The following is a 144179-nucleotide window of genomic DNA, read 5'->3' as shown; positions in this document are numbered from 1 at the left end:
GTTCACCTCTATCTGCATATGCTTATATGCAACTCTTTCAGAAGTTGTGGAAGGGAACATAGTTCTTCTAACACCCAAGAGAACTTGTCTCCTACTTCTGTGCTACTACAGTATCATGTTACAGTTGTTTTAGGAAGGTAACATACTTCCTAAATGAAATATACTTTTTCAGATCTATGACTACTACACTAAGATCAACAGGTCAAATATTTTATCAGCAAAGTGACACTGGAAAATCAGTAGAATCTAATCCACCAAACTGGTGGAGTCTAAAGGCAGTATTCCCTATATGTCATGTTATATTTCTACCAAAAGTGCCTAAGCCAGGATGTTAGTCAGCAGTAAGTCAGCCTTTTTAAGTACCTGCTTCCTCAGGCAGAACCTATTTTTCTTTGATAATTTGATAAGGAATGTAGAGAAAATAGCCTTCTAAAGGTACGTGCTTTAATTCAGGTGGTTTTCCAGATTTTATCACGACATCTCTGTTCCCACATTACTTAGGGTCACATTTTGCAAACAGCTCTAGCCACAGCAGACAACTTTAAGTTACCTGGGGTCCTTGACAGGGGTCCCTGAGTGGGTTGCATGGAGGATATGCCTATGGAGGGCTTGGTGGGAGTCAGGCACGTCCCAGCAGGGTGCAGCACAGCCAGTACATGGAGCACTGAAGTTACCATCCTAGCAGGCCAACAGGCACTGCAGCCTTGCTCTGAATCTCCAGGCTGAAATCTCCTCCTGCAGAAGCCTATCTGAAATTTTTCCTTTCAGGATCATTTCTCTTTCTTTTAAATACATCTAGAAAGTATAAAACTTGCATAGAAAGTCATTTCATCAGGTGCCTTTCCAGCCAGAGGGAAATAAAACCATCAACCTCCTCTTGCTTTTCCCCACCATAATCATCAAATGATAGGGCATTCGCAGTCTGAAGCACTCATGAGTCTTTTTGTTGAAGCTATTTTATTTCAAAGAAAATAACAGAGGATTAGCACAATCACAGAGAGGGAGCAGACTGTCTAAACCTTGTGCTGATTCCTGCTGTTCATATGGGCATGGAAAGGGCCAAAGATAGACACCATGCATCTTATTAATCTGACAATTCTTGTTATATTAGTCCACAATGGCAGAAGACTGTGGGACTAGGTGAACATATGAAATACTAACCTTAAAAAGGAGAAACATAAGCAAGCAAAGTTAATTGCAAACTGATGAAAGTACCAGGGAGCATCAGAAGACATTTACTAAGAAAGAAAGGATGACGAGAGAAAAGTAGAAAAGCGAAGGGGACACCGAAAAGCAAAGCTGTAAAAAGCCAAAAAGCTAAAAACAGTAAGAAAGGAGCTAAAGGGAACAGAAAAGCAATAAAAAGTTTTATGAAAAATGATGGAGCCATTAATGTTTCCACTGTTAAAGGAGGATTGACTTTGTCTGATAAAATGAGGCTTACATCCATTTATTAAGCAAAAGAGCAAATGTGGATCATAAACCAAAATTATACCACCTACTCTGTGGATAATGATTCAATTTTATCAAAGTTACAAGAAAATTGTTGAAGGAAATTGAACAAATACTTTTCGACTCAATGATTGTTAAACTCACCTGAAGGAATTATTCTGAAGTTTCTTTACATGTCTTTGTGTCCCTTATATATCGAAAGGGGAGGAAAATTACAACTGCAGGTCCTTAGATTGAATAGTATCCATCATAGACTTAGCACACAAGACTGTCATTGAAGTCAGTAGGAGAGGAAATCATGCCACGAGCTTGAATTTCTAAATGAGCAGGCCAAGCTTCATTGCACATTGTTGGATGTATTTTCAATTCTACTTTTCCTCATGAGCAAAGCATAGGAAATTCGAAGATGGCAGATACACTCACTCATTAATTGCTGTTTCAATTGCTTGCTGTTCAAGACATTTCAATAACAGTCTTGTAAACAGCAGCGTGGAACAAAAACTCAATTCTGGATGTTTTATTGCAAAAAAATTAAACAAATCAGCACAAAAAATTCTACTGCATTATTTTTCATCTTGAGAAATGCTTCAAAGAACCACTGAGACTTCTCCAGAGGATGTCTCCAGCAGCAAAAAACCCTAAATATTTTATTAACTAATTTAATTATTTATAGTTAATTTATTTATATTTATATTAAAATAAGTAAAACAGTAATGAAAACAAGGAACTAATAAACCTTAAATATAGTAATAGCAAAATATGAACTACAAATAAACGGTAAAATAAAATAAAATAAAATAAAAAAATAATATTAATATCAATTTTATCTTTGTGTTATGTATTCATTAGCTTAGGGATAAGGTGAAAGTCCATTGTGCCTGAGAAAATCTTCCCTTTACATTCTGGGTAGCTCAGGATCCAATGGCCAGCAGGATTCTCTTGCCTGTCATCCAAGTCACACTTTTAAGGAGCCACGTTGAGAGGTGCCTCTGGCCTTTGCACATAAAAAATGAGTTGTTATATTATCCCTGGATTTTATAAAGTCTTCAGAGGGATTTCATTTGGGAGTAAAGAATACTGGCCAAGAGAAACCCAGAGAAAGAAGAAGCTGCAGAAGTTTCAGCAACCATATAAGGAGTCACTGGAAAGACTTTAGCATCCTTGTTCACCCCCTCTGAAGTATTTTCATACGTAGATTTATCAAAAACAAAAATAATGTGCAGTTTGTCCCTATACACAGTTTCTTCTAGGTTTACATGGTACTTTTCCTTCTCCAGGTTCTCCGTCCCAGAGGTAAGCGTCTCTTCTTTTATAAGAAAGAAGCTGAAGACAAACTTTCCACATAAGTATTGGAGATGTCCTCTAAAGAGTAAAGCCCAACTTTTTTTTTTTTTTTTTTTTTTAAGTGTCATTTCATGCTCTAGGGAACAGCATGGCTTCCCCAGATTGCTGAACCACCCTTGCTGGAGGGCCAGTAACCTTTGGTGTGCAGATAGAAACAGGCAGCCGAGGACAGGAGGGAAGAACTACTTAAGCTTGTTTTTACAAAGAAAACATGTAATTACAAGATGTAGTACAGACAGGTTACCCTATCTTTTAGTTTCAGTGAGGAAAACATGAGATGACATGAAGCCATGACTTGAAGCACTGAAAGAAATGTTCTGGTGCACTTCCTGACAGCAGAAGCTGGATCATTTTCTATTTTAGTCTGCATGGTGTTGATGGCAGTTTGGCCACCGACAATACGCAGGAGAGATGGCAGAGATAGATCAGTGTGAGCATATGCTGTTTATTACAGTGCTTCCAGAGGTGTGCTCTTATCTTAGAAGCTGCATTTTTTCCTGTGTGATCAGAGGTAGGGAATCTCTTTGAATGACAACAGTGAGAGCCGGCGCTGGTGACCAGCTGTGTTAAAGCAGACCTTGTTGGCAATCTGCAGAGATTGAGAGGTTGTTGGAAAGACATCACTGAAGATTTAGGGATTGCTAACATGGAGATTTTAGGCATGTTTGTGGAGTCATTCTCAAGGGGGATTTTGCATCGTAGTTGTTCTACAGGTTGTCATAGTCAGATAACGATCAACCTCAAAGGAATTCAGTTTGGTTTCAAGAGCAGTTTCTGATGATAAAAGACTTGACTTTGGAGTAGTTTAGTCAACTTGTTTCTACGTTGTCCCATGCTGTACATTCATTGCTCTTCAGAGCATGCTGTAAAGTCCTTCTGATCTTTGTAGGTATTTAGGGAGTCTGCAACTTTGTAAGAGAAAGAGCTGAAGGTTATGAGTGACTTAGCTGATTTTTTATGGTGTGCTATTGTCAGGCCTCCTTTAGGTTCTGTGAGAATCTGCTAACAGGAAAATGCATAATAGGCAATTTAATGAATAAAGATTTATTAGTGGGAAATGCTACGTTTTCTGATTGGGTATTAAATTTTAGAGGATTCAAAGTCTGGATAGGTACCAGAAAATAAAGTAAAATGAAATTAAGTAAATAATTCCCATCAATAAGAGATGAAGTTGCAAAATGCAGGCAAGTCTGGATTGAAATATTTAACATTGTTTAAAGAGCTCCATCACTAACTCTTCCCTTGACAGGCTTATTCCTTTAGCAAATATTTTTTTGAAATATTTCCTTCCATGTGGCATTACCATATGTTTCATATTGCATAGATTTCCATAAACAGAGCACATACACACATTTTACAGACTATTGGTCTTTTCCCTGTTCTGAACAATGTTGATGAGAGTTTTCTCCCTGACTTTTATAGAAAAGGGTTTATTATTTTTCAACAGATTGGACTATATCATGTGCTGTTGGGGAGGTTTGTATTTTTCTAAGCTATTCCTCATAGTGACTATATAAAGCCTAGGGAGTAAACTAATACAGTTTCTTGTCTGGGGAAGTACATCCATCAGTCAGCCACCCCAAATGCTTGTCCCAGTAAATGAGCTCTACCCTGAGCTCTGCTACAGTCGCTGAGTGATGTCAGCCAGGACATCTCACCTCTCTGCGGCTCATCCACATCCAGGCCTTGCTCCTCTTCTCTTCACACACTGAGGTCACCATTCTGAATGCTTCCATTTGTATAATGAGACCCTATATTAAATAGGATGCAATTTTCTGAAAATTACAGCTTTTAATGTATGCAGTTAAGCAATCTGAATCAAAGTCACTACTTTAAAAAAAAATGCCAGGCTTAAATACATAGCTACATATACATACTTAGCTAATTAATAGTTGCATTTTGTTTGCAATGGATGTTAGTTTCCATTATATAGAAAAGAGTCGAGGGAAGAGATCACAGAAGTGTGCCAGAATATTAAAGCTGTACTTTGAGGTGCACCTATGCCAACCCTGCCGCTGGAGAAGTGTCTGCCCTCTTAGCTACTGGCTGCTCCTCTCCAGGCTGGTGCCACCTTGCAGCTGGAGCCAGCAGAAGTGCTTGTGTGCTTGTGTCGGGAAGGATCAGGAAACTGATACAGCTGAAAGACAGCCCAGCATGAACTGTCTCTCTGCGTTTTGGATGGATTAGTTCCCTCAGCTGCTTTCAGTTTCTGCTTCACAAATGCTGCTTCTGGCATGTTGCAGGTCGGCACAACGGAGGGAATGGGCAGCATTAGCTGTGTATAGGGATGGCTGTGATTTTGGCAGCACTGCCAGCTTACAGGTGCCTAAACCTGCAGCCTGAGATTTTCAATAAATGATGAGGCTTCATGGCACAAGGGCTCCATGAATTCTTTCATCTCATAAATTAGACATGACTGAAAAATTCTGTATAATACTGGTACAGAACTTCTAAATAAACTAGGAATGGAAACACACAGGTAATACAGACTTAGCAATAATTTACCAGTGTTACATTTTTCTCCTTTCTGTATAATATCTGTCTCTGTGTGTAACATTAGGTCATTCGGTTAAGTCCCTCTTTAATAAAGTAATCTCTTCTTAGTTCTACCGGATGGCCTTGTCTTATCACCTGTTCTAATGAGGGCAAAAGTATGGAATCAAGATCACTTATAGGTGCAGCATCTCCTTTGTTAAGGTTATCTCAGGTAATGCAGAGGTCAGCCATCAATATATCGTCTGAAAGATATAAATTTTCAAGGTGCATCATGTATATTTCTAAACATTCAAAAATGTCATCATCGTAGGGAAACATTTTCAAAAAGGGAAAACCAATGCATCTTGTCACATTCTGAAAGGATTGTGTGTAATTTTTAGAATAGTAACGAGAAAGTTAACATTTGTATTCCTTTAATTCCTCTTTCTCCACGCCGTCTGTCTAGCTGATTATTATTGCAGGATTATTCCCTGTGGAACATTTTTACAAATGCTTTCTTTCCTGTGACCTGCCCATATACCAGTAAAGTTCACTTGTACTTAAGAAAAAGGGAAATGAGCAGAATTTTCCATTACAATACCATCCCAAACCATCCTTTTAAGGCCATATCTTTCCTGATGGTACACACCACGGAACCCCCACTTCAGACTCATTCTTTTAGCAAGTGGTAGCCATCGGAAAAAAAAAAAATACACAGTCAGAAAAGCTTATGTCAACCATTTGAATAGCATTTGCCTCCAGCAGATATCACTAAAATGGAAGAGAAAATGGTGCCAACTCTCACAACTGAATCTTAACCACCGTTCCCAATGGGTCAAACATTGACGTGGCCAGAGAGATGTCAGAGCTGGTAGGGCTACAGCAACACAGTCCACTGGGCTGTGAACAGCTTCCACCATCTAACCAAATCCCTGTTTGGTGTTGATTCAGCTGCCCCTGAATCCTCAATTTGTTTTGTCTTGGTGAGGTCTAAGTTTTAGGACCTGGCCTAGAGCAATGCTCTATTTACATGGGATTTTTAAGCGTTGGCTACTAACTGTATTGCACTTGCAGAGATCCGAGCTCTCGCAAAAGATCTTGAGAGAAATTTTGCGTCTCTTTTCCTCTCGCCATGCACCCGTAATGTTGCAAAGAAAAAAAAAATCCTGTTGCTTGTCACGCTTGATAAAATAAATATGTTCTTCAATCCGTTAGTGATATAGTGCTTTCAACAGAGGAGTGAATAATACCAGGTGTTCCGTGGGATAGAGACATTGTACTCACATTTCGTTTCATAGGAAACCGTGGAATAAAGCCATGTTTGCATTCTATAGCTGGAAACAAAGAAGTGAATATTCTTGAAGTGGCTGCCTTCAGTGTGAAATGTGGAATGAGGGAGGTTTTGTTTACTGTGAGGAATGTCACTACCAAGTTTCTTAATCCTTTGTCAACACCAAGCTAATTCAGCTTTCATAAAGACCGGGTAGGGCAATGAGTAAATGGATCAGTTACATTCTTCTACTATCACACTATATTAACATTAGAGTTTGCAGGTTGCTCTGCTTAAAGGCTGTCTCAGATTCATGCTTCATGGGGATTTTTTTTGTTAAATTTTTGGCAGACTATGCTTTAAGAATATAAGGAAGCAACAGAAGACATCTGTGAAACAAACATGACGCATTTCACAATGATCTCAGCTATGCAGTAATAGCAATTAAAAGCTACGATACCACAATGGTCACTACAATTAATGCCATTAAAGTAATTAGGCCCAGCAGCTGTAGGGTCAAATAAAGACAGCTTTGTAATGACAATATGCCAGAATAAAATTACTGACATTTCCATCTAAATTATATTCCCTAAATTATTGTCTTAATACTAAATAAATAAAGTTACAATAATTCAAAGACTGATTACAGATTAAATTAGCACAACTACTTGCTCCACAGTTGGCTAGGGTTAACATTTTAAACGTAATTAATAGCCTTTACTCAATGTATCTGGTTATACATGGTGTTTCTCATTTACATTCCTTTGCAATATGCTGACAGGGCTAAACGTCTGAGAAGAAAGATCTCATCCACCGGACGAAAATGGTTCTTCGTGTTATAGTGCTTATAATGGACATGGTTGCTGCACTGTTCTAATAATAATGACCAGAAAAGGAATGTGGGAGAGAGAGGCTCTATGCTGTTTTCTTTTCAGTTTTGTGTTCCAAGCCTTTCCTGGAGTCAACGTGAAATGTAATTGCTCTTTTGACCTCTATCTTCTCTCTCCCCAGGTCTGAGGAAGAGCTACACTGGTTGATTATTGCAGGAATGAAAGGCACTCTGACCTTGTCGACCGAATGCCTTGCTGCTTTCAATGTTGCCCATTATGCTGAAGGCAGGCAACTCCTGGAGAGAGGCTGAAATCTACAGGAGAGCTGCTTGCCGGGCAGCCTGCCAGCAAGGGCTTCGGCAGCAGCACGGCAGACACCACCAGGCAGCGAAGGAAGCCAGCTGGGGGAGGGAGAGGGGGGGGTATATCAAAACATTGTTAGCACGGCATATAAAGAGCTTTCAGATGCTGATCACAGATTGCTTCTTCGTTAATAAGACTTTACATCATCCACCTGAAATTAAAAGTAGCAGAGAAGCAAAGAGGAAAGAAGAGTACGGTGGAATGTGGCGGCCATTAAATTTAAAAAAATAAAAAAAATTACCACCCCAAACCCACAGTTTTCACAAGAATAGAAAGATTGTTGCTCTACAAGGATCCATTGAAAATACTCCTCCAAGGAAAACGGGTGAAATATTCAGTTGCTAAAATTGTGCTAAATCGGAAAACATTCACCATAAAATCTTCCTTAGAATATTTTTGGAGCTGTAAGAGGCTGGAAAACATACCACCTGGCAAACATTCTCTCTCTTTTCATGTGTGTGTGTTTTTATATATATATTTCAGAAAACCAAAACCTCAGAATTCAGAGTCATAAGAAGATATTATTTGAAATTATTTCCTATTACTCTGACTGTAACTTTCTTTGCTCTGAGCCAGCCATGATGACCAGCTGAACGAGGTTACTAATTTGACCTGAGGATAATGTGGAGACTCAGGCGAAGCTGTTGAAGGGCATTGATAGTGCAAAGCCTGTCCATTTTAAACGAAGCTATCGAAAAAGAGATTCAAATAACATGGGCATTTCATTTAGAAACAGAGCCTATCCCAGCTGGGTCACTAGTGTTTCAATGTCATCATGACTTGAAGGCTGCCTAGTGACTCATACAAAATGAATCAGTGCTCTTTATTTGTTGTTTTTTTTTTTTCTCGGTCGTGTATCCCTATCACAAAAAAACACTTCTAAAACACGGACAAAGAAACTCTCGTGTTGTTTACTCAAGCTGAAGCAAGGACTGGATGATTGCTAGATTACTCTCGCACTCATGGAAGCTAATGCTGCTTGCCGTAGTGGGAGACACGCAGGGTTAGGACGACAAAGGTACCATGTATCATGTGTTCAGCAGTCATGTCACACATTCCTCAGCCCTGCGAGATCCCCGCGTGTCCTGCCAGGCTGTGGGCGGGGGTGATGGCTGCTCCTCCTGGCAGCAGGGCCAGAATATGTTGGCAAGTGGCTGCCCTGCATTGCCTCTTGCCTTTCCCCTTCTCCAGGTCTAGCAGGGAAGGCACGTACTACATCTTCACAGGCACTTTCTACCTCGAGACGATGGTCATATCAGGTCACTGCTGCTTAGAAAGAGAAGCCCTGCCCCACATTGATGCTGTACTGCTGCCCAAGAAGCCACAGCAATAAAGCCGAAAAAATTATTTGTAGGTCATGTCCAGAGTTGGGCACATGTTCCCCTCACTTATTGGGACCAGCAATGGAGAATCTATCAAAACTCGGTAAAAATATGCACACGGTAAAAATAGTTAATGACCTGTATTGTTAAAAGATTGAGATGGTCTGAATTTGTCTAAGTTTATCACCAATTCATTCCATGCAATTATGTTTCTGATGGAGCTCCATATCATCAAATTTCTGATTCTTTGTAGGAATTTGCAACTGTGACCAATGCTTCCATTTAACCTCTCTCTGATAAGCACAACTGACTGTACACCCCAAATCTTTCACGGAGAGGCTTGTTTTCAGCCTTTAAATTTATCATCTGATTATTTGTTTGTGTTTTCTCCAGAATATGAACATCCTGCTTGAACACAGTGCTCCTGTACAAATCACCCCACTGAAAAAAAAAAAAAACCCATAACAGTAAGATTTAATCTCTTGAATCTTATTTGAGAGTAACCCAGCTTTGTCATTCAGCTGACTATTCCCCATCAGCCTCAGCTCATTTTCAGAGCTGCTGAAGTCCTCTATCCTGTAAGTAATGGCTTCTATTATTTGTTCCAAGCTGAATTGCTATATGGTATGGCTGGTCCCTTTCTCTTTCCTTTTGTGGGAAAAAGAAAAGCCACAGTGTTGTGTCAAAGTGAAAAAAGTCATGTTTTAAAATAACATGTGTAAAGAACCTGAGTGTGCTAATACAGGGGATCCTTTCATGCAGTTAGCATACCTTCAATAGGTTTTCCATGGGACAAATACAAATTATAGACAGGAATTGTTATATTTACACTTCACCTTATAGTGAAAGGGCATTCATATCGAATACTATTTTTAATACTATTTTTACTCATGGCCTGTACATTTCAAGAAGCAGTTACGAGGATTAGTGTTGGAAAAAGGAGCATATTGTACAGGCAGAATTGGCATAGTAATAAGAATGAAGCCAGGTGAGCAGGAGTCTAACACACAAACAAGAGTAAATATATTTTCTCCAACACACTGCAGGAGCTAAGTGGCTTTTTTCCCCATTCTTTCCAGAGTTCCAATCCCTGGCAAACAGCTTGCTGCAGCTCAAGTTATTTTGTTTGGAGAAATCTAAAAAGGTTAAGCCAACTAACACCATGAAACAAATGGATCAGAGGTATTTGAGCTCTGGAAAGTCAAAGTATTAAATAAATTGTAACTTCATACTGTGCCAGTTCTTAGTTTTCATTTCCTTAATCTGAAGGATGAAGTAAAATAAAACTGTGTCAGAAAAGAAAACAAAATAAAAAAGTATGAGTAATGTGACATGACATATATAAAATAGAAAATAATTGTTTTCACTCAATCTGCTCACATAGAACCTCAGCAAATCAGCGTGTTTTTCCTGAAAGCAGTTCAAAGAACATGAGCTGCCATTTGCACCCTATGTTTTTTGCATCTCTTTGTACTTGCCATCTTCCACGCTTGCTTCCTAAAGGCTTTGTACTGTAGATACAAAATAGGAGTTTTGATTGTGAACCTGACAACCTATCCAGGTTTTTTTGGCAGTCTCCATGGGTGCAGTTCTCTGCAATACAAGTACCCACTTAACACAAATGGCTTATGAACATACACAACCACATGCACTTCCAAAACCAAATATTCCTGAATGTTGAATGCACTTTGCATGCATTGGCTTGAGGCACAGATCCTTGTTTTGCCTGCGAATCAGGCCTGGTAGGTATTCAGAGAGCATAGAAATGCACGCTTCATAATAGATTCTCCTGTCCACCTAGACCTTCACTCTATTAAAAAGTAATAATAAACCTCATTTTTCTAAAGCATGGTGGTATGTTCACCATGAAATCACTGGCAGATAAAGCAAAATGTTTAGAAATTACCCAGTATAGCTCTAAAAACAACTTCATGAGGATTTTGTCTTGGTCTAAAAATGAAAACTGAATGCTAGCAAAACTGAAAAGATACAAGCAGTTTTTCAGTGTGTGTGTGCGTTTTCGTCTATGGTCTATTTGGAGTTACCATTAATCCTTATTTGGGTGGTTTTTGTGTTTGTTTTGATTAGCATTGTTCTCACACAGATGACACTTTCCACTCTTAAAGCTTGGGAGGAAGGGGTGTTAGTGAACCTTAGAAAGATGACCAGAAGGGAAACCCTGAAAAATACATTAAAATGTTGGTTCTTTTGCTATCTGTCCAACCCTGCAAGGTGCTAGAGTTTTACTGTTATCATTGAACTGACCTGGGAGAGATGATAAGCCTCTGGAAAAATCATGCACCCCTGAGGATTGGGCTCAACTGTGTCTATGGGTTCAACAATTGGGCTTGACGCGTACATGCAACCTACGTTTGCTCTTTGCTTTATTTTAAAGGTTGAAATGTGGCATTTCAAAAATATAATGTCAGATAAGTAATAAGTCTGAATGTTAAGGGTTTACTGAATATCAGATTTCATCCAAGGAGATGAGAAAGGCATAATTTCTGCATTATTTGCTAGATTAGGGCTTTTATTTTTGTAGGAAGGGTAGATTTTGTCAGGGTGGCTGGCAGCTCCTTGTCAACAGACGGGTAGGAGTACAAGAAGCTTCCTTGTGTTCAATATCAGCAACTCCTGTTTAATTTGCATTTGAGGGAGTTTTTTCCATAGCTTATTCATTTGCCAGTGAGTTAATGTGTCCCTGAATAATCAGATAAGAATGGAATTGAATTACTAATGACAAGAGGAGGTGGAACAAGGGCATGCCAGTAGAGCAGCCTTTCTTTCGCCCACCTAATCTGAATAGACCATAATTTCAACTATCTCAAGTTTGTTTTGGTCTTATTTCTTTTCCCAATGTAGGAGTAGAGGTTTGGGTTTTTTTTTTCTCTCAAAACTGAGTTTAGAAAATTAAATGCTGTGGATTGGCTATGGCAGCTAGTACTTCATTCTGCAAAGCTGGAGTTAAAGAATAAAGCACTCTTGCTTGCAGCTAGGCAAACACGTCACTTACCTTCTAAATCCAATGCAAGAGCCAATTAATTAAAGCAGAGTAAAAAATATTCTCTGTGAATATTCTCTGTGAAGCACAAAGGAAAAAAAACACAGAAAAATTTTGCTTCCAGTGCAACATACTCTTAATGTGTGCAAGTCAATAGCCATAATTGCATTAGAGTAAATGCAAATATCATAAACCTTTAGGGCTGTAATGTGCCGTTCATGAGGCAGGCCTGCACACTGAAGGAAGGAGGACTTCCAAACAGCTTTGTCAGCTGCTTTTGGGCCTCCGGGGCTCAGAAAGTAGGTTGTGAGCCGCAATGCGTGGGCTGCCCTGCCAGACTTGTCAGTGTTCAAGAGGTGGGGCCTTGACCTCACCCTAGAGGTTATGGCTGCACTGCATGGGTTTGTCTTGCAACCAGGGACGATGCTTCAGGCTGTTTAGCAATGCACTTGTGGGTCCTTCTTTAACATTCGGTAAGGGGCACAGTGACGAGCAAAAGGCTGCAACACAAAGCTGCAGCATTTTAAAACATCGCACAAAAACCCATGAATTTACCACTAGTAAATTCATCCCGTCTAGTGTCTCTTGGACAAAGCAGCAGTATAAACACCCTGCAGTTTTATGTTGTATGATTACTTCTAAGCTTCTGTAACTCGACATAGATTATCCCTTTTAGCTGAAATACTTTGTAATGTAGATGAAGCTACTTTTGAATCAGAGAGACAGGTGCTAATGGCCAAGATGCAGGAGGCCCAATTTTAAACTCATGTATGATGTCATTTCATTTGGCTTCACTCAGCTTTTAATTTGGTTTTGTCTGAGCAAATTCTCACTGAACTCAGTGAGCTACACGCTTTAAACATGATAGCTAATATAGAAAGTGGATACTTCATATGTTTATTAATTCTGCTTAACAGATTTCATAGTGATTTTTAGCATAAAACTGTGAGCATATATGCCATGATACATTGAAGGCGAATACAGAGCTATGAATATCCATAGCAGTATATATGCAGTTTGAAAGAAAAGGAAAGTTAACACAATAGCTCAATAGATCTGTTACAGTCTTTCAATCTTTAAGGCTCTAAATATGTATTATGTGGCAAATCTTAAACAGTTCCTGCAGCCTAAAGCTTTCCTGTGGATTTGCTTTGGCCTCTTAAAAAAATACGTATACATTTCCTGTTTGCATATCATCTGCTCAGCAGGACAAATATACCAACAATAAACTATTCTGCCTAAGTAACATAAACTACATGACCTTGCATTGGCCTTTACAAATGATTTGAACCAATGATGTGTTTAATTGGGAATTTAATGGGTGAAAGAGATGTTCCTGTGCTTTTCCAGTCCACAATTATGTTCTTCTTCTGTTACTTCCAGATAACTCTACTGACTTTCAGGAAGGCACACTTTGGACAAAAAAAAAAAAAGTAGCAGTGCAACAGGCCCAAGCTAACTTCACTGCTGAAAACCTGCAGAATTTGCACCACCATGGAGCAAGCAGATCAAGCTATAAAACAAGGCAAGTAACTATGGTGTCCACCAAAATAGCCTCCCCAAAAGAAGAACTAGATCCTTGAGAGATGTTTCAGCCACTGTTTCTGAAATTAAACTTTGTGACTGCTAACACTGTTGACGAGCATTGAAGAATACTTGATCCTATTATTGAAATCATAAGCATCTCATTCAGGCAATACAGCACAAGAATCACCCTAAAGATTACAACAGCATAGTCCTTTCTGAAGAGAGCCTATGCTTGATGCTACCAAGTTCAGCTTTATTGTCATCTTTCTTCTAAACTCTCTTTCCTTTGTAACATAATTGAGAAAAATATATAGCTATCTAATCTGAATAGGTTTTTATACTTTGTCCATCACTGTAGTGCTTGAACACATAGTACTGTCTTGAGAACTGGCATCTATCTACATACAGGATTATGGGATTCCTCATTTAGATAGGAATATGCTTTAGAAATCACCCTCAGAACTCAGATTCTATTAAAAAATTCTAGCTTTGATTACCTCCAAAGTCACCTTATAATCAGCAAACTACAGAGAAGATGCAATATGCAAGAAAGGTGAAGGTATTGAGATCCAACATAGCAGCAGAACACAGAGCAAGAGAGCTCCTCGTGTGGAAACTGGAGCACATCTCAGACATTGTTTGATGCACAGGTGCCCAGCTAAGGATATCTAGCACCTGAGGTAAATACTCATACAGGAGGAATAATCAAAGTAGAATGCTTTTCTGTCTAAAACAGAGATTCAAGCTACGGACAGTGTGTTCAGGTCACAGAGAGATCAGGAGAAAAAGGTTTTGCTGCAATGGTAACTCACTGCGCAGAGATTCTACTTTTCCATTGGTTTCTATTTGCACCTCACAGAAAAAAAAAGGCACGGTCTGACTGTGCCCACACTAGAATGACAATGATTAATTGCTAATTCTTCATCCCCTCATGGAGTTTATTTATGGTAGGCAACTGGGAAGGTGAAAAGAACTACATGCCTCTCATTTTTAAATATCATTTTGTTCCCTCTGTACTGAAGATTCTTTTAAAGCACAACACATCATTCAGTGAATCACTGAACTTACAAGAATCTCAGGCCCGCACAAAATTTTCCAAAAATAGGTGCAACTAGCTTTCATACTTAACTTTCCCCCAGTCCCTTAAGGGATTGATGTTGCCCTTCAGGTACTCAGACAATGCCTGGGAATGCCTGTGATCTTTAAAATACAGAATTCCAGCTCCACTGTATTTATATGAAATTCTGTATTTCTGTATTATTCTGTATTTTTCCCTAAGCCATAGAAAATGTCAAAATGTGTAAGGCGTAATGACGTTCAGAATTAGAGCCCTTACTGCATTATTTATAGACATTAAGATATGTCACAGCAATTGTCCTACATAAAGAAACCCAAGAAGCTTGTATTTTTAAAGGACTTCAAGTAGATATTTACATAATAATGATTGTGAAGGACTAGGTGTGTTCTACTAGGCAAACCTCTGTAAGTCACTTGTTTCTGCAATTGGCAAGAGCTTTTTACAAAATGTTATAGGGATGTGTACAAAGTTGTTGCCATCTAGCCAGAAAAAAAAAATCCGCATTTTAAGAAGGATTTATTCATTCACATAACTAGACTCTAAAGCCGTAAATGGCTGTGCTGTGCTGTATGCTTCCATTATTCCCAAAGCTGCTGCATATGTTTATTGAATTGGCCTTTCCAGTGGTTAGTGCTGGTCAAATCTGACTTTTTTTAACTAAAAGGGGAACAATTAATTTTCTTTAAATAGCCCCCTAAGCTATGGTCTCAAGTGCGCGGGAGTACAAATCTGTGTTTAGGATCTATTTTATCAAGTCTCATCTCTAAACTCCAGCAACCATGTAAAGGCAATATTCAAGACACACAGCCTTAAAGAAAGTTATACCGAAGCCTTTGAAAGGCAGGGATTTTGATTCAGCAGCAACAAAGATGAATATCCACTCCTGCCTGTTGATAAGCCACCAGAAGGTTTCTAAAAAAGTTCACAGACCTTAACTTTCCTGAAGAAAAGCCACAGACAAGTAAACTGGATCCTCTCTAGAAACAGGATGATTTCAAAAAATTGAAAGGCATGGGATATGGTCTCTGTGCACGCACAGTAAGATGGAAGGATCAGACTTCCAGTACATGGGCTACTCTCCATTGCTACTATTGTGAAGGTAACGGCTCATCGCTGCCCAGGCAGCTCCAGGGACACCTGTGGGATTGCAGAGCAGCGTTGCAGGGAATGTGCAATAGGTCCTGGTGTTGAGCTTCCCACAACGGCTGTTGGAGCCTCTGTGAATGGAGACCTCCAGCTCCAGGGGCTCCTGCTCTGAGATGATCATGAAGACTAGCTGTAAGAGTGAGAAGCACTCAGAAAGAGATTCATTACCCTTGATTGTTTTGGTCAATTCTTACTGAGTTGTGAAAAACAGACAAAGTGATCACCTTTATGCTTTTGAAATGTACGTGGTGATGACAGGCACACAAAAATTCTGTCAATAAAGTTCATTTCCCTTTTTCTGCTTTAGTGCTTCATAGCGACCTACGAAAAGTCCAATGGGCAATCGGCAAAATAGTGTGCAGAAGAGGGAGATGGTGTTAGTAAATAGGTGTTCAAATATTCGTTCTTTTTTCTCCAGGTTTTTGTCAAACAACTGCAAATCAAAATTGCATTATTTGATTACAATGTCTTGTATATTATTCCGTATAATTGGTCCTATTGTATTCCTTTAGCAGCATGGAATACATGTCAATTACTATTTGCAGGTTTGGAGATGTATATATTTGTTACATCTTTCCTGAAAGGCTTGAAAAATAAAAGCATTTTCATTTAGCTTATTAACATTATTTAAATGGCAACATAACTAGTCTTGATTTGCTGCCACTACCTTGGAAATATTTAAACATTATTATTACTTAGCTCAACATTCCAGTTTTATCTCTGAAATTAATGCTTTTAGGCTCAATTTTTGCTTGTCAACAAATAATGATCATAGATGTGAGCTGGTTCATAATCCAGAGGTACTAGGTTACAATGTGTTGCCATGGAAACTGTGTTTTATTGCATTTTCTCTGCTTGATTTAAGACATTTGACAATCATAGCAACTGTTTGCCTGTCTTCCCATATCATAAAAAATTCAAAAACACAAACAACCAATAGGGGACATTCATACAGTTCTTGGACCTCACTATAAAAATAAAAAAGAAATGACAACCTTATATTTAATAGGGACCTTTTGTGAATAGTTTATCTCACAGAATGTCTAGGGGTGTTGGAAAATTCAATCAGTGGTTAGTCATCGAATGGACCTGTCTTGCCTGTGGTTCATTTTGTTTATTGCATCATATATCTTTTATGATCACTGGGACTTTAGCCTGAAACAGCATTTTCTTTAACAAGAGCCATGTTTCCTCTAACGTTGTTTATTGCATCTGAAACATTACTCTTTGAAACCACAGTACATTTTCAATTGAGCAAAGGTCTGTAACGGAATACAGCATGTCTGTGTTTATTCAGGATCCCGAGTAAAAAATATCCCAGTTCATGTAACATTAATCACTTTGCCAGTGTTCAGCTGAGGTCATTGCCACATTCCTAGCAGTATTAAGCCGAGTCAAGATTAATCACGTACATTAAACCCTGCAAGGAAAGCACGTGAAGCGGATCTGAAATTAGACATTTGGTGAAGGACTAAGAGAGCACTGTAACAAAATATGTTAGCAGTGCTGTAGCAAGCTTTCAGAATGATATGAGATTTTTCCTACTATGCTGTTGTCAGCTCATCTATATTTAAGGTTTTTTTGCTGTCTCCCTCACTTAACCCATTTTTAAAATCACTAAAACCTTTTCTAGATTGTAGGACTGATTTTCCCCCCTCTTTTACTTACTCATATATTTTAAAAATGCATTAATGTATTCTTATGTAACTCAAATTAGGCTTCAGGGATTTTTAAAAACCAGGTAATAAAATCCTGCAATATTTTTAGACAGAAAGGTCAATAATCAAAGAGTATTTAAAATCAGTTATCCTTTCATACTTTCTCTTCGTTCTGTATGTGCACATACGTTAGTACCATAATGCTTTGTATTTCATGCTGATGTCACTGCAAGTGTAAAAGATGCATTTTACACTATGCCTTTATGTTGTACACAGTAGACTGTAACAATTCCTTCATCCATTCTTGTAAACTTCCATTAAACATTTGTTTTTATCATGTTACACAGTCATAAAAGGATAATTGAAGTACAAATAATTCCCACTGAAACCCCAAGGAGAAAAACCTGTGGCGACATGAGGTTTACAGTCAGTTATCTCTGTCCTGAGAATATACTGAAGTGTCAAAAACACTAGATTCAGGTTTTAAAAAAAAATTAGGAAACTAGGCAGTTCAGCAACAGGAATGGAAACTAAACTGCTGAACTATAAAATTAAAGCAGGCAGTTTAATATTATTTTGCCATTCTGCAATGGCCTAGCAATGGCCTGCAATATCAAATGCTCTTTTTTTCAGTGATAACAGAAAGTTTTTTCATACAGCCAACATCCAAAATCTGGGCTTGCCCTAACTGTAGCTGTTTAAGGTTGTGGCCTTACATAGCTCTACAGAGTCACAAAAGTAAATAAAACATGCCCTCACACAGTCGTCTCATCAGAGCACAAAAGAAGACTCCTGGGGCTGGACGGACTGAGCATTGAAGGCAATCCTTCTCTCCTTGGAAAGTCCTATGCTCCCTACCTGAATTCTGTGATGTGCAGGAGGGATATTGCCACCTCAGGGTCCTCACCAGGAAAGGCTGTTTTCTATAGAAAAAATAAGTGGCATCTCATCTTCGTAAAGACCCTCATCCTGAAAAGGACGCCTAGCACCAAACGCTACAAGCTTTAGGAGAATCATGATGTTTCTGCAAGGGTTCAGACACTATTAAGTTTTTTATCTCCTTCCCTACGACCTTTCACTGCGCAAGAGTGGGGGTTTTGTAGCAGACCAGCGCAGAAAGCGGTGAGAAAGTCTAATGCTTCCCTGAACTTAGAAAATAATGTTGCTGTTATGGATCATGAGAGGCACTGGTCACAGCTGAAGGCAGGAGATGCTTCTAGTAGCAATGAAATTTATGAGACATCTGTTTCATGTGTGTTGTGTTTACCACAACTTTATGCCAAACTGATGTCTGGAAACAATCTTTATTCGGATCTGATTGGCATGTACTCTTGATGTTCCTCTATAGAATTAGTCTTTTTCCACTGGTTGCCTGGGAGGTTTCTCTAACAAGTTCCCCTCTGCTGCAGAGGCTTACAACATTGGGGGAAAAAAAAGATATCTGCTGCCTTCCTGGGTCATACTATAGGTGTGGCTTTTATTGTTTGCATATAGGTCTCACATTTCCTGGAGGACTTGCGAGTGAATTCTGCGGCCTACGATATTTCAGTAGGATGTAGAATACATATTTTGTGCACCTCCTAAAACACTTATTGCATGGTTTTCTGCAATGGCAGGGATTTGGACTTCTTGTACAGTTCCTTTCCAAACCCGTACTGTGGTGTTCTCTTACAAAATGGCTAGGAGTCTGATGATTTCGACTGTGCTCCTAGTTCTGCCACAGACTTCATGTATAACACTTGAACTAGCATTCGTCCATACTACCTGTCTATCTAGCAATTTATCTTCTAGATATCTCTGTCATATGTGGGCTTCTGCCACATATTCTGAAGGGGTATTTATAAACAGCTGTTTGAGAAATAAACCGAACTTGCTTGGGTTTTTTCAACTTTTTGTGGAAAATAAGTTTTCATCCCTCTTTTCTGTCTTTGAGAATATTTGCTTCCAAAAACTTCATTAATGCAAGTTTAAAGTCAACTGACAGAGCCTTGCATGCCTGCAATATATCAAACTGCATGTGAAACATTGCGCCTGGAAACCAGAGTTTGCCACTGGCGTTATCTGAGACTAAATTACACCGGTACCTGTCCCTTTGGCTTTAGGTAATGCCGTAGTATTATATTGGGTTGGTAGTATTACTACAGTTGAAGTTCCACCACCATAAAACCTGACAATGTTTTTCTGAGTCCTTTTTTTTTTTTTTAATTGATTGATTGGTTGATTGATTGAATGACTGATATCCCATTACAGATTTGGAATTAATAGTGAGTCTATGCCAGTCCTAGGAGTAGGGATGCCTCTTAGAGATATTTCTCCATGCTCAACTTCAGAGCTGAACACACAAAGCAAATGTGTCAAGAATGTCACTAAAAAGTTCTGCTTTTGTTAAATTCACAGTGAAGAATAAGACCGTTGAAACCCTCTGTGAAAAAAATATGAATCTGTGTCTCCATGTGTGCCAGTGAATGCATCCCAGACTGAAGCACTGAAGGGCAAGGGAGATAGAGCACAAAGTAGTCCCCATGGGTGAGTCTGAGATGCTTTAACAAATAAGCCACCTGCCTTGAAGACAGGGAAGAAGACAGTGGGCAATGTGGCAAGAAATCAGGTGACTTTGTATCAGGTTCCTTGTATCTGAAAGAAGTCATACAGAGATTTACTTTGTCTTTCCAAAACCACTCAATGAATTTCACTCAACACAAAAATACACACACTAAGACGAGAAACAGTAACTCTTGCAATTATTTCCTTAATCCCCATTTCTTACCATTTTGGAACATTCTTCTGTAGTCAATGGCCTGGCCCAGAATATTCTATGTGACTCTTCGAAACCATTTGCCTTCCAAACCATTTACTGCCTTCAGCTCAGCTCATCATCTATTACATTCGTTGATCTAACAGTCAAACCTCTCTGCTCTGCTATGAAAGCAGGTTTATTTCTTCCCTTCATCTGCCTAGGATTTCCCATGCATCTCTGGGAGTCCCTGTTCCGACATCCTGATTCCTTTGCTCTTTTTTTTTTCAGTGAGAAAGTTACTGCAAAGTATACTGTTGTGAATTTATAGCACAATCATTCTTCTGCACTAAATCCCTCACAGTGTGGATGCTCTAAGGACAGAGGCAGATCATTTCTTTTTACTGCAGTCATGCCAGAAGAAGTGGTTTCTACCCCTAGGTACCGAAAGTTTTTACCTGTTTCTCTGAATGAGATGCTTTCATGAGTACGTCTTAGTCTGCTCCTGGCAAAATGAACTGGATTGGTTTATGTTTAAAACATATTTTTTGGCAATTCAGCCAGCAGATCTGGTGATGGCAGCTGGGACAGCAGTCTTAGAAGAGGCAAGTCTCTGTCCTGACGGTATAGTTAGATGAAATGGCATAAACCAATTTCATGGTTTACTGTGACTAAAAGGGCTGGTCCTGCTCTGTTCAACCCTCAATTTCCTCTCCCTCACTCCCACCTAACCTACATGCTGCCAGTGACCCCCTTAGAGGGGACACAAATGCCCCTCTGACTGCAGAGTGAGCTGATTCAGCTCACTGAGCCAGCAGCAAACTAACCCCACAGAACAGTCAATAGTTTTGTGTTGGCTTAACAAACTCCACTGACTCATTTAAGGGTCAAATGAGTGCCAGAGCTGTGCAATGGAGAGGATGAGACCACACAGCTTGAAGGGCTGGAGAAAAAGTGGGAAAACAGGGCCTGAAGAATGGGACTGCCCCTTTTGGCAGCAGCAAGCTGTTAGAGCAGCTCAAGTGCCTGGCTGAGCTGCACTCTTACCATGCACAAAGGATGCCCGTATGAGAAAGAGGCAGTAGTTAGTGTGCTGTAAAGTCACACCCCTGCGTACTTTGCAGTAACTTCACTTGATCCATAAGTCTTTTGTTCTGTGTTTGTTCTCCAAATTCCCTCCCTGCAGGCAGGTAAGGGAAGTAGCTTCAGCTAATCTCCTTAGCATACCTATTGTCTGGCTAAAGTACAGTCATTATGTTCAACAAGCCTCCATTGTAACCAGTCTGGGAGAGAGAAGACACAATCCATGTGAGTTGGATACCCATTTGCCAGGGCATGCAGAAGTACAGCAAACCTGCGAGCTCGCCACACCAACCAGAACTCCTAAATCTTACCCCATGGCTGCATTAAGTCAGAGTTCAAATTACTAGACGTTGATTAGGTGGGAGAAAGGTTTGCCAGAAAACTTCTTCTGGCTGAATGCACATACATTGCACAGCAGAACAAGTCGGGCCCCTTATCTAATTAATTCTGTAATTAACAGACATTGCCCAGTTTTGGAGACATCAGCCTTTTTGTGAGCACAAGTAAAGCCAGTGGCTGGGACAGAAAATGTGGGTTTGAATTAAATTTTCAGTGACCAGTTTTGACCTTATTCCCACTAGTAATTAGCAAGAATATTCTACTACAATCAGTGGCTTAAAACAATAGAGGCAGCTTCAGGATATGACTACTAGGCTGTAAACAACCGTTGCAGATGAAATAGAGTTATTTTCTAAGTCTATTGTGACTTGTTTATCATTGTACTCCCATGACTCTTCCCAGAAGTTACTGAACTTCACCTCCTCCAGTAAAAGCCTCCTCTAACTCAATTCTGCCTAAGTGGGTTCACCTACTTAAACAGTGGGGAAAATAGTTTTGCTAATTTGTCTCATTTTGGCTGGAATGGCCTAGGGAGTATTCAGGTCAGGGAGAATATGATGCACTATCCCCAGGCAGATGATGGGCACTACCTCTTCCACTGGCACAGCGATTTGCAGAGTAAATGTCTATCTCTACCGCTCCGGTCTCCCAGGGAGATATCCAGTGATATCTTCAGAGTAAGAAACTTTGAAGGACCAATTAGATATATATTGGATAAGCCATTAAAACATCATTTCATTTTAATGATTTGTATCTACAAGAGGATGTAAATTAGTAATGCCTTATCAAACTTTACAGTTGAAGTTATTAAAAAAGACCTCTGAATAGTAGACGATTAAATAAAATTATATATATGGATATATATACATATACTCACACACACGCACACTCACATTACTGCCGGAAGAGCTAAAATCAGTTTGGGGTTTTTTGTCTCTCGTAAAACAAATGTCTCACACATGTTGTCCAGCTTGAAAGTTTCCAAGAGAGCTGATTGCCAGCAATTATTTTATATTTTACGGTGCATTCTTTCACTCTATATTTGGTTTTGTTCATGTGGAGTGCTCAGTGCAATACAAAGGTTTGTAGAGGGTTGGAATTCCTAGATCCCTCCTGAAAGCTTGTTATTAACAGAGGCTGTTTGAAAGTACTTTCCATAGCTGCTGGCTGCTCCTGAAACGCATAACAACAAGCTTTCTGGGGAAAAAAAAAAGGAAAACCTTAAAAGAAAAAAAAAAGGAGAGGACACTAATTTTCCTGATTCTGAGTAGGAGGTATAATGTCTTTATAAAGTAATAATTAAAAGAAAAACAATTACTGGTGCCTTATCTGGACCTTGCAGCTGTACTTCCCCCTTTTGCATTAGCAGTGTGTGTTCTAAGGTTATGAAAAACCATGAAAATTGCATCTTAAGTGGAGTTTTATTCTTTTTCCTAGGATTTGATTGAAACAGACAGCTACATTTTGTGTATATATAATTAGGCAGTAAAATAGGCTTTGAAGGCAGATTTCTGTTTAGTATGTGAGTCACACGCACAACAGTCTTTCATTCAGCAACCAAAGACTGATCTTTTTAATGCCTCAACTCGCTCAACATGTTTTCTGAATGCTACATCTTGCAGGAAAGGCAAAAAAAAAAGAAAAAAGGCGAGAAGAAAAAAAAAATCAAACAGCTTTTAAGCCATATTTCTCTCTTTCTTTCTGTTTTTCCTCGTTTCCCCAAATGAGAAACAATCTGAAAAGCCAATCTAGCTAGTCTGTGGTGATTTAACCTTATGACAAACTGATTTTTATCATCTTTCTTTCCAGATTGTCGTCCAGGGCAGCACTGAATGCTGCACCAGCTCTAGGCGTATCTAATCCCTCTCATAAAAGGCCATTGTGGTAGTAAAACTGAGACCAATGGCTTTTTCATTCTCCACCTCTCAGCTCTCCGAAGTAATGGCAATGGGGTCTCCTCTTCATGTTTTTCTTTTCAGATGCATAGTTTCTCCTTTTAATAAGGCTAAAATAGAGAGAAATAAAAGGAACACAATCACATTTTCCTCAAAGCTCTTTCTATAAATACCTTCTGGAAAACTGAACTTAAGAACAATTATCTGCAATCTGAGTTGTTGTGACACTGTGTGTGAATACAGCAACGTATCCTTGGAAGTTTCTGATCATTCTGAAGTATGTGAACATGTTAAAATGTTGGGCAGATAATACTTAGGGCTTCATATTTTCTGCTTAGGGTCACACTCTGGCATTCTTCCTCACCCTGAGGTCTGTGGAACTGCGGATGTGATAAGGGTAGTGCTCAACACAGGCACAGTTCTCACACCTACTTCTTGCAAAGTAATCATGTGGAAGCCATTGTCCACTTATTTTGTGCACTTGCAATGCATTCTTGTCAACAATATTTTCCCCCCCAAAGGCAAATTATAACCCAGTATTTTTACGAAGAACAAATAAGAAGAGTAGACAGCAAATACCCTCCTGAAAAAGTGCACTTTCCTTTTTTTTTCAAAAGTCTTGACCTCGGTGCTAAATGTTTTCATTAATAATATGTTAACAGATTATATTTCAGAACTAGTTCACCATTTTCATAGAAACATAGAATCATAGAATGGTTTGGATTGGAAGGGACCTTAAAAGTCTTCTAGTTCCAAGCCCCCTGCCACGGGCAGGGACACTTTCCACTAGACCAGGTTGCTCAAAGCCCCATCCAACCTGGCCTTGAACACTTCCAGGGATGGGATATCCACAACTTCTCTGGGCAACCTGTTCCACTGCCTCATCACCCTCACAGTGAAGAATTTCTTCCTTATATCTAATCTAAATCTACCCTCTTTCAGTTCAAAGCCACCATCCCTTGTCCTATCACTACATGCCCTTGTAAAAAGTCCCTCTCCAGCTTTCTTGTAGGCCCCTTTCAGGTCTCCCTGAGACCTTCTCTTCCCCAGGCTGAACAACCCGACTTTTGAACAGCAGTACAAGAGAAAGTTGGTCTGCATTTGATTACAAATTTTTATTTGACCTCAGAGGAATGCTTTTAACCAGCAAAATACAAAGTGCTAGATAAAAAGGTTTACAGCTAGAAATAGTTCACACAAATTCATTTCTCCAAATAAAAACACTGCATTTTGATACTTCTTATTAATATCAATGTACTTACAGATATCTTTTAATATCGCTGTTAAAATTAAAACCCAACAACACTGTTTAAAAGCTATAAAACTTTGCTTTGGGCAACATTTTAACACAAGCGTTTTAATTCTGAGGGAATTACATTCGTGCACTTATAATTATAGAAGTGTAAAATGAAAAAGCAAATAAAAAAAATATTTGTAATAAAAATTCTGTAATTTACTCCTAAATTTCAAATCTGGAGAGAAAGGGAACGAAGAGTGTGTATTCTGCAAAATACTATTCCATGGTCTAGAATATGGAATAATTCATAAGTACAATTTTGAAATCTTCTGTTGGGCATTCTTGACAAATATGAGCTAGAATGCACTCTGTAGAAGCAGTGATCCTCACAGGATTTCTTCCAGGTTCTTTTATAGCATTTCTGTGGGAAGATGGTTGAAAAAATAGCACTTCTGGCTCCAGGACACCACAGAAAACCTTAAGGAACCCTGAGCATCTCCTGAGGACTCAGGACTTCTTTAATCAGAATTACGAAATGTGCTCCAGGTTTTTTTTCACATTCCTGTGGCTCTTCAGGGAATAAGACAAAAAGTCTGCTGCCATCCCTGCTTAAAGTATTTGAAAGCACAGAGAGTCTTCATGGAAGGCAGATAAAGCTGAGACCTGTGTGTGACTCTTTGGACTGTCTTTCTTTTCTCTAGTCCCAAAGAAGAGAGCAGTTTCAGTCACTGGAAGGTCTGCTTTAATAGTAGTTATTTGCAATACACATGTCTAAATCTAATGCAGATGTTCTTAATCACATTACACTTGATCTCAATATGCTTAACAAACACAGTCCTCAGGGCACCCTGTAAGGTAAGTAATCACTGTTACCGAAATTACAAGTGAGGGAACAGAAGCATTGTGATGAGAAGACCCACAGGTTTCAAAGTCCAGATTGTGCAGAGGCTCACCAGCTAAACAAACCACCTCTGCCTTGTGTTTGACATGAACAGTGCCAGCTTGAGAGCATGCCACTGCTCTAAAACAGAGACATAAGTGATGCACTCAGTTTAACTACAATCATAACTTTCTTCCCTATTAAAAAGAATGATCAACCAGTGATGATGTTTGTTATTTTCTTGTATCACAGCGGTGGTGTGTAGCACCAGCTAAGTTTCATGGCCCCTGCTGTGGTACAATTCCTAGACGTTGAACCAAGCAACGTAACAAGACTATTGGAGTGGTGTACACAGAGAGTAAGACACCACTGAAATCTTTTTGAATGTTGTATAAAATTTTCTGATTCTCAGGTGGTTTATTGTCTTTTGTGGGAAATTCTCACAACATTGAATTCTTTTGTGACTTGATATTCCTTACCACCGGACTTCTAAATCTATGCATTCCTCAGAGTTTTTTTCTCACCATTTTCTCATTTATTTATCAGGCTTCTTCTCTTTTTAAATTAAACTTTTGCAATCATATCTATGCAGAAAATATCTAAAGGCTGGATGGGTCTTCTGCTCAAACATCAATAACGCTGTTCCGCAATGTTTCAGGTAGCTCTGTAGAGAACATAAAAGCGTTGAAAGTGAGTAATATGTCACCTGATCCAGGCTCCCTTTCCACTAAAAAACATAGCTGCATTATTTTTGGCTGAGGAATTAAGGATGTTTTTATATCCACGCATTGTTTTAGTTACCATTTCAAGGAAAGATGGCCAAGTCACAGAGGGAAGTACTATGACCTTCCCAAGGTCACATAATAATTGTGAGGCAGCTGAGAACAGATCCCCCAGTTCCCCATCCTCTGCACTAACGAGAACATTCTTCCCCTTTTGTATTTACACTGTTGTCCTCTCTGTCTCCCTCTCTTGGTCTCAAATCCCTTTGTCCTTCTTTCCTACTGTCTTGATCTCTGTGTCCTCACGCTTCTTTTCCAGCAGGTCCCTTCTTGTGCAGTTGAGGGTATGAAACTTTCTTTGTGCTTCTCTTTTCCTGCCCCAGGACAGCAAAGGAAACAACAGGAGAGCAACAAGAACAGTCAGGAAAGCAAGAGGCCATAGTTGCCCGCTCTGGTACACATAGAGACGTTCGTAGGGTTACTCTCTTCACTTGTAGCTCCAGTGGCCCACATACTTCATTTGTTAAAATGCCTCTCAGCCTGATTATCAAGATGTCAGGTGTTCATCTTGTCCTAGAGCATTTATTTTCTCCTTCCACACCTCCGCAGTATTTAAATCTACCAGACGGCAACTCCCAAACACATTCTGATAACTTCTTTGGTGAGTTTTCAGGGTCATTTCTGTTCAAGCTCCTTCCTGTCAAAATTGTAGCACGTTTCCTCATTCCTCCCCTGAGGATGATATACCTAACCCTGGCTTTGAAATTCACAGATTCATTCCTCACTTCACCAGCCGGTACACACTCTGCCTCTTAGTCATCTTTATCTTACTCCTAGTATGTACTACCTGATCCTATCTCTGGCCTATTCCTTCTGCTCATCCAGCATCATGCTTCTCTCTGTCCTTTCACATTGAACAGTAAATCCCTCTCACACCAGCTTCTGCTGCAGACTCCTTACATTTAACTGGCTACTTGTCCGCAAATTCCATTTCAAGACTCACCTTCCCTCTCCCTGGCCTATGACTCCTAGCCTTCTCTCTAATAAAACAATCCAGTTCTACTCCCTAAGTCTCAGCTTCATTTCCCCATGCTCCTTTGTTCTCTCTGAAATTCTGAAGTATGGCACCCAGCCACTGGCCTTTTGTACATTTTTCACCTTAGCACTATTACAATGTGGATGCTGCCCGACTAAAATACTGAATCTGCATCCATCATTCCTATTACAAATTATAATCGACTGTGAAACATTAAGCTACTTTGTATGAAAGTAGCTGTAAAAAATACACTGCATAATAGAGTACTAAGGCTATGACAAAAGGCTATAACATAGATTTTAACATGTATTGCCTGTTTCTCATCACACACAGTCTATTAAGCAAGAAATACAAGTTTTTAATGTTATCTGAATGTTTACACAATGCACTACATAAATAAATAAGCTGATGTTTAAATTACTTGAGGAGAAATTGAGTATCTATACAGTGAACTGAAGGTTATATTCACGTCTCGATAAAAGATTTGTAGTTCAAATTCTACAGCAGAGCTTCACAGAACTATTAAGTTACGAAATGGGGAGGACTTACTAGGTCATTCAGTCCATTCTAATGCCAAAATGGAGTAATTCCCCATAGTATTTATTTTTAGTGCTTTTTCCAGCCTAATTTTCAAGTCCTATGCAATGGGACTTAAGAACTTCCTTTGGAACATTATTTATTTCACTGATTAGCACATTTCACTGTTAGGATTTTTTTTTTTTAAATCTTCAACTGCTATTCTTCTTTTCTTTTTTTTTATCCCAGTGCTCTCAGAAAGATAGTTTCTATCCTGTCCATCTTTCCCTACCCCCAAATAAATATACGTACACACACACATACACACAAACACAGTGTCTTTCATAAATCATTCCCTCCAGTTGCCAGTTGCCAGGCCATTTTTGTTGCTCTTCTATAAGCAGTACTTTGTTTCCATATATAACCTATATTTGTGTGCTGAAACATCAGAGACACTGACCTTTAGATAACAAACTGAGACTCCTTGTGAATATGCAGATAGATGTAAAAGAGTCTATGGACTGTTCTAAAGAAGAAGAAAACATTGTTATCATTGCCTCTTTCAAAAAAACCATAGTATCTAACATACGTATCTGTGTATAATGACTCCTCTGTATGTTTGTATCACCAGTTCCCACACTCTCGTCTGTAGATCGCTGGCAGTCTGCAAAGCTGTAATAAATTATCCACAACTAATCTGCAGAGGCAGCAGTTTGCTCACATCAATTAAAAGTTTGTTCATAAGACTGCGGGATAGGCTGTGATAAATTCTGAGGGTTGTGAGGATGTGCTAATCCAAAATTTTCGATCAATATGGTAATTTCCAATGTACTGCTTCCAAATCTGCTGTGAGAAACCCTTTATGTGCAAAATGTTGTATATGAGAGAAATGCGACTCATTGTTTACCTAATTAATCTGGCAAATAAGTCCTCAAGAGGAATAGATTTTTGTCTTCTCTTTAGTGCGAAGTTGAAGAAAAAAGAATAATGGTTTAATCTTTGCAGACATGCTGTGTATAATACCGAGGTTGTCTGCACATAGACGTACCTCTGCTCCTGCAACATGAAACGCAGGAACAAAGGGTGCAGTTGGAAGAGATCGTCTGAGGGAAAGTAATTAAGGTTCAGCTGCAAATGACGGTAGGACTACCTGGCATTTTCAGACATTAATACATTTAACACCAATGATCTTAAATTTCGTCCTATCAGCGGGACAGCAGCATCGGCAAGGATTGAAAAAAGCCCTTCCCGAAGTTGTCCGTGAATAACTATTTGCTGCAACCTTTATTTTCCCACTGATCCTGTCTCTGGACTCGGGCCTCCGGGGCACACGGGGCAGCGGGGTGGCGCGGCCGCCTCCCCCCGCGGGCAGAGCCGGGCGCGGCGGGGAGCCGAGCCGGGCGCGGCGCCGCTGCCGGCCGCACACCAGCGCCCAGTTTCAGCCAATGAGAGGGCGGGAAAGCGATTTCTGGAGCGGTGATTGGCCGCTGCCCGCTCCGCGCCCCGGGCGCCGGCAGCCGGGGGAGCGGGGGAGCGGGGGCCGGGGGAGCGGGGCGGCCGGGGGAGCGGGGGCCGGGGGAGGCGGCGAGCGGGGGCCAGGAGAGCGGAGCGGCCGGGGGAGCGGGGGAGCGGAGCGGCCGGGGAAGTAGGAGAGCGGGGGCCGGGGGAGGCGGGGAGCGGGGGAGCGGGGGCCGGGGGAGCGGGGCGGCCGGGGGAGCGGGGCGGAGCGGCCGGCGGGCGGGCGGAGGGCTCGCTGCCTCTTCGCGGCTGTCTGGAGGCTCCCGCCGGGCCGCAGTGATTGATCTTGTCGCCAGGCTGCTTCGGGAGAAGGAAAAAGGAGCGTTTGCTCGTAACAAACGTGTTTTTAAACTGCCCAGGAGTGTGAGATAAGAGCCTCACATTCCTTTCGCTAAAAATAGGCGTTTGCCGGTAGTTTTTCTTAGCGTATATGATGCATATGTCTGGCAAGATTAAAAAAAAAAAGGGCGGGGGGCGGGGAGAGTGCATGGGGATCTCTGATATTATTAGCGGTCTGCAGCTGCATTAATTACAAACGGACTTCCTATTTTAGACAAACATCACTAATTTATTGGCCTTCTGTCTGTCTTGTAAAACTACACGAATACAAAGTTGTAATTTAATTTGGCGAGCCGGCAGGAATTAGGGCGAAAAAGCCACTAAATCACACAGCGGGCACTGGCCTCTTTTTGAAATAGGGACATTTCCAACCTGACAAGACAATGTGAGTTAAGTGGTCTTTTTGCAGCCACTCATGGGAATCGACTGCTGCAGATGCACCCACTGCGGGCCTGCGAGTCGTCTTGCAGTAATTTCTGCCACAGAAATAGATAAATAAAACCCTGCTTCGGCAATCATGCAGCGCGTTGGGCAGGCTGCTTCCCTGTATAACCATACACAAAAGCCAGGAGCGAGAGGGGCAAGAGGGGAGGCTCCCCTCTGAATTTTGTGATCTAAGGAGGTTTGTAAGGATATTTTACCCATCAATTGGCAGCTGTGGTTGGAGAAACAGCTCTTCCACGGACCGTTGCTTTCAGAAATTAAAATGATGGTGTAACGCAGATAAAGCGGAGGCATTTTTGCAATCTCTCCCAGTGACTGTTCCTTGGCTAGTTAACAGACCATCTATTCAGAAGCAATTTTCTTCGGGCTGAAATTATGTGCTGACCGTAGCAGATCACTTCCCATAATACCCCTTCCCCCACCCAATGCTAAATACAAACTGTCTCCTACTCACTGTATAATAATGTGAAAATGACTGTAATTTCGCAGACGAGAAGCAGCCCAAAGTGAAACGTGTCTAAACAGAGGTCGATATTGAAAAATCAGGGCCATTACCTAAATCTGAAAAATACACACTGTAAAGAAACAGGAACAGTGATCCGCGACTAAGTAGACTAAAAAGAGTAGGCTTGGTGACGCTGATCTTAAAATTTTCGCTAACCACTGAGTGAAATCACCCAAAAGTTACCCCGGGGAACCTGTGATTTTCAGTTGTAACAACATTATGCATGCTCGTTCTCCCACGAACTGCAAATGCCCGGGTGCAAGTGGGCCATCCCCACGGCTGGCAGTGCTCATGGCCACCTCGGCTGCCACACCGGCCGGGAAGTGTCCCCTCGCAGGCGCTCCTTGCGACGGTCCCAGCGCTGTCAGGACACCGGGGTGGGAGGGCAGCGACGCCTTCACACCGAGCGTTTCTTGTTTGCACTGCACACATGTCGTGCCCTTTTGGTTTTTTTTCCCTTTGTAATCACTTAAAAATTTAATGCCATCAAGGGCCTCCTTGGCAATGAACTTATCCCTGCTAATAAACCCTTCATTATCAGCCCCTGAAGGGGAAGTGTTTTTACACCAGGAGAAATGGAGCGAGTTTTCTCCAGGCCGCTTCCAAGCCTCCCACGGGTTCATGTGCTGGTGACCCCAGTGCCCTTGGCGCGGGGCTGGAGGGGCGACGGGGAGCCGGGGCTCATGGGACTGGGAGAGAGCCTTCCTCCCGAGGGCCCTGGTCGCGGTGGCCTGGTGGCCAAGGCACAGCGGGCTGCCACATCCCGGGCGGCGTTTACCCTCCCCGTCTTGCTTCACCTTCCCCGATGCCGCCGCAGCGAGCAGGTTTAGGAGGTTTTACTCCTCCACTACTTCTCCTCTAATCACCCCTTTGATGGGAAGCGTGTAACGTGGGGACGCTAACGCCCGTAATTTGCTCAGCTGGATGACATCCAAAGAGGTATTTTGTCACCCTGCCACGGGTGTGCAGGACATCGTAAATGCCACGCTTTGACTTCTCGCCGGAAACCTTGACTTGGGCAAGGCGTATGTTTGGCAAGAAAAACATCCCCGATTGATTTTCACAGGGAGATGATTCCCAGTGAGATCAAGGGAGAACGGGGGGAAAAAAAAAGGAAACAAAAGTAAACCGTGCTGAAGGGCACGAGGAAGGACGGCGTCCGGCGTCCGGCCCGCCACACGGCGGGTCCCAGCGAGGGGCAGCGACCCCCCCCGCCGCCCCCCGGTGCCCGCGGGCGGCCCCCGCCCCCACCCACCACCGCCGTCTGCGAAGGGTTAAACGCAATTTAACGCAGTGGTGTAGCATAATGGCTCCCAACCTAAACAAAAGGGGTGATTAAGGGGGATATTTTCGAGCGACACAAAGCCCGATAGGGAAGATTTGTGTTACTAATTCCTGTGAAAGGATGTTCACGTGGTAGTTATACGGTCGCTGGCATTCACAGTTCAGTGCGTGCAGCAGTAAATCAGCAGCCTGGAAACAAAAGGGTTATTTTCTGCTCCCCCTCCTTCCGAAAAACAGGAGAAAAAAAAAAAAAGAATAAAACCCGACCTGCCTAACTTAAGCCGTATTGTAAAAATGAACATGGAATAAAATACGCGAGGGGGGGGGAGAGACCGAACGCAAAGAGGAGGGCAGCGCAGCGGCGTCTCGGTGTCCACCCGAGCGGAGGTGGGGGTGCTGCCCTGCCCTGGACCTCCCTTCAGCCCCTTCTTCCAGACGCTGTTTGCTTTTCTCCTCCACTAAGCACGGAAATAATCGCACATGTGTATCAGCAGCCCTCTCTCGCTGGCTTCAAGCTGTTATAATTTTGAATGAGGGGGCATTTAAAAATTATGAGTGAGATTCTAAATTGCCTCTTTGAAACCGGCACAGAAAAATCATTCATCATCGCTTCGAAAACTGCCCTGAAATTAAATTAAAGCGAAATGAGGGCGTCTTCCTCCCAACGTGTGAGTCTTGGCAGAGCTACTCTCCACCTTGGTTTTCTATTTTTTCCCCTCCTCCCTCTCTCTCTGTTTTTTTTCCTCCCTAAGCCCTAAATGTTATATAGGATAATTGAAATGGGAAACATGATTTGTCTCTGGCTGCAGCAGGAGGCTGCCGGCTGTAGCACCCGGCGCAGGCTGGGGGCTGCGGGGCGAGGGGCTGTCCGTGCGTGCGTGCGTGTGTGTGTGTGTGTGTGCGCGCGCCTAATGCCTGTGCGCACTGTGTGTGCGTGTGTGTGTGCCTGTTTGTGTCTCTCACCCTCGCCGGCAGGCAGGAGGAGCGGCGGACCAATCAGAGAGCCCGGTTTCATAAAAGCTGGCTTCTGATTGGCCAGGAGGGAAAGGGCATTGTGAACAAAGAAAAGTCCCTCTCAGGTACCCGCCGGAGCGGGCTCCCACTCCCCCGCCTCGGCCGCCGCCGCGGGGGCCGCGCCCGTGTCCCCTGTGGGTGTCAGCCTGCGGGGGGACTGGTGCGTGCGCTGGTTTTCCTTCTCTCCCCCGTTTTTATTTTTGTTTTAATTTTGTTTCTAGAAAGAAAGGAAGGTTCATGGTATCTGGTGCTCTCTTCCTCCAAACACAATAAATCTGTTGAAGACATTAGATTTTTTTTCCTAAAATAAAAAGCGGCTGCAACAAAAACACACTCAATGCAGTTAGAAGGAAAAGGTCAACTCGATCCAATACAGACCGTAAGTACGGTTGCGTGGTGTGTCTATAGCACTTAGAGGGGATTTTTTTTTTTCTCTGCAAAGGGGAGTGTTAAGAGTTTTGGGAGTTGAGATAACCAGGGTTTTTTGGGGTTTTAAAAAGAAAAAAGGAAAAAAAAAAAAGAAGAATCCCACCAGCAGGATGAGCTATTTGAGGGAAGTAAGAGGGTGAAAGCACTGTAGCCACACAAATCATACTTGACGGTGCACTTGGGGGGGTGTTAAAGCGCAGTGCCTTTTTGGGGTTCTAACTAACCAAGGGGGAAGAGTAAAAGTGACACAATGACAGACAAGCCTGCATACCTCGCCCTGCCCCCCGGCCCCGAGCGCTCGTTAGGAGGAGCGATGGGGTACCGACAGGTCCCGGCGGCGCGGCAGGCATGTCTCCTGTCACACCGAGACGCCAACAACGCGAGGCCGGAGCGGGGGGGTTGGGGGTGGGATCGCCCGTTGGTCGCCGGTGCCTTGGCCGTTTTCCCCCCGCCTCGCTCTCCCAGCCGGCCACCGCTGGCCGTCCCGAGGCGAGAGGGGGGAAAGCCCCGAGGTAACGGCACCCCGGCCGGACCGCCGGGAGGCGGCGGGGGGATTGGAAGGTGTTCCTCGGGAGCGCCCGCTTTGCCGCCGCGGCAGCCCCGGGCTCCAGGGATCCCTTCGGCTGCGGGGGGGGCGGGGGGGGCGGTGAGAGGCCTAGGAGAGCGGCAGACCTGACGGGCTCGCTCCGTCTGTCTGTCTGTCTGTCGTGGTGTGCTTTTCGCGTGTTAAAGACCCGGCCCGCATTCGCTGGATACGCTTGTCACCCATTTTTGTTCTCACGACAACCAATGGAGCCGCCAGCCTCACGTGACGCGGGCGGCCTGAACTGTAACGGAACCGCCGCGCCTCGGGGGTTGGCGGTTGCTGGCGCGAGCGCCCCTCCTCCCCTTCCCCCCCCCCCCCCCCCCCACGTCCGCCACCGGCAATTCATTACGGCTTTTAGCTTCCCATCGCCGGCTAATTAAAAATACTAAGCTAAAGCTCCGAGACCGTCTGAGTTGGGGAGGGGGGGAGAGGCGGGAGGGCGAGGGGAGGAAGGGGGATAGAAGCAGACTGCGAGGTTTGCCGAGACAATAAGGTGGGAGCGATCTGTCCTGAAAAAAAGGTCGTCTGCTTTATCTCCTCGGACTCTAATTGCTGAATTACTTACCGCGTGACTGATTAGCCCAAGCTCCCGGGTTTTTCATGATTATTTTTTTTTTTTTTCCGAGACAGCAATTTGAAACTCTGATCTGTGCCTATGCTTTTTTTATTATTATTTTTAAAAAGCGCTGATCCGAGGTGGGGGGACGGGGACAGCCACCCCCCTCCCCGAAATCTTATCCCTGGGAACGTTTACTTCGTTTGAGAGCACGCTGTCCTTCCTCCACTCCCACAAAATGTTTTGATAACCGGTTTATCAGATCAGTGATTCCCCCCTCCCGCTCCTCCTCCTCCTCCTCTTCCTCGGCCCCCCCCCCGCTTCCCCCCATTCCCCCCCCCCCCCGCTTCCCCTCAAGTTACTTCAAGAAATCAGATCTGTCAGGACGGGCGAAAAAAATGCCACTTCCCAACTAACAGGCGGAATCCAGCCCAGATTTTCAGTCCTTTCTTCTTCTTTTTTTCCTTCCTCCCTTTCACTAATTTATCCCGATGTTAGCACATTCTGTCTTGTAACACCCGGGCGCCTGTAGGTTTGTTTCATGGGATCATTACTTACTGATCAGGATGGCTCCCAGGTCCGGGGCTGAAGACGGAGTGTGAAGTTGGGGAAACATTTTTTTTTTTTTTTTTTAAATTACTGTGATGATTATTACCTCTCGGTGCTTATTCAGGAAAAGCAAACAAACAAAAATCTGGTCCTTGATGCTTCAGTTCTGAATGTGAAATATTACCTACCAGCTGGTAAAGTTGTGAGGCTCAGCATTTTTTTTTTAATTTTTTTTTCGTTAAGCAAGGAGGAAAAAAACCTAAACAAACAAAAAAAGGACTTCTGATCCGTGTGCCAAAGTAGGGGGAGATATGTTATTGACCGATTTATACTGGCTGAGATGATACTTGCTTTCTACTTCTTGATCACTTGCTCTTTAAGTAAAATGAGGCACAGAGTTGTTGCTGAGACGAGTGGGAACAGCATTTTGATTTGCTGGTTTAATTAAAAAATGATAAAGGATTAAAGGTAAGCATTATGCATATATATGTATAAATATTTCGACAGTCGACTGTAAAAGGGAGAGATCCCTTTAAAAATCGTTTTAACTGAGCTTTGTCAAACACACACTCATTTGCGGTCACTGAGGCCACCTTGGTGCAGATCACTTAAAGTGTATGTCTTAATCAGTTTCCTGTACAGTCAGTAATACTATATTTAACAGACCTAACAATTGTGTGACCTAGGAGTACATTAGAACTGCGTTTAGAACTGTTATCTTGAGAATATTTTTTTTAAAGAAAAAAAGACCTTTTTATTTCTTCTTCTTTTTTTTTTTAACCTATGGAGTTGAATATTTTCCAGTAAACATCTGTGTTTGTAGGTTGTTGGTTTTTAACAGAAGTTGTATTGTGGCAAGGAAAATTAGATTTCCCACTTCCCTTAGCGCTCCCTCTCCCCCCCCAAGAGATTAAGTGGAAGGGGGGTAAAAGATAATATAGGAGAGTCCCAAAACTTCAAGGGTCTGGTTTAAAGCCACAAAATCCATGGAATGCAGTGAAGAGTGAGTCTGTGTCCTTCCTTTTCTCCCTTTCGTGCCTAGGTGGTAGTCCAAGGGGTTAGATTACAACATGTGCTCCAACAGCTAGGCACCACTTCTAAGACTGTATTTCCTGAGCTTTGTGGATTTAAATCATGTAGTTAATCTTTTTCTTTCTTTTTTTTTCCCCTTTTTTGTGGACATGACTTTTTAAGAGAGATTGTGGATGTTGGTATACAACTAGATTAAAGATGCTCACTATAAAAGCATCACGGCCATTGTCTCCGGTTTAACAAACTTAAGAAAAAAACGTGGCAACGATGAATGATTTCGCTCCCCCTACCTTGCCCCCTTTTTATTAGTCGTATTATATTCTGGTAACACCCAGACAAGAAATATTCGACTTTTCCCCTCCTCACAGGACAAGGTGGATGTGGACTGCAGGTTGTGAACCTAGACACACCTGGGGGAGGAAGACAAGAAGAGTTGAACTTAAGAGAGCCCAACGGAGATAAACGAATGTCCCCACATCTCCAAAGGAAAGTTCATCGGATTTTTACTCTAGAGATCTCATCTTCAGGATGTCATTGAACACTTCCACTGCAGGAAAAGGTGTGGATCCAAACGCGGTTGACACTTACGACAGTGGCGATGATTGGGAAATCGGTGTTGGGAATTTAATAATCGATTTGGACGCAGATTTGGAGAAGGACAGACAGAAATTTGAGATGAATAATTCTACTAATACCACCAGCAGCAGCAACACCAGCTCCAAGGATTGCGGGGGTCTGGCTTCCAGTGGGGCTAATGCTACCTCAGCCTTAGCTGATGGTCTAAAATTTGCTTCTGTTCAGCCCTCTGCTCCCCAGGGGAATTCCTCTCACAAAGAGACTAGCAAATCAAAAGTGAAAAGGAGTAAAACTTCTAAGGATGCTAATAAATCTTTGCCTTCTGCTGCCTTGTATGGGATTCCTGAGATCAGCAGTGCTGGCAAGAGGCAGGAAGTCCAAGGGCGCCCTGGAGAGGCAACTGGCATGAATTCAGCACTGGGTCAAAGCGTGAGCGGTAACCCAAACGGCAATAATAACACCACCAGCAACACCACCACCATTGCCTCTTGTGGTAAAAACAAGGAGGAGAAACCAGGTAAAGCCCTGGGCAGCAGAGGCTCCAAGCGGGATAAGGACGCAGGAAAATCCAGGAAGGACAAGCAGCATGATCTGCAGCAGGGCCACCCCAATGGCAGTGGGGGTGGCAGCAGCCAGGCTCCCCCTGGGCACCTCTATGGCTTTGGGGCCAAGGGAGGCGGTGGTGGAAGCAGCAGCCCCTTCCACAGCACCTCCTCAGCCATGGGGGAGGTGAGCAAAAGTACCCCGGATTCAGGGTTAATGGGGAACTCTATTTTGGTAAAGAAGGAAGAGGAGGAGGAGGAAAGCCACAGGCGAATCAAGAAATTGAAAACAGAAAAGGTAGGACATAGCTCCTCTCCACCTCTTCTCTTCTGTGTCTCCCTCTGTCTATAATAAATGTCCCACAACTGTGTGTTTGGCTCCTGTGTCCTTCTCTCTGCTGTGTATTTGTGACATGCATCTGTTCTTCCTCTTTCTCTTACAAAAAAAAAGAAATAACCCTGAGACCTCTTCACTAGTCAGAAGACACCATGTTTTGAGTGTGCTGCTCTTCCTTACGTTTTCCCTCCCTGTCCTCAGACCTGGAGAACATTTCTGTTTTGTCTGCTCCTTCTGATTGCACTGACCCAGGAGGAGAAACCCCGAGATGACCCTGACCGAGCCGTCCCTGGTTTTAGCAGAGAGCAACAGTGTCGGTACCAGTGGGATGGCACGTGTTTGCAGGCTGGAGGTCTGTGTGTTTGCCTAGGGGGGTGCGTAGCTCAGGCTCGAGGAGCAGCAGGTCTTGTATGTGCTGACACTTTTCCACAACACCGGCGGGCATTTGCAGCCATTCCTCTCCCAAAGTCTAAAGGGACCCCTCTCCCTTTTCCGCTGACCCGCTATGCAGAGTTGAGATTGTGCTTGGGGGAGAGAACAGGAGGCTCAGGCAGAGACCCGGCTCCGCCACTGCGTGTTGTGGAGATGCTTATCGTACTGGGGGCTCCTGTGGTACAGCAGCCCAGCGGCCCCAGGAGCTGGTGTGGAGGACGGGGAGGAAGGAGCCAGCAGGCAGGCGGTGCCTCTCGTTTTCCTGGAAGGAGGAGGCTGGGAGGAGGGGAATGCACCTTGTGCTGCGATGTGTGTGTGCAAAACAGCTTTCGGAACAGAGGGGAGCAGTTTGTCTCCTGTCTAGGGGAACTTTCCGATCTGAGCCCCGCTGGCTCTTGGATGTGAACTACTCGTTTGTTGAGTGGTTGAAATGTATGAAAGAAATCAGATGGGGGTGTGTGTTTTTCTTCCTTTCTGTTACATTATGAAGGATGCTTTCTGTGAGAATAGATGGCCACGACTCTATCTGTGGGAAGGGTGGAGGGAGAGCTTGGCTTTTGTTAACCGCTGGATCAAGGAGGTTCTGGTGTCCGCAGGAGTTGTTCTGTCTGTAGGGCAGAAGGCGTCTTCTGGGGGACCGGGGACGAGCGTTGGCCCAGGATTATGAGTCTGATGAATTCTACAGGTTGTTAAACAAAGATAACCTGATCTGCCTGGAAAATAAAGCAAACCAATACCTCCCAAATGAACAATCTCAGGGTGTTAGATTGTGACTTTATTGTCAGCAGTTGATCTTAAATTACCTGCTTTTACAACTTCCCTGGGTGAATGTTCAGCGATGGGAAAACTTTCGGGTCGGTGTTAACTGTATGGTCTGCAAGTGTCTGGGAGGGCTGAAGGTCTCAGGGAAAAGTTATGTTGTTTTATGAGCCATTACCGGCTTTTTTGTATCATCTCGGTCATGTTGAAGTTTTTGTAATGCTTAAGTCGACTGGAGGATTAGATGTGGGTGTTGGTGACATCAGATATTTGTTAAAACTGGAAGATAATTTCAAGGGCTTCTGTTTCAAGGCAAGGAACAAATTAAATTTCATATTGTATGCATATTGTTGCTTTTAAGATAGCATATCCATGGATGAATTTGAATGAGCCATGTGACCTTTTCTAAATGCAGATGAGAAAACCAGCTTACTGTAATTCATGTGTATGTGTTTGAGCTTTGATTTATGAAAGTTCTGTTCGCGGCGGAAAGGTGTCCTAAAATCTCATGGTCTCTTTATTAACTTAGTACAGTAGGCATTTACTTCTGTTGCCAATAGTCTTCAAATTGCAGTTCTCTAATCTGTTTTAACTATCTAGATAAATTGCCCTAATCCTGTCTTCACAATGGCTGTGGTTAAAGAGTCAGAGCCATTTGATTGGATTCAGTGGCTGCCTGGAATGTGGGAGGTACTGCCCTTTTGCAACCCCCTTAGCCTTTTAATCTCTCAGCCAAATGTTCACATTCAACAATTTTGTTTAGCTGGCAATCTGAACATTTCAGTATCTCAAAGGCTGCTGTCATGGCAACAGAGGTTGGAGGGTGGTGTGGTTTCTCCCGGTTTTGTGTTCTTTTCACTCTATCGTCAGACAGGAAATTGTATGAAGAATCCATATACATGCGAGTAATCTTACGTGCAATGTAAATTGGATGGCATGCAAATTCAGAGCAAACACGCAGTTTAGAGCCAGTGGTACACTTTGCGTTGGAGTTATTGCTCCAGGAGGAGGTTTGGAGCTTGCGTTTCCAGTAACAGCCACTGCTGTTGGCACACACCGACTTTAATACAGGCTTCGCACGTTAGAGTCGTGCAGTGTTGGCCATTGTCTGGTACAATGGTGTGCTTGCTTGCTGTCTTAAATAACATCCCGTAGTATTTCTCTTCCCAGAGAATGTTCCCTTCTAGACGTACAATAATAATAAAGCTCGTTGCTGACAATGGTTGCAAGCTTAAGCCCAGCCTGTGGTACTGTTAGTGAAACTTAAGTGTTTTATGTTTGTTGTTCTGGCTTTTTTCCCCAATGTTTAATAATCATTAGAAAGATTTTTTTTTTTTTAAGGGTTTTAGATTCATGGAGTGTTCTTGCTTTGACTGTTTATACACTAGAACACATACGCTGTACTTGCACAAAGCACCTTGTGTCTGTAGATAAATACGTAATTTTCAACTCTGCATGTTAAAATCAATTTCCAGTTCTCTTAATATTGTGAAAGACATGTCTCATGAATTTGGATGTTTCCTCTTAGATACAAATGAGTTCATGCCTGCTGATTCAAAATCTACAGGTTTTGTATGTGGTGTGGAATATAATATTACATTTGTTTACTATTTGTTAAAAGCTTGGAGCAGATTCCGAGGAGTTGTAGTCACTGTTTAGCTTTCACAGCATGCTTCAGTGTCTATTTTTGCTCTATTTATACTGTTTCCTTGCTGCAGAAAGTCATGTAAAACATGATAAATTGGATCTTATGAAGCCTAATTAAATCAATGACTGTGTTCTGCTGGTTCTTTTATGCAGAAACCGCAAGTATGTTGTAAAAGTCGCCACTCCCCTAATATGTGGATAAAGTCAAAGTATGCTGTAATTCTAAGATGTTTGAGCTATATTCGTGCAGCCCATTTTGTGGTTAAGCCACCAGTGACATGTCTGAATAAGTAGCTTTGACAGGTAGGCTAACCACTCCTCAGATTTTTGGTGTTAAAACCTGTCTCCATTTTCCATTTCTCATCCATACCGTTTTTAGCACAGTTACTGACTGTTTGTCAGCATGAACTCTTCATCTGTTTTAGCTAAGTTTTTTATATTTTTAACAGCTATTACATTGAAAAGTGTTCAGAGTATCTAGAAAAATTTGCTTTGTGTGTATTGCAGGGAGATTTTGGGATTCAAACAGTCGTATTTTACTCTGAGATATGGGAAAATTGTATTTGACATGTGAAAATCTGTATGTTTACATGAAAAAAAAAATACAGAAGATACAAAGCTATGATCAGAGGTGTCTAGTTGCAGTTTTTAAATGAATCAGTCTAGTAATATTCCAGGATTTAATTTTTCTCTTGTATGAGCTTATTGCTTCTCATTAAGACTGCATTTCACATCTGAAAGTTGTCTTCAGCAAATTAACATGTTGGCTGGTATTGTTTATTTTATCTTCACTTTCTTTTTTTAATTGATTAAATTTTAATTAATTAAAGCGGGATTGAGGGTGTTTTATACTTCATCAGGAAACTGTGTGCATTTTACCTATTGATGTAAATCATTTAAGTACCTGCTTTGATTCATGATGTTATGGAGATATGCTTTTCATGTACTTTTCTTGCTGGCCTTGGGTGTAGTTTATTCACTGTGAAATAAAAGGGCAGGGAGGTCACTTGCTGTAATTAAAGAACAAAGTCTATTGTTGTTTGACAGCAAACTGTTTTGAAAGCTACATAAGGGATTTAGCTGTTAAAAACATTGATAACTATGGGTGTCTTACAATAAGCACAGCTCAAGGTTCTTAAAGATCTGTAGTGCTGTCTAGTAGTGTGACGGTGCTTTTTGAGCTGGGTGAAGAGGTGCTGCCCTTTGGCCGGGGAAAGCTGTCCGTGTGAACCTGCTGACCTCTGCCAGCACATATGACCAGACCTGCTGCTGAATTCCCATGCGGAGCGGAAGCGAGTGTGGCACCATGGAGGCTGGTCCAGAGCATTTGTAAAATAAAGTAGGGAAGCTGATAACCTTATTTGGAACTACTGGAAAAGTATTTCACTTTGGGCATCGGTAATTTTACAATTTTAATAACTTCATAAATACCCAGTAAAAAGGAAAGGTTTGATTGTCCAGATGTCATGAGGTTAACCATGTTCTCCATGTTAAAGGGCCTTGCTCCAAGACTGTTTTAATTATAGCTATATAAAGACTTGTTTTTCCAAAGTAGCATTTTATAGTCCAATAAATGAAATGTATGTTAAAAGTGCTAAGCAAAATCTCCCGTAACCATAGAGGTGTTCAATAACCAGATTCAAGGAACATGGAAAGTACCATCTGTTCCTAGTTTTCAACATAAAACCAGGAATTGAATAGCTGAGATTTGCTCATATTTTTTCGACTCTCTTTCTTTTTTTATTGTTATTATCATTATTTTAAAAAGTTCACCTGGCACTTTATAGTAGCTTTCTGAAATGCAATAATACAGGAGAGACTGTGAAAACACATGTTCGTACATACAGTTAACCAGTTCCACTTTCATTTAAAGAGATTTCCAGAAGCTCAGTCATTGAAGAATTTATAATAGTGAATCACCTCCTGCAGGCAAACACAATAAGGGTCAGTTCTTTAAAGGTCTTACTATTTAGGTAGAATCTGAATTATTCTGTCATTTTTTCCCTAAGAGGTAAAAGGGAAGAGGGGAAGAAAAAAGCCTCTCAAAGGATAACTTTTGCAAGCTCTTATCAGTCACCTAATTGCATATGATAAAACCATTGACTAAAATTTTCCATGCAGAGACGTTTTTGCTCTTCAGAGAAGTGTTCTAGGATTGTTGATAGGGGGAAAATTACTCTTTTAAAGATAACTTAAGTTCTGAACTGTTAGGCAATGAGATTCTTGGCTGCAGCCTACGAGCCCTGGATAAAACGCCATCCGGCCTTTGTTTGAGGTCTTTACTGAAGCTAATGACTGGTCTTGTGCCGCCCTGAGATAAATGACATTATCTCTGAGTGGTCTGACAGGAAACAGACATGTTAATGGTGAAGCTGCGGGGAGGATCTGCTACAGCTCTGACAAAAGAGTAAAGCTTGGACCCCTGGTTGTGATCATTAACACATAATGCATTCCAGCTTCTCCTACCAGGGCCTTGATAATTGGAAAGCTATTGTATCGACAACAACGTAAATCATAAATCTGAAATGTGCAGTTGTTCTTGCATGCTAAAACTCGTGCTTTTTTTTTTTTTTTGCGTAAGAAATGAATAATCTAGTTTTTAAAAGGTATCGTCTGTAGGCTCCGTAGTAATGACGTTTGTGGGAGATTCTGTGCTTTCTCTTAATTGGACACATCCTTTGCATGTTGAATTCAGGTTCCCCTTTACTTGCTCTGTGTTATCCATGCAATTTGCATTTGTAAAGGTAGGCTAAATGCTGTTACTTCAGTGAGAGCAGGCCTTGTCCTGTGTTTGCTTTGTAAAACAGGTGTATTCAAAAAAACCCCAACAATCCACAACAGTGAAAATGATGTTCCCTTAGGTAAAAGACTGTTGAGAGTAGGTGGCAGGGTGGAACATCATGGTACCCACTATAAATTGAAAATTTGACATTGAACAGGGCTACGCAGATCTGCTTCTGTTTCTCCCTTGTGCTGCTTCGCTGCACATGCCAGAAAATCCACCAGCATGTTCTGTACCTGCTGGCCTGATGGATGGCGGTCCCAGTACCTTGTCTATTCTTTCTAAATTTGCTATGGTCCCCGTGGTCAGTAACTGGATCTCAGAACACTTGTATATGTCCTGCTGACTACCCAGGCCATCTCAAGACTGTTTCAGCTGAGACAGACTGCATACATCCACTTGTTAAAATCCATTGGACAGGTAGGAGAGCAGGTGTCTGAAACATCCCCAAAAAGGTGTCAAGTGTGAGGTTAATAATGAGCCTGAGATTATATCCCAGCACCCTGTTCTCCCCTCTGAAGCCACTCAGATTACACGTGTGTAGGAACCACACATGGTATTAAAGGTCAACAAACACAGTCTGTGAAACAGTAGATGAGAAGACTTGCCTGAAGGGAGGATATAAAGAAATGGAGTTGGGGGACGTAGGCCAAACATGCTTAGAATTAGAATTTCCTTCAAAATGCCCAGTGTGTCAGCACTATCTTGACAGCCTATGCATGCTTGTTTACACCTGGAACCATGGTCTTGGTTGTAATCCTCTTCTTGAAGAATTCTTTTTACTTATTTGGAGTAGAAGAGTAAAAAATTCTGTGTTTCTCCACATGTTATACGGTGTTATTGGTGCATATGGTATCTAAGCACATTTTACAAGCATCATCAAGAATATGGTCTCAGAAATACTAACCTTTCTGCTTTTCCATCTTTACTTCTATTTTGGATAAAGATACATGTATTTTGGATTTCCATCACCCACCCTTGAAAAAAGGTTAGATTACTTCTGCAGCTACTTCGGCAGCTTTGTGTCATTGCCACACGTTCTCTATTTCTCAGATATAGTACTCACTTTTTGAATGGCATGTCAGCTACACGTTCTATATTTGTTCCATGGTATACAATTGGGATTGCTGAATATAACCAAGTTTTAGAGTCTGCCTTGCTCTGAGCTAAGATATTCTGTACAGATGATCCAACAGCCAGGTTATTCTTTACATGATATGCTTAGCACTGTACCAGCTTTATACTGTACTTATAGAATGTTCTAACATACATGGTGTTATGTCACTGCATTTCTTGAAAGGCTGGAGAGATTGTCTGACTTCTTAATTGTGCTTTATTTCTTACAACAGAAATACATCCTCCCATGAGTCCTCAGATAGGGTCACACCTGTGGATCTGTGGATGCAGTAACTTCAGTTGAAGGGCTGGCCATAGTTTTGCTAAAAACTAATGTTTGTTTTAGTGTGTTTTCAAGTCAAGGAGTTATTTTTATTTCTTAATAATAATCACAGAAAATATATTGATCTTTTTTAAAATTTTGGTCTGTACATAACATTCCCTGTTGGGTAAAAGACAACAAAATGGCGTTCAATGGAAATTTCTGATGATGACATAATTACAAAGAGTAAAGAAAAGTTCATTTATATTTCTTTTTTTTTTTCCTTTTCATTTTGATGAATTTTTTCTCTTTTTCCCTTTTTGCACCAGGGTGTTTCTGCCCAGTGGAGCTCTTTTGTGGTCCAGTGTTTTGCCAAAGTGAATAATAATACAAGCTATCATTTTTTAATTTGCTTAAAAATATGTTTGAAATGAGATAATTTGAATAAAGACAATTACCAGTGTTCATAGCAGGACTTGAGGGGTTTTCTTAAAATGAGATTTTAAATAACAAGGTTTTTTTTTATTATTACATTCTTGAATTAAAACCACAATTTCTGCAGGCTATGGGTAGCCATTTGGGCAAATATGAAGATCAGACTATGTCTTTTGGTTGTGCTGTAGCCAGGGTTTCAGTAAGCACTCTCTATTGCGTTTTCTCTTTTAATTCTAACTAAATGGCCTTGGCGATTGGAACAAAGCCTTTACATTTGAATGAAAGGTTGTAAAACTATTCAAAGTGACTTGACTGACAAGCAAGTTCTTTGTAATTTTTTTTCCACTTTTTTGAAAAAGCTGAGAGAAAACTCAAGGGGGTAGGAATAGGTAGTTTCCTCTGATGCTCCTGTTTGCATGTATGTGTACACATACATAATATATATCCTTGTAGATAAGACTACTTGATTAAACAACTTAAGTGAGCGTGTAGGGTAAGTTGCATGCAATGAAATAGGATTGAAAACCCTAGGGTAGCTATGGTGTTGATTACATTTTCTGAAATCTTAAGCCAACACTGCAAGTAAAAAAGTTGCATTTTAATCACAGAAGTTTATAATATGTCTGCTTTTCCCTTAAGTTGGCAAATACTCCTAAATCTCAGAATGAAGGGATCAACTTTTCTAGCATCTACCTGTAATGTCCACTGAGGCTGTTCAGATCAAAGCCGTTGGGAATTAAATGTGAAGCTTTTTGTTTCAATAATTTTGAAGTGAAGATATGCTATGTTGAATTGTGTGTCCTTTAGGATAAATCCTCCTCAACCATTTTGACTTACTGATCTTCAGAAGAAATAAATACCGAACATCTGGTTTCCTTATCTTCTCCCATCTTCCTCTCCCAGTTTTTGAGTTTTCCTAGCCTAAATCTTATTCCCGGGCTCAAACCCAGGTTGGCTGTCTCTTGAGAATCTCCACCAAATAATAACCTAAGAAAAATGTCCTCATGGCGATGTTGGAAGCATTTGCCAATAGTGGCATGTGAATGCAGTTTTTGCAGTCAAAAGAGCAAACTAAAATCTATCGATTGTGGTTACTTGGTGTTTTCAAAACACTTGTATTCCAGTTGTTGAATTGTCTTGTCATGTTAACCAGGAAGCAGATGGCATTATGCCACAGAAGTGTATTTTTACTTAAAGGAACTTCAGAGGTTTTGATGTGTTTTCTTTTCCTCTTATTTCCCTGATGGCTTCTTTTTATTGAAGAGTAACATGAGGAGACCTGGTAGCAATTTTATTGCTTTCCCATAACAGTTTGAAATAATAGCTTGGTCTTTGGTTGCCAGTCAAGTTTCTACGAGTCAGCTTGATTCTGTTTTTTATCATGTGGCAGTGGAATATAAAAAGTATATGTTCGTAGTTTGCCCTCAGAAACTGGCTCTTTTTTTCATGCTTCAATTAGCAACAGAAGACTAAGCTCCAATTGGTCACACTTTTGTAAACTCCTAGAGCTCACTTTCTTCATTCTGATAAAAGAAAGCGCCAAGTTTAGGCTCAGTTTCCCAGGAAATTTGAGGCACATCTGGCCTCTTTAACTGTGTGCACTGGACAGTTTGATTTTGCACACATTTAGTCATTTGCATTAGCCATTGAAGTAATTCAGGGGTTTTGTTAAGTCCACCCACCCCACCCCCGCCCCCAAACATAAATTCACATTGCTCAGATGCCACTTTTATTGATGAATTTCAGTGATGCTGTGCTGAACTATGGTAGAAATACATGTCACAGGAGTGGTACCATAGGTGTCTATTACATAAGCATAGATTTTAGAGTTTCCACAGCTTCCCTCAACCAGTAAGAAGAGTGAAAAGCAACTTGTAATCTCCTTTCTCACAGTGTGTAGGGCCAGACCAAATTATTTTTGGATTTCCTGTCACCTCCTTGGCTGATTTCTGTGGATGGCTTATGTTAAAAGCAACAATAATGTTTGAATTGGAAGGGTTTGGTCTTTGGGTTTTCATTCTTCGTGGAGAACTGTTTATTTGTGTGTGGTTTGCCACACTACATGGATAGTACTATCAAATCTGTGCTTTATTATAGGTTTATAGCAGTGGAGTAATGGCAGTAGTTGCATTCATGTTCTTGCCAATTCTTCGTTTTTGAAGGAGGGAAATGAAACTAGATCTGTATCTCTGCGACAAAAAGTAATAGTTAGAAGCAAATACAATTAGAAATGGACCTTATTACTCAGCTGAACTTTGTTTTGCTGCTAGGAGTTTTAAATCTGATTTAGTAAATGTTTACTTAGCTTGTGCTGACGACAATGATCTAATATTACAGGAGTATTTCTGGATATATTGAAAGTTTGACATAAAGTTTTACTGGTTAATTTTTTCCCTGGTTTTAACGTTAGACAGTGTATGTTGAATTGCACTGGAGTTCTGGAATTTGAAGGAAAAATACTGCCGCAGTTTGAGAACAATGAAAGTGGGTGTTCCACACCCAGTATTACTAAAAAACTAAATTCATGTTCTTACCCACTTCAACCAGTAGTAAGATGCAGTGTCATGTAATAGTGTTACTAGTTGCTGTTTAAGGGCAGGATTGTATACGTGTATGTGTGTATGTATATCAATATATATACTCATATATACGGGGGAGGTGTATACACACATACACACACACATGAAAAAAAGAGCTGCTACTGTCTTATAAATACAGGAACTGAGTTTTGGCTAATAATCTATATTTATATGTCATGTCCTTTAACAATCTTTCCTGTGATGCTGCACCAGATGCCAAACATTGAAGGAGAAAGCCAGCAGCTGTTTCCATTACAGCATTGGTACACTAGCCTCTACACTTTATTTTGATTTTTATATTCCCCTCCAACCTTTCCTAATCACGCTTTAAAAAGGATTTTTCTCTCCTGCCTCCGATTTATCTGTCTGCAGGGTTCTGTGTTATTCTTAGCTTTAAAAATATAAAGTCTGTGTGATTTTTTTTTTTTTTTCTCTTAAGAGCTTAATGCTTTGACTCTTGCTCTCGGTGGGCAAGGGCTTACAGCCCTTTCTCAACTCAAGTAAGTAGTTCATTGCATTATGTCTATGTAAGCCCTACTTGAGATGACTCCAGGTTACAAAACAGGGCCCAGTATGACCAATTTGATTATTCTTGTACCAACTTGAGCCACTGTATGGTTTGTGGTTTTTTTCACACTGCCTGAATAGTTTTTTTTCATTCTTACTCTTTCCTTCACCATCTCTCTGAAAATAATAGTTTCATGGCTGTATGCTGTTATTGCTGAGATATGACTGAAAACTGCATGCAGTACAGTGAAGCACATTCATTTTCATCTAGTACCCGTTTATTGCCTTGAGCACTGTAAATCTGTCAGCTCTTCACGATGCTTTCACCTCTTTCTTCATTTGCTCCAGCTTCTAGTTTGACAATGTTCCCCTGAGGCAGAATTCTAATCTGCTTCCAATTAGTTGCAAAATGTGACTCAAATTTCCACATTATGGCTGCTGTTTTACTTGCATGCACAAATCTAGAAACAAATTATTGCTCTTGAATATTTATTTTTGAGCCTTCAGATTTACTCTGGGAGGAAAAGTTGCCAACTATTTTCAAAGTACTTCCAAGATTTACATTATTACTTAAACTGTAATATTTATTATAGGTTTGAAATGCCTCTTACTGCTTAATTTTTACAAAACCTTTTCAGCTGGTTGGTAATTACTGAAGATACGTTGCGTATGGATAAATTCGAAAAATGAACAATACTTATAATTAAGGTTAAAATTTGGTTGTGATTGCTGTGCCAATGCAGGATATGAGGCATTTCTTTTATGCAGGCCTAGCACAACATTTTTATTTTTAAACCTTTAAATAGTTTTTCAGGATGAACATACTTATCCGCCACCTGTCTGCCTGACACCTATTATCTGCCACTCCAGAAGTTGTCATTTGGCTGGGGGGAGGGAGACAGAGACTCATTTGGTCTTTGGTGAGTCTTAATAGGTACAGCTAATTAAAATCTGTTTGTGTGTGTCCCTTTGTATGTGTCTGTACTTGTGTGTGCATGTGTATACATGAGTACATGGGTGTACCTTTAAAATATTTTATATAAATTGAGTTTTCAGGATTCTTCTGTAGTGTTCATATTCCTATGAGCAGTTGCAGTAGGAATATGGCCTCTACTGTTGTATTCATTGGGGAAGAAGTGCAATTTTGAGTGGAAAGTGTGGAAATCTAGAGTAAAACACCATGGAAAGGACTGGAATCTAAAACCAATTGGGACTCTGAACTTCAGTCCTTGTTCAGGCAAAACTGGCATCAGAGGCTCTGTGACAATTCTGCTTTATTGCCCATCCACCTCAATGCCTTATGTCTGTAGTTGCCTATATGGAGAAACACAGTGTATTTAATTCAAATATACCAGTAGCTAAATTTATAGGTGCAAATCTTTGGTGGAGCTTAGCACTCTGCAGCTTGGCAGATTGATGTCAGCAGCTCTAATAGACTTTAAATAGGCTTGCAGAATTTCATTGAAAGTATATTGGTGAAGTTGATATTGCTAACTACCTGTCATTTCTAAATTAGATTTACACCTGTAAATTTAGCTTTTACAATAATTCACTTAGTTATAGACACATTTTAAAAAATACTTCTTTGCCTTTACCGTCCCACATTGAGGTGGTAGCCTGCTAGCCCTGTCTGAATGGAGACAAACACACACACACTGTGTTTCAGTTCATAGTCCCTGAGAACTTACTTTCCACCAAGAAAAAAAATGTAAAAATAGAGATAAAGGAAAATGACCTTGATGTTACTTTGTTTTCTCTTGGGTCATAAGTGACTCTCTAACTGCAGAGATGAGAAACCTAACATGTTATTTATTTCTCTGAAGGTCTTGCTTACTCTAGTAGACTCCTGTAATTCACAACATCGTTTTATGAAGAAACAATATTTGCAAACATTGTGAAATGCTGCAGCAGCATGACTTTTTTTTTTTGTCTCATACAACATCAAAGTCTTTGAGGCTCAGCTCTGTAGCCACAGTGAATTGCAGTTCCTGTGATTGTCAGTTGTTGAGAAAAAAGTACACAGACAATTAAAATTGGAGTGAAATGCATGTATTTGTAGCTTACAATAACTGACTTCAGACATCCAGAGTGTTTAACTAGGCAGGCACATAAAAAAACACCCCCACACATCCACACATGTGAGTGCACACGCACATGCAACCACACATTATTAATTTTTCAGGCAAAAGCCACAGTGCTTCAGAGAAGCATTAAATGCTTTTGTTGATAGCTTATAGTTTTATAAACTCTAAATGAGCTTATTGCCTTTTAACCAGCACTAAATAATAGAAGAACCTATGAGCCTCCACATTGGACAGCAGCCAAAGCAGAGGGAAAGAAAAAAAAAAAAAAGACCTGAATGGTTTAATTGTAGAGCAAATCATTTGTTTACCGATTAAGACCTATTTGGTAGCCAAATCCTATGGACAAGGAGGTGACAGAATGAGGCACTAAGGTGCAGGAAATGAGCTTTATATTTTGTGGCTAAGTCCTGCTATTTTTGCCTCCTCCTAAAGCAGAGGAGGCAAGGAAAAAATGGATTGTTTAACAGTAAAGACTGCTGAGCAAAGTGCACATATTAAGTAGGAACAAAAGGGTGGGAGAAGGGTAGTGTTGGTGCGCTTTACACTCTGACAGGAACCTGACAACTGGAGCTGCTTCCAGCTAAGGGGCACCAGTCGGTGGCAAGAAGAGCTGCCCTGTTTTTGTTTTCCGTCTGAATGGGGTGGGGGGAGAAATGCCTCTGTTAATGTGAACAAACATAATGCATTTTCTTCAACCTCTCTCCCTGAAACGCAGTTTGGCTTGCTCACAAGACCTTCCCTCCCCCCCTTTCCCCCCCACTCTCTTTTTCTCTCTCCTTTTTAAGAGCAAGTTTTTTAAGTTGGCCTTTGTTTCAGTATCATAATTAATTAGTTGACAGTTCAAATGGTTAAGAAGTGGTTGGGGTTCCTGCTTTATTGTTGTACAACATTTTTTAAAGACCCACTTACTGGTGGCCTGTAAATTTGAAGATATCATTTTCATGAGTCATTGGTTTAAAGATCAAAGTCAAGAAAGCATTATAGCAGAAGTGGATAACCTCTACAGTAAAAGTTGTTTTAGCGTCTTCATTTGAACCTCCTCTTTTTCAGTAATTTATAGCTTTTCAAAACTTTCACCTTTTGAGTTGAATTTTCTGTGACTTCTTTACTGTAATTTCCCCACCATCACTGCCATGAAGATGAATTATGAAGTCTAAATAGGGAAAATGTATATTGGGGGGAAAAATGGTCATGGAAAAGAAAACATTTTATTTATACAGAGCATCCCTGCTGCCAGTAGCTTGGTAGGCAAAGCCTTCTTGGAAAATGTGTCATGATTATTTGAAAATTGGCTTTGATTTGATCAGATTACGAACCTTCTGAAGAATATGTTTGGCCTATGTAAAACTGGCTATAAATACTCCATTTTCCATCTTCAGTAGCCATAGTAACTTTGTGTGAGAGAGGGAGTAGGCATAGCTGAGCTTGGCAAGTTGTGTCTGGTCATCTGAAGTCATTATAAAATATGCTCTTAGTTTGATCCCCTTTAAATTATAATAAAATGGACATTGAGTTTTTAATCTCTTTGACTAGTGGCAAGTTTATGTAAAGAAAAATCAAAAGATGCACGAAAAAAAGAACTTGTCAGTTGTTCATATTTGAAATCCATTACAGGAATAGGAAAGTTTTTAGTCTACATTATATTGTATAGTTCCCATAAGGGGACAGGAAAAACGTTAATGAGCTTCAGGTGTGGCCTTTTAAGTGCTTAGCAATGCTATGTGTTGTTTCTTTTCATATTGCTTGATTGAAATTTACTGACAGTATATAGAACGTTACTCTCTGCTTATGTATAAACAGATATAAAAAGCATTGCCAGTAGCTTGTGCTATTAAAAATATTACTCTCTCAAACTGTAGTCTACTAAGTAGTAACCCTAACAACAGTACTCTTCTTAACAGAGTGTTTTTTTCTTTATATTTAGTTTCCGCTGTATTTCCTTATCCAGAGAATGAGAGAGGGTACATGGTGAAGTGCATGCAGCTGTATTCCCAAGTAAGAGGCCACTTCACCCATTGCGTTTAGAGGCAGAACCTGGTTGCTTTGAAATGAGTAGCAACGTTAGCACTTAACATCTCTGCAAGGAGAAGCTGCCTTGAAAGTTATGTAAGAATTGGGTCTCTTATACGCAGTCTAATTATATGCATATTTGTGTACATTTATGTCCCTTTGTTTTCTCCCTAGGCAGTGAAATGACTGTTTCCGTTGGAACATTAAACCAGTCTGTTATCTGATATTTATTTGGTAAAATGAGCGTTGACATCGTATTTTAAGTGATTGAAAACAGTGTTCTAAGTGACCCTTAAAGAACTTTACTTTACATTATGTTCTGGTATTGTGATTTTGTTCACATTGTACTTTAGTACTTGTATAATGTGACTGGTAGAGCTACAAAACCAGTCTGTAATAGGAAATTTGCAATAGGAGATTTTAAGGCATAGCCTCCATGTGGTAATATTTTTTTGCATCTACTTACAAGTATATAATTTTATTGTTGTTACTGCTTCTAACAGACACACGGATGGTCTTCACATTGCAGGTTAAAAATGATAGTGTTGAAATAACAGGTGAAGTTTCATAAATTCTCAAGACAAAATTACTCTTTTTTTTCAGATATGTGAGGCTTAACTATCAGTAGACAAATTCACTCCAGGCTAAGTCTTCCATTTTTGATCAATGTAGTGAAGTATGTAATAGAAAGTTAAGGGTTTTCTTTATCGGTAGTACCATATCCGAATGCTTGATAGACTTAATGAACTTCTCTGTCTCCCTGGTAAAGTAAAAAACCAATAAATAAGCAATGTTGCCCTGAATGTGGATCTCAATGAATTCAAAAGGAAATTTGCATTCTAAATCAACAATTTAAGACCAAGATGTTATTTAATCTCAGGATTTTGGGAAATTTGATACAGGCTTAGTTTAATTTTTGTTGTTGTTGTTGTACTGGAAGCCAAGGGGCTGGTAAAACCGTGAGAAAAAGGAAGTTGCTGACCTGATTTTAACTCGTTAAGATAAATATTATCCAGAGCTATTTTTAGGGTGGCATAAGAGCTCCTCTTTCTTATAATTATGTTTATCAACTTTTAATTCTTTCAAGAAAAGCCATGCAAATACAATATTACTTTCAGAATTGGGTGGGGGGCGAGTGGTTTAACCAGCACTAACAAATTTTCAGGACCTTGCAGGAGACAAACCTTTGATAAATGTAAATACAGAGGTCAGAGTACATTTTTCTCTGTCCTATTTGGCCTGCATTTGTATGGACAACGGGTGTTTTTGATCTGACCTTGCTTCTGTTGCACAAAGGAGTCACTGTGTTTACTTACTTTTGTGAATAAAAACCAGCTCCACAGATGAGGAGTGTGACACCTTTGTTGTTCGTTCTCATACTTCAGAATTTTCAGTGTTTTGACTTAGAGAAGGTCATCTGATCTGGAAACTGAAAGTCAGTATGCCACGTTTTCCAGGTAATTAGGCTAATTTGTTTTAGTCATTACTAAATTTGTAAAGCATTCGCTGAGAGACCAGGCTATAAGCAGGGAGGAAATATTAGTTACTTCGAGATTAATTGACTCTCCTTTTAAATTACAGCTTCATTTAAAAACAAACTTGTAGCCCACTTTAGAGTTGAATTACTGCATTCATTGGTTTGGGGTATGAGAGCAAAGTATCATTACAAGTCTTTTGAGTAGGGAAACGTTATTTCTTTGGTTTGGTTTAAGTCAGGCTGCACTTACAGGAACCAGTACCTCCAAGACTAACTCCTCTTAGAGCACTACAGAAATTCTTTGATATCTTTATGTGTTTGCCAGTGTGGAAGTGGGCTATGGTAAATCTTGTTTTCTTGATTTCTGGAAACAAAAGGTCACATTTTTTTCTCAGTTCTCTCACAAAACGTTTTGCACAGCTCTCTTACAAAAGAGTGTCTGCAATGTCTTGGCTGTACCGTAGTTTTTGCATCTGGATGTGTAGTGAAGCTGTATCTGTGAAACGGGTGTGAATGGAGCAGTGCCAGGACAAAACTGGTAGCTGACAGCCAGAGCGTGCCTCAGCCTGCAGGTATCAGTGGAACAGTTTTGCTAGCTTTCTGAAAATGAAACTCGAGCTGTAATCCCATGTGGGGTTCTAAGAGCATCTACCCAGGGTACCATCAATACTCATCGCTGATGAGTACTTTCTTATTTTCCTTCCTTGTTTTCTACAAGGTGGGCCATTCCCTATCCTGCTTCTGTCAAAAAAACCCAGTTATATCATAGATAGGTGATCACAATAGTGTGCTTTTTCTAACCCAACTGTCCAACTTGGCTGGGATGAAAGGTGGGGTTACATGGGCAATGTGGAGGGAAAGGCAGTGATCTCCAGAACAGGTGAGGTGGGGCTGGTGATGAGTAGCGGGTTTGATACCCTCACTTCTATTTAGCTCAGTTGCAGCTGTAACTCCAGCCTAAATGTATTTAATTTATTTGGGCATTTAGACTGATACTTGCAATCTCCTGGTTAACCAGAGCAATTTATAAAAAAAAAAAAAAATAGAGAAATGAGCACTGAAAGTCTTTTTACTTTATTGTATCACATTGCCTGCTTTCTTTATGAAGGTCATCACTACTTCATGCACAATTCTTTCTCCTCATTTCCACAAGATGAGTGATTATTCTTACTTTTACTGGCTTTTTTGTGATACTAATTCCTTGCATTTTAATCTCACATTGTAATGCCTTTTTCATTTTTTCCCATCTTCTGCCATATTCAATGTTAGTAGAAGAGGGAGGAAATTTTCCTCAAGACCCTCCTGTTCATTTGGCAGATTGTATACATAGTCAAATCTCTGGTTCCCTGGTGTACTCTGTCAGTTTCCTCTGTTGTTTCTGTGGACTTATCAACTGGTTACCGAGGAGAGAAATGTATTTCCAAATTAATAGGAAAATGTGTCGTGAAACCGCAAAAATGTCTAGAAATCTCCAGGGTAAGCTGTGTATCTGGAACAACTCTGTCAGGGGTTTCCTTTTGAAAAAGCTTTCATTAATCTGAAGGGAGGGTGCCTGTAGAAACCTGATTGCTTGAAATCCTTGTCTCCTTTGCTATCCTGTCTTGGAAGTCCCCATCTAGACCTCCTCTTTAGCAACATTTGAAACTTCTTATCTGGCTGTCTGGTAGCCAGGTGCTCTGGACGTAGCTAGGAAGAATATCACAGATAGCAAGAAGGACAGGGTTTTCAGGCATAATGGTAGGAGCTGGAACTGAGTCATTTCTTATGAATGAAGCTCACTTAGATAAGATGAAAATTCACCCTTTGGTTCTTCAGGGGAAGCTGTGACGGGGGCAGAGGGGGAGGTTGAGCTACATCTGTCTTCTGGTCATGAGGAGGGATTTTTTTTTTTTTTTTTTTCCTTCCCCCCCGCCCCCCTCCCCTTCCTCGGTTTCCACACTTGCCACCAGACTCTGGAAAACACATTTTTTGGAGCCGGTGCAAGACATGAACAGCCTTGTCTTTATGGCACTCTTGAGTACTAAACAGTCTTTTGGGGATCTTTCGTTGGTCCGTTGATTGCCCTGTGTACCTAGTGATACAGTTAATGGTAACCTGTGGAAATACAATTCCTTGTGCAAGTGATAAAATTTGATAGATTCTGTGCTTATGTGCAAATCTATGCTGTTTAGGGAGCGAGGTAGTGATGCGACTGTAGAAATGGCATGCTGTTGTTCTGCATTTAATGCACATTAGCTAGCGTTCTATAAGCTATCCCTTGATGAGGAAATAAAAAAGCACCTCTTTGGAAAGGAAGAGGAAGCAAGGGCGTGTAAGCCCTTGGTGAGGGAAGGACTGAGTCTCTGTGTTGCCCACTTGACGTGTGACACAAAGTGACTCATGAATCTTGGCTTCGTCGTCCTTCTGTGGCCCTAGCTAGATATTGCAAGTGCTATGTTTAATGCTGACATGTAGCAATATAAATCAATGAACATTTTGTATGAACTCGTTCCTCTTTGATGTGTTTTCACAGTGCAGAGGAGCCTGTGGCAGTAACTAATTACCAAAGGGTTAGTTTTTCTTCAGTACGCCAGCATTTTCGTATGGATGCTTATGCTTGTAGTAACTTGGATTTTCAAGCTACTTCCATCTCAGCAAGAGAAGCCAAAGAAGCACAAGAGATGTGTATTGGCTGTTACAGTATTGGGGGCTGAAAGCAAAACACCATCTTTCCTGGTTACAGTTAACCTCTGTTTGAACTCTTGACGGCTTAAACTGGCACCAGCTGCATTTCTCTCTTCTGGAGCTTCCTCTTCCAAATTTGTACATACAGTATCGTGGGAGTTACCATGATGATGACTGATGCCATTTACAGGGCAGTGGAGGGCTGGCTTGAATGACCTGGCCTGAGAAATGTGCTTTAGGTAGTTGTAGAAAGAGACAAAGATATGTAATGTATGAGGCAAACGAGCACAGTAATGACAAAAGAGTTTCCAGACTGTTTTACTTTGTCTAACCTAATTAAAGATCCAAAGAGTTGTATTAATAAGCCACAGATATGTACTGTGCAGAGAACTCTAGTTGCTTCCATATAACTGAGCTTGAAGAAGTGTCCATAATTGGAGAAAATACTTTGGTGTGATGGGTGTGGCTGTAAATCTTGTACATCTAGAAAGTGGAGGGGGGCTATCTTTGGTTTGCCCACAAAATCTGTGACTAATTTAGTGGATATTAACGTTGCCTTTGATTATCAAACAGTTTCAAAGTAGAGTGAAATAATGTTTGTTCCCAAGCTGTTAACTTTCTGAAAAGTCACTGTATATCAGTTAATTAATGATGTTTATAGGATCAGCATGTTGTTCAATAAGCAAATTCCTCACGTTAATTAAAACGTGAGTGTTATAATCTTAAAATAGTTATCTAATCTTTTAAAAAAATGGCTTGTGTGCTACTACGTGCCACTGTTACAATGAATTAGAAATAAAAATCTAATAATGAGTATGTTTTCTCTATAATGAAACTAAATGTGGAGATCTCTTCCCCCTCTGTCACTGCTGTTGCAGTCAAAGGTGTTGTCAGCATTAAAATTTGAATACCTCCTCCTCCTCAGTCATCACCGCTAAATAAACTTGGTTTTGACTGTAACTTTACAGATTAGCAGTTCCTTACTGCCCATATTGCTCTCCAAAGCACAAGGGTAGCCTAAAATGGCTGCAGATTATGATGTATGGCTGCTCTTGTGAGGCTGCAGCTGTGAATCTCAAAGAGGATGTAACCATGCAGAATCGCTCTTTTAGATGGTCATTAGCGCTGCATAAGTACAAGCCTCTTTTTCAGATAGCATTTATTCTTCACGGTTCTTCTACTAGTATGTGATGGCAATGTCATTTGCCAAGCATTGAATAACAATGAATGTTTTATTGAAGTACAGTATTCTGAACCAGTGCTGTTTTAAGCTGTTTAAGTGCTTAATTTTCGTTTGACTGCTCCTTTTCATGCAAATGTGAGTGTAGCAGAAAAAACCAATACATCCTCCTCCCTTGTGCTTGTGTGATGTATTGGACTAAGCTGAAGGCTTGTGTGTGGGAGAAGGAAACATAGCTTAATTTGTCAGCGTTATCCACTGGCATTCTATCCTACTCCAGTTTTAGTCGTCTTTCTTCATTTTGCTTAGAACAAACACGTGTAAAAAAAGCAGAAGGCTTTCTGTGTGATAGTAAGGAAAAAGCGAGCCAAGAAACAGTCTCTTCCTTGCCCCCAAACAGATGGAAGACCGAATTCCAGATTCTTTCACATGAATGAAAAGAGGAATTAGATCTAAATATTTCAATGCATGGTTATTTCATTCTTCTTCCAAGGATCTCAAAGCACTTGGAGGCATTACAAGTTCATTTCTGAGGGGCAGCTTTTTAATGTGGTTAACAGCTACAACTATGGTAAGATTTTTTGAGCAGTCTAGCACCTACTTTTGCCATTATGAGAATCTGAGGGAAATCCATGCACCCACTGTGCTTTGTTCTTTTGAACATCTGGCCTCTTGTTTTGATTTGTGAGCTATTTTGAAAATCTGGCATCAGTTCTGGGTTTTAAGTTCTAATTAAATATAGTACACAGTCTGGCCATAAGCTTCACGATACCCAGAGGGAAGGAAGGCGGGGGTGGGGGAGGAAGCTGTCCCCATTTTACAGTTAGTGAAACTGAGATGGCGAGATCATAGTTACTGAAAATGGCCAATATATTTCCATAGTGAATAGCTCCATCAAAAGTGGCTTTTAGACCCTAAATTCAGGCCAAAAGAAATGCGTCTGTAATCTCAACATTCCTAGGTTTTAGAGCCACAAAGCAAGTTGTTTGCATTACGTCATGGAAATAGCCGTACTATGCCATAAGCAGTGACTGTATCCATTCCTACATTATCATCAGACTAACATGATTTGGGAATGTGAAATAATATTCACTTGTTTGGGGGCAGAACAACACATACTGTGTTCTTTCTATGGAGCAGTAAAAAAATACTCCTCAGAATTCAAGTGCTGTGACACTAATTTTAGTAAAAAGCATGGTGATTCCCTTTTGATTATAAACAGTATTAAAAGAAGTGGTCAGTCTTCAGTAGATACTCAAGCTAATCCGGTTTAGGGTAGCTTAAATACCTATTTCTTTGTTGTGTAAGAGTGAAGAATTTTCTATATCATGCCTATCGAGATCAAAGAAGCTTGTGTTTATCTGATTTTTTTTGCCATTTTTTCTCTATAGAAAAACTAGATTGCAATGTAAGAATGTGCATGAAGTTCTTTGCTTATATTCAAAGATCCACCAACTCTGTCTCGGTATCTCGGATGTCTGTGTATGCTTTTTCCAATGTTTTTGTGTGTGTGCGTGTGTGCACACGCTTTTTCTTCTTTCTCTATTCTCAACACACAAGCAGGGTATCTTCAGGTATGTTTGACCAGTCTTTTCTGCTTAGCCATTAGTCATATTGATTCTCCAGTGATAAAGGAAGCTTTGTTGTCAATGCAGTTTTAACAGTACAGTATCAGGGCCTGTCACATAAACATTGTTGACATGAAAGAGACTTTGCAAAAACGTCTAATTTTACACAAATACAAACTGAGTTGTATTTCACCTTTTGGATTTCAGATACAAAAAGACTAGGTTGGTTTTAGTGTCCAAAAAGAGTGAAATTCCAGAAGCAAATGAAAACAATGACAAGAAAATTTAACTTCCCCCTTCTTCAGTTATCTAAAATGCTGGTAATAATATAAGCAAGGTAGCTTCATTTTTAATCTGTCAGTATCCCTTTAATGTAATATAGCATTGATACCATTTGCTACGTTTTCAGATGAAGTAACTCCCTAAAAATTGAAAAGTAAGCATGCCATTAATTTCAGTATCTGAGAGTAGTGTTTTGAACTACTTTGTCTGCAAGTAGGCTTTGAACTAAAATACTGTGTTACAAATTGAGAACTGTTGTCAACCAGTGCGCCTTTTATGTTTTATTGTAGTACAGTATTTGCTTTAACCTATTTAAGAGGCAGTCCAATAAGAAGGAAGGGAAAGGTAGCAGAGGTGTAATAAACACTGGTTTAATTTTTACAGCACAGTACATTATAGAACTATAAAATTCTGTGATTAGCTAAGTCATTAACACTGTCTTAAAGCGAATAAGTGTTTAGAGCCTGACACACTTAGTGCTGAAAACCTTTCTAATAGTGAATTTAAAAAGTAACTGGTGTTGCTTGGAATAAAGATTCTGCTGCTGTGCATCATCAAGAGCTCTCTATTAGGGCTATCATCCAATTATTATATTCTAATGCATTCCCTGTTTTACAGCACTTACATCTATATAATTTTGACACTTCCTTGAGAACTGTGCCATGTAGAACCTATGGAGCATTTGTACAGGATCTCCACCAAACATGAGTTAACTAATTTAAGTCTTGCCCTCATTTTATGAAAGGGTTTCTTTTCAGTTGCTGTTTTATCCTGCATTTATCGGTAGTGAGTTAGGAGGCATAGTAAGAGCCAATGTAAGAGTCATTAGAGTCAGTTGAAGTCTCCACTTTTCTAACAGGATCCCATTGATCCAGGCACTATGATGTTAGTTGTTTATGCTCTTAAATCAAAATTTTCAATTATAATCTAAGAGATCTCTTAATTGCCTGGTATGGAACATCTCAAAAGTCCCAGATTTTGTATACAGACTGCTCAGTGCTTTCTGAAAATGATGTCCTTAAGTTGGAAATTTAGAAAATCTTGACCTTGTTTTGAATACAGTCTAAAAATAGATAAACAGTCTCTCTTTTTAATTTGCTAGATACTGGGAGGCCACTTCTGTCAAATTTAACTCATGTCACTTGGCGCATTAAGTCCAACATTTGGAATTAGTTTGTATTAGTTCATTCAAATTTGAAACAGTGTTCGAGAACATTTGGAAGACAAATTTCCTGTCCCAGCCAGCTGAACAAAAGCATGGCCTCTTAATAAATGTAGCTTCTTTTCAATCCAAAATTCTTTTTTCTTTTTTTTTTTGCCATTATCAGCTGCACAATGGTTGAATCACTTTCTTGTTTTATCATGCGCTTATGAAGTTACTTTGCTTTGGAAAACATCTGCCTGATAAATGTTTTCCTAGGTTAGCTTTTAAGCAATTGAATCGCAAAATCACTAGTCCTCATAGAATGACAGAAAGAGAGAATACACTGAAATTAAAAACTTGAGATGTTTTAGGGCGGCTCTCATAGCATGGTGTTCTTTTTGGACATGTACAAGAAACATATCCTTTTTGGATATATATCAGAGAGAATCTTTTCTTTTAAAACAGTGGATATATTCCCAAAACATGTCTAGGATAAGACAAAAAGTATTTCTAAAATTGTGTCAGCTGTTAAGCTGCAAGTGATAGATCTTTAAGGACCTGTTGTGTTCCAGGCATTGCTTTCAATATGGGAAAATAAAGCGCAAACCTAAGTGAGCAAAGGACTCTCTCACACATAGTATTAAGCTATCAAGCATCAGTGTGAGTTTAAGATGTTGCATGTCTCTGCCAGCAGTTGCCATCTCTGTGGTTGGGCTGGCAGAATGATTGCGTGAGAGTCGTCTGTCCCCTTTGGTGCGAAGCGTACACAGCCTGTGGTTCCACCTCTGCAGAAACTGATTTCAAGCTGAGCTGTCACTGTCGCACTTTCCCATGGACCCTGGATAACTAACTGGCATGTCAACATGAATCCCACCAAAAGTGGGAGACAAGTTGTGGGATTTTTTTTTGGCTAGATGTGAGTTGTCCACCTATTCAGCTGTAGGAACACAAGGACTGATACAAGACTGTAACCGTAGTTAAAATTGCCATTGCAGGTGTCCCTGAAGCAGTAAAGCTGTGGAAGCTAACATTGCTGTGGTTACCTGAGCAAACAATCTGGGACTGACATCTCTTTGCACCAACTGTTTACTAAAGGAGCAGTTCTATAATATGAATCTGCTGCTTGAAACCCTTCCTGCCTGTGTGTCCTTACACGTGTGATTATGACCCTCTTAGCTGTGTCAATTTGACCAACAATATGCCATCCTCCAGTAGGATATGTATGTGTAAGATTCCAGGTAAAAACAAGTGAAGGGAATGAGTGTCTGGAAAATGACAACAAAGTGGGAACTTTTAAAACTGGCTCATCTGACAAAGAATATGTATTCTGGAGCTGTGCCTAAAGGTGTAATTTTCACATCACTGGCTCTGGGGCAGCAGAAACAGTCTAAAAGGTTCCTGCTTCTTGCCCCCTCTTTGCTCAGGGGTTAATTGCTGGCAGTACCTTAGATAGCTTACATAAAGGTAGCTCTGGAAAGTCCCCACAAACTAAATTCTCTCTTCCAGATTGCATACCCTTAAATACGGTACTGGTAGAATTGAATACAGGTTGTTTGCAGCCATACTGAAAGACATCTCTCTATTTTTAGACCCTTGAGTAGAGTCCAGACAGGGTAGTTGGTGACTGGACAGTGATTGGACCAAGCTTAAAGACTATTCAGTTAATATTGCTGCATTTAAAATGCCAGCAAAGGGTTGTTTGAGGTCCATCTCGACAGACATGTTTACATTTGTGCAGAGGAATAACTGCTCCCTTTGGAGGTATATTCTTGTCTTGTTTCCATTCATTTATATGTAAGAAGAATAACCCTTTAGTCAGCAACCCTGCATCGAAGTCAATAAGAAAGGCACAATTGTGGGATTTTTTTCCACACATTTGAAGACCGAAATGAACCCGAAGATGAGTTGGTAGTATTTCTACTTTAGTTTTTCTAAGTCATTAGCGAGACAGAGTAAATGGATGCCTTGAAGGCTGGCTAATTTGTTTATAATAGTAAACAGCTCTGGTTTTGAGGGAGAGAAAAGCCATCAAATATTTCTGTGCATGGATGTTCATTTCCAAGTATCTGAATAATGATTGAGGTTGTATAATTGATATGTTCAGGAAAGGAACGCATAGAAGTTGTCGCCTTTACCCACCAAATAGAGCTTTTGCAGCCTTTCACAACTTCCCATATGTTAATGAAAAACATTTTCTGAGAAATTGGCAGCTTCATGCTTTGTAGCTGATGCCAGCTTTTTTCATGGACCAGTTCAAGGCAGAGCAAAGGGAAAAATGCCTTGTTTTAGTGCGTGAATTACTCTGACAAGCTTTCACATTGCCCCTCCTCTTATTAATATTCTTTTTGATGAGAGCTTGTAAAACAGAGGATTGACTGTTAATCTCTGGGATCTCAAGGGCTTTTGGCAGTGGCCCATAATTGATGTGTTCACATGGCTGTTGTCTGACTACTAATGATTAGACAGCAGTGTTATCTTCCAGCTAAATCAGTGCTGCTTATAAATCACACTTGATAAACTGCAGTTTTATTTCTTCAAAGGATCTGTACATGTCTATATAGTTTGATAGAACTGCCAGAGCCATTTCATGATTTCATGACAGCTTAGATAAGGTTTATTTTTTATTTCAGTTGAACAAAATATTTTAATTTCTAGCAACCGTACAAAAATGCTTCTTTTTATTTGTTTGTCTTTGTTACAAGTTCATCATGATGTGGATAAAATAGAAAGAATATGTACAATTAGGGCAGAGCAGAGAATAGAAGGTGCAAGTAACTGCAGAATAGAACACATGAAAAGTGGAATACTTGGAGTACTGATTTCTTTCGCTTTATTTGAACAGAAAGGGAGCTTCTGTTTGCAGCAGGTGTTGATCACACTGTTACACAACAAAAATAGTCTGTGAGACAGTGTAAGAAAGGATGAAGCTAAAGGTTAGATTGATGTACTGAAACACAAGGTGTTTCAACAATGGTGTCTGGGATTTTCTGGGTGAAATCGCGTCCTTTACATGCCTCCATTCTTTCACAGCAAGACAGGAATGATGAACCCTTACTGAAACTCCGCAAATGTAAACTTTCTGTTTGGGTGCTTAGAGAGCATGTTAATGGGGATCCCAAGGTACTACGGTACTACAGCAAAATCAATAGGGAAAAATGTCTTTGAGGTAGGGACATGAGAACAGAGATCTCAAGGTGACCTGCTTCTAAGCCACAGAAAGGAGGAGAATTTGGCTGTCTGTTCAGAAGCCAGTAATCAGATGATTTGTGCTGATAGTGTAGACGCTCTCATGAAAGAGAATTAAGAGAATACTAGACATCCGCTCTGCCAGAACTGAATGGCCTTAGAGCTGAGGCAAGTAGGTAAGTAAATTTAGAAAGGTCTTCCCCGCTGACTCCAGTTCTTGTATTTGCCTTCATACTGTAAGCTTAATCCTTCAGTCTCATTGCTAAGGATTATCGGACACTTGTGTCAGCACCATGTTCAGTTTAGAAGGAAAAAAAAAAACCAAAACAATTTGGAGACAATAGGTATTAGCAGTTTCTTCCTCACAAGGATTGTTTTCCTCTTAAAAATCTTCACTGTACATGTATTATTTTCAGAATTTTTTTAGCACTCTTGAAAAATTATTTGAAATGCGGATTACTTTTCTCCCTGGTAAAACAAACACTACAGTCCAAATTCTGTCTGTAGTTACGCGTCAGTGGAACTACTCTGAATTTACACCAGAGTAAAGGTGTACACCAGTTGAGAGAAAAAAATTACGTCTAATAAATTTGCTTTCCCTAAGATACTGTAAATACCTCAATCTGCATTTGAGAAAAAAAGATTTTATTTTTATTATTAACTATAGATATTCAACAGCAGGTAGTTGCAGGAATAACTAAATAATAATGCTTCAGCTCTTTTTTCAGTTGAACTATCACAGTGAAAAGGAAAGTCGAAAGGTCATTTTAGAAATGTTTCCTTTAGTGACTTGCTAAATAATCATGAATGTGTATGTCCCATTCTTAAAAGTAATAATACTGTCTTGTTCTTTAAATAAAATTAGAACATGGTATCATACTTGGTAGTGTTGTAGCTAATACCATGAAGTTTGTCTAAGAATTATAGAGAAAAACTAACTGATACAGGATCCTACACCCTGTTGAAAAGCCCAAGTGGGAGACCTAGGGCAATAATACAGGAATATATTAACCAAAGATCCATCTGTCTTACCTATGAAGCCCAAGGGCTAGCTAAATTAAAAATCTTGGGGTCTGTAGACACTGATAAATATAGGGCTATGAAGTCAAATTATGAATTTCCAGAACATGCTAAAAAATGTCATCCATAAGAATCTAGTTGGGCAACTAAAAGTTTTTGGTATACATAGACCATCAAGGAAGCTCAGTTCTGTTTCTGAGGATTATAGAGGTTCTTTGACAAGTTTTTGGGAGAGAACTTAATAGTTTAGTTGACTTTTCTCAACAAAAATTTAGTTGAGGAAGCAACAGCCTGAATCGTACTTTGCACTCACAAAGTTAAGTTGCCAAATGGGTAAAAGGCAACAAAAACCTAGTGATAGGCCATTGACATGCAGGAAGTTGAAGAGGTGCAAAGAAGCCATTTCTCTTCTGAGTCTTGTTTGCCACTGGATTATACGTTTGGATTTGGATGTGGATTCCTGGATAAACTCACAGTTATATTAATTCTTTATGTCCCTGCACTCCAGAATGGATGGAAAGGCAGCTATTCCGCCAGACTGCAGTCACATCATTGACTAACTGAAACGGTCTTCTGGTAATGGAGAACTTCTGCTTCAGGGTCATAGGGTTGAGGCATGATTTGCTTGGACATTGAGAATGAAAACTTGAAATGTAAGTTAAATGCATTCAGTCATGGTGCAATTAAATAATCCATTATCTTCCTATATACAACTAAAAGTGGGAAAATTGTCCTTGGTCAGTTGGTGTCTTTGTATGACATAGAGCAAGCATAGCTTCATTCCTGGGTCAAAGTCTCAAACCTGTTAGAAAAAAACATTGACAACTTCAGGGTACTATTTATTAATAATTCTGTGAAATTTCCATAAGCAAATACCTTTTTTCAGCCTCAGAACCCTGAAAGGTTGAATGTAGCAGAAACTTTAGAAGACAAAGAGGTGATTGTCATCTTTAAAATGAAAAACTTTTTCTTCAAAATGAAAAGCTTCTAAAGGGTCACAGAACTCGATAAAGCAGTACCTAACCCTTACCAGCAAATGGCTGTGCCTCGATTTTTACCATACTCACTCACATGACACCATCTGATGCTGAAGATGATCTTATGCACATTCTCTCTAAACCCAAACTGTTCAGAGAAATTCCTTTCTTGATTATTAGAAAAATTGCCTTCTTGACTGTGGAATACAGTGTATCTCTCTAGACAGGATAGATATCTTGAGTGAATGTCAGTGCTTGTTTATTCTGTATTAAAGCTTAGCAAAGCACCCAGGCTGACTGAAGAAAAGTTTGGAAGTGCAGACTGAAGAGCTGACCAGGAGAAACCACGTTTCAATGGAGAAAGGTGTTCTAGAGAACTATGGACAAAATTATCTCAATGAATATGATTTTCTTGGGCTGAAAGAGGAGAAATGTCTTTACTAGAAATTTGCAGGTGGTGATCTGGGCATCCTCCCAGGACTCTGCCAAACATTAGAATTGACATACAGTTTTTCACAGATGCAGCCTTTGGAAGAAGGATATCGCTGGCAGCTGTCAAATGCTAATCTTTCCCACAGTAAAATGGGTGAATGGCTTTGGGAAATCCCAAGCATCTGAGCTAGAATAGAAGATATAAGAGAGGACAGGGAATTTTCCTTGCCTATTGTTTAGCACTATTGTTTCTGCATTAGACCCTACTCAAAACTTTGAGTTTTCATCATGGTCTTCATTGTATATTAATGCTGTCCTAAAAAAATATTACCATTATCGTGTCTGTGGAGGTGCTGTAGATTAGTCACATAATGTCTGAGGAGGTCTGGAGGTCTGCATGTGGAAAGAATATGTAACTATCAAAAGATCGTGAGTTTGCAGAACTCTGTATGATGGTTCAGCAGCTGATGGCAGTGGCATAGAAGATCTTGAATACAAGGGGAAATTTTTGCCTTGTTCCTTGTAGTAAAAGATTAGTAGCATAGTAGGAGTTTTAAGTGGATTTTTTTTGCTTAATAACAAATATTCAGAATATTGAAATTATTCCAGATGTGAGTGATTTGCTGATTTACTGGGAAAAAAGTGTCAGGTTTTGCTTGCTTTTTTTTTCCTTTCTCTCCAACTACTCAGTTGATTGACGTGGAGAAGTTAATTTTAAGAGTAGGAAAAACTTGGAGTGTCCAAGATGCATCCGAGATGCTACTTGTGTTACTCAGTTCAACACAATTACATGTCAGATTTCTTGTCCATACTACAATATTTGTAAAGCATAAGCATTTTTTTTAATTGTTCTTGAACATGGGTTTTTAAGTCTAAAATTTGGATGAAATTTAGGCAATCTGAATCTCTTTCATCCTTCTTTTATATTCAAGCTCTTGTGATTCTCAACTAAGTTGACCAAAATAAGTAACTTCCTTAGTACCTCTGACTTTCCTGTATTTTGGATGTAGGGCTTGTAATAGATATATCTGTCCTGTGACCAAAATTCTTCTCTACATCCATGTCCTGTAGTATTTATTTCCTGTTTTCTAAACACGTCCTTTATGGCACTGACCTTTTCTTCCAACAATTTGATGTAGAACGTTTGTTTGCCAAAAAATGCCTTTATTAGATAATAAGCATCAGTTTTAATAAATAAAATATCTTTAGGTAATGACCAGTATTTCAAACGTGTAATTAAATCCTCCTCATCTCAAAATTAATACTAGTTTATTTAAGAAAGCAAAACATTAGTTCTGTTAAGTATGATGTCAAAATGCTTCTGAGCGGCCTCTTATGTGAATTTAGATGCAAGAAATACTGAATTGAGATTAAATTGAGATTTTTCAGATGAAATGGAAATTCTTCATAGGGGTAATTTCTGTCACATGGTAGAATATGAAGGAATAGCTTTATTTTTTAGGTGTGTAAATTCTTTGTGGGCCAAGGTTTATAGCAAGAAGAGATTTAAAGATCAATGAGATGTCTAGAAATGCAGACACACTCCTGAGCACACAAACATTTTTTTCCATGTCACATTCTCCCACATTTGTTTTCTTCCAAAGTAGTTTCATTGATTTCATTAGAATTACTTCTGATTTATGATGCTGTGAATGAGATTAGAATGAGGTCTTCTGGGGTCACTGCTGCTTTAGAAAATTAAGGTAGGGGCAAGCATACTTTATATAAAAACAAGGTAATCTCCCTTTCAGCTTAAAATCTAGAGGAAGCAATTTGGGGAAAGCAAAGCTTCTATATAGGGCTGAATTCTTTTATTTCCTGTTTTTCATTTCGGAGGTAGTGATTCTGTGAAGTATTAATTCATAACTCTAAAGAACTTGTCAATGTCATTTTCAAGGTTGGAGGTTTCTTATTCCTTTCAGTCTTTATGTTGGTGTCTTTTTTAAAGAAGGATTTAGTTTTGCAAAGGGTCAGGCTTTGTTTTTTAGGTATATCCCATAATAGGATTCAGATCTTCTTTCCACATTCTTTCTACTAGTGCAGATGTTCCCACTGGGAATGCTTACCGTAGATTTTTTTTTCTCAATTTAAAGGCTTATCCTGAGCCTTAAACCTGCTCCTTTGCCTTTCTCCAGGCTGGTAGATGGATTAAATGGCTTTTGGCATGTACATTTCAAAATCACCTGGTGGGTGGCACTGCAGAAGTGTATGACCCCGTTTGGTCTTAGATTGGAAGACTTTGTCATCATTGAGATATATCTTCAAAGACATACCTTCACTAATGAGGTGGAACTACACATACATTCATAGTTATATGTGTGATAGCACACTTTGATGTGTCACATCACATGGCCTGGCTGTGTGGCAGCTATTTTCTAGTTTGCATTTTGTGATTTATAACAGAAACATTTCACACGTAAGATACATACCCTCTGAAAGTTTTCAAAGTTGAAATGAATGAAATGCACAGATAACAGAATACTTCCGCTTGATAATATGGTCGAAAGTTATCCATTTAAATCTCTGTGAAAAGTGATTTTATTTTGAATACTACTGTAAATTCGCTTCTGTCAGATTAGTACCGTGTCAAAGGGCCATAGGTGTTCCTGGTATCTCGCTCTTCTTTCATTCAGGTGAGTTTTCCCCAGGAGTACGTGAGAGACTTTCTCAGAAAGACTTAAAATTCTCCCATTCCTGCAGGAATGGGAATATGGCTGATTGCAATAGTATGATGTTGGGCACTCTCTGATCTGGGAAGTCTCCTCAAATCTGTGTACCTTCTTCTGTGAGCTCAGCATTACCCACTGGAATCTCTGCTGGTTGTCAAGAAATTGTGTACAAAGGACACAAAATGTTAATTTTCAGACATAATTTTAGAAGCTTATACTGCATCAGGAAGATGAGTTTTGATGAGCAGGACTCAATTCCAGCATGTAAAGTACTCATTCCAGCCTGAGTAACTGAAGGAGAACCTTGCTTATTAGAAAGCCTGTTTCTAGTTAGGATGATATTTCCTCTCTCTTCCATACCCTCTTCCTCATACTAATGTTTCGCAGCCACCAAAATATTTTTTTCTTGTCATGTTCAGATCGAGGAGCGCTCCATGGAGCACTGACTACATTGCTTGGCAGGCATTCTTCATTTTCTGTGAGCTTTCTACTACTAAGAACCATAGCACTCTGATACAATCAAACACTTGGCAGTGGAAAGCTGCCATGCATAACACTCCAGCTTTGTAGCCTTTGTCACTAATCAGCTCTCAAAAGCTCTTGGAATTAGGTGAATGAAGAAAATACTGCTTGAATATTTCTGTCTTTTTTGGAGCCCTTTGATTATGTGTATAAAGAGAGCATCTATGTAAATAACCTTCCTCAGATTTAGATTTTCTTTCTCATATTGGAATCTCTCGTGTGATAAACAGCAAGGCTACTGCTCAGTATGCGCCAACACCTGGGAATAATCATGCAAAAATAACAGTGAGAAACTGCAGAGCATCTGTTCTTGACATTAACTTTCCTCAGTTTGACAGACTGCCACCACCAGATGTTAGTCTTATGTGCCTTTTTTCCACTGGAGATGGCAGCCTTCCTGCCTCTCTCTTTGCCTCTAATAGCTTACATCAGTGCCCTTTGGAGAATTCATGAAAACAATTGTGTCATCACAATGATCGCTGAGAACCACCACTTTGCTGTGCTGACGTTACGATTATCAAACACGATGGGATACTTTTAAAACATGGAAAACTGGAGCAATATTTAAGCTCAGCATATTTTTTTCTTATGAGAAAGGTCATACTTGTGCAATGAACATGAACCTCAGGGACAGTAAATGTCCACTTAATTCTCGACCAAAAGCTAAATGTTTTAATTCACAGAGCAACAGCCCTTTTACTGAAATAGCCACTCTTTGGCCTTGTTTCTAGTGGAAAACACAAACATTTATTAGCAGGTCTAAATAAACTAGAACTAAGTACAAATATTTGTAACAAAGAACGTAGTACGGTGCTCTGTCAGATCCATGCTTTCTTTAGCTCCCCCCCACTGTTTGTAATACTTGGAAAATGGCAGACATACCCGCCAGTTTTGTCTACATTCATTTAAAACATTGGTTAGCGGTATAGTATGATAATAGCAAACATTTTGGTTTTTCTATGGCTTTGTGATGAGTATGGTTTATGGAAGAATGATGTTGCATGTGTAGTAGGAGGTTTTGCACAGCTTTACAAAACACGGTGTGAGCTATCAAACAGGCCATTCATCCGCATTTCTTGGTTTTATAAAGGGATGTGGCTTAGCTTTTTTTAAGCACTGGGCTCCATTTACCTGCCAGTTACTGATCCTGGTTCTCTTCTGGCTTGAAATAAGATATGTTAAGAACTCCTCTAAATTATGCCTGGGGTACATATTGACCCTGTTTCATTGACAGAGCCCCATTACGCAGCCAGTACCAAGGAGCAGGGCTCTGTGCCATCCACCTGTTTGCCTCCACTTGGCATCCGACAGCCAGAATCTGTACCGCATAGAACCAGTGTGCCCCCTGTACTAGGCATACACGGTTATGGTTTTATGTTATGCTTACTATTAGATATTGCAAGTAACAGCTACTGTTGGGGATCAGTTGTTACTTGACTTGCCTGTGTGCATTGAACGCTCTGCAAAGCGTTCTTGCCTGTGCTTTAACTCTGCAGTTGCAATGGCATAAAGAGAAGAATAAAGATATCATTGCTTGACTGCATTGTTTTTATGCCACAGGAATTCTGCTTTACTCAGTAGAGTTTTGCTGGTATTAGCAGGTTTTTACTCCTAATCGATGCTTTTAGTATTCATGTTTTTTTTTTTAATTAAACTTTGTTCTATCCCTAACCTGAAGATTATTTTAGTCCTAAATAAAAAGACCCCCTGCAAAATGAGGAAGAGTTTGGAGAAGAATGTGGTTATAGCTCCCTCCTCTCTCCTCCCTAGTTCTAGCGTAATTGAGATCAGAATCCAGGCTGGTCGTACAAAGAACATACAAAATATTTTTGTTAAATATTTAGCACACTTAAGGCTTGTGTGCACAACTAAAAGTGTTGCCTCTCAGTTTGTATGTATGAATGATGCTCAAAGCAAAAGAATTGTTACAAGAGCAATTGTAACAATCGTTTCAATTTTTTAAAAGTTCTTCTTAATTTTAGAAATCCATTTTATTTTCTCTTTATGAAAAGTGGCCATGTGATGAAGTGAGCTGATCTGTGATACAAAGGATATATATTGCAAGGATAATACTCTTCAGTCCTTTTTTCTCTTTGTATGCCCATTTGCCAGCTTGGCTTTAAAAGAAAACAAAGTTAACTTTGATCTACTTTAAGATATATTTGAACGAAACCTAGATAACAATGTACAGTGAGTCATTGTGTCTTTTCTGTTGAGTCTTCCTATGGGGTCCAAAATTAAAACCATCACAGACTTAAAGACGTTTGATCATGTACTTGAAAACAGCTAGAAAGCAGCCATTTTTTAAAAATCATTGGATAGAAGAATGATTTCTTGGTGTGATGTCTATGATCCAGTAGGCCAAATAAACATGAATTTTAGGTGGTTTAGCTATTTGAGTGGGCACACTCATATCCTCATTTAGCTATCTTTTATGTGACAGAGGACCGTATGGCCACAGTAAAATACTGAGAACCCTCAGGCCAAATCTGTATACAGAAAATCTGCTACTCGGTATATTGGAAGTCATATGGGAAAGATAACTTCTTCAGTTCATATGTAGATATCATCTCTGCGTGAATTGTCTGTGTACAGACTGATTGTCTGGCGAGTTGTATTCTTCCAAATATGCATTTTGGAAACCCTGAGAAATTAGATGGTTTGGAAAGATTCTTGTAAAAGTCCTCATCTGTTATTTCAAGCAGAAAGATGTAAATGTTATCTGTAAGCTGTTAGGTGGGTGATCCTAATGTATTTTAAATGATTGGATGACAAGAGATTATATTTCATGCCATATGGATATTAGAGTTGTTCCAAGTGCTAATTTCTCTATGATGCACATGAAAAAATGGCATTTGTATGTCTTTGTACTGTCTTTATAAATGTTTTTCTTTAAATAGAAAATGAAGTTCCCAGTTTGCAAATTTAATTTCTATCCACAAATCAGTCTCTGTCAGCGCCAAGAAAAAAGTGGCCTTAATCCTTGTTTTTAAAATTTATTATTATTTCATACTAGCAGTCTGTGACAACAGGGAATAGTCTTGTAGAAACGTAGCAATTTGCCTTGTTTAGCATGATAGATATTTTTGTACTTAACTTTTCATATGCAGCATTTGGGCTGATGTCAAAAAAATTAAACTCATAAGACCGAAATTACCCGTGATACACCAAATCCCTGCATACACAAATGCAGTCTCAGCAAACTGGGCTTTCTTTTTTTTTTTTTAATTTATCTTTTTTTTTTAAGTCTCACAGCACCATTATAGTAAGTTTGTCTGTTGTTTTCAGGTTGATCCCCTGTTTACAGTGCCTGCACCTCCACCTCCGATTTCCAGCAGTATCACACCTCAGATTCTGCCTTCCTACTTTTCCCCATCTTCATCCAATATTGCAGCACCAGTCGAGCAGCTTTTGGTACGGACTCGTTCAGTGGGTGTAAATACTTGCGAGGTTGGAGTAGTAACAGAACCCGAATGCCTTGGACCCTGTGAGCCTGGGACCAGCGTGAACTTGGAAGGAATTGTGTGGCATGAAACTGAAGAAGGTAAATTGCTTTTTCCATTAGGTTTGTCTGTGAGATATGTTAATGAGGAGGAGACTTTGATGTATCTGCCTGGGTGCTGACTAAAGGCTTGCTAGTGTGTTGGGACACCGTTATGTACAATGGCAGTTATAGCTTTATAGCTCAGCTAGTGAGTTTTTCTTTTAAAAACAGATGCAGTTTTTTTATTATTTAAGCAACTGTTTTCCAAATGACCTGCCATGTAACCCCAGTTAACAATAGAATTGTTTCCTATTGCTATATTGAGAAAAGCATATGAAGAAATAGCTAATTGAATAGCATAAATGTGGTATTTCAATGTACATCATGAGGGGGTTGTATGTGATGGGAGTGGATATAGGAATAGTTTAGATGAAAACTTAGAAAGCTGAACATTTTGGAATTTATACACTATGATCAAAAATGCCATCATTACGTAACAATAGAAGCCCCAGAGACCCTGCAGAAATTCAATTTGATGTGATTAGTGTTTGCACTTTGGTTATTTAAAACATGCTGTAAGAGGAAAGCATTCTTGCTCAAAGAGAAGTGTTCCATCTGGTGAAGAAGGGCTATCAAAACCAAAGTGATTTCTTTAATATCCTTTGAAGGCATTTGGCCAAGTAGGAGTGCTGGAGACCTTTGGGGAATACTAAACGTTGATTTGCTATGATTTAGAACAAAGTAAGTAGGAAGAGGATTATGCTGTGATATGCAGATTTTTCCATTTTGGTTTTCAAAAGCTCATTATTAAAATACCAACTTTCTCCTGTTCATGCTAAAAATACTGCATGTGTACACTAAACTTCTGCACTTTTTTGTTTAATAATGGTGGATTTCTCCAGTTATAGCTGCTTGAGAGTCTTTATGTGATTGCTCTTATATTTGTTTTGAGGATTATTTAATTTTTAGTGATCTCCCTTCCTCAACAGTGGAAACAAGATTATTTACAAAAGGATATAATGAAAGAATACAGCACTGCATTGCTTCATGATAAATCCTGACATCCCTCAGACATACGCACAATGGCATTTGGTCCTTTGCAGTGATATATAAGACCTCACCAAAGTGCTCTACACTGTCCTCTCAAAAATCAATAGAGAGAGTCAGATTTACTTGCTTTTTTATGCTTTCATCCATCCATCTTTCTCTCTGTGTATGTCTACAGCAGATTCATAAGGTGGATTGATCCTTTTAGATTGTTTTTAAAGCACAGTATAAATTCTGTTTTAAAATATCCCTGCAGAGATGACTGCCCTTAGCAGCTCCAATCTTCCTTGACTGGCCTGTATTAACCAGAGTTGGAATGTGTGGGCGTTAACTGTGTTGACATGAAAGAGCAGTAGCTGTTAATAGTGTTATTCTTGCTGAATAAACTAAACTTCTGACCCCCACTGAATTTAAGAAGCCTGCCTTGTTAAAGGTTTGGCACGAGAAATGAAGTATTAAAAAAAGTGCATTCTGGTCAGGATGACATTCCATTTACCAGTTTCTCAGCACTCTACTGGTTTAAAAAATCTTGTTAGTTAATAGAAATTAACTCCCTTAACCTTCTCCCTGTTCATTTAAAACAATTTTCTGAAACAACTCAGGGTTCAATGACAGCATGTTTGAGTGAAACAGTTTTGAATGTGCCTGTTTTCACAGCTTTACTAATACTATTTGGTGACACTACAGCTATGAGTGACTACAATAATAGATAAAATGGGATTCTAAAATACTCTAGAAATATAGCTAGAATGTAGATTAAGAGACTGAAGATAATTGATATGATTTCATATTGTATGCTTTGTACTGTGCTCTTTGTGTTTTACTGTTTCAGATGCTGCTGACTGAATAAGATAACATAAATTTTACTCTGTTTTTCCCAGTGTTCACAATCAACACTGTATTACTACGAAAAATGAGTTCCTAATGATCATTTTTGCATTTTAATTAAGTTTTGATGTTTGGGGCACACATATATGTATATATCTAGCTGTTTTCAAATTCTCTGACATGTTCATGAAAGCAGCTATATAGCAGCTTGCACGGAGCCATTTCTGCCAAATTTTAGAAAACAGGGTGCAGATGGATCTTCTATTTATCTTTAACAGAAGGAAGATTATCAGATAGTCATTTTCTCCAGTTATGATTTTGACTTCAATTATGCCAGAATATGACCTTTCCTAAATCCAGAATACTCTAACTGAAATGTTTGTAACTGGTGACATCTAAAACCATCTTGATGTTCATAATGACCAACTGAAATACAAATTTCGTTTGTGATGCCCATATGTTTCTTTCATATTCACTCCCTTCACTGCTTTCCAAAACCTAATAAAAACACACATACAAACTGACATCTATCTAGCTGTCTTTATATCTGATAGCTTTTTAACATAAAACAATCCTAAGAAGCTAAGATATGAAAATTTCTGACCTTGGCTTGTGTTTTGAGATATTTGAATTATTTTGTATCTGATTTAGCCACTCTGTAAGATGAGTTATGAGGTGATTAGAATAGGCTTGTAGATATTTGCATACTCTACGGCATATGGGAACTACGAACCAAATGTGCTGCTGAGCAGCCTTCATAGGCTGCAACTAGCTGTGGGGAATGCAAATACAGAAAGGATGTGGTGATCACAGTTATTATAACAAGAACAGTAGAGTGAGTAGAGAAAGATGAAATCAGATAGTTTATGTAGAGCTCATTATTAAATGTAATGCATGGTTTATAGAGGAGAAGGCGTATATTTGAGAATTCATGTTTTGAAGGTTTTCAGTATCTGAAATAACCAGTTTTCTTTTAGGAATGTTAAGCAAGTTGTCACATTCTGTTGCATTTGTTCTTCAAGGTCAGAAAAAGGATGATGTTTGGTTTTATTAGTCATATTCACTCCAAAGGCGGGGGGGGAAGCAGCACTGGATTTCAGACAAAAACTGTAGCAGATCAAAGAGAGCATTTTTACTACCGCTCTTTTCATTTATTCTACACCAATCTATTCAATTGACTTGATCAGCAGATTTAATAAATCAGACCGTTTTTCCCAGAGTGTTTCAACCTTAAGACGTGTAGAGGGAAGCTGGCATCTAAAGTCTGTCACATTTTATTAAAAGGCTTTGTAACTAACCATAGCTGGTTACTTGTATACTTGACTGAGGCTCCTGGTTATCACGTGGACATTTCTCAGTTGCCTCAGTTATGTAGTGTTTAATTTCTACATATGTATGCAGGAGGCATTTTCATCTGCATAATGACCTTGTTTGGATATGACTTGATAATGTGTCCAAAGTGGTGTTAATGACTGTAGAACAGAATATTGAAGGAACTAGTTGAGGCTGCCCTGTAGTAGTGGAATGAGAAATGGTTATGGGCAAGTCAACCTGTAAGTTGGCAGCTGATGCAGATATTTGACACCAGAAACTACCATCCAGTGACAGTAAAAGTCCTTCATAAAAAGCAGCGTGGTAGTGTTATTGGAGTGTATTTTTTTGTTTAGTTGGTTCTTCTAATGTTCTGGGAAACAGCTGCTAGAAGTCTGTATTTCCATACTGAGAAATAAGGTTTATCTAGAATCAGGTGCTTGCTAAATCATGTAATTATCTTATGGGAAAACAGTTTTGAAGAGAGCAGTAATTGTTTCTTACTGCCTGGAGGAAACAAAAATGACCCAGAAAAAAGGGAAACCACCAACCAACTTTCTAAATTGCTTAGAGCTTGCTTTTTTGTTTAGTTTCTCACATGCAGTTGCCCTGGGTCATGTCCTGTTTTTGGTTCTGCATCTAGTGGTAGAGTATGCCTTTAGATGTGGGAAGCACTAGTTCTGATGATGTCTTGTTTGCTTGAAAACTGTGTAGGAGACAGCCGTCCGTCACCTTGCTGCCTTTGCGTGCAGAACAAGCTGTCTACATGCGGCACTGGGGTTCTTGCATTGCTGCGCTGACATTCTTCATGTGCAGTTTGGGTACAACTTGTTGTTCAGTCACAAATAATGGGGAAATGAGTTGTATTTTTAAAAGTATCCTCTTATCAGGGTCAGCTTGTTGAATTTTATAACTTGAGACTCGTTGTCAAATGTAAGAAATAGGAAATCTGCTGAATTTGAGAAATCTGATGGGATCATCTCCAGGATATTCCAAATTTATCCTAGTATCAGTTCTGATGCTATTTTGCTGAAATTTTCAGTATGAAGGAGAATGCTTAGATGACTAAGGCATGCTGGTACTTGTTGCGTATGGGTTTCCCAGCCTGCCACGTTTGCAACTAATATGCATAGATGTTGTTTTGAAAACATATCTGTTGCACAGAGCTGATGTGGATTCCTCCCTGCCTTACTATGTGGTGTTAGTTTTGCAAAAACTATTTTAAAAGAACAGTCTGTTTTAAATGTCTTTGGTTATATATCTGTGTTTGTACATGTGTGTTTAAGTAAGGGTGTGTATGTGTCTACAGAAATAGAAGAATGAGAAGCAGTCTGACTGCTTCCGATTCCCCTTAGCAATTTTTGTGCTTTAACAACCACATTTTCCTGCTTTCACAAATACAAAGGCATGATGAAACAATGAAACTTGTAATGTTGAAAGCCATGTCAAACACGTAATTAAACAAATGCAGAAATTAGAGATTTTTAAAAAATCTGTTATATCAATTTATCTGTTTACAATAATTCATAGAATTATGTTAGAAGGATAGATAAACATGATTAAATCAGACTATTGTCTTGAGCTCAGGCAAGGTTTATAGAGAGAGGTAGTATCCTTTATTAAACCAAGTGATACAGTAGTAAAAAACAGGTAAGCTTTCCAGCTGGGTGCATTTATATTCTCTCCTTTCTGTGTGATGGTAGATCATTGACTTGCTACAGGAAGCTACAGGATACAGGAAGCAGTGGTTTGGTATTGTTAACCACCATATTTGGTTCAGAAATGAAAGACAGTGGGTATTTTTATAGGAGAGAAGTGTAAAGATATCCATTGCTCAAAAATCAGGCTTTGTTATGTCTATGTTACAGAGAAGCAGTTTGTGGAGAAGATAGGTTTTTTGGCTACCTACATTAACAGAACACCTAAAATCCAGCTATTTTCTACTGTCATGTGAGTCATCTGCTGACCAGTATGAATGTCAGTATCAAAATGTCATATGTTCAGAAAAAACCTATACACATATTTATATTTTGAAATGTGATGTTTAATTTTTCCTCTTTCTACTGTCTGTGATACCAGACCCAGTAAATCAATGGATTTAAGGAAGCCTGAGATAGGTGATTCGTTATAGACCTCAACTGTTTCATTGTATTATCTAAGGCAGGTGGAGTCTGACACCTCCTACATGTTACATATAAACTTGTAGCAAATGAGAAATGGGCTATATCTCACAGTGGGAAACCACAGGCTTGCATAAGAATATTTGTGGTTTATGGAAGCTCTACGGACTTTACAAAAGGAGTTTGGGAGATTGTACTTTGGGATGTACACAGACTTTCTGATAAAAGTTTTAAGAGTTTAACATTACAGGATTCAGACTGTGAGAGGGATTTAGCTGGTGGGTCTGAGGGGCCTTTTTGATGATCTCAACAATTTGCTTGACCTTATCAGTGTATACGCTTGTTTAGGGACATAAATTCTGACATTGTGCTTAGCTTTTGCAGTGTGTCTTGCGCATTTTTCTGAAACATATGGTGCTGGCCAGTGTTAGAGGGAAGGAGTGGGCTAGATGGACTTGGTCAAAACCAGTACGGCAGTAATTTAATTTTGGTATATTTTATTGCTATAATACAAATGTTTGTCCTGAGAGAACCAAAAAGGGAACTGTTTTTGACTGAATCATAGAATCCTTTAGGTTGGAAAAAACTTTTAAGACCATCAAGTTCAACCATAAATCTAACACTGCCATCTCCGCCACTAAACCATGTCTCTGAAAGCCATATCTACTCGTCTTTTAAATACCTCCAGGGATGGTGACTCAACCACTTCCCTGGGCAGCCTGTTCCAGTGCTTGACGATCCTTTTGGTGAAGAAATTTTTCCTAATATTCAATCTGAACCTCCCCTGGCACAACTTGAGGCCATTTCCTCTCATCCTATCACTTACTACCTGGGAGAAGAGACTGACACCCACCTCACTACAACCTCCTTTCAGGTAGTTGTAGAGAGTGTAAGGTCTCCCCTCAGCCTCCTTTTCTGCAGACTAAACAACCCCAGTTTCCTCAGCCGCTCCTTGTAAGACACGGTTCCACACAACCTTCAATTTCCCAATTAGACAACTACTTGTAGTCTATTTGATACTGTGTTCATCTAAAATAAATGAAGCAAATAGTCATTTTAGAGCCAAACCCCTGTGTATCCACAGAACCCCCTTAAAATAGTTTTAAGCCATTTGGACTGGCTCTTATGAACCACGTGTACATGGTTGAGTTGATGTGGCTTTAATGAGTTGCCATGAATCAGCTGGGCTACGATAAGCAAACCTTTGCAGGCTCTTTGTTCACAGCAAACAGTAGATAAATCATGTCAGTATAAACCTCCTTAGTGAAGGAGAAATGCAAAACAGGTTATGGATGTTCCCTGCTGGCAGAGCTATATGTCAGATGGGAGATATTTTTACCTCCTTGAGTTTAATTCTGATTCTTTTACAAAGCACTCCTTTTCCCAGAAATGTTCAATTAGTCATTCATTTAAACAGTAATTTAAGTTTAAAGCTGTTTGTCTAGGTGATGGAGAGCATCACAGATTAGTGAAGATCTGTAACAAAAAAGAAAAGAAAAAGAAGAGGTGAAAACAGATCCACTGCTGATTTCCAGGCTTTCTTAATGCAGCGGAGAAGTCAAGCTAGTTCATCAGCCCTTCCATTCCTTCCCAACACCATTGCTTCAGAAGATTTTTGAAGACTGCAGACCACCACCTGAAGAAAAGCACGTAGGAAATTTGTGTAAAGGTGCTGTTAAATTTGGTATTTAAATGTCAGCATTCCTCCTTGAACATATACACACCACAAAGTCTAAATAGGGCTAGTCCAAAACTTTGTTTAGAGAGGATGTGCATCTCTATTGCATGGAGGGATGCATGATTTGTTTACTGCCTAGTGCTTATTTTGTTGCTTCACTCTTACAGATACAGCTGTAATGCTAAGCAGAGCATAGCCAAGTACAGTTGCAGTATCTGACCAAAAATATCCGAAGTGTCTTATTTAGCCGTTACTACTTTGGTAGTAATAGCCAGCTTATCTAAAGGGACCTGGCAAATACCACGTTTTACAGCTCAGTGAGAAGACTGGGTGCAACTCTCTTGGTATTACCCAAAGCAGAGAATGAAAAAACTTAACGAATTCCAGACAGTGCTTACATAAAAAGCTGTATATTGCCAGACTGCTGCAGAGGAAGACTCCCTGTGCTGCTTGTACATACATAGAAAATTATCCCTTTTACAAACAAGCATATGGGGGCAGGGAGGGTGCATAGAAAAAGGAAGGAGGATAATTGAGATTGGAAACATTTGCTTGGAGCTATTTGAATGTGAAACCCAGCCTGCTCAAGCAGTGAGGTTATGAACACTAAAAGAGTTGCTTTAAGAAATGCAACAGTTTTGAGCATTTACTGCTCAAAAGCAAAATCTCAATAGCAGCAGATTGCTTGGAAGTGAGACTGTTCCAGTACAAAATACTTGCAACATGTGGTGTTTGGATTTGTAGATAGCAGGGGGGAGAGATGACTGCTAATGAAAAAAGTATGTATGCATGCAAGTGTTTTCTTACTGAATAAATACCACTGGAATAAGGAATGAAAGCACAACTGAAATGGTATCTTTAACTGGTGTGGTTCAGGGATTAAACCACTTATTTAAAGATGTTCCCACAGTCACTCTAATTTTGTACATAGTTTAACTAGTTAGGACAAGCTGTGGTCTTCCAGTTTTGTTACGCTCCTTAAGTATTGCTGGTCTTCTGCAGCAGTGAATGAGAGGTTCTCTCGGTTGCTGGACTGTATGTTTTAACTAATACAGGTTAATATCAATTTAATAAAATAATATTTTTTTTCTGCGTTTCAGGCTACGTAGTGAAAAGCTTCTTTTGACATCATCAGGACTAACTTGCCTGTATAAGATCAATGGCTGGCCTAACATCCAGCTTTTCAGTTTTTAGAATCAATGGAAACTTATATTTTGTCACCCTAAGGGCATATTCATAATTCTTTCCAGTTATTAGTGATGTGGTAGTAACTAGCTGCTGGAACTCTTGGTGACAAAAGGCAATCCAAAAAGCAGAAGGAAAACCTCAATTTAAAAATTTTTAACAGTGAAGAGTTCTTTGGCCTTCAGGGTTACTAAAAGATTACAGCTTATATTTTTGTTCTAAAAGAGGGAGACAGGAAAGGTAAAGGTTGAGGGTGAAGACAAAGAATATCAAAAAGGAAAAGCTCAAGGGAAATAGCTTTCTTGATTTAGACTGAAAAACCAGGTCTGGATTTATTAAAGCTAGTATTGCGATGGAAACCACAATTGAGGTTCATCAATTTTATATGCCCAAATGCCATGAGATTTAGGGGAAGAAAACCCCAAACCATCCTGGTTTTAGAGATAAAAAACAAAAGGCCAGTATTAGAGCACTTTGATTTAATTCTGTCGTGGTTTTGTTTTTGTTTTTGTTTCTTTGTTTTGGTTTGGTTTTTTTTTAAGGATAAAGCAGAAACACTTATATGTCCATCAAAATTAACACTGGTTTCTATTTACTAGCTGCAAAATTAAATCTCAAAGAATTTTTAAAGGGATATAGCTATGGAAATAAAAGGCCATAGAAGTAATTTTTAAGGGCAGATTTTACTATGCTTGTTAAAGATTTAATCAGAACAAAAAATAATATTTAAGAAAAGTTTTCTTTTCCCCTATGTTTTTGTTTGTTTGTTTGAATAGATGTCCATTCTTGTTACACTTAGTTGGGAAGTTTACTAGGGCTTTGCTTGGGATGATATTTTAGTGTATTAAATGATTTTGTTTTGTTTGAGTTTTGTTGTTGTTTTTTCTATATGAGCGTTAACAGCCAAATCAGGCCATTTGCTTTTTCTCCAGTGAGTTAGCCAATAGTGTAAAGATCTCCATTCATAAAGTGGAACTGAAGTTGTCAGTAGATGGCAATCCTGTAGCCAGTCCCTAACACTGAGGACAAGTGTTGTGGAGAATCGGTTTCAAGTGGCGGCAGTTCCAGATCAATCTTCAGTTAATCTAGAGGTGTTTTTTTTTCCCCAGTCACTTAAAACTTCTGCACTTAAGTAGGTTGAAACAAGTAATTATGTTTTACTGCCTGTTTACTTTCGCCTACCGTGACTGAACCTGTACTTCTTAACCTTGCCTTCGTATAGAGCTGGCTTTTGCGGATCTTTTAAAGCCTGAGGCTATGTGACCCCCTCTAGTTGGGAGATTTTAGAAACAGAAAGAAGAGTCTCAGGTTTCACTAAAGGAGCTGTTTTCCTTAGGGAAGAGATAAGCTGATGTCAACTTTCAGCAGAGCATGACTTCTAATGTGTGTTACAGATTTTTAAAAAAGCTTACTTTTTAGGTTATTCTCTACAATTTTATTAAAAGTCCTGAAGGTTATGACTGTAGGGTCTGTGATTTCTGAGGAAGTTTTGTGATGAATTAGTATTTGCTTCTTGAGAAATTTTGTTCAAACCACTACCGGTGGCAATGAAGCCAGTGCAAGTTTGTCTGCATCCAAGCCAGTTTAATCCAGAAGAACTGCTGGCTATCGGTAGACTTTGTTTAGCTTCAGAGTAAGAAGTATCACTGGTTACAAACCTGAGCAATTAAAAAAAAAAAAAAAAAAGGAAGAAAAAAAATTGTTCCTGGGTTGCAACAGTTCCCAGCTAGTTCCCAGCTATTTAGAGGTGATACAACCTGAACTAAGGCCGGTAGAAGCTACTAATGTTCGCTACTTAATGAAAATCAGATTATTTTTGTTGAATTCTGAAAGAGAGGATGACATTTCAGCACAGTCTGCACACAGCTGAAAAAGCCTTTCATTTTTCCATTGTTGTATAAAAGAAAGAAAAAGTTTTCCTTGGTAGTCTTAAAAAAATGAAGAATTCAGTATTGTTAAGCACTTCAAACCTGTGTGACTCTTAAGTGGCAGTATAGTTTAGTTCTTTGACTAATTTCTGAACTTTTTGAACTTCACCAATTTTTTGCAAACCCCAGCTAGGCCCCATTTCTTCCAGAGTGGAGGGCTACTTCAGGTGGGAGCTGAAGATCTTGGTTTTGAAACACAGTGACATAGTAGTTTGTTTCTCATTAAACTGGCTAGTCAGGGTTTGTTAGAAACATATTTAGCTGGGAAAGTGTTCAAACATAGTTCTGGTGGGGAGAGAAAAGGCGGCAGCGAGGTTTGTGCTCACAAGCGCTGGTGGAAGGCTGGGAGATCTCCACAGTGCTTCCGCGTGTGAGAGCACAGGCATTTGTTGAACCGCATGGATTTTCTTCCAGTCTAGCTCTTTTGGGAACTTCCCACAACAAACCTTCACATCTTATTTGAGAGTCGTCTCCTAGGTTTTTTGTGTGCGTGTATGTCCCAAAAGCTGCACAGACTGGTTTCTTTGAATTTTCCTTTCCCCAGCACTTGAAGTTCCCACAACCTCAGCTGCTGCACTGTTACACCGGGGTGCGGCTTCTTGCTGACCAGCGAAACGGCAGGTGCCAGCGGACTTGAGACGGGTTTTGAATGACTACACCTCCCCTGCAAACACCTTCCTGTTGACAGTGGGGATGAAGTTGTGCAGCGTTTTAGTCATTTATTTCATGATAACCCAAGCTGGAGGTTTTCCCGCAAGAACCGACAGGCAGTTTCTCCCTCAGATAAAGATTAAAGGTGGCACAGAGGTTCGGATTTACTGACTGGTGGTGCATTTTTATGAACCGTGAATCAGAAGGCCAACGTCATTTCTTCTTATCTTGATTCTGCCCATGCAAGTGGCACATGAAATTAGTAAAAATAAGGGGGGAGAGGGACTCTTTAAGGGGCAGGAGTAAATCTGCGCTTGGTTTTGCTTCAAGGCAGTGGGTGGTGATTGGGTTACAAATGGTTCTGTTGGTCTAGACAAGCAAGTGACAGGAAATAACTTGAGAAAATGTTTTTGTATCCCCAAAGCGTTATCTTCAAGGAGCACAGTTAGTAATGCTGTTGTGAAAAGAAACCTCCATTTGGACAGACAGCTTGATGCAAGCAAAGCTGCTAATTTGTTTTCAGCTTCAAGGAGATTTAGAGTCTTTGCATCCTTGGCAGTAACACACAATGTAATTGTTTCCCTTCTCCTTAATCTTCAGTCTAGCTGCATTGGCTTAGTGTAGCTACGAAAGGCTGGAATGTTGACTGAATTAGCTGCATCGGATAGCTTCTCCTAACAGGCGAGGAGAAGTTACTCCGGGACTTTTCTGACTTTCTAGTATGTGAGGAGAACACTTGCTGTTCTTTTCATGATTACATTTAGTCGCAGAAACCCTTTTGTGCCGAAAGGAAAATAAATTGTTGGGTATGAAAAGGAGGTGACAGAATTAATGTTCTTACACTGGCAACGTTACTCAGTTATTAGGGGCTCTCTGTAAATAACAGCTTTGCTTTTATCTATTTTCTGCCTCTTTCTCCCACAAAAACAATTTTGTAACCCTACAATTTTTAAATACTTTAAAAAACTTAACTGTGCACCGGGAGATTTGTTTGCATTCCTGTTACTCAGTTTGGCAATGTTTGTGGGCAGCAGCTGCTTACGCTTTTGGAATAAGTGCCATTAACATACCGCTGGTATAAACCTAGCTCAATTCACCAAAAATACAATCTTCAGAGAAGGGATATAGCATATCATTGAGCAATTAAATTATTTAGTCAATCCAGTGGTTAAGCTTGGGTCAGCTTTGAAGGGTAAATTTCATTGCTGGGATACATTCTTGGCTATGAATGAATGCATGAATAATCTTTCTTTGAACCTTAAGATGCACAATAGACACAATAACTCTTGAGTTGAACTCTTGAGAGTGGGCTGATTTATGGGCAGCTGTTGAAAGTGCTCCTAGTCAAATTATTTTTTCATCTGTGAAGTAGAAACCTGTAGTATATTAATTACTGTATACCATTGCAACGGTAGACAGACAAAAGCTGTGCAAGTCTTTACTATGCATTTTTAATTTATAGATTAAAAGAAAAAGTAATGATTTTGACATGGTACACTGCAGTAAACTGAGACTCACTTGTCAGGGCTCCAGCAGACAAATAGCTGAAGGCGTTACTGACCTCAACTGCTCAGCCAAGTTGATCTGTGTAAGTTACCTCCCATTTAGCAAGGCAACAGCAGGGATTGTGTGCGCTCCCCAGTGCCAGCAAGTTCACAAACCTGCATAAACTGGCGCTAGTTTCATTTACATTAATGCCGTGATTGCAGGTGACCAATGATCTGACACACAGTTGTTTCTAGCCTCCCTGCTCCAAGGGCTGTAGCCTCAAGCGAAGGGCTGGGGCAGATGTACAGGAGGGGGTAGCAGCATCACCCACTGCATCAAGATTTGGCCAAGTTTATCTCGAGGGCTTAGCTTGCTAGAAGGATCAGGAGAGGTCTGTTTTGTGATCAGCAATAGTGGCTTGGCACAGCGCCTTTTCAATGCTGGGGGAGGAGGCAACTGTTCTCATCTCAATACCAATTTCTGAGCTATTGTGTCTACATTGCACAGTGCTAGGATGTTTACTGATCATCGTAAGGCATTCTGCATTATTAAAATTGTGTCATGGAAGTTGTTTTTTAGGAAGTTCTTCTGAGAATTAGTTGCAGAAGGAGCAATTTGATTTTATTTTCTTTCAGTTAACAGGCCAAGCAGATGGGAAAGCAGACCTGGAGTAGTTTTGCTGGCTGGCTGCCACGATTCTGTAAATTTTGATTTGTGTGGATATGTAACAGTTTTATTTTTCCCTTTTTGGAAATGTATGCCTGTAAGTCTTTGGGAAATTAATTGTTGGTTTCCTGTGAAATGTGCACTTGTAAAACAAATGTTGTAGCAACGTGCCTTGCAGACCCTGTGTTGTGTCAATTAGGAAGTGTGACATCAGCAAACTCCGTAGGCTGTCAGAGGCTAAAGCACTTTTCAAAGCATCATTCCTTCACAGCTCTCCAGAGAAAGGATTTAAAAAATGACAGAAATTTGAACTGCAGTTCAGTACAGTTTTGTTTGCCTTTGCCACTCAAAAGGCACACGGTTTGTAATTCTACCCAAATGAGATTTTTAACGCCATTTGACCTTACACTATTTTGTATTTGAAATTAACAAGGCATTCAAATTTGCAAAATCTGTATTAACAACTAAATGTGAGTTGATCAAAACTTGGAAATCTTAAATTTAACGTTCCACAAGGGCAAGGATGAAAAATACAACTCATGTTTCACCCTTGGTCTGTCTCCCCTTCACTTCTTGCTACTCCCTGCACCTCCACACCAGAACGACCTGCAAGAAAAGAGTTACTTAAGCATTTATTAACTATGGTATTGATGATGACATCGCCACTAATTACACGCCAAGAGAGCTACATTTAACAGTAAAAAATGCTAGGGATTTAAGCAGATGACTGACAGCCTGGGTCATAGTTCTTTTTTTGTAGCTTTTTCCCTGGAAATTTAAAGAACTCAGATTCTCACTGTTCAGCATTTGAATCTTCGAGATCAAAAGACCTTTCCTTCAAAGAGTTTCATGTTGTTATTTAAATGGTAATTGGCTCTATCCTCACTTTGACTGTGAGCATTTTAACTTTAGTAGATTTGGGATTTTCATTATTTTCACTTCTGTGCTTCTAATGGAGGAGGTGATTTGGGGAATGACAAAGATTAATTGCAAATTTGGAAGCTAGTTACTAGTGACAAGAGTTGATAACTTTTGGGAAGGCACATACGCTATTTGAGCAACATGTGTTCCATAATGAATGATTTTGCTGCTGTAATAATCTGTCTCTTCTTTACTGGTGACTTTTACATGTCGAGTAGTTCCTCACTGACAGGTGAATGTTTCTGTATAGTGTGGACCGTGAAACAGACATAAATAATGGGATTTGTTAAACTATTTGCCTGCAAACTTTCGGGTTGTGGCCACGAAACTGATTGCCAGGGAGGCAGTGCTTAAAGAGCAGTAATCTTTGGTGAATACTTTCTACTCTAATCTTCAATACTTTTTGGTGTAGCAAAAGTTATGGTCCCATGATGTTTTTAGGAGACACAACCAACGTTTTGCTTTAATTCCTATTCACTCCTTGCTGACTTGGATTTCAGTTCCTCTCTTGTAAAGTCTGTTACCTTCAGCTGTCAGTGTGATGAAGAAACATGAAAACTGCTATCCTTGTTATCCAGGAAAGGCTAAAATACTTTCACAAACAAATGTATTGCTATATGATATCGCTGTCATTGAAGTGAGGAAACTGCTGTTGAAGACCATTGAAGAGCGTGTCTCATTGATGAGACATGATTATATTTCCTTTGCTTGGTGACTTGGTTTTCATTCTACTGGGGAGGGGGGAATTAAAAAAAAAAAAACAAAAAGGAAGAAAACCCAAAAGACCCTCAGGTATAATTACTGCTAAAGTGGCTAAGCTGTATCAGGATTAAAATGTCTTTGTGCTAAACATTAAACAAGAACCTGCAGGCCTGGGTCAGCGAAACAAACAGATAAATGTGACCGTTTTCAAAATGCAACAATTCACTTTATATGTGTCAGGGAAAGAGGCATCTGAGGAATCTACAGAGGATCTTTGTATTGGTGATGTTGATGATATTGGCACCAAGGACTGCATTAAGAACAAGAACCTCTGGTGTTTTCTAGCAATGTTAGAGGTATCTTCCCATTCATGTGTTCATTTTCTGTTGGCTTTAGACCACCCAACATCACATCTAACCTGCAGTCTTTTTTTCCTGCAGTCTCTTTCTCCCCTCCCCCGAACGTATGGTGCATGTGTATTCATGTTTTTGCTTTCTGTTCACGGAGGTATCCAGCTGGGAAAATATAGTGTGTACAATACTCTCTGCCTTCAACTGACATTTCTCATAAATTGCAACAGAAACACTGCTATCAGCAGCTTAATAGCAGGTAAGATACAGCTCTACATATCAAGTCTCAGCAGGACACAGAAACTATGGTTACCAAATTTCCAAAGAGAAAGGATTGGGAGGGAAAGTTTTTATATAAGAATAACTGGGGAGCGGAGTGAGAAACATTTAAAATTGATTCATTGAAAGCTGCCTTTTTGGAAGAAAAGCTTATAGGGGCTGACTCAGTGGCTTCAGCATTCATTTTTTGCTGAATTGTTTTAGAAGACCTCACAAGAGGTTTCTATTATAAGCAGTGCAAAAAAAGCAGTGCAACAGTCTTTCCTCTTTGGTCTTTAAAAAAAACTTACCCTCCACACCCATTCCTTGAAATACTTTTTGAAAAGTACGTCATACTTAACTGCTGCTGTAATATAAGGTGTTTATGACAGAAAGTCCGGGTCAGTCGCAGTGCATTTATGCAGGAAATACAGGTCTTTGGTGGAAACAGACTAGTAAATAGCATTATGTTCCTAGTCACAGGTTTTAGTAAGTTTCCATTTTGCCCCTCCAGCTCTATTTAAACCCAAATCTTGACTGAAGAAGGTCAGCATAGGTTAGAAAATAACCTCACAGCATAGTTTAGAGAATATATCACAATACTGGAATAAATTAATTGATTTAGGATTTGTTTGTTTGTTTGTTTTGGGGGGTTTTTTGTTTGGTTGGTTTGGGGGGGTATTAAGTCTGATGAGATCTTGTTTATCACAAGTTGGTCTGTTCTTTGTGACCATGGCAGAAAGGACAGGAAATAATGATCTTAAGTTGTGGCAAGAGAGATTCAAGTGAGACATTGAAAGAGCGTTTCTAACAGCAAGGATAACGAGGCTGTGGAACAGGTTGTCTAGCAGCTTGTGGAGTCTTCCATTAGAGGAAAATCTATGCAAACATTTTTCAGGATAGACGCTGATACGGCTTCAGAAGTAGCAGGGGTGGACTGGGTGACTTCTGGAGGTCCTCTCAGCTCTATAGTTCAGTGTTTCTAAGAGCAGGATAGTTCATAATTGATTTGGTTGGTTTTTTACTTCTCACACGGGGATTTCCTAGGAAATTAGGGCACAGTATGTCACCTTCTTTATTTTTTTTAGATTTAAAATTAGTTGAATAGCATTAGTGAAATATTTAAAAATGCCAGTGAAAAGGAAATCATGCTGCCTAAACCAGGGCTATATATAAATTATAGCAGACAGCTATTAATCAAGGGCTCACGGGAACCAAATATGGAACAGAGAACAACTCTCTTATGGACAGCCTAGTAATGAAGAGACCAACTGTTGAACCTACACAGCTGAAGGAAAAAGAAGGAGAGTGTGCAGGTACTCTTTGCTGTGCTTGGCTTAAGCTTTAATTTTTCATACCAATACCTAGCTGGTAAATATCTCATAATTCTGAAGGACACTTCTCCAGTAAACTTTGCTTTTCTGTAATGTAATCTTTTAAAGCTGTCTTATGAGGAGTGAGGGAAGGCAGTGTTATAAACATAGTACAGCATATTGAGATCCAAGAATATCGTTGAGTCTGAGTGAGGCACATAAATAACACTAATCTTCCTTCTGTGAGGACAGCTGTTCGTTTCAGTTTGGAGAATAATAAAGATATGCTGCTCTTCTCCTTTAGCTTTTCAAACTATTTTCAGTGGAATATTTTTCCAGCAGTAAATATGTATTAGCATTTTTCTTTGTTTGTTTCTTTGAGGGGTATTGGTTGTATGCTGAGTTTTGCTTGGAGAGAAGAGAAAAAAATTATTTCTTCAAGGTCTCAAAGATACGGCCAGGTATATTTTATTTATGGCATCTATAAGACACTTGGCAGCCAGCCACAGAGAGACAGAATTTTACTCTTAGTCTTTCCACTTTTCTCACTCTTTCCTCATTATTTCCTACCACCTATTGGTAATAGTATTCAAGATTTTCCTAGTTCTGTGTTGTTGTCCCTATAGCTGACTTCTCGTGATAGAGAAAAAGTAATAGTGAGCTTTACCAACAATGTTCTCTTTGATTCATCACTCATTTGGGTTCTTTCTGCAGTCCTCCCTTGCACTCCCGAAGCTTTATGAAGTCTAAAGATCTCATATGAATTTCTTAGTTGGTCAGCCATATAGTTTTGTCAAAGAACAGTCTTTACTCATTTAATTATCTAACCATGAACCTTTTTGCCAGTGAGCAACTGGCTTGCAAATACATTATATTTCTCTCTGTCTAGAATCTCGAAAAGAAAGAGGATGTTTTCTCATGGACAGCAAGAGAAAATTCCACACTTCTCTAAAAGTATTTTAGGTAGATAATTTACTAATCTCCCACTGAGAAGGCCTTGAAAAAAAGAATCTTCAGCCAATAACCATCTAACTTTTGATTGTGCCTGCTACGTTCTCTAGACAGGACAGGTGAGATGGTAGAATCAGAAAAATAAGTTTAAAGCAGTTTTACCTAGACACAAATTCATCCGTTATGTCTGCAGCAACTATCATTGTGAATATCTGAAATCCAGAGCAATTTGGAAGGCTATGTATGCAGTGCCTTTGCTTTCAAAAACAAAGACCAAAATTGAATCAAATCTTTTTGGAAGCATTCTGCCTTGACTACCAAGGGACTGTTGATTACGTAGGTGGGAAATCCTTTGGAGGGAAGAAATTGTCTTTCTACTCTCTGAAAGTTTCTGATAGTCTCCTGTCAGATAGAGCCTCCTATCCATGGATGTCTATAGGCTCTTTTTCAGCAATTCCCAAATGTACTAGAAGTGACATATTTAACCCCTAAAGGCAGATATATCAGAGACAAAGATAGGTTTTAATTTTTCTAAATCAGTGGGTGTTGATCTGTGAAATTTCCAAGTACTTGAAATAAACTCAGTGGCTGCCATTTTGCATGGAATAATTTCTGAACTACCTTAAAGGCTAGCTAATGAAAGAATCACTTGCTGTCTTTTGGTTTAAGGATGTTTTACTTCCACTTGCCAGTTTTTCAAGGTTACCAGATTTGCCTTTTGTCATTTGTCATCTGAAATACTGAGTCATGTCTCTTTGCACTAGTCTGTAGGTGATTAAAGATAATACAGAATTTTCTTTTCAGGAAAAAAACAAACTTCTTGAAAGGAATCGGTGTTAAATTCGTCACTGTTTAGGAAATACAATTGTTTCACGAGTGTGCTTATACCTTCAGGATCCTATCAGTGTAAACAAAATGTCTATATTAATAGTCTTTATGAACTCTTCGGTCAAGTTTGCATTTCTGATGGACCAAATGCAGATTTTGGTGTTCTCAGGAATAACTATTCAGACACTAAGCAGTTTTATCAGAAGAGGAAAAAAGGGCCTTTTCAGAGGAGAGAAGCAAGAAGTAAAATGTGTTTGCAAAACTTAAGGAAAGTTAGAATGGGTCTGTTAGGCAACAGAGAATCTTTGCCTAAGAGGTTTTTCCATAGCGTTCCTTCACTTTTCAAAACCTTCAAATGAAAGGGTAAAGGTAGCAGCTTTCTACCAGCCTACCAATCCTGTCAGCTGCAAAGAGACCACAAAAACCTGACGTGGGTTTCCTTCGGTGTAGCTCTTCTGTATCCTTGGAATCTGATTCAGTTTACCAAGCAGCCTTTTTATCAGCCTATCCCCAAAAGGCTTCCTACTAAAAAGAGGTTGTTTCTGATAGTGCATAGTGCATTGGACTCTGCAAAGAAAAAGAAGGCTTCTCATAAGTAAGATGCTAACTGGATCTGGGCTGTCAGTAATATGGTGAAGGGAAAAAGACATAGCCTTTACAAATGTTGTCCATGGACATTCATTAAAAACCTAGTTTACTGTCTTTTTTGAGTAGTCTGGTAGCTATTTTAGGTGGTTTCAGATCTTTGTTAAGAAGAATATATCAGTTCCTGTTATTAAATCTGCAGTCCTCTAATCTCCACTAGTGTTCTTTGTTTCAAAAGCAAGTTGTCCCTTTCTGTGGAGTTTTCATAGGTCATTTTAATATTTCTTTCTCAAAAAGACATTTGCAGAAGCTCTTCAACCAGGATAGGAAAGGTCTTCCAGGAGAAAACATCTCCTTACCAATCGACAGACGTCCTACTTCTGTTCAATTCCCAAAAGAGGCAGAAAGACTTCCATGTTCTCGTGTCTCTTAACAGTTAAAACAAATGTATGGTCTTATCTTGATCTCTAGTACTCTTTTCTGTCTCTGTCACAGAGCAGAAATGTCCATGAGAAAGAAACCCAGCCTCTGTAATCTAAGTAACTAGTTGACTAAAATACCCAAAGATCATTGGTAGAACCTCTGAACTGTGAGGAGAAGGTGCCACAGCCTCGACTGCCCTCTGAGTGAGGAGAGAGGTTTCTGCCAAAGATTTGAGAAAACTGTCATTCCTTTCACACCTTCCTGAAGTGTTACAAACTTCTTGTTGTGGCATCTGTTGTTAATGCATTTGATTGTCCATTGCTCAGAGATGTGGTCCATCAACAGGAACTCATGGGTGGAGACATACGGAGGTTTGACCTCTTCCCCAATGGCACCCTTTCTCTGTCAGTACTGCCGCCTTCTCCTGATGAAATGCCGTGATTCTGTGTGATTCTACTCCATCCTTTCCTCTAAGCAGCCGTAATCTGCTGGTGAATATTGCACAGAAAGTATAAGGGAGAGAAAAATACAGTATTGTTTTTGCTAATTACTTTCGTGGTTTCAGCTGCTCATCTTCAGGCGATCTTGTGTCCTGAAACACAAAGACTCCTCCTTATAAGGCGGGTAGGTGAGTTAAAAGATGGTAACAACTATATAAATAGTGTGGAGGACGAATAGCAAGGGAGCAGTCTCTCCATGCAGTTGTCTCCCAGCCTAAAGGAGGGCGAATATCCACCCCAGTGAACGCCGACAATCTCCAGGAGTATAACAAAAAATGCATTGGTTAAATGGAACCGCATGCACATGTTAGGACTGAGGGAGTTAGATTTTATAGGGGTTTGATACATCACGCTGGTATTTCACGAAAGAGGAGGTCCACATGAGGTATGTCGATTATTCCATGTAGTTTAATGATGGCATGATTTCACTTGCTTCCTTCCTGACAGAAACCATTAGCTGTAGTGGATTAGCTGCTGTTGAGCGGAAGTTGTTCTGACAAAGATGATCATGTAAGGAGTGAGCTGTAGCTTTACATTAGGAGAGAGGTCAGGAAATTAATGCATTGGAGGATTTGAAGAGAAAGAACAAAACACTCCCAGAAGCCTTCCTTTTGTGGCCTGTCAGAATCAGCTTTCTTCATGTGGTCAGAGAGAACGTAAAAGACAATAAAACATGCAGTGAAGAGTTGTACTTAATCTGACTAAATATTACACATAAAGTCTTTATCAGTCTTTTCTGCTCCTGCTGTTGTGGGCATATATTTTCAGACGTTCAGTACATTTCCCCCTCCCTCCCTTTTGCTCCTGTTCAGGGGTTGCAGAAATTTAGACTAGCCAACATTTTCAGTATCATAAATAGAGGATTAAGGGCTATACTATTATGATCTTGTGATAGTTACCCTAGTTCAGACATGCCATTTCTCTAGGTTTTTCTCCTGTCAGTTACACTATGTTACTAAGCACAATGCACAGTATAGTGGCGATCGAGTTCACACACACTGTCATCACAAAGATGGGAAATTAAAATGTTCCTTGCCAAACTTCATAAAGAAATTGCGGGTGAGGAGTGGAAATCAGAATTAGGCTCTCGGGGCTTTTGGTCAGTGTACGGTGCCCTCTCCAGCATGAGTCTGCGTAACAGAATGAAGGGAAGAATTTTCCTCATTAATTCATGTGTCAAGGAAGTGAAACAAACCACACAGCTTGTACTACAAAGTTTTTATTGCTTCATAAATTTTATTGAGATAGAAATTAACCAGTTTCCTCTGTGTTTTAAACAGAGTCAGTTTGTGTTTATTGACACAGGGGAAGCTCATCTGCGTTCAAGAATAGATCTGTTTTCTATTAGAAAAGGCTGCACTTCAGAGATATTTTTAATACGATCGTGTATTGTCTTGACATACCATGCTTAAGAATCTGTGGGTTTGGATTTCCTAATTTAACAACAGATTTTCTACCTGATTGGTTTCATGGTAAGTTGGTGAAGCATCAAGAAAGAGGTATGGAATTATAAGAAAACCACTGGCAGACATGCCAAAGTCAAGAAATGTTTTTATGCATTCCCCAAAACTTTTCAGCACTGCATCCACGTTAGGGCTGCTGCCATGTTTACTGGAGTATTTGAACCATGTTTTTCTGCTCATTTAGGGAGGAACATTGTTCCTCCCTAAGCATGGGAGTGTTACATTGTGGCAAACATATTCAAGAATGTCTTTCATTTAAGCTGTATTATTCATTAAAAGTTTCAAGCTGCCCTAAAACATATGGAACATGCACAGCTTTATTTGGGTGCTTCAATACAGACAGGTCCAAATTTGAAATAGAAGCTTAATGAGCTGTGACTATCTGAAAAATGAAAATGTATAGGCAGAGCCCTTGAAACGTCACCTATTTTTTTTTCTCTATTTTTACAGTAGTGATTGTACAAGATGGGATTTGCATCTCTGAGCAATGAGTTAAATACTTCCAAATCTCCTTGAAATCAATTTTGTGTGATCACGCATGCAGATTGAAAACCATGACTTTGAGATTTACGTTCTGTGAATAAAATTTACGTTGCCTGACAAGCAAAGAAGGCTGTCATTTCATGCTTCCTAATCTTCATTGTCTGTTTCCCTTCAGTACACACAAGCCCCGCGCGCCTGCGCACAGTCTAGAGGAACAGCTTTCTGCTCTGTCGATTTTGTTTTATAAAAGCCCTGTTTTCTTTATTGCCTTTATCTATTACATCTGTAAAATTTATTTAAGCAATGACAAATTTCTCTTTTGGCCCTGGAGCCTAAAAGAATAACTACTGTCAGGCTATTGGTAAAAGATTTGTTGGATATGACTGTTCATTAAATTGCAAGGATCTGTGGGTGAGGCTAGCTGTCTGAAGCTGCTGTGAGTAGGTGGGTTATGGGCTGTACTTAGTGAATATACATCATCAGAGAGACAAATGTGCTTCAGCAGCCTCTTGTTTTGTTCAACTCAAATGGGTGTTGATTTTGGAAAGCTCAGCAAAATCACTGTCGTTTTTCTAAATCAGGTATCATTCATCCTACAGAGCACCCATGAAAAACAGCATTTAGGTTAAATATAGCAGCATTACTTCTCAGCTTTGTAAGTTGACAAGAATAGCATTACATTTATTTCCCTTTAAAAAAATGCTCAAGCTGAATGCAGTGCCTGTGAGTGAAAGCTAATTGACAGCACTGTAAACAGGAATCCTTGTACACTGCAAGTGTACAGTCCAGGGTGCTGCGGTGCTTACCTTTTGATACTGCTTTGCCAGTTTTTCTCAGCGACGTTTTATGTCCCTGTAGGGACAAGACATTTAACGTTGCATGCATTGTTACTATTTTTAAGAAAGGAAATAAGGGAATATTCATAAGGATAAAAACTTGAGTAACTAATACTGTGACTGTTTGATCCACAGTGGCTACATAAATAAATTGAAAGGCCTGCTGTATTTTTAATTTTTATTATGCTACTCCAGCACTACCAGTGCTTACTGCTTTTTTTATTCAGGTGTCCACCTAAATAACTGTGAAACTTCATCTTCAGGAGAATCTGAAAACAAGCTATTTGATGGACTACAAATTATGAGTTCTTCTCATTCTTCAGGGTGTAAATATGCTTTCAGCTGAAAGCCAGGGAGGGAGGGGAATCCTTCATTTGAAACAAGCTTTTAGTCTGAACTTGATCTCCTCTGGTTTTGTGTGAAAAGCTGCATTGGACTGAATGACAGCTGAAAAGGCAAGCTGCTCTGTCAGGGGATTTAGCAGAAGGAAGCTGCTGTTCTTTCAGCCAGCACCTTCCCAGAAAGCTCTCTGAATCTCTTACCAGTTCAGTTCAATTATGAAGTCGGTGCACTAAGAAATACGCAGATGAAACAGTTTAATTGAAAGTACCTCTCACTGTCTTTGTACTGATATTCAGGTTTAAGAAAGTAAATAAATACTCACTTATAGCTATCAATTTCTATTCTGTAATTTAAAATGAGATTATCCTTTCCTAAAAGCTGAAGCTATAATGGCAGAATCATCTAAAGCTACAGCTAAGTTAATTTAAAAAAAAAAAAAAAAAAAAAAAAGAAGAAGAAGAAAAAAGAGCCACTCTCTTCCTCTTCCCTCTGTTTCTTCAATATCCAGAAAAACTGATCTCTGGAGTTACTGCAGTTGGTTCTGCTAGTTGATCACAAGTTCCATTCCTATCAAAACAAATCCTTAAAAAACTGCTTCCCTTTTTTTTCTTCCAGTTTTAACTTTGATAAATAGGAAAAAAGACATAGAAGGCTTTGCGAACTGTAAAATCTAGTCACATTACACAATGTTGAAATTCTTACACAAAAAAAGGGTTTCTGCGCACTTGGTGACAGCACATTATGACTCTGTAAATGACCTGCTGGGGGTAGTAAGATTTATGCATGCAAATGAAGTGATACACGTTGTTTAAAAATAATAGTAATAATGAAGGGTGAATGTTTTCAAAGGCGAGTCAGTATTCTTCCACGTCAGACTTATAGGAGTCCCTTTTAAATGCTCTTCAGACTTCAGGAGAATGCTAGAGAAAAATGATGACATCATGATTAGTTCTGAAAATCATGACATCATGATTAGTTTTTCCACTTTGAGCACAATGTGATATTGATCTTGAAAAACTATAGAGTGACTAAAGAAGAACATATCCGTTTGTCCACAGTTAGCATAGCACAGTTCCACAAGGGATATTTTTAATCAAATCTGTTTTGGTCACTGGTTTTCTAACACACAAGTTATGTTACGGAACATACCAATATTTGTGTGACAGTTCTGTGTGACTGAAAGGTTACCATTCTTGGTGTGCATAACATTATCTCAGGAAATCTTTCTTAGTATATAAAGATGATGAGTCTAGCTGTTTGAATGTTACACCTTTCTCTCATACAAGTATGTGTCTAAGGGCTGACCTTCATTACTGATGATTATTAGCAATTAGGAATGTGTTGCTTTCCGGGAAAAGGCTTTTGGGCCATTGTTGTGCAACTCAGAGTCAATAAACTCTGAGCTGCTCACAATAGCCTTTCTTCCTCATTGAAGCCTTGGACTTGCCCTAACTTCATCAGAGCAGAGGAAGAAAGAATAATGTGAACAATAGGAGCCATGGAGTTTGACTTAGGCCTAATGTGAGGAGGCTGTAAAAGCTGTCAGGGAGCTTGATTGATCGGCTCTCGGGCTGCAGTCCTCAGTGCAAAGCAATAATGTTCCTGCCTCTTGTGAGAGGGCTGGATGTGCCACTTGGGGTCAGAGCTTATCAGCCTCAGGGGCCAACATTTCAGATGAGGCCAAAGTGCAGTCAATAATTTATACAGAAATTTGTGTGTAGATTCTGGAGTAAAGCAAGCTTTATCTTGATATTGTTTGTCTGACCAAGGAAAGAATTAAGTCATGTCTGAAAGTCCAGCCTCTTTTTTTCTTTTAGTGACAGGGGAAAGTAGTCTCCTGATATTGAAATACGTGTTTCTGTCATCATGTTGGTTGTACTTTAATGAGGGAAGGCATGCCTATGACAATCCTTTGAGGGATGTTTCATTGCCAAAAGAAACGTAAAGATTTTTTACTGATTGTATTAGGATTCCTAGAACCCTAACATTTTACTTACATTTTATGCAACACTGCTCTGTCTTCAGTGTCTAAATAGTTTTGTTTCTAAACCTATGAGGGTCAAAGGTTGATCAGCTCTAGTGCATGAAAAAACCAAGAGAAGCTGTAATAGTGGCATAGATCACAGCAGGTCAGGGAAAACTAGCCAGGTTCTTATTAATAAGTGGAGAAATTGGGACAGCTTGCAGAAAGAACATTTACAGGAAAATTGTCCAACCGGTCGCTGGCAAGAGAAGAGAAGCCTAGCAGAAAGTGTACTGATCGCTAGTGGGAAATCAGTTTGCTGGTAGCTTGCCTTTGCATTGCATCAGTGTTGACAAACAGCTGGAGTAAGCTAATTGGTTAACTAGGTGTATTACTAGTTTACCCATTTGGGAGGTAATTTAAAACATAGGAAAGAAAATCACAGTGAACTGCTCTGCAGAACTCTGATACCTACTGAAGTTGGTTAATTGATAAGTAGCTCACTTGTGTTCTGCCTCAGCAAAATGACTACTTTGCTTCAGTAGATGCTAACAAAAGCCCTTTTACCTTTCTTCTGCTCAAGTAGAACACTATTAGTCATAGTTCATTAGGCTCATTTCCAAAACAGAACTGGTATCTTAAGTGTGTTACTGAAACACTTGTAACTGTTCTGGGCATCTTTTCCCCCACTGAAATACAAGAATTTTGTAATGGGAAGGACAGCACTACCTACTATTTTTTGAGAAAAAGAACTAGGTTGTGGGATCAGAGCTGTAAAAATTATGTAGCATTTAGCCTTGGTAATGCATAATATTTGTTTTGTGGTTTTCGAATCTAGAAGGTGGAGTTTCAAGCATAGTTTTGTTTTTAATCTGTTAATTATAGCAACAAAAGACTTTACAATAAGGTTACTCCAAATCCTAAACTGAAGCAATTGTATGGGAAGAAGAGCCTCAGATGTGTAAAGTTCTTGATCTGCTTTTCCTAGACAGAGGAAAAGGTGGAATGGTGGGCCTCACCATATTATACTTCTTCAGTTCCTTTTCAGTGCATGGGTGGGAAAGAGGTAGAAGAGACAGAACTCGTCATTTACATTTGCAGTATTCATAGGACTCTAATGTACATGCTTGACTATACACCACTTTTAGCTTTATGTATTTTACTGTAAAGTTCCATGGTAGGGTGTTACTTTATTAAGACCTTAACAGAGTTTACCTCCACAAACATAAAAGATGTGTCCCTGCAAGTCCTACAAACTAAATGAAAGAAGAGGTACTTGTCTCCTATTAGCTATAGTAAGAAATCCTGAGGGAGTTCTGCAAAAGAAATCCCAAATGTTTTTTTTCCCTCCTCTTTGTCTTGGATATGTCTGTCTCAGGTGTTTACTTACCCTTTTTCCAGGCTGAGGACAATGGGTCTTCATGAAATAAGTGAAGCTTAATGGACAGAGAGAGAGATGTAAAATGCAGTTCAGTAGATTTCAGTGTTTTCATCCACTGCTTTAAATTGCTATTTTAAATTCTAATGAATGGAATAATGGAGAAGTTATGATGTCTAGTAACTGCAGTTGGCCTTTGTAAAGAATGGTTTCTTAGGAGGCTTTATGATTTACTGAGGCCACAGCTGGCTGCCAGCAGAGCTACAGGAATGTGTTCTCTCTTGGGCCTGGTACCTAGAGATGAAAAGAATTCAAAGCTGGCACAAAAGCAAATTAAATGCTTTGACTTTAAATGAAGCATCATAATTTATAAGAGGCTCTGCTTCTCAATCCCAGTGAGGTACATGGATCAGCAGCAGCTCTTTGAGGATGAGCAGAATTGTCTGCCTGGCTCGACTGCAATTCTGGTATCTGCAGTCTACAGATTTGGAAGCATTTTCATGGTTTGGGCTTGGAATTGTTTCTTTATCCATGCTGTTTCTTTTCCACAAATTCCCTCTCTTCTGTCTTCCATTCCTTTATGTTCCATTAGCTGCTCTACTGTTTGATAAATAATTGTACCACTGTTAGCACCTGGCAGCTCTTTATCATGATGTAGAGCACTGGGGAACTAATCACCAAAGTCACCTGAAGGTTTATAGGTGCATTTTGTCATCTGTTATTTGCTTGGTTTTTACTCTCCAAGTGAATTGTTCCTACAGTAGCAGAGTTCAGAGCTGGGACACAAACTTCTACTGAGATGTCTTAATACTCACCTTAGGAAGAAAAACAAAAACGTATGAGCTCCTTAAGGGTCTTTTTTTTTTTGATAGACAGATACACATACACATGCATACACAAATTTATACCAGCTTCCCTATTTCTGCAGCTGTTTCTCAACAGTCTGCTGATGAAAACAGTATTTCTGTGGTCTGGTGTCTGAGATGAAGAATAGAAACGAGGCAGATACTTATTAAAGGAACTCCTGAATGCTTGTCAGGGTGAGAAAAAATGGTTTTGGTTTTCCCTTTTTGGTCTTACTTCTCATATTTAAACAATATTGCTTTTCCCTACACTCCAGTCTTGTTTTGCTTTGCTATTTACTCGCTTTTAAGGGTGAAAGAGTTTGGGAGAGAAATAACTAGCTGAAGAGATCCTGTAATTAATATAAACTGCAGGAAGCGAGTGTGACAGATGAGTTGAAAAGCCCTATGTTCTGTTGCTTATCTCAAGTGACATATGGTCCTAGAGTACAGGCAAAGGCAGTGGATTGTAGGGCTTCTTTTTCTTTTGCTCTAGTAGAAGACAGAAGAGTGTCCGTGTGTTCCACAGGGCAGCAATATAGGAGCTGAAATAACACTCCTTGAGAAGTGAGTGGGAAACTCAGGGGATTACAGAACAGCATTTCCTTCTTCTAAAATTGAGACTGTGACATTTTTCAGTGTCAGGCTATGTGAATCACAGTTATGATTACTGAAGTAAAAGAGAAAAAAATCTGCTAGAAACAAAATACTTTATTTCTGAAACAGATTTGGTTTTCTTCAGAACACACAGATGTTAAATGATTTTCAACTTGCATTTTTAGTGTCAGCTGAAATAAAGTAAGACTGCAGTTTTATTCTCAAGCTTCAGTAGAACAGTGTGTTCAGTTACTCTGGCCGAAGAAAAGGTAAGGTCTGTACAAAAACAAATCTTTATTTGCCCTCCAGAGGTCAGAAACCTATGGTTAGTTTATAATAGCATTAATTGCAAGTTTTCCTGTAAACACTGCAAACATGTGGTCTGACATTCAAGAGGTGTAACAGCAATTTATCCAAAAGTTTTCCTAGTGCTGCCAAAATCTAATCACTTTGATATAAATCTGACAGGAGAAAATTATGTTGGTCACTGTGGCTTCATAGTTTTCAAAATCACCATTCTAAGTAGTTCGTATTTTAGAAGAACTATTCAGTTGTGGATAAACCTACAAGCCATGTGGGACCCAATCTTATGTACTTTCTGGAGTATTACCCAGTCTTCATTGAGTCTTTTATTGCTTTTTTAATGAGTGTAAAATTTAGGCTTGTATTTGATGAGGACCATTTGTTTTTCTTTAAACTCTCTATTTGCATTTAGATCTTGCTTATTGGTTATTTGTTAGGTGAACTGTCTTTAGGAGAAACATAACTGAAAAAATTATAGTAGCATTGTTACTATAACTGATAAGGGACACAAGCTCTTTGATTAGATGCTGCCCTGGTTTCCGAAGCCAACCTGCCTTTAGCATTTGAGTCATAGCTTTGTCCAGAGGCACTACCATCTCAACTCACCCTCAGCAACAAGTCTTCCTAACGTGCTGTTTTGTTTTATACTAAAGCTGGAAAAGGATAATGTTACTAGCGAGGCAAGAAAAAGAAAAGAAACCACAGCTTTTTTTAGCTGACCATTCAACTGAATATCGACCAACTGTCTTCATGAGAAAGAAATAGATGGTGGTGAATAAGCTAGAGTCTAGTCTTCCAAGAACCTCAATGATTTTGCCAAATCAATACAGCTCATCAGGCTTCAGAACAAAGGCTGCAGGATATGTGACAGTGATGGAAGTGGCTGTGTGTTCTTTTGTGTATGAAGCACATGGGCTCATGGGGAAACAGGCCTTCTTCAGTTATTTCAGTGTTTATTCTTCTATATGCTCTGGGATAAACCTCTAGATTAAGAAAATACATTAGTTATTATTAGATGGGATGAAAAAGTTGTCTCCTTGATGGCCCAACTCCATGGCTTCAAGAGGTACTCCTCACTGTGTAATTGCTGCTTCTTTTCTGAATGCAATTAGGAGCATGTAAATGCAAGTCCAGGGAACGTACGTTTTGTTTGTATATCATTAAAGGTATAATACAGCTTTTTCAAGCTAGGGTGGTGGTTGCTACTCTAAATATATTGTCCTGATGGCTTCATAATGAAGGGGGAAAGAAAGGCCATGCCATTTGAATAAAGTATCCAGGAAATTTAGATTGACGTTACTCAGAACATACTGGAAATCACATGGATATGAACTAAGTTTGTTATGCTGTTGAAGAAGCTGCTGTAGTTTGTGTGGCTAGAGTAATGCCAACCTGCTTTATCCACCAGCAGGGCAACATTAACTAAAATAGCAGGTTGTAGCCTCTCAGCCCTTTAACCTTTAAGCTTACTATGCTTTCATAAAGTACTAAATTAACACACAGACCAGAGCTAAGCGTCTCAAAGGTTTATGACTGTACCAGCAGTATTTCATTATGCTTCTTTTCCTTAATGCTATCCAATCTTCTCAGCTTCATTGCTATACAGTATTTGTTCAGATAAAGTCCATTGTCCAGGATGACTAATTGTAGGTCTGTGCTCCAGATGCTTTGATTACAGGATGTGGTTAAAGTGACTTTTCAAACATTCAGCACAGCAGTAGGGCTCTTTAAAAACAAAACAAAACAAAACAAAAAACCCACCAACAAAACAAAAAAAACACCCCCACCAGTCTTGCATTTCCAGGCCACCTGACAGTCATTACATTCTCAGGCTTGCTGATGTTGATGTCTGTTACATGTGCACCTGCTGTAGATGTAGTTAAGTTCTTGTGCCATGCTAGACAGTGTGTGTGATTAAAGTAGTAAAAAAATTGTTTGTCTACTAGATCAGTATTCAATGTAGAAGACTTGACTTTATACGTAGAATGTTTACTGTTAATTTTAGATTACTTTCTTGATGGAAGCAATCAGGGAGAAATAAGCCATTTGCATTGCAAGTCTAATATAAACATTGTTCTGTGTTTTTTATGACTGGATGAACTGGAGGTGTATATGTGGATCTGGGATTGATGATGATATGGTGGATGTTGTGAGACAAATGAGTTATACTGTTCTTACTAAACCAATGGCAATGAAAAAGCTTGAGATAATCCTAAGATTATAGATCTTCATCTTGTAGCTTTTTGCACTTCATATACTTTAGTTACTGTTAGAACAGTGATGTCAAATAGATATATGTGGGATTAAAAAATTGGCAGTGCCAGATGCAGAATAAAATGTGTTTAATCCATGGTGGCGGTGTACTCACTGATGACAGGTATGCCGTGGTTTGGCTATCCCAGGCGTGTCTGTATTATTTGTACTTGGCAAGACTGGGACAAAAGGCAAATGGAATTTGGTTTGCAAACAAATTCGTGGATTCACTGATCATAAAGATAGGAGGAACTGATTTTGCTGTAATGTTATGTCAAGCGATGATGTGATGCCTTCTCAATACTGAGAATTGCTTCTCAACCTTGAAGAGCTGCTATGCCACAGGAATATTGCTACAAGAATTTGTCATATTAAACTTTTCAAGAAGTAATCTTACGTCTACCAAAATATACTATGCTTTTTAGTAATTTTTATAATTGGGAATTTTGAGCAAGTAGGACTCCACTTATATTTAAACATGAGTGACTTGTGTGACTTTTTAAACATAAGTGACTTTTGGTGACTGAAAAGCAAACAAATGATTCCTAGTTTTGGAAGATCATTTAAGTATTCTTCAATGAATCACTTACAGAAGTGTTCAGAAAGACTTTGTGCAGATCTGCTTTCTCCAGAATTTTGCAGATACTTTTGGCCAGATTCTTTGCCAAGAACAGAGGGGACAGCTCCTTTCACACAAATGAAGGCGTACCCATTCACCCGTTCAGATAACTGGTCTTTTGACTTTTCTGGGAAAATAATCAACTTGAACTAAACTAGAATTTTGCAGCAGTTGCTGTGATCTGAACACAAAAGCAGCTTATGCTGTAAACATTAAGTCAGGCTTTCCAGTCTGATTAATTGAGTGATGTCTACTTATATTGGAATTTGAATGTGTTTATTTTCTAAAGCCAGTATTTTCAAAAACTAGGGCCTGTATTTAAGATATTAATGTCATAATTTGATTCCTAACCACATGATCTCATTTTCAAAGTTTTGAATACAAAGCATAAAAATTTTTGGCTTATGTTGATTGCAGAAAACAAGAAAGCAAAAGGATTAGTACCTGTTTTAGACTAGATCCTTCAGTCTTTTGTTCTGTAGATGAAGGAACATCTGCAAGAGTGTATCCTGTTAGATTTTAGTAGATCATTACAAGCTTGATGTGGCTGCTAGGTAATGTCAAGGTAGTCAATATGAAAGGTACCCTGGCTTGGTACTGAAGATGCCTTGTGATTGTAATATTTTTACATCAAAATAGCACATCTGCATTTGTTAGGCTGACTTTAAAAGAGCATGGCTCTTTTTTCAAATAGTGAACCACAAATTTAGGTAGTTCATTTCCAGTTTGTGATGACATATTTCATTCTTTAAATTTAGTTAATAGTAAACAGCCAATTTTAGTTCTGGTCTTTGTTATGCAGTCACTGAAAAGAAGGAAGGGAGGAGAAAGGAAAGAGAATAGATACATCGCATCCACAGAACTCATAAAAAGTGCTTCTTTCTGTAGATTTCTGAAAATGATTTTATTACAAATCACTTTTGTGACATGTAACCTTTCATTCCATAATAAAATCCAAGTACAAATTGTCACAGTTATTTTGTGCAGATTATTACATTGTATCTATCAGAACTGCTTATGCAAAATGGTTTTGTGCTCCTCTAGGCATGTGTTAGTTTTTCCTATCTGTTGTTGGGTAATTTTTTGCCATACGTTGTGGTTATGAATATGACGAGTAAAGAAAAAAGCTCATAATGGTACATACACTGTGAAGGAAAACACCAAAATACAGACTCTTTTTTGCTCCTAACAGGCTAATGAAATTCCCCTTCATGTTAAAGGAGGGACTTCTATTGACAGTGGTGGGCACTAGGTAACATCCCGTGTGCTCCTTTGCTGTACGTTAGGGTTTTTGTGTATGATCCTGCCTTGGCTAATAATGGATTTTGGCAGAAAAGATACTGACTAGTGTAGATGAACTGTAAAACTTCCAGGTAACATGACCCCATTTTCTTGTGTTAGACACCATTTTGTAATTCCTACACATAACACGTTCACCACTTACTGTGTCTACTCCTTAACAATAAAGAGTAGCATGGGTAGTAACTTTAGAAACTTTTGTTTTCTTATTCTTTGCCACTGAAGAGTGTGAAGGATATTGCTAATTTCAAATATACTGTAACTGTGAATAGTTACATAGTTTGCAAATGGAATGATAAACCGAATTAAATCAAGAAATTACACCCTCATTTTGAGATAAGTTTTTCTCTATTACATCCAATCTCGTGAACTGTGCTCTGGTAATCGGTGGAACTCTTGAGTTGACGCCCTTACTTGGTGTGAGAAACATTTGCATGTAGTCTAAATATATCCACTATATGTATTGTTTGATCCAACCTCACAAGAACAGGATTAGATATTTGGCCAGGTTTCCTGAATTGGAATCTTGGGAGTCCCGATACCCTCAGGTACACTGCATTACAAGCATCTGAATTTTTCTCCCATTCTTCAGTAATGGTTACTTTAAATAGTTTAGCATCTTGGGCTTTCTTTAAGGTGAAAATACATCTCTATATTCAGACAGCATGAAACCTGTGGGTTCCTCAGACCGTCTTTGCATTTTCACTCTTGTTCAGGCAATGCTAAATAAATGATTGTTATATGATGTGTAGTCTAATGTATAGTCTAATGTAATGGGAAGTCTCATTACAGGGACTTCTTGTGACTTGACACAGCCCCCATCAAGGTTTGATCCTGTATGTGATAATGTTACTTATTTCATAAGATGGAGGCAGTATGTGGAAAGCTATGCCCCAACGCACACACGCTCAAAAGTGGAGTTGGAACAACTTCGAGAAGGGTTAATGCATCTATGACTGCATGCCCAGTGTACTCAGATGCAATGCTGGGAGGTGAAGACTGCTGTAGTACTATTTGTGTACTGCCTCTGAGATAGTGGAGAGAAGTCCCAGCAGAGGTTCTTTTGAGCTTGAACCCTGTGCCAGGACAAGTAGTTTGGATCAAAGAAACCTGTAATAGTACACTCTGACTGGGTGCAGCAAGAATAACCAGTAGTGCATCTAACATATAGTGTGGACTACTTACCTTTCTCATGTTCATTTTCCAGTGCTTTGGTCTAATGAGCCTCCAGTTGCATGTTTCCTTAGGGATCAGTCCTACCTCCCATGTTTCTTACATTCTCTTGACCCATTTCTGTGATAATCTTAGAGGATTAAATGAGCTACCTCCACTGCTGGTTCTGTGGAATCTTACCTGTGGCTGACTAATGTGCTGTTCGTTAGAGAAAGGAAATTTATTCCTTGCCACAGTTATTCTAACACAGCATGGAGATTAATCTTTCCTCCTACTTACATACTGGGGCCTTTGCTAAGATTAACAAATTTAATGAGATGCTAAATGTAACTGACTTCAGCAGAGGAACTTACTTGTGTTTGCTTTGAAGTATTGACTTTCTTACACTGGAAGGTCATTTGAATGTCTTCTAAGAATTACTGAAATGTGTATTGATTTCAGGGGTTTTAATTATTACACCTACTCCATGCCATTTACTTTGCCCTCTTTTCTGTAAATAGGTAACAGACTATCCCTAGGTCTGTTATATAAATTAATAAATAAGTAAAGCAGACGTAGAGACAAGACTACAAATATTGAGGAAGATGGAGACTTATTTAGGAGTACATTGATTAAAATTTAGGAGTACGTTGATTAAAAAAAAAAAAACAAACACAAAACCTAACAATTACATTTTAACAAAAGGATAAAGGTGAACTAGCTGGGGAAAAATGAATGGCACAGTTAATTCTCCCGTAATACTCCGTGGGAAGTCAGAAAGCCCTCCTTGCTTTGTACATTTAGAAGGAGATTGGACAAACACTGGTGAACGGACAGGAGGGAGCAATTGCGCTGCTGCGAGGTGATGAGCTGCGTGACGTAACAGAATTTAGCGATGGAGAATACCCGTGATTTTCACTCGCAGCATTACGGAGTCACAACTGAGAAGCTATTAAGGTGGAAGGAAAGCATCAAGGTTACCAGGGAAACACCTTTTTAATGTCTCTCTCTACTGTGCGAGTGGTAGATGGGAACATAGCTTGGAATTGCCGGTTCCACGGACAAGGACTTCCTCTGCGGCCCCCTGACGTCTTCTTCTCCGCACGTTTTTGCCCATCCGTTTCAGCAGGCGTGGAGGTTTCAAGACGTGGCGTGATTTCAGCACTCGAGGAAAACGACACGGCATCTGCTCTCCCAGAGCCCACACGCTCCCCTCCGCTCTGGCGCCAGTGACAGAGGCGCCTGCTCCCCGCCCTGACGGGGCACGGTGCCGGCGGAGCCCGCCGGGCCGGCCTCGGGCCCTCACCCGCAGGACCCGCTTCCCGGCGACCGGACTCCTCCGTCCGCGCGACATGCCGCAGGCGCCGTCCGAGCCCGGGAGGCGGCAGAGGGCGGCGCCAGCGCTGCAGGGCGCGGGTGCCGTGGGCGCGGTGCCGCACCCGCGGGCGGCGGAGGGAAGACCCGGCTCCCCAGCGGAGCCCCGCGCCGCTCCTGCTCGCAGAACGCTGCCTGCCTGCGCGCGCCTCCCCCCCCGCCCCGCCCGCCCCAATGGGCAGGCGGCGGCGGGTGCCGCAGAGCTGGGCGCGGCCAATCAGGAGCCGGAGCTGGCGGCGGGCGCGGGCCAATGGCGGCGGGGGACCAGGCGCCCCGCCGGGCCGGCGGCGACAAAGGCCCCTCAGCGCCGGCGGGCGGGAGCGGGGCTGAGCCGGGCAGCTCCGGCAGCGCCCCGCCGCCGCCGCTCTCCCGGGTGGTGGTTCTCGTTTCGAAGGCGGCGAGGGCTTTTTCCCAGGCTGCCGGCTTTGCGTAGGTCATAAAAATACGGCGTAGCGATTTAACCCCAGTCCTGCCGGGTGTTCGAAGCCCGGCTCTGACCCTGCCCGGAAGAGCCCTTCTCTTTCATCCTTCAGACCGGTTCGCCCCAGCGTACGAAATTCCAGTCGCCTTATCACAATGGCAACTTAAAACCATATGGGGAATAATTTTCAAATCTGTTAGAGAGAATTTTCAAGGAAATCCCTTCTTCCCTGGTGCCGCCGCTAACACCACTTCAAACACTTCCCCGCTGTTAAAAGGTCCCTGAGGAAATAAGCGGCTGGTTGCATGTTTACTTTACCTTGGTGCAGCAGAGAGGGATCGTTTTAGTGCAAAATTAGAACTCGCACTGGTAAGACAAAGCAGAAAGACCGGCTGGAAACGTTCTGGCGCAATGCCGTTATTATATCCGTTACAGAAACGCTGCAGCTAGAACAAGGCAAGTGTAGAGGAAAAACAAGTCACAGGGCTGGCAGCTGCGGGTTAGTGTCTTCATGCCTCTCGTAAACTGGAAACATTTTGCACCATGCCTTTCTTTGCTAGGTGAAATACGTTTTTTATTTCAGTGTATGTTCTAATGAGAAGAGATGGCTTGTTCAATACTACTACCTTGTCTTTATCTGGGGAAGTTAATGAATTAAAGCGGTCGTTATGCTGGCTAGTCCATAAACATGATGATAAATTACGTGAACAAGTGTTTGAGGGCAACCTGAAAACATTTGAATGACATCCCTGACATTTATTTTATTGTTACTTAGGATATTCTTACTGTGCACACATTTTACAGGGATAATTTGAGTAAACCAAAATTAGAAGTCTGCTCTAGGTGGGCAGACAAATTTACATTTAATAAAAGTCATAAGTGGAAAAGCAATTAAATTACAGTACAGGATCCCTCTTTCTATGTATCTATATTGCCATTCCTCTTAGCTGTACTGTATGGTTTCAATTTCATGTCTAGTCCCCCGCTTTCCACAGAAGAAAAAAGAAGGCAAATAATACACATTTCCTTCTATATCCGCTGAACAAAACTTGCAATGCATACATGTGTGTCTGTGTGTGTGTTTGGATATATGCAATTTCAAATAAATAGAAGCAGCATTATCATATTGTTCAAAGCAAAGCAGATTCTTCTCCGTCACCTACTGATTTAAACACTGTAACTGGTGCTTAGTTTATGCTGGCTGGCTGCCAAACGAAAGCAATTATGTGCAATAATAGCAAAATTAAGAGGTGAGTGTTGCTGTTTTACAGCAGGACATGGCAAAACCCATTTCCTTCTGTCAGCTGTATCTTGATTACACACACAGTCACACAGGCACACACTCTGTTTTACGCACATACACATGCACACAGATACTCCTGTTCTTTGTTGTTTGCTGTCTTTCCTGTGGGTTTTAACTTGAGGTCACTGAAACCAGAGAAGAGGAAGAGTGTAGACCACGGTGTTTGAAAGCAAATGAGAAAAAAGCTCTCACTTTGTGAGGAAGGAGAGAAAAACTGAAAAACGAGCAAAACAAAAAGCCTACCCCAATTACTGTTCTGACTGTGATAATACTTTGTTTTTCTCCCACTGGCAGGTGTCCTCGTGGTAAATGTTACATGGAGGAACAAGACTTATGTGGGAACACTGCTGGACTGCACAAAGCATGACTGGGCCCCTCCTAGGTAGGCAGTGATTCTGAGTCTGGTTTTTCTCTGCTGTATATTCACCCCCAATCTCCGTCAAGAGACTATACAGAGATTAATAAAAAACAACTGGTCATAATTGAAAACATGCATCAGTGAAATGAGTAATTCTCTGTTCCACACAGAAATGTGGGGTGCGACTTTTTATTTCTTTTTGTTTTGTGTTTTTGAGAGGGAAGGGGAAATACCTGGGATTCAGTCAGAGGGTGATTAATTTAAAAATGCATTTCTGTAAGTTTGGAAAATTTGTCTCTCCGTTGTTCCAATTAGGTGGTCTTGTTCTTATGATTTTTGTCCTTTTTTAATTAACTTTCCCCTTTCAGACTGTAATATTCTCATCTGGAAGAAGGACATCTTTCCTTTAACATGTGTGAAGGTTCTGTTATGGGAAGTGGTGTTGTTTTGGTATTTATTCAGTTCACAGCTCCTGCTGATGAAATCTGCTCTTGTTTATATAGGTTTTGTGAGTCGCCAACAAGTGACCTGGAAATGCGCGGAGGACGGGGCAGGGGAAAGCGGGCAAGGTCTGCTGCAGCTGCAGCTGTGCCTGGGAATGATGCGAGTTTTGCAGAGTCCAGAGGACTTCAGAATAAGAATCGAGGTGGTGCCAATGGAAAGGGGAGGAGGGGCAGCCTTAACTCAAGTGGGCGCAGGACACCCCCAAACTGCTCCATGGATGAAGTCAAAGCCAGCCCCTCATCCACAAACAAGAGGAAAACTAAGCCTCCAATGGAGCTAGATTTGAACTCTAGTTCGGAGGACAATAAATCTGGAAAACGTGTTCGTACTAACTCTAGAAGCACTCCCACCACCCCACAGGGGAAACCTGAGACTACTTTTTTGGACCAAGGCTGCTCTTCTCCAGTGCTGATTGACTGTCCTCACCCCAACTGCAACAAAAAGTACAAGCACATTAATGGACTACGATACCATCAGGCTCATGCACATTTAGACCCAGAAAACAAACTGGAGTTTGAGCCTGACAGTGAAGACAAGATTTCAGACTGTGAGGAAGCATTGAGTAATGTGGCACTTGAATGCAATGAGCCAAGCACAAATTTGCCAGGCTTTGATCCACTAAAAGCACCGACGTCTCCTTCCTCTATCACTACCCCAGGGACCCCCAAGGGAAAAAGGGAACTGACCAGCAACGGTTCAGTTATCAGTTCCAAAACTGGCAAGAATTCTGGCAAAAAGAAGGGTCTGAACAGTGAATTGAACAGCCTTCCAGTAATTTCTAATATGGCAGCCACACTGGATAATTGCTCGGTAGCAGATGGCAATTTGCAAACCGAAATGCCGAAATTGGAGGCTGAAGGGTTAATCGACAAGAAGAGCTTGGGTGATAAAGGCAAGAAAGCGAACAATTGCAAAGTGGATAAAAACCTTTCCAAACTGAAAACAGCCAGGCCCATTGCCCCAGCGCCAGCACCAACTCCTCCCCAATTAATAGCTATACCTACTACAGCCTTTACAACCACCACTACAGGGACAATACCGGGACTGCCCTCTCTAACAACTACTATTGTTCAGGCTACACCAAAGAGCCCTCCGCTAAAACCTATTCAACCAAAGCCCACAATTATGGGAGAGCCAAGCACTGTAAACCCAGCTCTCACATCACTCAAAGACAAAAAGAAAAAGGAGAAGCGAAAGCTGAAGGACAAAGAAAGCAAAGAGACGGGAAGTCCCAAGATGGATTCTAAGCTGGGAAAGCTGGAGGATTCAAAAGGGTCTGGGAAGGACTTAGCTGGACATTTTTTAAAGGACCATCTCAGCAAGAATGAAGTGCTAGCTAATGGACTGTCAGAGTCTCAAGAGAGCAGAATGGCAAGTATTAAGGCTGAAGCTGATAAGGTTTACACGTTCACAGACAATGCGCCCAGCCCTTCCATAGGGAGTGCCTCCAGGATGGAATGCAGCACTTTGGTGAATGGACAATCTGCCATGGCGCCACTGCACGTGTTGACACAAAATGGTGCAGATAGCGCGGCCGCTAAAACCAACAGCCCTGCTTACTCAGATATTTCTGATGCGGCTGATGATGGTGGCTCTGACAGCAGGTCAGAGGGCATGAGGTCAAAGGCCAGCTCTCCGTCGGATATTATTTCTAATAAGGACAGTGTTGTAAAAGGACATTCTTCAACCACAGCACAATCGGCTCAAGCAAAAGAGTCTCATTCTCCCTATTACCATGGCTATGATCCTTATTATTCCCCAAGTTACATGCACTCTGGACAGGTCAGTGGCCCAGCAGCTGGGAACAGCAGTACCCCACAAGGACTGAAGATCAAAAAAGAGGCTGAGGAAGAGGCTGAAAAGAAAGAGAAGGCAGAATCGTCAGATGCCAAGAAAAGCGAAAGCACTTCCTCTAATTTGCAGCCACAACACCAGTCAGTAATAACGCAAAGACACCCTGCACTTGCTCAGTCACTTTATTATGGACAGTATGCCTATGGGCTCTATATGGACCAAAAGTCCTTAATGGCGTCTAACCCTGCTTACAGGCAGCAGTATGAAAAATACTATGAGGACCAGAGACTAGCAGAACAGAAAATGGCACAAACTGGGAGGGACTGTGAAAGGAAGAACGACCCTTCCTTAAAGGAGATTGGGAAGGATGACAACAAGCAGAAGAATATTCCGTCTGCCACTATTTCAAAGGCCCCTTCAACTCCAGAGTCCAGCAAAAACAACACTAAAATAGGGTCAGCAGTCCCTAACAAAGGTGAGGAGACAAGCAAATCACAGATCCTTTCCAATCACCAGCAGCAGCTTCAGTCTGACAGTTTCAAAGCCAAACAAATGGAAAACCACCAGCTCATAAAGGAGGCTGTGGAGATGAAATCTGTGATGGACTCCATGAAGCAAACGGGAGTAGATCCAACCACAAGATTTAAACAGGTGAGATCGTAGGAAATGGAAAAAGAGTGTCTTGATTTATCCTTAAGTCATGTGAGAGTTTGACCCTGATTCTGCTATGTTCTTCTATCTTTGCAGCCAAACAAGCTCCGCCATCCTTTTTTCATGCTGGATAGTACTGTAGTCTGTGAATAGACCAACAGACCTCTCAGTTGAGCTGTTTGAAAAGGAAAAAAAAAAAAAAAGATCTAGCAATGTGGTGACAGAACCTAGGCTTAAGACCTGAATAGACTATTTTAAGTTACATGCATAAATAAAATAAAATTGGATTTCTCTTTTAGATGTAAATTCTAAGCAATTTGCTTAGTTCAGAAATGAGAAATTTCAAACAAAATAATCAGCTTTCATTGTGAGAGGACTTAAAGTAGATTTGAAACATGGTTTGAAGTGTTTCTTTTTTTTGTTAAATGGCAGTTGGCGTTTACTAAAGATGGGTGAGCTGGTTCTTTGAAGAGTTGGCTTGAAGCTCAGCTCTTTATCTTAACCCAGGGTGACCTTTTTGAAGCAGTTAAGTTCCCCTTCTCTCCTCAACCAACCTCAAGCCCCTGCAGACCTACACAATGGATGAAATCCTCTCTCCATTGAAGTCAGTGATAGTTTTGCCATTGACTTCAGTGGAACCAGAATTTCTTCCAGTGGCTTCATGCTGACCTTCCTAGATGTCACACTGCCTTCATTTGAGGCAACGCGACTGTCTCTGTGCTCTGAACCGGAGCCTCAATGCTTGATGCTTTCATGTTCTGGTGTATGGTACATCCCAGACTTCACCCTTACAGGCTGTCTTTCAAGGAACGATGGGGTCAGGTGAGTGGGAGTTAGGGAGCTCTAAAGGAAGTGGGATGGTACAGCCCCGACTAGGAGAAGATTTCTGCTGATTCAAATGAGTATTTGAACCAGACTGTCCAAGATTCTAATTGTATGCTTATGTTTCTGTTGCATGTGCCACAAGTGTGTTTCAGTTGGAGACAATGTTTACAATTAGGTCTTGTGTGTCCTGTATTAGAAAAAAAAGTCTTCCTGCTAAGTTACTGCTAAGTACTGATTTGGTGTAGGCTTGTGAAGAACTCACCTACCTAATTCTATAATGTGTTTATAAATTGGTCTATGTAATATATTATGAAAAAATGTATTTATGATATCCTGTACATGTTCTTTAAACCATGTGGTCCTGATGCTGTAAATACTTATCCATGTGTAATTTTACAAACTTGTAATAAGACCGTCAGCTGAAGAAGTCTGCCTTAATGTCTGACTTCCACTGACTCCTGAATGTTTGTAATATCAGAGGTAGCATCAGCATCTTTCCAGCTAGATCAGTTTTTCAGGTTTATTGTTCCACGTAATCTAAATGCTCTGGCATATCATTAGCCAGCTTTAATTTTGTGGTTCACAGATATTTTTTGCTCTCTAGTGGGAAAATCTCTCTGTGGGCTTCAATTAAAATGTTTTATGAATAGCATGGTCTCAGGACTTTGATACAATGCATGTGTATTTCATGATTAAACTAGTTCAAGGTATGAAGAAGGATATAAGATGAAGCAATTGAATTAAATTTTGATAATAGTCTCTTGCTCCTTCATGGGAATATTGGTTTGACTTTGAGCTCAAGGCACTCTGTAGCAAGCAAATCTCTCCTCTATGTAATAGGGATATGTTGTTAAACCAGCTATTAAAAATATATTAACTGAAGTATGGGAAATATCAATAACGATCTTATTTGAACATCTAAATTCAGAACAATTTTTTTTTCTCCTCCATATTAGGATCCAGATTCACGAACATGGCATCATTATGTCTATCAGCCCAAATACCTTGACCAGCAAAAATCAGAAGAACTTGATCGTGAGAAAAAGTTAAAAGAAGACAGCCCTAGAAAAACACCTAACAAGGAAAGTTCCCTGCCTAACCTTCCTGTCTCATTAGCAAGCATTAAAGAGGAGCCTAAAGAGGTCAAGCGTTCTGATTCTCAATCAGTGGATGAAAGCAAGATGAAAAACGATGATCGAAAGACTCCTGTAAATTGGAAGGACTCTCGGGGTGCTAGAGTAGCAGTTTCCTCACCAATGAGTCAGCATCAGTCATACATCCAGTACTTGCATGCGTATCCTTATCCACAGATGTACGATCCCAACCATCCAGCCTATCGCGCAGTCTCTCCTGTCCTAATGCACAGCTATCCTGGTATGTATGCTGAAATTTGCCTTGCACACTAGTTAAGATTTACACCCTCAAAGTGCAGTAAAGCCTGCATTTTAATATTTCTGTTAATAGCTAGGGTAAATTAGAAGCTTCATGGGTGACATTTGTTTTGCTTGTGCTTCCAATTGGGAAAGTTCTGTAGATGAAACTGATTTAATACAAGATGTTCCTTTTATGAACTGTCACAGTTCCCAGCTACAGTTTTCTCAACCCTTGACAGTCTGCTATTGCTGTTAGACTGACAGATAGTTTATTGCCTATAAAAATATTCTAAGCACTTACTGTCAGAACCGTTATAGTTACTATTCCTTTCACTTAAAGAGGACTCATAAATGTCTGAAATGGCTATCAGCTCAACCCTCTTTATAACCTCCATTCATCAGGGTAAATTAGGTGAAGAAATTGAAGAGCAAAGATGCCATTTTGATCCATTTTTGATGTTATCCTCTGTCCTGGCATCCTCTCCTCCCACCTTGATACAAGCAAAATGTAAAAACAGTAACTTGATGTGGTATTTATTGTTTACCTGCAGGGGCCTATCTCTCTCCAGGATTTCATTATCCAGTTTATGGGAAGATGTCAGGGAGAGAAGAGGCGGAGAAAGTCAATACCAGCCCGAGCATCAACGCGAAATCAACCACTGAGTCCAAGGCACTGGATTTGCTCCAGCAGCATGCCAACCAGTATCGCAGCAAGTCCCCTGTTGTAAGGCTTCATCTGTTGTTACTGAAAAGTGGTACATATGGGGAGGGGTAGAGAACATCCTTTTAAAAAGCACACAATCTAGCATCAAGATCTGAATGCATGATTCTTCTTTATAGTAATGCTTAAAATAAAAGCAATTTATAGTCAGGATGCTTCCGTGGCATGAACTGGAAGTGACACATATAACACAGTTCTGTGCTCAGAGTCTTCCTATCTTAAATGAATGGACTCATATGGAAACATAGATTCAGAGATACCTCCTGGTGCACAGTTTATTGCAGTTAAACAGGAAGCTTCTGTTTGGAAACAGATAATGAAATGAGAAGTTGGGCTCTGGGATTTGGTAATATCCCCTCCCTGTATTTGCCAAGAAACCACATCTTCCAAATAGCAAGATTACCAGCCCCCATTTCTGAAGATTTCCACATAGGAGCAAATACTGTTATTTTACTTTCAGATAAGTTGGTGCTACTTTTAATTGTGAGCAAGTCACTGACTCTGATTCTATTTTTAAAAGGGCTTTCTTGCTGTTCAGGCAGGCTTGATCCCCAGAGTGCATTAAAGAGGGCTGAGGATTCTTTTACATCAGTTTTCAGCAGCTCAGCTAGGTTGTTCAGGCATTGGCAAGTCAGCCAAGCTTAAGGGAGCCCAGAACTAGAAGTCATCATGGTGGCTTCAAGCTGCAGTGTGTTGCCTCAAAATCTCTGTGCCTTGGAAAATCTTCCATTAGTCAGATACACCAACTTTAGATTAGAATCAAGTGCAAATAATCCAGTAGAGATACTTCTTCACAAAAAATCGGCTTCATCATTTGAATTCAAAAGGTTGTTGCCAGATGATGGCAAGTGTGGTTGTGTTGTGATTTCATCCCTTTTAAAATTCTCACATCAGTTTTCTTTCACGTTCTTTTACTAGCCTGTGGAAAAATCAGCAGCTGAGCGCGAACGGGAAGCAGAAAGGGAACGAGACCGTCATTCTCCTTTTAGCCAGCGGCATCTCCATACACACCATCACACACATGTTGGAATGGGTTACCCCCTTATACCTGGACAATATGACCCGTTTCAAGGTGAGCAGATGATTTCCAATGGTGGGATTAGCTTGCCTCCTGGACTTGTTACCTTGACATTAGAAATCATGCCTATGTGAAGTGTTTTGAATAGATTCCCTTGTTAAATCAGAAGTGCTTTACATTTAGGAAGAAGGCTTGAAAATTCACCGTGTGGACTAACAGCAAATGAATAGCTTCATGTCTGAGAAACACCAAGTTTTGTTTCCAAAACTGGGTGTTAGAGCATTTTTAAAGGTGTACTAGTTAGGCTGTCATTCACGTGAATGTTTTGATTCCTTCTACAAACTGACGTTAACTGGCTGAAAGGCAGTAAAAAAACCAAACCAAACAACCTCCTTTTTGTATAATTAGGGTTGTGTAAGCAATGGAAGAAGTGTAGCAAAGACAAAAGCTTTTTATACTGAACATATTTTATGTACAAGGCATTGCAGTCACAAGGGTTTGAGCTTGTTATAATTTGACCGTCTGAAAGAAGACTCTTTGTATTTTGGCAAATGCAGTGCACAAAGTTGCAGTCAGGGAAAAAGCAGCACAGTAAGATACGATTCATTCTCCCTAGGTTTTATACCAGTCTTTGTTTTTCTCTAACCCTGGACTCTAGCTGAATTAAAAGGAGATTTCCTCCCATGCAAAAAAGTACATGCTATCGCTGTTGGTGGCTAAATGACATTAATTCATTACGTTCACTTGGTGCCTCAGCAGTTATTTTTCCTGTATAAAAGTCTTGACATTTCTCAGTTTGATTCAGTGATTCCATATGCCTTTTGGGATGCATTATGCTTGTTCAGTAGGAAAACTGTAAAAATGATAAGTTATTACAAAAGTATTGTATTCTGAGCAGCTGGCATGTCGTTTCTGTAATTCACTGTGACTTTTGATTCTTGTTGTTTCCTGGTACCTATTATTTCTACTAGGCTTTCTATTCAGGAACTCATACAAACCACTTAGCATCATGCAGTGCAGTACTTGGAAAGGAATACAATAAGTAGGAATGCTGTATTTTCTTGTAAAATATCTGTCAAGGAGAATTCAGTTTACTATATGAAGGCATATTGATCATACTGGGCAGACTGCCTTAACACTGTTGCCTGAAATATTTGCCATTTACGCAGTGTTAAAACCCCACCATTTTCTGATGGTGGGTTTTTTGTCTGTTTGCCTTAAGAGATGCTTCCTAACATTTCTCTGAGCACAAAAATCCATTAAAACCAGAAGTACATCTACATTCCTTTGTTTCTTCTTTCCCTCAGGATTGACCTCTGCTGCCCTTGTTGCCACTCAGCAGGTGGCTGCGCAGGCATCTGCATCTGGTATGTTTCCTGCACAAAGAAGGTAAATAACTAGTAAATTTTAAATTATATATCTTAAAATAGAGAGAAGAAAGCAAACCATTGATTTTTTAGCCTGATGGTCTGCAGTTCCTTGTATGACACAGTCTTTAAGGATGAAGAAGAACTTGGGACTTTGGGTTAATTGTAGTTTTATTCTCTTTAAGGTGACATTTTGTCCTTAGTTCTATCCTTTAACTGTAACATAGATCATTAAGAAGGAACAAGTAGTCTGTCTTCTGAGATTTTCCATAGACTATGTTTTAAGGATTAGTATTAAGATAAAACAAGTGATTATGAAATATAATTTAAGATCCAGATTTTTTATAACAGGGGTTTAAAGTTCATCTTCAGTTAGATCCACGTACTACCAGGAAAACTTAAGTTTTTATCTATTTGCAAGTCTGCCTGGTTTGCTGATTTTGCTTTCAGAGGGGTTTGCTTGGGAGTCCATTAGAGGTGACATCATATTTAAGTTACATACCCATTCCACACATTTGCCTCTTGGTTATTTACTAGGTTTTCAGTAGAATTTGGTCTTCAACCACCATCCTTACTCTTCAAGAGGGGAGAGACTCTTCTGTATTGTAATGATCCCATCTCAAGTGAAAAACCCAAAGCATCCTTAACATTAGGGTTTCTTTCATCGCTGCCGTGTTAAGCCTCAGTGTTTAATGTATTAAATACTAGTGTAACGTTCCATGGCTATGGGTTTCTTTCTGAAAGCTGACTCTGAAAACAAGGAACCATGTAAGGCTCTTAGCTGGAATTATTTGAGTAAGAAAGGTTTGTAGCCCTGAAAGAGCTGATGGATGTTAGAGTGTCAGAACCCGGAAGATAAATCCCGGCACAGGTTACTTGTTAGTACGTTGTTCGTGGCAGGGGAGGGACAAGGACATGGCTTGCTGTCTTTCCTTCTTGGGATTGAGAGTACTGTGCAGATTTCATTTCATGGCATATCCGAGGTGCAGAAAAAACTAGGAGGAAAGGATACTGCATACTAAAACATTCTTCTTTCTCTTTTCAGAGAATGATGAGTTTGGAGATGTACATTGTCATGTGACTGGATCACATGAGGAAGCGCTTTATTACAGACATCAGTTCCATGGTGTTAATTTGAAATGCCTTAATGGCAGGCAAAAACCAGTCATTTCATTTTTGTAAATTGCAGATTTTATCACAGAGTAACAAATGTTGCTGTAATTAGACTTCTGTTTTTATATATATATATGCGTATATATATATATACATATATATATAAAAATATATATATATTCTTTACTTTTTTTGTATCAGTACCAAGGCTCGCACACAGGGTCTGCTGCTAAGTTGCGAACCACACAGTAAAAGGAGATATGTATTTGTCATGTTTAGAAAGCGTTAATTGCAAAAGGCTGTTTGTTTCTTTTCTCTTCTTCTTCTTTTTTTTCTTTTTTTTTTCTTTCCAGTTGTAAATAAATAATGTTATGTATCAGTGTGCCTGAACCTTGCATACCCTTCTGATATTTCCCACAAGCTCTCAGAGAGGCTAACTGTGATGACACTTTGGTACAATGTAGACGTCTATTTGGTGGCTCCTATTAAGATGCATCAGTGTAAAATGTTACTGTATTCACTGTTTCATTGTAATTGTGTATTGTGAAAAATATACCTTTGGAAGGCATGGGGATTCTAGTACCACAAAAACTGTGTTGTATATAATGTATAGATTTTAAATGGAGATAATGAGCATCTGTGAATAATGAAATGTCTTTTTTGATAATCTTGAATGGCAGATAACCTAATAGCCTGCATACCAGAAGACATTTGTGATTGTTCTATTACTTGAATAGTCCTGCAGTCTTTTTTTTAATGTTTACAATCACCCAGTTTTAGAAGAGAGACTTTAATGCCATTGCCTGGTTACTTGTTTTATGCTGTAATCTAGTTTATTTTATGTAAAATGTATATCGAATGCTTTCATTTTTATACCTGCCTTAAATAATTTGGCAATCAGAATAAAGAAAAAAAGTTGGTTTTGTACTTTCTTGGTGTCTATGGGCCACTTTGAAAGATGTGTCACAGGTGTAGACAGCAGAGGCTGCAGCTACCACACAGCTACTGGTCTGTGTCCGCAGAGGTTCCCCCTGGGGCTCAGCCACTGGTGTGCAGCTGCAGTCCTCCCGTGCCTCCCCGCTGGGCCCGGCGTGTTGTCCTCTCCCAGCGGGCGATGCGGGGCCCAAGCCAGGCAGCAGTGGACCTCTTTCAGTCGACCCTGGCAGGCTCGAAAAAGGCCCATAGTAACACCTTGGATGGTATTAGTGGAACTTAAATCTCTAATACCTGTTTTAGAGCAGCTCTGTGTGCTATAAATTACAGGCAAATTTTTTCTATTATATCTGTATTGCCCCCCCCCCCAAATGAATAGATGCCTAAACTTGTCAATTAAAAAAAAAAAGTCCCTTGCTGTGCTTAACCTGCGTTACCACAAAATAAATATTTTATGTGGCTCTACCACCTGTTTTGTTACAGTGCGGTTAACACAGCACACAGTAATATGAAATCACTAATCATGACTTGAAAAAAAAGCAGATTTACTGGTCAGGTTTTTGAGGCTTTAACTTTTGTCCTTTCCTGCATATCCCAGTTATATTGATTGTCAAAACTGTTTTTTAAAGTTTTACTGTTTTCTTTTGTTTTTGTGTTTGTTTTTTTGACAGGGTGAATTACTACAAGTTAAAGCTTGTTCTTGAAGTCGGTTCCATTTCTCCTACCGTGTGAATACTTAATACAGAAGGATGAATTAAAGATTCCCAACAGACAAGCACACTTGGACTTTTTATATTACTATGATGAATCTGCCATTAATATTGCTATAATTGTTTTATTTTTATAGGCATAAAATCAGTTCCCTTAGTGACTAGTTATAAGGTTTATTGATTTTTACTACACATCATTCATCTGTGGCTTACTCTTATTGTCTTGTTCTGAACAGATTCAGAAGTCTCACAGTGGTGACATACTACAAATTAGCCTCATAAAAAATGGGAAGGAAGGGGTGTTTTCTTTGGAAAAGGGGATATTGTGAATGCAGGGCTCTTGAAATAATAAATGCCTTATTACTTCTATAGTAAAGGCTCGGATGGCTTTTGTATTGAAATGTACCATTGATTTTTTTTTCAGCCTAGACCATTAATGCTTCTATTCACACTGGTGTTTTTGATTTAGCGTGGTTTAAGATTGAGTGTCGTAACTGGAATGAATTACTCTGATTGATACAGGGTAAGCAACAGTTAAAATTATAATTAATGTTACAGCTTTATTATATCCTTGAAGTCTGTAAGAGGGGCTAACATCCATTGCCATTTATTGTCTTCCTCCACTTAAGGTTATTGTCTTCCCTCTATCTTTATAGCTTTCTGTTTGGTTTAACACTTGCTATGCTGACCTCCTTAAAGGCTGCGCAACAGTGAGCATGCCTCCTTGGTTCAACACTCCCCAAAGCCAAAAGGTATCCACCCACATGTCTGAGCATTGACTTGCAGCTGCTATGATCATTTCACCATTGTGTAAGCATCCAAAGGATGAGCAAACTAAAGCAGTAACACAAGGAAGACAATTTACAAACCTGGGAACAAAGAGCTGCAGAGTCTGGTCACTGGAAAGGGGCAGCTGAAGCAGCATGATACAGATATATTTGCACTTTCCACAGGAAGGGATTGTACTTTTTATTGCCTCCAGCCGACACCTCTACCACGCTGCTCTTCTAGCAGCAGCAATCAGTGACCCTGCTCCTGTCTTTCATCCAGATTTTGCTGGATGTCTTGCAAAGGTCACACAGAGCTTATGCATTGCACTTTCTTCTTTGAGTTTCTAGCCTGTCCATGGAATGCAGCTAAAGAAATGAAAGGTCTGTCAGTGGGAGCCCATCACACAGACCCAAAAAACCCCGCCAGGGAGCTACTGCCTGTGGTGCTTGCAATGGGAAAAAATGGACGTGAACAGAGAAGGGCTTGGGGTTTTTTTGAGCAATCATAGAATAGAATCATAGAATCATAGAATCATTAAGGTTGGAAAAGACCTCTAAGATCATCGAGTCCAACCGTCAACCCAATAATACCATGCCCACTAAACCATGTCCCTAAGCACCTCATCTACACGTCTTTCAAATACTTCCAGGGATGGTGACTCAACCACTTCCCTGGGCAGCCTGTTTCAAGGCCTGACCACTCTTTCAGTAAAGAAATTTTTCCTAATGTCCGATCTAAACCTCCCTTGGCGCAACTTGAGGCCATTTCCTCTCCTATCGCTAGTTACTTGGCAGAAGAGACCAACACCCACCTCGCTACAACCTCCTTTCAGGTAGTTGTAGAGCGCGATGAGGTCTCCCCTCAGCCCCCTCTTCCCCAAGCCTTTCCTTCATCCACTAGCCGGGTCACCTGGTCATAGAAGGAGATCAGGTTGGTCAAGCAGGACCTGCCTTCCATGAACCCGTGCTGGCTGGGCCTGATCCCTTGGTTGTCCAGCACATGGCTTGTGAGCGCCCTCAAGACAAACCGCTCCATAATCTTCCTTGGCACTGAGGTCAGGCTGACCGGCCTGTAGTTCCCCGGATCCTCCCTCCGGCCCTTCTTGTAGATGGGCGTCACATTGGCAAGCCTCCAGTCGTCCGGGACCTCCCCTGTTAAATAATGGAGAGTGGCTTGGCAAGCTCCTCCGCCAGCTCCCTCAGTACCCTCGCGTGGATCCCATCTGGCCCCATAGACTTGTGAGCGTCCGGGTGGCGTAGGAGGTCATTAACTGCTTCCTATTGGATCATGTAGCTCTAGAGGCTGAAACAGGACAGGGGTCTAACTGACTGAGCTGGCTGGCTACCAGGGCTAGACTAGAGCTGGTGAAAATGTGGTCTGGGAGTAACATTTCTCTAGTTTTGTAATTTTAGATTCCCTGGTGGCCTTGGGGAACATCTGAGAACTCACAGAGCTAATTCTGTGCTGTGCCATCCTCCCCCTTGCTTCTGAAAGGTGCATTGGTTGGGCTTAACCATTGCGTCATTAGTCCCGCTTGTCACTCTGACAAGTGCTGGCAGGATAAGTGCCTCCAAAGGCCATGAAGTTAGAGAACCCCTGAATCCAACCTAAAACACAGCAGGGATTGTTGATAGCACAAAAACTGGCATATGCAAAGAACACCACAGTGCTCTTCTGCAGCTCTATCGTGGTTTAACCCCAGTTGGTAACCAAGCACGACACAGCCACTCGCTCATCCTCCCCCCTCCCCTGGTGGGATGGGGGAAAGAATCAGAAGGACATAAGTAAGAAAACTCGTGGGTTGAAAGAAGAACAGTAATACTTGAAAGAGAATAATAATAATAATAATAATAAAAAAAAATAAAAACAACAACAATAACAACAATAATAATAATAAATTGTAATGAAGAGGAAAACAACGAGAGAGAGAGAGAAACAAAATCCTAGAAAAACAAGTGATGCAACTGCTCACCACCCACTGACCGATGCCCAGCCTGTGCCTGAGCAGCGATCGCTGCCCCCCGATCAACTCCCCCCAGTTTATATACTGAGCATGACGCTGTATGGTATGGAATATCCCGTTGGCCAGTTGTGTCAGCTGTCCTGGCTGTGCCCCCTCCCAGCTTCTTGTGCACCTGGCAGAGCATGGGAAGTTGAAAAGTCCTTGATTAATATAAGCACTACTTAGCAACAACTAAAACATTAACATTCTCACCCTAAATCCAGAACAGAGCACTATATCAGCTACTAGGAAGAAAATTAACTCTATCCCAGCTGAAACCAGGACAAGCTGTCCACCCTGGCTCTTCTCAGGGAATGAGTGAGAGAGTCAAGCAGGAAATCTAGTTCATGTTTTCTTCTGGCATCACAATCCTGTCGCTATCTTTATCACAACTGACAAATATACTGTCCTCATCTTTCTGCCTCAGAATCTCACTCAAATGTTTGCTTGCCGCACGCTCTCACTCCTCCCTTCTCCTCTCCCCTCTCTACCCCACTTGCCCACCTGATAAGCCCTCTTATATCCATTTGATACCATCAAAACTCACTCTATTTGCGCAGCTAAAAACCTTCTGCATACACTTGTGATCTTAGCCCTTATTAGTTCTCTCTCTCTTTCCTTTTATCACACTCCCTCCTTTGACCTGTGTTTTCTTCTGTATCTTATGCTGTGTTAATGTATCCTGTCTCTCTTCAGCTTAAAGTGTTTGGGACAGAGAACATGTCTCACTTCAAATTCATACAGCATAGTCCATATTTATAGTTCCCTCTGAATAATAGCTATAGCATATCATAGATGGTAGCACAAGACGCCATGAATAGCTAGAGCAGGCCATTATTAACAAGGAGCTTAAGATAACTGACAAAAGCCATTACAGGTTTGGGGTTTTTTTAAAAGGTATTTTGAAACCATCTAATGCCTCCAAAATTGGGAATGATACTAAGCCCACATAGGAAGTCTGAAGCTGTATCTCCTTGTATCAGAGGGAACAGGAGACATACAGTCATTACTTAATGAAGCAGCTTTGTTCTGCTTTAGAAAGAGCTCTGTTTTCTTCATTTGTCTCAGTTTTAGCCCTTTACCTAGCTTTCTGTACTAAACACTCTATAGCATTGCTGTGAACTACAGTTCTCCTTGATGTTTTTTTTCTTAGGTCAGTGTTTCCTAAGTTCTCACAGCTTCAGCCTTTTCTGTAAGAGATTTTTTTGAGGGAATCTTACTTTACCAAGAGATCAAGAGGTTTTCATTAGAGAGAGGAGACATCAGCTGAAGTTACACGCATTGCAGTGGTGGGAAGGTAGACACCATTAAAATCCTCACACTGGCTGTTAGTAATTTTTGTGCAGCGTATGCTAAATACTGCTTTCAAGCTCAGCAGCAGCTCTGAAACATCTTGTCTGGACTGATAAATTAGCAAACTTAAGGATTTAGCAAAGGTAATTATTACTTGCAACCTGACGATATTTATCATGCAGAAAACTTGTTATTCTCCACCATAATATTATAGAGAAGTGCTCTGGGGACTTTGAAAGCAGATTTTGTTACAGACAAATGAACTCCTGCAGACCAAACTGGTACCTGTAGTTCAGTTCTAGTAGCCTTATAGTTGTTTCAGCAGCATTCTGCAGTTATTTTGGATGGTATAATGGTGTATGTTAATTACACGATTTCCATCATTTGAGTTTGCTGATAGTAGAATACTGCTTACTTATTGCGTTGAGCATAATGCTACAGGATTGCTTCACGAAACTGAATGGTGCAGCAATGCCTGCTAAAAAAAGAGCTAAATCACAAGCAAAGATTCTCTGAAAGCCCGTTTAAACCCTTAACACAGGAGACTAGTTTTAAAGCATACATCTTGACAGGTAGAGTAAATGACTTAATTGTTTTCAGGGCCCTGAGGGCACTTGCCAAGCCTTGCTGGCCCTGCCCAGCAAGGCCCATGGAGCCTTTCCCCACCCCTGCTTAGGGGCCCAGGACTCCATTTCAGGCTGTCCATCCCTGCCCCAGGGCTGCTTGATGCCCTGGGCTGGGGCTGTACCCATACCCCAGTTGTCTTGCTCCCTGGCTAGGGTCGGTGGGATGGGACCCCCCAGCCCTAGCTGTGCTCTCACAGTTGTGAACAAGGATGTGCAGTTTCTGCACTTGCAGGACTTGGGTTTAGGCTGTTTCTAATAGAACGGTATGCAGGGAATGGGCTTCAGTAAGACCCTTATTAATATCTTCTTAATTAGACAAACGAAAGGTGAAAGACCCATTTTGTCTTTATATGTTTCAAACTCTTACAGAATAGTGGAAATGAGATGTGGAATAAAAAGCGCTAGAGCTTTCTGATTGAAGAACCTCCTGCATCGTTAACAGACTGCCATGAAAAAACAGTCCTTTTTTTCCTTAATTTTTCCCCCTTTTTCCTCAATAGTATAAACTTGTGTTTGAGAGTCCAAGTGACACTAGAAATAACTTGAGGGGAGAGGAGAATTTTTTCCTCTCCACATCCAATGTCGGTGACTGAAAGGGACAAGATTTGCAATTAGCTTTAGAAGGAGCTGGCCCTTCGTCCATGTGTTCAAACTAGGCACCTTCCTTACACAGAGCAGGTTTCTCCTTGATAAGCTCCCTATTCAGCAGTGGTCAACTCTGCTGGCTACTTCAGAAACGTGACTCTGTCTCCTTCCTTCGGGGCTCTATGTTCCCCAGAAGAGTGGGAGGAACCAAATCAAGGCTAGACAGACCGCAGGGACAGTAAAGTTTCTGCTTTTCCATTGCTTACACATGCCAGAGCAAGGCTTTTATGCTCTGCTTTTGTCTGCACCTTTCCCCAACTCTGTCACTAAGTCAGTTCAAGTGTTTGCAGTGATGAGCCTCATCAAGCCACTGATTTTTAAGCAGCGCTCCAGACAGAAAAGGTCATTAAAATGTCAATGACACAATATGTCTCTCCATGCCATACATTGGAACATAACAATTTAATACCAAGCTTTGCCGCAAGTATTTGCTGTGCTAATTCATGATCTTCCTGCTTGGAAAGAAGCTGCTTCCTTTAACAGAGAATTTGCCAAATCCTCAGCCTCTGTAAACGGCTTGTGTCTTTGTTGAAACTAGCTGACCACTTTCTCTTTTATCTGCCAAAAATCTGTCCCCATTTTTGGAGTTACTTCCCTAAAGAACCAAGGTGCAGAAGAACCTACTATAGAAAGAATACACTAAAAATAATAAGACAGAGTCCACTGTTTTTTTATGCTGGAGCACCTCTCATTAGGCTTAGGTGGGTTCTACTTCTGCAACTCAGATAAGGATTTGGTCCCTTGAGGCAGAGCAGTAATTGCAATTTGGTGTAGCTCTTTACTTCTTCCTTGAGTACATGCACGTGTATGTCTCTCTCAGATGCTCATGTATTCACTCTCTCCTTTGTTAGAGGGTCACACATAAATGCAATATGCATGATTTGATATTAATTTGCTTAGGGGTTTCTTTTGTAGCCCTGGCAATAAAATAGCTCTCTAGGGTACTAATGACGGCTCAGCTTTGGAGTTTTATCCCTGACACTAGGTCACAAGCTTTTAAAATCTGTCTCGCTTGTAAAAGGGTTATTTCTCCTTAGTTGAGGATACACTAAAATTCTACTTTATTAAAGACAAGCAATAAGTGTATGTCAGTGTATGGGCCTGGCAAATTATTCAAGATATACACAGAAAGGGGAGGGAATGATGAAAACTGGCCTTGATGCATAGGGAGGACAGGAGGCTTTGACATAAAAGTGACCCGGCTGAAAACTTCTGAGTCTGCTCTAAAGACGCCAGTGCTGAGCTCAGTACTGAAATACAGGGACTTGGAGAGTCATGGGTCCAGCAAGGTCACCCAAGCAGCACAAGAACAGTGGCATTGCATAAGTCACTGAGCAGGCGCAGGTGAGTCCTCAAACACTGATACTGGGGACTGCAATGGTTCCTAGTAAAGAAAGCTCTGGCACTGGACAGGCAGATCTTCTTTATGCAGCTGGCATGGAGCAAATGCCCTCGGAGCAGATCTGACTGTGCTGAAGCACTCGGGTGCTTGCTACAGGCTCACATGCTGCTGGCTTATGAGCTGCCACCTCAGTATGCTCTGCTTTCTTCAGTGGCACAGGTCTGCAGCATCAAGAGACAGGGTGTTTACGACCCAAAGAGTGGTGAGAGTTATCTTATTATGTCTGAGCAACTTACAGAAGATGAGACAGGGTAAAGCATGAGGCAGCCTTAAAGCTCAAGCATGGTCTTGACAACTTTGTCTTTAGAAGGCACTACACCTGTCCCATTACTCGCATGCAACTACCCTACCCCAAGGGAACATGATTTCACTTGCTTCCAACTGCTATATACCAAGAACCAGTCTTTTCTGTCTGCCATGTGAAGACAGGAGTAAAGAGGAGTCCCTCTTTTATAGAAAAAGAGAACTTTATTGCAGAGTAGAAAATTATCAGCCAGGAGATCATATGTGGCAAACAAGAAGTGTGTGTCTCCATTTACACTTCCTCTCATGGCAGTAAGTTGAAACCTTTGGTCCTGTTCTCTTTCATTGTTTGTTTTCATTAAGTAGATCAATTCTTACGTTCTTTTGGGGCCCATGAAATGGCACTATTAGATTACTAGCCACCAGTACAAAGGACCCATATGTCCTCATTAATTGGCTGATACATGTTTAAGAAGCCATCCTGTGTATTTTTCTCTATAAGAAGATGATTTCCGTCATGGGACATGATAGTTTTGCCCTTACTAGATACTTTTGTTTTGGCTGCTATATTGTTAGACATTAGTACTTCGGCATACAGCATAGATGAAGTCTCAGCTGATCTTCAGTATGCAGTATTTCATATGTTCATAAGTTCAAAATTGGTCCTAGACTTTCATATTAAGTGCCACATATATTTAGTAATGTTTTGTTGTTTTGTTTTTGTTTTTTTTTTTTTAATTCTTGTTAATTTGAAGGGGAAAATAAGCTTCCAGGAATTCAACTTTGACAGGTTTTGGGTTTTTTTTCTATTTCTTTAAAAGGACAAAATTCATTCGCAGATCATTCAGATTCTTGGCAGCATCTGGTAGCAGATCTAAAGCAAAACAAATTTCAAAACAAGTCACTGATTTCATGGAGACAACATTTATCGGTAATACAATCACCCCTCTAACTCGCACTAAGGCTCATTTGACTAGTATACAATGACCAGGAGGATGAGAATTGAAAATCTCTGTGTATGAAATCTGTAAAGCAAATACATGACACTGGTTTCAGGAGAAGGTTTTATCAGGGTAGCTAAGGGCAGTGAGGGATGCAGACCACTTCCCCATCTCCCTTTCACACCCCCATACTCCTTTTTAGATTATGCTTTGCCCCTGGCTCACTTCTTGTATTTACTATCCATTAGTCCCTAGTGATAACATCAAGGTCGGATGCTCTACTTGAATCAGCAGTTGAATTACCCCTATCTTCTGACACCATCTGAAGCAAATTGCTAGCTAATCACCACGGAAAAGAGACTTGAAGAACAACAAATATTTCTGTGACCAGTGCAGCTAATAACTACTAGTTTTTAATGGCTTTCTTGACTGTTTAGACTCTCAGATGTTCAATAAGTGTGAATTTCTTAATTTTTTCCTAAATGAGGCGACTAACAGGCTGTCTCTCCTTTGCCTGCTTACCAATACTTGTGAAATAATAGAGTGTCTTTGGAGTATCTAGTTTAATTCCAACTGGTCAAGGGCTCAAATGTTACGTGCAAGGGAAAGGTTATATGGGTGGTGTGATCACAGGAACTGTAAATGAGAGCTGTGCAAGGGTCTCCTCTGTGTGGCCTTGTTGTGTGTATATCCTGAGCAGTCAAAAACCTTAAAGGTGGCAGTGATCATAACAGCATCTTTTCCCCCCACAAAGATGGGGTGTGTTCAGCGCCAGGCATGGACCCTCTCTGTGAAATTACTCGAGTCTCTTGCACCGTGCTCTGCACCACAAGTAAGATGCAGGACATCTCCAGCATCATAGCTGTTGTAAAGAAAAGTAACTGGCTTATAATTTGTTCATTTTTAGGGTAACACTATGAACAAGGGAAATTGAAATCAGCCCAAGTCATGGCTCTTGACTTCTCAATCCATCAATAATCACAAGAATGTGTAATTTGGAAGTAGTCCGTTATATTTATGTATTTAGCTCTAGGCTTTACATGTCTCTATTTATATACACATAGGCAAAAAAGGAGCCTATTTAAGAAAAGCTATGGCCATAGTCTTTTTTTAATGCTTTTGGGTGCCAACAAACAACAATGAATTTTTCTACTGTTTAATAATAAGCTAGCTAAGATACAAAAAACCACAAAGAGTTATTTTTGAAAGCTGTGAGTAGTAACAACTTAATGGCTTTATTATCTAAAGTTCAGTCACAACAAGGACAAAAAAAAATCCCTCTTGTGTATGCTGAAGAGCTTTTCAGTTTTGAAAAAAAATCAATACCATATTCACACTAATGTTTGCTTGCATAAAATATTGATTGTAGTCACACTGGTGGTTTTACATAAAGACTTAAAAGCAATCTTGATCGTCTGAAAGGTTCTAATTGTTTTTCCTCTTTCCTGAAAGAGTAATGAAAGGAGAACTAAAAAGCAGAACTATATAGTTATTTTATAACTGGCACTAACAAATTTCACCAATTACAGAGTCCATTCTGTAAGCAATGAATGTGTGACTCCCAATTAATCTAGTGTACCTCCAGGCAAGGTCTAAATCAGCTGGATACAGCTAAAGCAATTTGCACACAGCTAAAAGCAAATTGGAAAATAAGTGTTCCACGCTACTGCCTATCTTTCCAAGCCAAATACACAATCAGTATTCTGGCAGCAACACTCTGTCATGTTATTTGCAGCTATCAATTTTAATTATAACAATTATTGATTACTTGGGAAAGTGAATAATCTAATGTTCAAATGAGGTTGGCGCGGCTGCTGGGGATCTTTTTTCCCTTTCATGCACATGTGCATTTAGTGTTAGGAAATACCAAGCAAATAACATACCTGCAGTGCTGAGCTCAGATAACGATCATTGACATTGCAGCAGTGTTTTTTTTTGTTTGTGTGTTTACAACAAACATCCAATTTTAGGATTCACCAGTCTGCTGTACAGAAAGGTCGATATGAATTGAATTAGGGCATGAGAGGACTCAGTTCAGGAACATAGGCCAATAGGCCATACTTTCAAACTTGGGCACCTAAAGTCAGACTCCTGTTTTGTTACTTAACCACCCAAATGAATGAGCTGTTCTCTATAGGGAGAGTGCTCCTGTTGCCCGTTGACACCAGCTATTATGTTAACCTATTTACTTTTAGACACAAGCTGTTTCTTCTTGTAGAACAATGCTTCTCTTGGAACAGAGAAAAAGGAAATATCCAACCCTAGCTGCACTAACGAGAGTTTTATGTGTTTCAGCTAAATAAATAGCTGGGGGAAGAGTACACCCTAACTTGAGCAGGGTTACAGCCACAAAGGCTGAACACGAACTTTCTGAATCTGAGTTTTTGGTACAGGCTCATCTCCACTGCTAATCAAATGCCTTTTGTAGTGTTGCTGAAGACATGCTGTGTCCATTTGAGGTGATCCAGTAAACGTTCATCTAGTAATTACTGTACCCCAAAGAAGCCCTTCAAGTGAGCTGCAGACTGCCTCTGCCGAGGCTGGGAGAGCAACAGGGGTGTTTCCTCTGTATCTCCTGCTCCTCCCAAGCTGTAACCTCAGGAGACAGGGGGAAGAGCTGTGGCAATTTCAACTCTGGGGCTTTAGGATGCTGTTGCCACTTGTGCCCTGCTTGCCTCATGGCTGAATGTGCCCATCGTGCTGGGGCCAGGCACTGCCGCACGGCAGAGAGTTGCTCCGCGTCTGCCCCGGGCCATGCCAACCCCAACGGGGGAGACTGGAGGCACAGCCGCACTGCCTGGCTGGTACTTCTCACATGGGCATGACCTTTTTTTTTAAAAAGGTAAGGAGGGCAGCTGGGGGTAGCAGCACCCTAAAGCTCTGAGCTACCACTGAGGTCAGATGAGCAGGATCAGACCCACGATCACAACATCGCCCATTTACCTGCTTTTGAGTTTAAAGCAGTGTACTAAGTGCAGAGGACAAAAAAATTTTTTATGCTGTTTTGCAAATAATGGCCACTGGATAACTGGCATAGTAGGTCGTGCATTGCTCGGAAACTGTGGATGGATGTGAAACTAGGAAAGTCAGCTGCTGCAATTGGTTATCAAGAGAGAATAATTTCAAAGACCTGCACAGGGATTTAGCTATGCAACTCCCACTGCCATTGTCTTGGCAATGCCTGGGACAGCTAATCATCTGCTTTGAAAATGTGAGCAAATGCATCCTTGAATTGGACAAGAAGATCTCTCTGCCTAATCAGGAGCCAAAAAAAAAGTGCTTACAGTGCTTCATACTGCAATGGAAAAAACAAAGGAAAAAAGTAGCAAAGACATGGGAATGAATCCTGAATGTGCCAAACATGGGAATGCCTGTGTCTGATAACAAAACTGCTCTCTGAGAGAAAAGAATAATGGAATGCTTAGATAAATATGCACACATGCGAGATCATCTGGTGATCAGATATACCTTCGGCACATGTGCACACCCAGTGAGTGTAATACTGTTGTCTGACATGCCTCCTGCTCTCTTTTGCTTTTCTGAGCTCTTTTGTTTGGAGTTTAAGTTATTGTACCCTGCCCACCAAAGCTTCCAGCCTTCTCAGTTCAATGCTGCGCAAACACATAGAGAGAGACCTGTCCCCGTCATTTTCCTTCTTTCTTTTTTTCTCTTTTGTTGCGTTGAGGGGAAAAAAACCCACATATAGCAATTTCCTGTTTAATAGTATTTACCATTGTCGTATTGTTGTAATAGAGAACCATGAGAAGTTATAGACTGCAGCCCTTTAATCTGGCGTATAACAGTGTGATTTGTATTTTTGTAGGCCATAAATTGATAATCTCACAGCTTCTCTATTATTTAAAACATAGTATTAATATTAAAATTGCCGTGTCTGTCCATAACTTTGGGATCAGAAATGTACCTCAAGGGATCCCGCTCCATTTGCAATAAGTGCTTTTCACTTCAGATTAATATATTTTCATTTGCCCTGTCAGCCTATGCAGATGGAGCAGGCCTCAAATCGCAGGGGGTCAAGTAGGAGTCCAATTAGGCAAAGTTATTTTTAAGTTCTGGAGGGCACAGGGTCAGCACGCTAGAGAGATTTAAGCACCTAAAGATGTAGATAGGTGTCTTATGTATTTTCAGAAGTGCTATTGCTCTGCAATCAAGGCGAGTTAGGCATCTGGCAACTATCTTGTGAAACACATTTTGAGATTCCTGCAAAGAGCCTGAACGCTCTTGGAAATCCAGCTGCTCTTGCCATAGGAAGGTTCAGGCCACATAGCAGAGGCCACCAGTGGTTTCACGTTGCCACTCCCGCTGTCTCAGATCTGCTGAGATTCAGCTTCGTGGCCAAGATTCACGCGGCAGCCTCCGGACACGCTTACGTTGCTCAGGAGGACACACACGTGTCGGCCATCCTGGGAGTTCAAAGCGCAGGGGAATGGATCAGGAGGCAGGAAAGCCGATGGCCGTGGGTGAGCCAGCTGCCCTCAGGGGATCTACTCATTCAACACTTCTCTGTACTCTGGGTAAAGGCAGGTAAAAGAACATAAACCAACCACTTTCCGGCTAGCTCAGTCACCAGTAGTGGCCACAAGCAAATGCCTAGAGAAGACCAAGAGTAGGGAACGTATCTATGCTAATACTCTCCCATCTTCTGACAATTTTCAGCCAGGGGATTTTCTGTTGTGGTTTTTCTATGCAATATTTTACAAACTTCTTTTTTCCAAAGTGCTTGTTCAATCTCCTCTTGGATTCAGTATAAACTTTTTGTATCCGGAGTGTCCTCCTTTGCCAAGGAGTTTCCCACATGCATTGTCCATTGCATAAAGACCCTCTGTGTGTCCTGAATGCAGTCCCTCTTACCTTTATTTGATGACCCTGGATTCTTATACTGGAAGAAACAGCAAACAATTTCTTTCCTAGTCATCTTTCCCCTATATCTCTCGTGATTTTTAGACTTTAAAATATTCCACCTTAAGTCATCTTTTTTCAACAGTAAAGACTCCCAGCCTAATTTTTTTTTTTTCTTTTTCCTATATGGAACCTATTAATCATCCTTGCCATTTTCTATTTCTAATATGTTCTTTACACACGTAAAGACTCATATCTATCTTTCCACTGTAGAACAGCCCATTTATTCCTACCTTTAACTTCCTGGATTTTAGCCAGTTATTTTTCCTATATGTATTTTTATGCTAGTGAGTTTCTTTAAAAGGCATGGTGAAGGTCCCTGTCAAAAGCCTTTAGGAAAGCCAAGTAGAAAATATCACAGGGGCGATCTGGTTGAATCACTCTTCTTTTCCATATGCTCGTTGATCCCCTGTCTGTCAAGAGGTTTGTAAGACAGGACTTCCCTTGCCAGAAACGGTATATAGAAGCCAAGCCTGGAAGTGCATTTTGTGTTTGTAACCAGCACGAAAGGGAAGTAAAGTCACTTAGAGCTATGGGCACTTTGACATTTTAATCTAGTTCTGTGAATTGTCTTGAGATTTTATACACACTTGGAGTAGGGCAGGTGAGACATAGTCCTTAGGAGATTTTTCAGGAGACAACTTAGGAAGATGAGAAACATGTACCCTCAGCCATATTTTATTAAATCTACCTCCTTGTTTTGCTCTTAGAATCACAAAATAATTTCTGGTGTAAGAGACCTGTGGAGGTCTGTAGTCCAACATCCAGCTCGAAGAAGGTTTGTTTAGATGAGGTTTCTCAGGGTTGCATCCACTTGGGTTTTAAATATCTTCAAGGATGGAAATCCCATAGCTTTCTAGGCCTCTGTTCCAGTATTTCACCACCTTCACAGGGAAAATTGCCTTTATTATAACTAGCTGAAATTTCCTATGTTCCAGCTTGTATCTTTTGTCTTTTCTCCTACCCCTGTCTAGCTTTGGGAAGGTTATGGCACCACTTTCTTTACATCCTCCTATTAGGTAGCTATAGACAGCAGTCAAATCTCCTTTCAGCCTTCCTTTCTCAAGGCTGAGCAAACCAAGTTCTTTTAGCCAAAAAAAGATGATGCATTGGTTTGACAGCAGCAGCAGCAGCATGTTTCAGTTCTTGTTCTTAATAATGAATGGGGCAGGGCCAGGATGCGAGTGTTATCCACATGGAGTTGGAAGAGACCCTTAACAAGTTTTTTAATTAGGTTACCCAAAAATAGGCGGTTAGATCTAAAGAATTGCACTAGAAGTCAGTGACTAATAATTCCTGAAGCATTGGCTGAATGATGTAATATGTACAGTACTTACCAGGGCAGAGAGGGTGTGTGCTACAATGTTCAATCCTAATAGAATAATGACCCCAGAGGGGGCCATCAAGAGCTAGTAGAAATTAAAGCAATTCAGGATGCTCTAGCTTAGACTGAAGTGATTTTAATACCATGATCCATCAGAGTGGATCTGCAAAGGCCAGCTGCGGTTTTAACTGCTGGTTTGCATACTCCAGGTCTTACAGCCTCCAGCAGCTGTGTGTTGCTCTTGATATTCCTGTGGTTCCCAGCAGAAGGGATGGGGCTTCACATCAGGGAGGCAGAGAGAGCCTTCACCACGGTGCTGGGTGTTTCTTTCTCTATCTGACAGTGTGTTAGATACTACACCACACAGTTCTCCTCTGCCATTTCACTATTTCACATATATAAGCCTACCAGCGAGTAAAGTGGGAAGGTGAGATGAGTCTTTTCAGTCTGATAGTGATACGCAGATTCATGTCTCAGTCACTCCACAGAGCACACTTAAGTACGTTTCCCAGAGTTTGAGTACGGTGCAAGGTAGATAAAGGCAAATCAGTTTAAATCAGTCTGGAGAACAGCAAAAAAGTCTCTCCTGAAGAGCTGCTTTCATAAAATCCCTGCTATTTTGATAGGAAATACAATTGGCAGCTCACATGGGACTGACCACAGCAAATCCAACACTGACTGTCTGCTTAGATTGCAATCCAGATCTGAAACCTAAAACATGCAGAGCCAAGAATTTTAATCCAGGCCGTGTGTCCTCACATCTACAGTCCTGAGATTTATTGCAATTCTCTACCATTTCCAAAAAGTGTGTTTACTGAGTGTCAGATGAGGAACAGTGTTGCAGACTGCAAACCAAGCTCCAGCTTTTCTTGCAGACAGATACATGACAGCAACTCAGACCCCAGTGCTAACTCCAGACAACACGGTCTGCCTGAACATATATTGATATCTGTTGCAGGAAGAGTGAGTGAGTCCTCATGTGTTTGGCCTACAGTTCAGTGGCCTTTACACCTGTAGGTGCTATCATCCTGTTTTGGCTTGTTCACAAATTCATTTTAGCTGCTATAGGAGTTCTGTAAGGCTCTTGTGCAGGCAAGTACACAGAGCTAAGTACACACAAATCTCCTTTACAAGTATATTAGTATTAATTGCATGTGTGTGTGGGGAAGAAACAGTTCTGCCTAAAGGGACCAACTAGAATCTGATCCGTTAAATATTTCCAACACTGAATATAGTATTTTTTCCAAACTGCTTACACTTCGCATATGCCTTTGTTCATATATATTTCAGAGATAATAATAAGACTCTGGTATAATGCTTCATCTTGGCTTTCAGAGATAACAGCTAAAAATGCAAAACAATATCAAGCAAATCTGGACAATGTGAAAAATAAATAATGAAAAAAAGGGCAGCTGAGCCTGTCCTTGACAACATTACTGCTGAACATGACTTAACCTGACTAATGCATCCATTTCATAAGAATTTATGTCTCTTACAGTGGGTTTGTAATATGATAAAGCATCAGTAAGGTGTCTTTTGAAAAAGAGGAGAAAATTGGATCTGATGCAAACTTTAAATGAATAAAGACTCATTAAAAAGTTTATAGTTAGACCTAATTTCACAGTAAGGTGTATTTCTTTCCCTTTCTGTTTTTCTTATTTCTAATGTGTGACATATTATATGTAAGTCTACTTTTAAAATTTTATATGTACAGATATATATGTATATATAAGTATGTATACATGCACATATATATGTAAAACTACATTATGGGTTTTCAAACAGTTAAATACATGTTATATTTTCAAAGGCATAAGTAAAACAATTCGTTAACTTCTGCATAAGTGCGGAAGCCTGCTTAAAGGCTATTTTTGAAATAAACCAGGAATTAAGGAGTTTCATCAGCATATGTAGAGACTGTGGATGTACAAGTGGCGAGCTGCTGTTGACTGCTGGTCCAGAGTGCACCCCAGCACCAGCCGACGTCTGTGGCAGGTTTCCCTTCTTGCACCAGAAGCAATAAATTGCGCCACTGTCATCAGTGCGATGAGATGAACCCCCCTCCGTGGCACGCGAGGCACTGTGAGCCACTGGGAAGGAGAGCAGACAGCACGTGCTGGTGGAGAGCTGTGGGGTGACTCTTTCGTTGGTTGAAGCACATCTTACAGGTTTTGGGGTGTGTGTTGGGTTCTCCTCATTCATCACTATTTCTAATCTGTTTTAAAAGATTTTAATACGTGTAGGATAACCTACTGCTTTTCAGCACGTATTTAGCCAATGCTCCAGAGAGGTCCTGCCACTTTTCTTCCCCCAGCAGCATCACTCGCTCTGGGGCAGTGCCAGCCAAGGGCGGGCTTTGGGGTAGCAGAGATGGGATTTTCTTTATATGCATGGCAGCCTCCTTTTGGGCACTCTATCTCCCACCTCCCAGCCATCTGCTCATCAAGTCCATTGAGTGTACGAATCTGTTAATGCAGTGCACATTTTGAGAAGGTAGAAGCTGCCACCACCAGCGAGGTTCAAGGGGATGATAAAAATGTTATGGTGACCAAGTTTATTTTGTTGTTCTGACTCTTTTTTTGCTACTTCAGCTCCATTCCCTTCTCAGCAGGTGAATTTACAGATTTACATTCACCTGCTGACCTCCCTAATTAATTCAAATTCACAGTGATGTCAAGGGTATAGAGGTAATTTGGCCCAATGGATCAAACAAAGAGTATAAAAACCATGCTATTCCCACAGAAATTAATGGAATTTGTTTTCACTTAAAGCAGGGCTGACTGTGGTTCAGTGACACTGAATTTCACAGATTTGCATTGATTTGCTAATGAGAAATTTACACCACCATTTACTTGCGTCTAAATTTGACCCTTTCTCTTCAGCTTGAATTGATGATTACTGTGGGAACGGAAGAAACTGGATTCACTTCTCTGGAGTGAACATAATTCAGTGAGCAAACTATAAAAGAATTTGAGGGCAAAGTAATCCAAGGATTAAAAAGAGCCACTGAAAAAACAGCAGCAGAAAGAGTGTCGGTCTGATAGCTTATCACTGTGACTAGTATGTGATCACCAGCACTCCTAAATGCCAGGGAGCTGCCCCCTGTTAAAATTTAATGTGCTATCAATGAGGGCTGGGCGTAGACAAATCCGATTTTAATAAGTCCCTGAAAGGTGGTCTAAAATGCAGCCCGCTTCCCCTGGCTCCCCTGGGCATGCCGAGGGCTTTGCGGCGGGGGTCTCGCCCGAAGCAGGGCGGCGGGACCAGGGGATGCTGGACCCTCGCACGCTGGCTGCAGCGCGGCAAAAGCCCGCGTGAGTCACGTCCTTCAGACCCGAGTCACAGCGCAGGCACTGGGGGTTCGGAAACGGTTCACAATACGGCGCTGAACCTTGCTGCACGGCTGACCTGCTTTAACTAAAGCAAAGAAAGCCCAGATTAGCATGTGAGCAAAGGAAGTCAAAATGATCTCATTCATAGAGCTTTCTCCCATTTATGTAAAGGGAGTTGGCCCCCACAGAATAGCATGTCTTTCTCTGGGCCACACAGGGCTGTCTGCCTAATTTTCCTCATTCTTAACCTTTGCCTCTCCGTGGGACTGAAGTGCAAGACAAAGCTGGGACACTGCATTCTTCCCTTATATCTTAGCTACAATAGCGAGGAGGTGGCAGGGTTAAAAATGTTTGCACACCCATGCGAGAGCATGAATGCACGGAGCTGTTCTGGCATCACTGTCTCTGAGCTGCAAGGACTGACTAGCTTGAGAATATGCATCTCTGCCAGAGTTGGTAGCAGGCAGCCACAACCGCCTAAGCTTAAGTGTAAGCTATCGAGTTTAAATTAATGATAAAAAATAGCTTCTAAATAATAAAAGTCCCCAAAGCAAAACTTTCATCTAATACTACTAATTGCCTTTGAATTAGTTCTTCCCCATAATGCCACGTTAGCACAGCAGCACATTAATTATTGAGCAATATTTAAATCATTCTGAAGTAAGTAATACATTCATTTACGACCTCTTTTAGATGGGAAATATCTCTTACAGTATGTTACTTTTTTTTAATCTTTATTATTTAAAATAACATCTTTTGTTTGTCCTTACATAGTTGTGAATTTTTGTGAAGACAATGCTGCAGTTGAAATGCAGCTTCAGAAGAAAAGTATTTATCATATTTTTAATCTAATAACTAATCCTTCTTTAAAATTATGCCTCTTAGCAAAGTGTATTCCTGGTATTTTGCTGCTGTATTGTTGGACAGCTTAGTAAATTGCTTTTTAAAGGAGTCTACCTGGATTGAATTAATTATTTATGACACTAATAAACTAAGTATTCATAAAACTATATCGATTGTGCCAACATTGGTCTTGAATCTGCCTCACTGTTGAATAGCTAATATTCACATTCCTCTGAAAAAGAATGCAGCCTTTCTGTGACTTTATGTGCTACCTGTACAGTGTAAAAGATGAAATTACCTTGCCTAAAAGTGAAGGCAGGGATATACTATGGTAGAAATATATTAGCGACAGCTTTATTTCTTCACCATTATGTTGTTCTACAAAACCTATTTCTTCTCTTAGCAAATATTCAAAGTAAGGTTTTGTTATTTTGTAAGACCTCTTTTGTGTTACCTAAGAGAAATGCATTCAGGTATCTATTCTATTGAATTTATCAAACAAATGTTCATCCTATCTCCTGGGTTTTTAGAGTGTTCAGACAAGAGATTCAGCTCCTCGACAGAGAGGTCTTAAGGTGCAAGTCAAAACGTCCTGGCCTTCACACAGTGAACACTCACACAGTGCTTATCACATTCACAAACAATACCCCCAAAGTATATGCATACGTTCTCCTTAGAGGACAGGCTGGTGAAGGTACTGATGTTATAGGCACGCAGGACCTCAACATGCTCACATTGTGTATGGATGTGTGCATGGGCAACACAGTATTAGACACATATTGGGTCACTGGGAAAAGGGGAGGGGTACCATCATTGGTGCTTGCCCTGACATAGGTACTGAAAACATTCTTCACAGTTTAGATATAGGAATTTTCTTCTCTTTTTCCTCTATAGCTCTCCCATTGTTCCATGAGCTACACTATAGGATGCTCTAAGACCCAAATGAACCTCTAAAAGGCATCATAGGGACTAAATGAGTTGCAGGACCATCTACCTCTGCTGTGCCATTTTGCATGACTTGTCCTCAAGTGCTATACACAAACTTTGGAGGAACCTTCTTTGTGTCCTTCCAATATATATGGTGTTAAACTGAAAACAGTTACAGGAAATCACAATTATATCGAAGCAGATACAGATCCAGGACGTTACAAGCTTTACTACTGTCCCTGGGAAAATTGTGGTACAGGTCTGCCTGTAACCTATTATATCCAGGCATGTGACGGACAAGAATGTGACTGGAAAAAGCCAACACAAATTTACCAAAGGTAAATGGTTTGTGACCAATCTGGTCACCTTCTATGGTGAAACAACTTGCTCAGTGGTGAGCGGAGAGCTGAGGACATCACTTACCTTGATTTTAGCAGGGTGTTTGGCACAGTATCCCACAGCGTCCCTGTTGACAAGTCATCAAGTTATGGACTGGACACAGGGACCACAAGATGTATGGAACACTGTCTGAACTGACTGGGTGGTCAATGGCTCAAAGTCAAACTGTCTGCCACTCACAAACAGAGATCTTCAGGGTGAATACTGGGACCAGTGGTACTCAATATCCTTATAACTGACCCAGATGATAGGACTGAATGCACCTGCTCCAGGTTTGTGTATGGCACCAAACTGGGAGGAGCTGTGCATACACAGGAAGGAATAGCCACCCTATAGAGAGACATTGACAGGCTTAAAGATTGGGTCGTAAAGGATCGCGCGAGGTTTAACAAAGGTAAATGTGAATTCCTGCTCCTGGGACACAGTAATCAAAAGCAAAAGCACAGGCTGGGGTCTGACTGGAAGGGCCCTGAGGTTCCTGGTGGGCACCAGGGTGAGCATGGGCTAGCGGTGTGCCTTGGCAACAAGGCAGGCCAGTCCTGGGCCACATCAAGCCAAATTTTGTCCTAGCCTTGACATCAACCTGAAATCTGGATAGTCAGACTCATATACCATGTCTGTCAGAGCTCTATTTTTTAATTCTCATATTTCTCCTTTCTAGACACTTGTTCCATTCTGGTGTCTCTGATGTTTCTATTCCAATTCTGGACTCTTGCAGCGTCCATCCTGTCTTCCTCTGGATTCCTTACTTCATGCTTTTTGCATCTAGTTTTATGAAAACCTCATTTTTTTCACTGAGTGAGATGTTATTTTCCCACATATACTTCTGACATTTAAATCTTCAGGACAATATTCCCTTTGTGAGAAAATCCTTTAACTCTATAACCTCAGCCTTCACTAATATTTGGATTCATGTTGGAACTATGCCCTTTTCCCCAAGCTGTAAATTTCTCCAGGTGACTAATAACTGCAGAATGTTCAAGTGTTTGATGGATTATGAAATTGTTTAGCTGACCCCTTGTAGGGCAGGCTTGGAAGGAACATATGGAAGGAAATCTGAACATTGTGTCTCTAATTCATGATCCTTCCATGAATTTGTTAGTCTTCTTGTCAGAACTGATGGAAGGCACCATAATGTTGCATATACATAAAAGCCCTCAGCAGAACTTTCTAACACTAAGTGGAAGATTCCACACAGCAATGATGCGTTGTTTTGATGGATGACCTCAACAAAGTAGACAGAACAAATCTTCCAAATGAGGATGACCTCATAATTTTAAAGGATGCAACCTATTTTTCACAATACTGAGATGATATAATGTATAGAAGACCCAAAGATGGACATAACTTTGTAAGCAGAGAGTACAGTAAAATTTTAGAAATTTCTAAAATCTATCTTTAAATAAGTCCTAGGTTCAAAAATTTTCTAAGGATGCTCACATTCTTCAGGAACAGAAGGGATTTCTGTGTAAGTACTTCTAGAAATCTTTGCAAAGCTTTAAAATCACTATTTTCAGGTGGAGATTATGGTCAACCAACTGTTCTGCACTTGGCACTTTAAGGAACCCCCTATAGCAGTTTTGTCTTGATGAGCATAATATGAGGAGAACTCGCTTCCGGAGACAATCAGAACCTGGGTCACAGGCCCTAGCCAGATTTTGCTTCTTTTGGTTCCCGCCTCCCCCCCCGCCCCCAATTAGTCGGGGCTGTTTTTTCCCTTCTGCCTAATGTGGCTACGACTAGTATTTCCCTCGTCCCGGGATACTTTCTGGGTGAATTTGCAGTCTTTTGTTTCCAGTTTCCAAGCATTTGAGACTTTATGCCTGCTAGGACTTTCATGGACACCGTCTGGCTCTTTCCGGATCTGAGCTGCCTATGATCCTCAGCTACTGCTTCTTTCTGAATGATAGTTTGGGTGTTGGCACTATTCAGCAATGAGCAAAAAGAGTAGCTGTATCACTGGAGCTCTTAAGAGTTACTATTTTGTTCAATCTGAAGTATTGGTCTGAGGAGATCATTGCACCTTTTGGGTAGGAGAAACATTTTCCAGGTGTGTGACATGCTATTTCCAGTATCTATACGTTACTGTGCAAGAAAACATGATGGTTTTTCTGTCTCTCATTTTGTCAAAACACACTGTATTTCAGACTCACTGTCCCTGACACTTTCCTTCTGGATTTTTTCATCCCACTTGTGCTATTAAACTGTGTACCTAATTCTTTTTATCCTGACTGTAAGAGGTGAAAGGAGATGTTTTGTTAACTGTCTTTGCCAAGAGCAGTTGGACTAAGCTAATGGAAGCCAGTTGTCTTAGTCTTTCTCTGAGAGCTGGGTATGAGACATTTGACCAGTGTGTCAAAGCGGAGAGTAACCTGACAGGGGTGAACAAAGGTTTACCAGAAGATGGATATCTTTTCCAGACCTACCTGCTCTCTCTCCCTACTTACTGATGAACTGGCCTTGGAAAACGGGAGAGTAACAAAGAAGAGGAAAGGACTATAGCTGCCTCAATCATAAATTGAACCTGCAGAATCACTGAGGAGTGGAGGATAAACTCTGGTTGAAAGACATACGTAGGTGTTCTTGTTTGCACATGGATCTGTGTGGTTCCTGTATTATCCAAGAATAAAGTGTTTTAGAAATTCTTCTGCAGACCTTGTGTGTTCTTTTCTTTAACGATGGTTTCCAAAAAGAAACACTTTTGACCTCAGTGCCACGAAAGAGGAGCTTTTGAAAGTCTATATGAACTACCAAGGAAACTTTGTGATGAAGAGCTTCTGCACGGACTTGGCCAAGACCCTCATCCCAAGGGAGAAGGAGGCTCCCAACAAAGAATACACACCTACAGTACACCCAGGTGGCTCGCAGGTAGAAAATAATCGGGATCGTTTGTGTGGGAAATCACAAGATCCAAACCTGGGTAGACTGATTCCCAAGCATGTGATAAGACTCGGCCAGTGCTGTAGTGTAAATAAAACAAGAGGTGAAAGAGCAAGATGGGAAAGTAGCATTTCTGTCAATGGAAATGTATCCTCTGGAGCAGGACAGGAAGAAGGACCCCATGAGGAATGAGACGGTAGGAGACACCGTATGTTGGATAGGAAAAGACAGAAGATTAGGATGTGGGGAAATCCCATAATGAGAAAAAGATAAAGGGAGGGGATTCAATGGCAAGAAAAAGGAGACTTTGGGGATAAAGGATAAAGATGGATGAATGTGCGAGGGAAGAGCAAGAAAGAAACAGTAGAATGCAATGAAAAGAAACAGATGAAAAGAAAAGAAAAGAAGAGAAAGATCATAGGAAAAGGAGAGACAAAGTGTGTGGGTCGGTAAAGGTGCTGGGCATAAAAGCAGTAAAGAATGAATGGAAAAGAAATGCTCCTTTCAGAGAAAAAAAGAACAAATAGTTACAGAAGAGAAAGGCAAGAGAACAACATGCAGAACAATAAAAAAATCCAAGATAAATAATACAGAATGGAATGAATTAGAACTAATAGAAAAGAAAAGGAGAGGGGAAAGCCTGAAGTGAATAAAAAGATAAGTCAATATACAGAAAAAATAGATGACTGATTTTAATTGGAGTTTTTTGTTTGTCTATATTTAATAGTCTTTCTGTGAGAGGCGTGTCTTCCTAGACTTTGGTATTAAAAGCAGTGGCTATCTATAGACTAATGTTCAACATCTATCACATTTTATGATTACATTGCTCATGGAAAAGCTTTTACTAGTGCTACATTAATATAATCTGAGTAGCAGAGGGAATCTGTAGGAAAGGATATCCTATAGGAAAAGAAAAGTGACACCCCCACCCTTAATTATTTTAATTATTCTTTCAGAGTGGAACTGAATTTAATTTGGCCTCTTTTAATTAAGAGGCCAGAAAAGAGTTCATCTCTTTTTAAGTCACACTTTTTTCTTACAAGCCCACTGTTTGCAGTCCATCTGAAAT

General features: G+C 40.2%; 1 protein-coding gene across 1 annotated transcript; it reads left to right on the top strand.

Annotated features, from left to right (window-relative positions):
* The first annotated feature begins 35082 nt into the window (after positions 1-35082).
* Positions 35083-120734, top strand: ZNF608 (zinc finger protein 608). The gene is made up of 10 exons (XM_075136546.1): positions 35083-35600; positions 36533-37580; positions 72642-72897; positions 109493-109580; positions 110060-112505; positions 114287-114704; positions 115255-115427; positions 116343-116496; positions 117750-117831; positions 120527-120734. The coding sequence occupies exons 2-10, from the start codon at positions 36693-36695 to the stop codon at positions 120585-120587; spliced, it is 4566 nt and encodes a 1521-aa protein (XP_074992647.1). The 5' UTR covers positions 35083-35600; positions 36533-36692; the 3' UTR covers positions 120588-120734.
* The last annotated feature ends 23445 nt before the right edge of the window (positions 120735-144179 follow it).

This window comes from Calonectris borealis, chromosome Z, assembly GCF_964195595.1.
Source record: "Calonectris borealis chromosome Z, bCalBor7.hap1.2, whole genome shotgun sequence".
NCBI lineage: Eukaryota > Metazoa > Chordata > Aves > Procellariiformes > Procellariidae > Calonectris > Calonectris borealis.
The sequence above is the reverse complement of the archived record's forward strand: the minus strand, read 5'-3'. Positions and strand labels throughout refer to the sequence as shown.

Coding starts and splice junctions, on each gene's coding strand:
- ZNF608 (XM_075136546.1), top strand. CDS start 36,693: ATGTCATTGAACACTTCCACTGCAGGAAAAGGTGTGGATCCAAACGCG. Junction 72,898..109,492: donor GTGGCATGAAACTGAAGAAG/GTAAATTGCTTT, acceptor TCCCACTGGCAG/GTGTCCTCGTGGTAAATGTT. Junction 117,832..120,526: donor ATGTTTCCTGCACAAAGAAG/GTAAATAACTAG, acceptor TTTTTTTGACAG/GGTGAATTACTACAAGTTAA.